At 37.0% G+C, this 144,179-nt stretch overlaps 6 protein-coding genes across 11 annotated transcripts; 4 read left to right on the top strand and 2 right to left on the bottom strand.

Moving 5' to 3' along the window:
• Window positions 1-4,073: 4,073 nt before the first annotated feature.
• On the top strand, window positions 4,074-6,160 carry LOC149947648 (metalloendopeptidase OMA1, mitochondrial-like). Of its 2 annotated transcripts, XM_090171512.1 has the most exons (8): window positions 4,074-4,596; window positions 4,665-4,893; window positions 4,962-5,135; window positions 5,213-5,320; window positions 5,380-5,508; window positions 5,566-5,640; window positions 5,703-5,840; window positions 5,911-6,160. In XM_090171512.1, the coding sequence occupies exons 1-8, from the start codon at window positions 4,136-4,138 to the stop codon at window positions 6,052-6,054; spliced, it is 1,458 nt and encodes a 485-aa protein (XP_090027638.1). In that variant the 5' UTR covers window positions 4,074-4,135; the 3' UTR covers window positions 6,055-6,160. The 2 variants fall into 2 exon arrangements, with proteins under 2 accessions (XP_090027638.1, XP_090027639.1); XM_090171513.1 differs by lacking the exon at window positions 4,074-4,596 and having other exon boundaries at window positions 4,665-4,835; window positions 4,945-5,135.
• Window positions 6,161-10,671: 4,511 nt separating this feature from the next.
• mmy (UDP-N-acetylglucosamine pyrophosphorylase mmy) lies at window positions 10,672-18,157 on the top strand. 3 transcript variants are annotated; one of them, XM_090173694.1, is made up of 11 exons: window positions 10,674-10,979; window positions 13,296-13,592; window positions 14,600-14,804; window positions 14,866-15,041; window positions 15,112-15,284; window positions 15,350-15,543; window positions 15,872-16,006; window positions 16,079-16,264; window positions 16,561-16,635; window positions 17,142-17,214; window positions 17,548-18,157. In XM_090173694.1, the coding sequence occupies exons 2-11, from the start codon at window positions 13,316-13,318 to the stop codon at window positions 17,626-17,628; spliced, it is 1,575 nt and encodes a 524-aa protein (XP_090029820.1). In that variant the 5' UTR covers window positions 10,674-10,979; window positions 13,296-13,315; the 3' UTR covers window positions 17,629-18,157. The 3 variants fall into 3 exon arrangements, with proteins under 3 accessions (XP_090029822.1, XP_090029820.1, XP_090029821.1); XM_090173695.1 differs by lacking the exon at window positions 10,674-10,979 and adding an exon at window positions 13,124-13,194; XM_090173696.1 differs by lacking the exon at window positions 16,561-16,635 and having other exon boundaries at window positions 10,672-10,979.
• Window positions 18,158-31,586: 13,429 nt separating this feature from the next.
• On the top strand, window positions 31,587-52,406 carry LOC149947646 (uncharacterized). Of its 3 annotated transcripts, XM_090173692.1 has the most exons (13): window positions 31,587-31,962; window positions 33,788-33,916; window positions 34,473-34,907; window positions 44,562-45,622; window positions 45,695-45,995; window positions 46,438-46,697; window positions 48,141-48,302; window positions 49,337-49,447; window positions 50,220-50,424; window positions 50,494-50,584; window positions 50,650-50,795; window positions 50,859-50,979; window positions 51,868-52,406. In XM_090173692.1, the coding sequence occupies exons 3-13, from the start codon at window positions 34,475-34,477 to the stop codon at window positions 51,875-51,877; spliced, it is 2,901 nt and encodes a 966-aa protein (XP_090029818.1). In that variant the 5' UTR covers window positions 31,587-31,962; window positions 33,788-33,916; window positions 34,473-34,474; the 3' UTR covers window positions 51,878-52,406. The 3 variants fall into 3 exon arrangements, with proteins under 3 accessions (XP_090029818.1, XP_090029819.1, XP_090029817.1); XM_090173693.1 differs by lacking the exon at window positions 33,788-33,916; XM_090173691.1 differs by lacking the exons at window positions 31,587-31,962; window positions 33,788-33,916 and adding an exon at window positions 34,011-34,292.
• Window positions 52,407-55,579: 3,173 nt separating this feature from the next.
• Window positions 55,580-58,957, bottom strand: LOC149947645 (L-gulonolactone oxidase-like). The gene is made up of 11 exons (XM_090171400.1): window positions 58,661-58,957; window positions 58,498-58,599; window positions 57,622-57,744; window positions 57,465-57,559; window positions 57,315-57,405; window positions 56,682-56,975; window positions 56,518-56,612; window positions 56,293-56,442; window positions 56,063-56,227; window positions 55,904-55,994; window positions 55,580-55,843 (listed from the first exon to the last, which is right to left on the bottom strand). The coding sequence occupies exons 1-11, from the start codon at window positions 58,670-58,672 to the stop codon at window positions 55,712-55,714; spliced, it is 1,350 nt and encodes a 449-aa protein (XP_090027526.1). The 5' UTR covers window positions 58,673-58,957; the 3' UTR covers window positions 55,580-55,711.
• A 4,937-nt stretch (window positions 58,958-63,894) lies between these two features.
• On the top strand, window positions 63,895-103,027 carry LOC149947644 (uncharacterized). Its single transcript, XM_090170924.1, has 11 exons — window positions 63,895-63,985; window positions 76,801-77,064; window positions 79,136-79,414; window positions 86,176-86,442; window positions 87,212-87,387; window positions 90,357-90,499; window positions 100,592-100,737; window positions 100,795-100,876; window positions 100,955-101,108; window positions 101,175-101,406; window positions 101,486-103,027. Exons 1-11 carry the CDS (start codon window positions 63,895-63,897, stop codon window positions 101,716-101,718), a joined length of 2,067 nt encoding a protein of 688 aa, XP_090027050.1. The 3' UTR covers window positions 101,719-103,027.
• Window positions 103,028-107,939: 4,912 nt separating this feature from the next.
• Window positions 107,940-112,318, bottom strand: LOC149947643 (uncharacterized). The gene is made up of 14 exons (XM_090170923.1): window positions 112,270-112,318; window positions 111,939-112,214; window positions 111,228-111,497; window positions 110,896-111,168; window positions 110,576-110,830; window positions 110,231-110,512; window positions 109,915-110,172; window positions 109,667-109,840; window positions 109,477-109,606; window positions 109,260-109,402; window positions 109,114-109,195; window positions 108,768-108,921; window positions 108,484-108,706; window positions 107,940-108,163 (listed from the first exon to the last, which is right to left on the bottom strand). Exons 1-14 carry the CDS (start codon window positions 112,316-112,318, stop codon window positions 107,940-107,942), a joined length of 2,793 nt encoding a protein of 930 aa, XP_090027049.1.
• Window positions 112,319-144,179: the final 31,861 nt, after the last annotated feature.

Genomic DNA, 144,179 nt, shown 5'->3' with positions numbered 1-144,179 from the left:
GTTAAGAGGGCATCGAGAGAACGACGATCAGCAAAATCGTGGAAATTTCATTGAAATCCTAGAATTGTTAAAGCGCATTTCACCTGACTTAAAGGAAAAAGTAGATAGCATGCCCAATGTAGCAAAATATACCCACGGATCAATACAAAACGAGCTTATTAACACTAGTGGTGCACTTGTTCAAAGAATGATTATTCAGGATATTAATGATTCGGGTGGTTTTTACGCAATAATTGCTGACGAAACTAGGGACAAAGGCGGTGTAGAACAACCAAGTGTTTGTGTTCGATTTACCACCACTAAGGGAGAGGTTCTTGAAAGGTTTTTGTCTTTTGTTGATTTACATAAATTTGACGCTGAATCTTTATCTTCCGCGATTATTAATATTCTTTTATCAAATGGGTTAAAAATATCAAACTGTGTAACGCAAACATATGACGGAGCGAGTGTAATGTGTGGAAGTAAGTCGGGAGTGAACATTAGGATTAAGGATGCTGTGGGTGGGATGTGTCCATATGTGCACTGTTACGCCCATCGCCTAAATTTAATTTTGGTGGATACCTGTAAGAATGTACCAATAATTCGTGAAACACTTGGTTTGTTACAGGCAATTTATACATTTCAAAGTAATTCGTCACTTCGAAGTGAGTATTTTCAAGAGGCCCAAAAAGAGCTTGAATACGATGTAATATTAAAATTACCCCAGAGTTGTGACACTAGATGGTCCAGTAAAAAAATGTATACATTTTTTAGAACTAGATATAATGCTGTAGTTTTAGCTTTAGAAAACTTAATTGAAAGTGGCAAATCTGAGGAAGCAGCCGAATGTAGAGGGTACCATTCCCAGCTTAAAAATTTCAGCATTTTATGACAAATGTGTTGTCTGAATATTTGCAAAATCCAAAAGTAGTTATAACTCAAGCCGTAGCAATTTGCGGTGCCACAATAAAAAAAGTTAGAAACAGACCGAAATTCTGAAAGATTCGATCAAATTTGGGATGTTGCGAAACAATTAGCTCTCTCAGTCTCAATTCCAGTACCAGAAAAGAATAGTTCCGTCAAAGTACCCATGAAAAGAAAAATTATTCAAAACAAAAAGTTAAAAGGTACCATAATAACGGGTACTATAGGAAGTCGGGAAACGGAGTTCAAAACTATTGGCGACCAACTTAAAGCAACTTATTTTGAAATTTTAGATAGATTCGTATTAGAAATGAAAAAAAAGATTGTTAGAAAATTGTTCTATTTATGAAGAACTTTGCGCATCAGACCCAAATTCGAGCGAGTTTTTGAACGTTGAAAAAATTACTGCGTTTTGTCAAAACTACAAAAGATTTAATTTTGAAATGGAGTCTCTGAAAAATCAGGTCAACGTTGCTAAAATATTATTTAGTACCAAAAGCGGTGAAAACATAAACACAGAAAGTTTGCAAACGCAGCTTGAAACCAATGAATATCTTAAACCTCAAAATTTGCAAAATGTTTCCGATTGCTATAAATATTTATTGACATACGAGCAGGCATTCCCAGATCTCGTAAAATATTTCCAAATTGTATTATGCATACCTGTTGCTAATACTATTTCAGAGCGTAGTTTTAGTACACTTAATAGACTCGAATCATTTTTAAGAACAACAATGTCTGAAAATCGATTAACAAATTTAGCCTTGCTCTCTATAAATAGAGATTTATGTAATAGGTTAAGAGACAATCCTTTGTTGGTTGTTGACGAGTTTAGTAAAAAAAAAGAGAAGAGTGCAATTTATACTTTGAGTTAAATTTTCAAATTTTTAAATATGTAGAAGCTATATAAGAGACATATTGGAGGGCAAGCCACAGCTGCCACCAAATTATAAGGGGTAACTAAAATGGTAAGGGCCACAAAATATTTAGCCCACCCGTGAAAAAACCTTAGCGCCGCTACTGTAACTGAAACTGCAGCAAAATATGATATTGCTCCCCAATTTCAAGTAAAACGGCAGTGAAAAGTTAAAAAACATTTTGACGAATTAGCTTCTGACCACCGATTCGTGGACTGTTCAACAATTATATGGAAATTCGGAGTTCTTGAATGTGACGTTACAGAAGTGTTTACTGCAATTTTATTATTTCACACAGTCACACTATACCTGTAACTTCTGCAACAGCTGAAAGATCTTTCAGCAAACGAAAAATAATTAAAAGTTTTTTGCGGAATAGTCTGGGACAAAATCGACTTTGCCATTTACCATTAATAGCAATCGAGAACAAGGCTGCATAAAAATTAAATTTGAACAAAGTTATTGATAATTTTTAAAACATTAAAGCGCGCAAAAGATTGTAAGTTTTCATTTAAAAAAATTTAAATAGAAAAATAAAAGATTTTTCATTACCTATTTTTTTTGGAAACATATTGGTTAGGGGGTCCATTGTTTTTTGCACCGGGGCCCCTTGCCCTTTAGCTACGCCACTGCTGAAAATGCGTTCGCAGCCCAGACAGACACGGTGTTTGTAAAACTCATCCAAGGATAGTCCCCTCGGAGAGGTAAAAATGGTAGTTTTAAAGACAAGGTGTAATTACTTGTTCTTCGACGTCTTCTGTCGTCCTTTCACTATTACTTGCTGCAGGGCCGCCTTATCCATAAGGCAGACTAGGCAAAGTGCCTAGGGCCTACGATTCCATATAATAGGGCCTACAAGTCGGTAAATGAGAGATTTTTGCCCAAGGGCTACGGAAAGGTTAAAACGGCCCTTACTTGCTGGTTGAATATGACCACCCTCTCGTAAACATCTATCGAAGGCTTCGAACGTGCGTCTATCTGGTAATCGTCTATCGGGGAATTGCCCCTGGTATAACCGCCTCGCTTCTAATCATTGCCATGGGCCCGTCCGAACATCAAATGCATGTCCGCATACTCAGAGTTAGTGAGATTCGCCATAGTTGATATCATTTTGACGCAAAGTAATGGTTTTTCGATGAAGCATGTTATTTCATACTCGAAAATCAACCTTTCAGTTTGTGAAAGTTCAAAGTCTAAAGAATGACCGGCGTTTCGAAAATGTCCCCTTGGTATTTTTTCGAATTAGGGTAGCCAAGGATCCTATATGTTAGAAGGATATGCGGCGAGGGGCGAAAAATGGCAGCGCCGTCGGTGGGTCATGCGCGATAGAGAATCCGTTTTTAGATTCCGTCAAGGACAAAACATGGAGGAAGCACCGGCAAAATTTGTCCTTGAGGGAATAGAAACAAGACGTCCCACGTTTAGAGGTTCTCTTAATATCGACGGCGCTGCCGGCGTTTTGAAAACACGGGCTGGCCGGAGGGCTACCTATCCTTCTAACATATAGGATCCTTGGGGTAGCGAGGCGCGGGAGTTTTTCTCGTGAGTTTTCCCCTCGGTTTTCCCGCTTTAAGACACGCCCGTAACCCGTTTCTACCAGCTTCATCACGGCCGTAAAAATCTTCCTTAGACTAAAGATAATTTAAACTCGTACCCTAGATTCGAATACTGAGAACTTTCCCATTGACGGTTTTGTTACGAAGTGTTTACCCTTTTCCGGCACGTGACCTCAGAAAAATCGGGCTCCATCGGTTGCGGTAAGTCGCAAACCATGGAGCGAATTTCTTCTGAGTTCCGGCGGGAAGTGGGTAAACACTATCGGCAACGCGCGAGAGAGTGATTAAGAAACTAGGGTGCGAGTTTAAATTATCTTTGCTTAGACATTCCAAGTGTATACCTATATAGTTTCCTAATCGTACTCATTTATATGACGATTTTATGCCAAATTTTATTAAAAAAAGTTATAAAAATACTCAAAAACACTTTATTTTGTTGATAAAAAGTAGTGAATAGTAAAACTTTTAAAATGACGATCATTAATCTTTAGAAGCAAAAGTTACTCCTATTTCAAAGAAGAGTTTCCACCCGCTAGTTTGGATTATTTCTGTTCATCGCAAGTAGGTGGCGCGAGGCGTACTTTGATAAAGTTCCTTGATTTTAAAGCTTATGGAGAAAATCCGGTGACTTTCCGGTTTAAGGCTCTATATTATTCTCAACTCATGTTTGAAACCTTCTGCTTGTATTGATCTAGATTAAGGCTCAAAGGCTTAGTGTTTCTCATTTCCTTGAGAATCATTTTGTTACATATTAAAAATATGAATTTCACATACGTTATTCGATCACTATGTGGAGTTGAGTTTCCAAAATATTTCTGTTCATACGTTTCCAGGGGATTCGTTAACAACCAAAAAAATCACGTGAAAAAGCCCATAGTTATACTGTCAAATGCAAATTTAAGTTTAGCATGTTGCAAGCAAGGAAAAAAACCTCTAATGATACAAGGAGTTTTTTCAATAACCAGTAATACTAATATATGTAAAACCACTCGATGGTCCATCAGGTCAAGTACTTCAGTAGTCTATAGTGTTGGTTTCAAGCGACAATATCCTTTCCTTTACAATCATATGGAAAGTTTGTTATCAAATTCGAAATCAACAGGTTTTCCAAAAATTATTTCTGTCAACCTTTTTCATACAAGTCCAGTTAGAATGGTACCCCCACTAGTCTTCATGATAGCAAAAACAGCTGCTAAAATGCTTGCAATTTTAACAGGCAGGTAATATATTTATTCATTTATCATAATAATATTTGAAAATGAGATTTGTTTGCTTTTTAATTTAACAGGGGTTTTAGAAAATGGTGGACATCTCTTCCCACAAACAAAAAACTCTATTTCTTAGATGTTCTTCGAAGCCACAATGGGAAGGTTTTTGCTTTCATAGTCATTTCTACTTTCTTACTCTTGGCTTACTACGAAAGCCATGTTCAAGAAGCACCTTTCACTCATCGAAGGAGGTTCATTGCATTTACAAAATCTCAATTTCAAGAAATAGCAGATTTTGAATTTAAAATGGTCATAATAATTTAACAACTAGAGAATTACCAAGTCATATTAGTGTTTTAGGAACTTGTAATTTACAGCAGTGTGAACTGTATAAACACCAGTTTTTACCGGCAACCCATCCCCATTATGAAAGAGTATACAGAGTGACACAAAGACTTTTATCATCAGTGGCAGATTTAGAATTCATCAAAAACAAGACATTCTCCATCGCTGTTCTTAGAAATGATGAAGAAAATGCTTTTGTTTTGCCAGTAAGACAAAAGCTAATTATAATTCATATAATTAAAAACTGATAATGAATGAAAATATTTTACTATGAATATTTCAGCAAGGACAAATATTTGTTTTTGAAGGAATTTTAAAAGCGTGTAAGAATGATGATCAGTTGGCAGTTATAATGGCACATGAGATGGCACATTGTATTATGGGACATGCTGTAAATGAGAAAACTTTAAATATATTTTATACTTTTCTTATTCAGTCCTTGCTTTTCAGGCTGAAAACATCAGTTTTGCTCATTTGCTGGATTTTGCCGTAATTGCATTTTTGGCCGCAATTTGGGCTTTTTTACCATCAGATGGTTTAGCTATAGTAACTCAGTGGTTTTTTCATAAAGTGATTGATGTAAATAATCAAAAAATACGTTAGGAGAAACAGAAATGAAAGTTGACTTCTTTATAGATATGGTTACATCTTCCTTTTAGTCGAAAACTTGAAACTGAAGCTGATGAGGTTGGATTACAACTGGCAGCAAAAGTATGCGCGTATGCAATTGCCAATAGTAAAACAAATTCTAATGTTCTTAATATATATTCAAGGCTTGCTTTGATGTAAGGGAAAGCAGCGCATTTTGGGCACGAATGAGTATGCAAAATGATGGTGAAAACATTGAGTGGCTTTCAACTCACCCAAGTCACAGCAATCGCTCAAATCATTTAGATTCCTTAATGGAAGAAGTATGGATATAAAACATAAGATTGTAGTTACCAATTTAATAGCTCTAAACTTTTTTTAATTAATTATAAGGCTTTGCAAATAAGGAAACAATGTGATTGTTCAGATCTTCCAAGCATGGACCCACGGAAATTGCTAGAACTATTTGAGAGAAAAGAAATAGAATTGAAGAAAATACTCCCAGAAAGTAGATTTGTACAAGTAGTGCCTAAATAATGTGATATAGCCTATCCAATTTATAGAATGTTTTATAAATTATATAAAGTTTTACAAGTTAAAATTTTTTTAAATTAAATTGGTTAAATTGCATTAGCAATACATACTACAAATAATACTATTAGAGAATCATTCGATCACATTATATAGATATAAATAACCTGTGCATGCATCGCAGCCAGGTCGTTTGAAAAATCATGGGGAAAATCCAAAAGCCTGTCCCCTTCCATGTATTTTGTTTACCATTTGTAGCTGCTGGCAGGAAATGCAGCGTCGGCCCGCTGGTGGTGAAAAGGGGTAGTAGGAAAACACCAAAGACTATATATAGGCTTCCCTACATAGACTGACTCGAATTGCATACCATAGCAGACGCTGGTCAAAATTTCCCCCATGGTTCAGCAGGCTACTAGTGGCGCCTCTAACTGCTGGTCTCCCGTGTTTCGAAAGCGAAGCGTATATATAGTCTTTGGAAAACACTACACTGATAAACTTATACAAGCGTTATACCATATGTACATCTTTTCTCATAAGTATGCCTCTGTATAACATTTCCATCGAAAATATAGACCCATGATGAAAGTTGAGGGGCCAAAAATTTACATTTTTACCTGGCATCTTAGCATTTGGACGGAACATCCGTTTCCTTACTTCCGCCTGTATATTTCAAGGGCGGTCACGTGGTTCAAAACGTCACAAACAGGATGTTCCGTCCAGAGGTCTCACTTAAAGGGCAACGGAAGCTCTGTGGCAAAAAGAAAAAAAAAAGCACCGTGCTTTTTAACCCCCACCACCCCCACTAGGTACTAGCGAGATCACGCAGAGTTTACCGTCAATTTCGCACTTTGCATATATAGTCACACAAATGCCAGCTCACTTGCGTTGCCCTTTAAGCCTCGTCTGCGGCCCCTCTTCTGTTATGGGTCTATTCAACGTAGCCCTCATTGCAATAGACTCTATTGCAATGAGGGCTACGTTCAGTAGCTTGCAACAAATTAAACGTTGCAGTATTTCAGAACCGGTTTTCTACTATACGCTTTTTTCCATTTCCGGTGTGACGTAGCGTTGCTGAACCGTTGCTGAAACATTTGAACCTGCTCTTCCAGCCGGTTTCTTCGTTGTTAAACTGAATCGTGACGTCACAGCACGCGGGAAGGCTAGCTGCGGACGACACAACAGACGATATTTTATAAAAATTACAACAATCGTAAAAAAGCGTTCAACAGGGCTGCGTTCAACAACCATCAACGGAGAAAAACCGTTGAGTTATCGTTGAGTTCTTTTAATCAACGCTACGTCACTAAAATCTAAAGTTGTTGTACGATTTATATAGTTCGCTGACTTAACGAACAAAATATCGTCTGCTACCCCTCCTTTAACTTTGTCGAATGACGTCACGACACCGATGAGCAACGGAAAAACCATCTCGCCCAGCCGATGTTTCCGCTGAGTCTCCTGGCGTATTCCATTGGGACCGCTTTTCGAGTGCTCTGGATTATACTACTCGAGCTCCGATGTGACAAAACTCCTCGCCAGAGCAGCTCTCAATGAAATACGAATTTTTAAGAGAGTGACGTATCGTCTGCTATTTTCCGAGAGTCAAGCTTAAGTGTATGAAGTTCGTATTCCATTGGTGATCCGAGCGCTCGGAAAAAATCGCTCGGTCTTGAAAGATCGAGCGATTTTTTCCGATCTGCGAGCGAGTGGCGTTGCCAATGGAGGACGTAACTCGGCCTCCGAGCTGCTCGATTTTTCCCAATGGAAAACGAAAATAAATCCCGAGCACTCGTCGAGCGCTCCGAGCATCCCAATGGAATACGCTATAAGATGATCAACGTGACGTCAAAACCGGAAGTTAAAAAACCCGTTCAACAAAAAACCGCTGACCGTTGAGCTCAGCGCTGAGCTATTTTAGAGTTGTTGAACGCAGCCCAGGCCAGGATAAAAAGAGTCAACGGAATCAACGCAAACGTAAAACGGTATAAGACCGCTAAGCTTCACTGAACGTAGCCGAGACCTTGTTTAACACGGAACATACAATAAGGGGACCCAAAGATGCTAAAATTCTTATAATCCTTGTGCTATTGAAAAGATTACCATGACAACGAAATCACGTGATCTCAAAGCACGAGGTAAGGAATTCTTCACTAACTTCCGTTTCCCATTACTAAAGCTGATGACGCGTTTTTCGTCACGTAGCTGGAAGTGACGTAATTTTACGTCATCCTGTGAACAAGGGGTACGTTCAGTAGCAGTCAACAAAAAAAACCGATGGATTTATATTATCCAGCGATGAGCTTTTTCGTCATAATGACGTCGTAAGTTGCTGAACGCTTTTATTCAGTCATCGGTGTTTTTAAAATGGCGTAGCTTTTATAGTAGTTTTACGTCAGTAATGACGTCAGTCATCGGAAAAACCGACTCTTCCAGCCGATGACTTCGGTGAGTAACCGATGACTATCGTGACGTCAAAACCGGAAACGCGAAAAAGCGTACAGTAGGAAACCGATGTCAGCGATTACTTGGCAGGTATTGAGGGTGCCGCCATGTGTTGGTTAGAGAATTACCTCGTGGACCGTAAGCAAAGGGTTGTCCTGCAAGGTCAGGCTTCAGCTTGGGAGTACTGTGAACCAGGGGGTCCCTCAAGGGTCGGTCTTGGGTCCCCTGCTCTTTAACATTTGAATTAATTCCCTGCCTACTGTTGTGTGTGTGTTGCCTTGGTTTTTCTATTCGCTGATGACACAAAACTGTCTCACAAAGTTAAACTACACTCCGACAATTTGGCACTCCAGGCTGACCTCGACGCGGTAGTTACCTGGGCTAAATCTCATGGCTTGTCATTCAACACAGCGAAGTGTTCGGTGCTACATCTCGGTCGTAAAAACCCAAACTATGTTTACACTATCATGGGCTCCGCTATTTCATCGACTCTTTCAGAACGTGACCTCGGTATCACTTTGGATCCCAGTCTTAAATTTTCGACTCATACCCACAAAATTACTAAGCGCATATGCTCCATTGTTGGTCTTATTCGCCGCAACTTAAATTTTCGATCTCCACCCTTTATTAAACAATTATATAACTCCCTGGCTTTACCACTTATAGATTATTGTTCCCCGATTTGGACTCCACACCTAGTTACTGATCTCTCTTCTTTGCAGAAAGCTCAAAATAAATTCTCAAAGTTAGTCACTTGTTTGGAAAAAAACCCTGCCCCTTCCAGGTTGAAAACGCTAGGGTTTCAACCCATCTCCACTAGGCACAAATTCAATAATTTGTGCCTACTCCATAAGTTTTTCTATAACGGTCTCGATCTACATTTCTCCGACTTTTTCACCCTCAATTCTAAATCCACTACTCGAGGTCATACCCTAAAGCTGTCCAAACCTAGGGCCAATGTAACAACCCGGCAAAACCATTTTTCCCACAGCGTCATTAATGACTGGAATCATGGACTGTATTATAATTACCTGATTATCTCTTTTATAACCATACAAATACCTGAAATTAGGTATCACTACACTTCTTTCGCGAAGAACATTATAATTACTTCAAAATATTAAGTACGATAACAAATGGAGGTTTTCAAATCCATCATTTTATAAGCCTTTTTTGCTCGGGAAGATCGCCTATTTGTTACCATGACGACGCATTATTTTCGCGTAAAACCTCGATCCAATTAAAGGGAATATAACCCCAGGTATTTGGTGTGGAACACCAACGTTTGCAGCTCTTGCCTTTGGCTTTAGAAATGTGTGGCGCCACTGTACGGGAAATTTGAAAAATTTAAGGGGGTCTTCCATAAAGGTTGCTTTGCAGGTTATATTCCCTTTAATTTAAATCAAAAGCTTGTTTTCCACTAGCGCGCGTAATAATGTTATTTTCTTTACGCGCGTAAAAACGTTTGAACGTTTCTCAGCTTTGAAACGTTCAAACGTTTTTACGCGCGTAAAGAAAATAACATTATGACGCGCGCTAGTGGAAAACACACTTGACGTGGTTAAGCCCCGCCTTTTTCTCGACGGGCTTTGTTATCACCGTCCCAATGGAACCTTAGACATTCCAAGTGTATACGTCTATAGTTTCCTGTTAATAGCGATTAGGAACTATAATGATATTTATTTATCACAAACCAAAGAGCTTTGATATTTATCACATTTCTTAATGTTAGAGAAAACACGTGTTAACCATATTTACACCTGATGTAAACATAATAATAATAATCAGCTAGGCTAATACCCAAGGCACCACCTTAGGCCTAAGTCATCATGCGACTTTTGAAGCCCTTAATTCAGGTGGCCGGCGAATTAGGAAAGTTTTTTGAACAAAAGTTTGTTTTAGACTTGCGTCACTTCTTAATGTAAGGATTCTTGGTTAATGCCAAAGACTATATAAAGCTTCACTAGTCTTTGGTTAATGCGTTCATGGGTGGAATATAAAAAAGTTTTTTATTACTCCGCAGAGTGGTAATTTTTTCGTGGTGCGGCTAAAAATAAGGTTTTTAATGTCTTCACGTCGTTGGCTTTATCCCGCGCGTTTGTGATAATAGCGGCTGACTTTTTCAAGAAACAGGTGCAAAGTCTGCCATCTATGGGAATAATACCAAAAAAACTGGAGCAAACAAATGGCTGATTGTAACAGCGGGAGGTGTTCACGTACGGAAATAGAGAAACTGTCAACGTTTTGGTTTTTTTCCGTAAGCGGACACGTTGAAAGACCAAATATTTTCCTAAAGTTCTTTCGCTCGCTTTGGAAATATAGCAATGGTCATCGGCCACCAGTTTTGTATACGTTTCTAAAACATTCCTAAGGCGTAATAAGACTTGGTAAAGGAGGGCAATGTCCAGTTAAAAATAATCTGGGAGAACCACTTTTTTGATCACCGAGCTATAGGAACCGAGCCACTTCTCAATCATTACTAGCTTATGGTAAGACTGCTCCTTTAATATTATATTATTTAAATTTAAAATATGTTTTGTCGTTTGGAAATTTGAAAAAACCAGGTAAACTTATTGTTATCGTAAATTTTACTATTTATGATATATTATAGATATGGTTACCAGCCATACGCTTGTAAATTTATAACATAACTTAAATACTTCAGACGGCACTGTATGTTTATCAATGATGGTATAATTGTTATGTATGTATATGTATTCTTGGATAGTACAGATAAATTATATTAACCTTTTTTTCCTGGGGCTTATGAGAGCAAAATAAAGGGAGTACAAACAAGTCTATATATTGCATTTATTGAATTTGAGGTACATGTAGCTAAAATATTTTATTTTGATATTTTGACTTGAGAATACAACCACTGTAGTAAAGATTTTAACAGCTCCAAAGCCAGCTTTTTAGTAAAGGGGTATACGTTTTTAAATATTAGAATGTCTTACCAAAAATGTCAGTTTAAAAGCATATCCTTTTTACTGTAACAAGTTGAATGGCTATACTTAAAGGTAAACATTATCTTTATGAAGTCCCTAAGATCAATGCCAAAAATGGTCTAAAATACCATAAACACAATCTTAATTATGTGTAGTATTGGCTATAACCTTAATTCCCTAATGCTTTGATGGGTAACAAGGTCTATTTTTACACAAACTCTCAATGTTTTGCACATCCAATGAAATACCATAAACACAACCATAATTATCTGTAGTTGTGTTTGAAGCTTTCTCTTTGGCTAAGAACTCTCTCCTTGTGTAGTATTTGTTATAACCTTAATTCCCTAAGGCTTTAATGGGTAACAACGTCCATTTTTACACCAACTCTCAATGTTTTCAACATCAAATGATAGAGGACGTAGTAAATTCCTAAGTTAGATAAATAATGAAAATTTCAACCTAATTTACAGGGGGCGAACTAAAACGGATGATAGGATAAATTTTAGGGGCATTTATAACAAGTCAATGACAATATTTAACTGCTTTTACGTAAAAAAGCTGTTAATGCTATTTAGTAAAATCAGACTTAAATGAACCGAAGTTATCGAAATAGCGTTCAGAATTTGAGGGAGTTTTCCTTATGAAAATGATGAGAAAATTGACTCAAATTTAAGCTAATTTCCATCCCCGTCTTGTGATGTAATGAATTGCACTTGGGAATTGTGGGTATAGCTATTTCTATGTAAAAAAAAGGGTTTCATAAGAACAAAAGGTTTTTTTTTTCGGCCTAGGAGGGCGCAAAATTTCAAATTAGAGGTCAAAATGTAACTTCATAAGGAAAACTCCTCTGACATGGAGATTATAGCTGTCTGATAACTTTGGTTCATTTACTTTTGGTAAAATACTATGACCATTGATTTTTAAAACAAAAACATTAGCTTACTAAAATTTAATTTTTAACATTAGACCCATTTCTAATAATTTAGTACCAACAAATTAAGCAATTTTTTAAAATATTCAGTTAAGAATATTTTCACCATTATTGCAGAAACTTTGTTATATATATCTCTCCATGAAGCGGGCTCACTAAAACTAGGCAACTAGCTCCCTACTACGGCTCTAAAACAAGAATTTTTGAAGAAAGTTACTCTTGAGGAGTAGCCTCAATTAATCTTAAAAGAAATTGATCCACTTTTACCGGCTGAACAGGTTTTCTCGTGCAAACTGTTTAAAATGGTGAAAAATATTTCTTTTAACTTGTTTCTTGCTCTCAAAATTGGGTCACGGCATACATAAGATTCCTTTCCAATTTTTAAAATCCAACTAGTCTGTCATTAGACACGTGGCTCTTTTACCACAATTTCTCCTAAGTTAAGGCAAGCATTTAGAGGCTTTTCGGTTCTTTCTGCCTCCGGATCATTTCATGTTGGCCAAACTAATTAAATTGTAAAAGTAAGTTTTTTATTGTCAATGAGACAAGGGGGTGGACTGTTGAACTTCATAAAGCATAGTTTTATTTGACTGCTCTACCTTGGAATTTTTCCTTAATTTATACCATGACATTTAACGCTTAATAACTTTGTTGATAACCATATCTAGATAAAGTTTCACTAAACATAGATACTACTCAGGGTTAGACACCGGAGATAATACAGAACGTCACTTCAAAAAATCTTTCATTCTAGTCTGCAACATTGATGGTGTATAGTTCTGTTAGAAAATTTTGTAAAAAGTTATTTCCGTGTAAATTTACTAGGTAATTTAGCAAAGCTAGGAAAAATATTAAATGTTTTAGCAAATTTAAAATAATACTATCGCTCTAGCTACATAGATATATATAAAACTATTTTATTTCAGATTTACTCTTTTTATTAAGCATGGATGTGGAAAGTCTGAAATCTAACCTTGCTCAATATGGCCAAGAACATTTGCTTCAATTTTGGCCTCAGTTAACCAATGACCAACAGGTTCAGTTGTATAATGAAATCAAAAGTATTGATGTGGCCAAAGTTACTAAGATATTCAAGCAGTGCATTGACCAATCAAACGTATCTGATGAAAAGATTGATAACCTTTTGCAACCTATTCCACCAGAGTTACACGGTAGTGTATCTAGAACAAGTCCTAATGAGCTTCAAGCTTATAGAGAACTTGGTGAGTATGTTTCAAAGTTTCTCATCAGAATTTGAAAGTTGTTAAAACATAGACGAATTCATGCTTAAAACTAATTTGACAGGGATAAGCTTCACTCTTACACTCCATGGTCCTTTAATGTGAATTTTATGGACTCTGAACTAGTAAAATTTCTTTCTGACTTTAAATTTTATAGTAATATTTTAATTTTAATTGTCATCTTTGATAAAACAACTGCCATATTTTACTTTAAAAAAAATAAAATTCATTTGAAAACTGGTTTGACATTGTTCTGCACCCTGGTCTAGATAAATATATGTAAAAAATCTTTAATAGCAGAATTTTTCTAATAAGCAGTTAGTAGTGATATTGTATTGTTATTGTTTTTATAGTATTTTCTGTTAATGTCACGTGTTGCACTTTTCTGCATAATGTGTCAACTTTTACTGGGAGATAATGATAAAAATATTAGATTCTTATAGGTGTTTCAAGTGTTTTGATAACATTCATGGTCAATTGCTTAAGTTATTTTAACATATCAATCTTTCTAAAAGGAAGATTGTTAAAAATTTAACTTTCATTAATAATAGATGTACACAGATTTGATTAAAAGGGAAGTTACATAATGGAAAAATGTCTTAGAAAAGCCATAATGGATAAAAAAAACTTAATAATTTCCTTATTAAACCTACAGTTTTTATTTTTTAATACACAGAAAATAAATGTAATCATACCCATAAATTCCTTATCAATGAAATTGTAAATCTAAAAATCCTAAACAGTCTTTCAATATGATTATCGATAAAAAAACTAAAAATATCTAAGGTGTGTCACACTAAAGGAATATTTAAACTTGAATTTTTAAACCACTTATGCAGTTATCTGTTAGTCTACAGAAAATCAAGGCTAATAACTTTTTTGGACAACTCCCAAGATAAAATTAATCGGTAGCATTTTTCATGAAGGCTAACAGGTTTTTTTTTTCTTAATTTTACATGAAAAAAAGAATTTAAATATATTCCTTATAGGTTTAAAGGAAATTTCCAATGGCCATGTAGCAGCCTTACTGTTAGCTGGTGGGCAGGGCACAAGGTTAGGGGTTACCCACCCCAAAGGCATGTACGATGTCAATCTACCGTCTCACAAAACACTTTATCAAATTCAATGTGAACGGCTACAAAGGCTGGAACAATTGGCTTACGAATACAATGGCAAAAGAGGAACTATACCATGGTAAGTACGCTTATGGTTTGATGATCAAATTGTCTTAAAAAAATAATGGTTTTATTTTCAGGTACATAATGACCAGTGAACAAACCATGGAGCCAACTATAGAATTTTTTGAAAAGCACGACTATTTTGGAATGAATGGAAAGAACTTGGTTGTCTTCGAACAAAGCATGATGCCTTGTTTTGCATTCAACGGAAAAATTATTTTGGAAACTTCCCATAAAATTGCCAAAGCTCCAGGTAAATCATTATTAAAAAAATGGGATTTGAGTTGCATTATATTGCTCAGTATTATAATAATATATTTCAGACGGTAATGGAGGTTTATATGGTGTATTGGAGCGTAAAGGAATTTTGGCTGATATGGAAAAAAGGGGTGTCAAATATGTCCATGTCTACTGTGTAGATAATATTTTGGTTAAGATGGCTGACCCAGTATTTATTGGTTACTGTCTCACTAAGAAGGCAATATGCGCTGCTAAGGTGATTGTTATACGCAAAAACTTATGTTCAGTTATTTAATAAATAGCTTTTGCATATCTTATCAGGTAGTTGAAAAAGCATTCCCAACAGAAGCAGTTGGAGTAGTGTGTAAGGTCAAAGGCAAATACCAAGTAGTTGAGTACAGTGAAATTTCATTGAACACTGCGCAGAAACGTAACACAGATGGACGCTTGACATTTAATGCTGGCAATATTTGTAATCATTTCTTCTCATTGGACTTCCTAAGAAATGTTGTTGAGTAAGTTGCTTTGGTATTTACATAGAAAATCCTTAAAATTACTTATCTGTTAAATAATCCTTTATGAGAGGTTCTTCATGTTATATCTTATCTTCTACTGTCATTTTACTATCACATATCACATTGAAATTATAGGGAAATTCTAAGTTCGATTGCAGGATTATTTTTATCTTCCTGGAGACCGAAACATGGTTTTTCCATTTCACCATACTTCAATTATTCAACTATATCCTTCATTTCCATTATCTTTTAGCACGTTTTATATATAAATATAGTGGCTTAACTCATTGTAAATTGGCACAAATTTCCACTTTGGTTTATCTTGAAGGAACAAAGAACTTAAACACCATATTGCCAAGAAGAAGATCCCTTACATCAATGAAGAAGGAAAGCAAGTAAAACCGGAAAAACCTAATGGAATAAAACTGGAAAAATTTGTTTTTGATGTCTTTGAATTTACCCAGTCAGTATAATTATTACACACGCCCTCTCCAGTACCGTTACAGTGTTATATATCTACCGGTTCCTCTTTTAGAAATTTTGCCGTTTGGGAAGTTTTGAGAGAAGACGAATTTTCTCCTCTAAAGAATGCTGATGGAGCTGAAAAGGATACTCCCACCACCGCTCGTCATTCTTTGTACAATCTCCATCAACGTTATGTACTTCAAGCTGGTGGAAAGTTTGTAGATGAAGATGGTAGTCCAATTCCTTTAATTCCAAGGTATCATCCAAATTTGCTATTTACTTAACAGTACTTGAAGAACTGGCGTATTTGAGAAATTTAGCACAATACTATTCCTTTATCGGTCGCTTCGCATTAGCATTAATGCTAATGAAATTTATAGCTTCAGTACTTGGCAGAGTCCTTCATTGATGCACCAATTTAAGTTTTTATTTCCACTTTTTTTGCTGTAATTTACTAAGCATGGTTTTGCTTCATTGTATTTACTAAAGTTGTAGATTTTTAAGTTGCACACTTTCATGATTTGCATTTATATTATTTTTGTGGGTTTTCAGTCCAGTTAAAGTGCAGAATGGCTACCATGATAGCACAGCTAAAACCAATGGGCATGCAATTGAAAACAGTGATAGGTATTGTTCATTCAGAAATCCCTTAGTATTCAATAACTCTATTTTGCATTCTTGGTCATTAAAATTAAAAGTCCTGCTTTTCCTAACAGTTTCTTTGAACTAATATTATTTTATGTGCAATTATCTTAACAGTGGTGGTGGCAGCTTTAGTATCTATGTTTTGATATGTTTAACCAGATAATAGTTGGTGTATGAGATACACAAGCCAATTCAGTCTGTATAATGGGTGAAATTATCCCATGGTACTTTATCCCTTCTTCTTTTTAAACGCTCCAAATGTCAACTTGCACCAATTTTTACAGTGAGGTAGTGGCTTTTGTATTTCAAATTATCTGAAGTGTTATCAAGATTGGTGGTGGATTTTCTATTCCGTAGAGATTTTGTCAGTTATTAAGATTGGTGGTGGTTTTTAATATTCGTATTTATAATCTATGGTGATGGTCAATACATGAAATTTTTCAATATTTTTCTAATCATTATTTTGAATATTATATTACATCCAACAGTCAAAAGTCATATTTGAAGTATGAATATCCTGTCATTTGTGAAATTTCCCCACTTATTTCATATGAAGGCGAAGTAAGTATAATTTTTTTTTGTATAAAATTAATAACTATTAATCCCTGCGTGGCCCCAAAGCAGTATATTTAGTGGTGTAGCCAGGGATATGGTTTCAGCGTCAAATTGGGTGTTCTTTGACTGCTAAATTTTCACCACCTTCTCAACCTCTAACACTTTACATAATCTGTCCTACCCTCTACATGAAATACTGGCTATGGTATTGGTTTAAAAATATTTAATTATTCCAATGAATTGTGTCCTAGTAATTCATAAAGAAAATTAGCTGTTACATTTTTAGTTGTATACCAAAACAAACTCAACTGGCATTAAATAACTTACGTTTAATATTAGGGACTCGAAGATTTCGTTGCTGGCAAAAAATTTGTTCCTCCACTTGTATTGCCAGAAGTTCCTGAAAAAAATGGATGTTAAAACTGGCAAACAAAAGATGACTGCATACTTTCACAACAGCACAGTTACATTAAGAGCAGTGACTTAAAAACTAAGAACTTGAGTACTGACTGCCTTAAGTTTCAATTGTACAAAGAATCACCACAAAACTTCACATCCAATTTTTAACTACTTGTAAATTAATATTCCTTTCTTTTTAATACTATCATGTTATTCTGGTATTAGATATAATTTATACAATTTTTTTTAACTATTTGATAAATAATCAAAATTTAAAATGGTTTATAAACTTGATTAAATTAACTATATTATAAGTACCTTTAAATGTGATAACAGTTTTTATCAGAAAATAGTTTCGATTTGTTGTAGTGATTTGAAATGTAGTGAGCTTGGTTTTTTTTTGGGGGGGGGGGGTTTGAGTGGGTTTATTTTAATGTTTTTCCCTTCCTGTACACATTGTAAACTATTTTTGTAAGTTTTATTAAAAGGGTTAAAATACCCATTTGAGAAATTTTGGAGGAAGTGAAATTAAAGTTATATTAAATAAAAACATTTGATTTTTCTACACAACCACCCAAGGAAAACTCATCTAGCCTTTAGGTGTGCTATGTCAGTATTTGGATACATATTTCATTGGTCACTATCTCCAGAGTTGTTACTGCAGTCTCCAGGGCTAGTGTTGGTCCCACTGGCTGTGCAATCGTAATGGTCCCATTTCCCATTAATGCCAAATTTTTCCTCTTTTTCTCCTGTACACGACCTGGAAAAGTCAGGGAATTTTAAAATAATTCCACATGGTCAGGGAATTTTAAAATGGTCCAAAAAAATAAAGGAATTTTAAAATTACCCCAAAAAAATCTGGCAAATAAATTTTTGAAAGTTGTATTAAAAAATATATCAAGATTTTAGCTCAAAACATTAATTTATTCTACCAAAATAGTCAGGGAAATTTGGCAATTTGGTCAGGAAATGTCAGGGAATTTAATTCCGGAAAGTTTGTACAAACCCTGGTTGGGGCACTTAAAGGGGCTCCAAAGTTCGGTGGCAAAATGTGTGTAAAGTCAGTAAAGTGCGAAATTTACTGTTGACCCTCCCCGCCTCTGCCAAGGCCGAGTGAGGGGCGGGGGGAATGAAAAGCATGCTCAATTTTCTTTTTTTTGCCACCGAACTTTGGAGCCCCTTTAATTTTATTAAAAATTACAGTTTGTCAAGTCTTCTATTAATTCTAGAGAAAAATAAACAAAATTACATTGCCTTGTTTACATGCATCCCTTGTCAGATTTTTAAGGCAACAATGATTTAGGAGGATAATTTATGCTAAATGTTCTTGGAGAATTTACAGGGGCTCCAAAGTTCGGTGGCAAAAAAAAAAGAAAATTGAGCATGCTTTCTAGCTTTACATTCCCCCATGGACTAATTAGTCCATGATTCCCCCAACCCCTCACTCGGCCTTGGCAGAGGCGGGCAGAGTCAGCCATAAATTTCGGACTTTACTGACTTTACACACATTTTGCCACCGAACTTTGGAGCCCCTTTAATCACTGAACAAAAGCAGTTATTTTAAAGTAGTTTTTTTATTATCACAGTGCTGTAACTTATTTCTGAAAAATATTTATTGCAGTAAAAAGATTTAATCAATAATTTGAATACTTTAATATACGACGGTCAAAACCATAGAAATCTCATAGGTAACTAGAATGCTGCCGTGTAACTGGCAAATGGGCCAAACGCCGTGGCAGACGATAGCCAGATCTCAGCCAATCAGAGCTCAAAGAGTGGTTCTGCCAAGAATTTAATGTCACCAGAGAGAATGACGTCACCTATCTCCCGCTATAGTAGCGGAACACCATGATGAAAACCTTTCAAATTGGAACCATTTCTCTAAATCCATTGGCTATCGAGATAAACTTTGATTGACCTTGAACCATGAGTAAAAGGTCATCCGAGTTAGCAAATTCTAAAGACACCATGCCAGATGAATATGTCTAGCAAATTTTGATACTCCAGCATGAGTATTGTTCGAGTTATTAGCCCTTCAACCTGGTCTCTGGTACATCATTTTCATCACGACCTTCATGTTTTTGTCTATTCTTACGACTTGTTATTGGTCAAATAAGGAAAGATCAAAGTTATTTACACCTAAAATGTGAAGGGGAACACTTTTCTAATTGAAATCAACTTTGTATCTATAATGGTTCTGGAGATACATTTTAAATGACCTTGACGACATGGTTCACGGTCATGGAAATTTCCGTTGTCAAGTGACACACTGCACGTTTTATTTGTCCTGAACGTTTGAAATTGGCCTTGTATCGTTTTTTAATTAACACCCTGTATAGGTTTGTGGATGATTGAAAATTACAATCCTAAATAACGTCTTTGCATAGAAAAGACAGTTTTAAAGGGCAACGCAAGTAAGCTGGAATTTGTGTGACTATGTATGCAAAGTGTGAAATTTACGGTAAGCTCTGCGTGATCTCGCTAGTACCGAGGGGGCAAGGAGGATAGGAAGGGAGGCGAAGGAGCATCCTTGTTACCTTGTAAGAAGCTTAGCGCGCGCTCGGCGGGAAAATTTCGGAAAAATGGCGGCAACACGTAGCGTAGCGGCCGCAATCTTGCCGCCATTTTTCCGAGTTTGATTTGGGGTGCTACGTGTAAAGCGCCACTTAAGTTAGGTGGCGCTTTAGGCTAGGCGCCCACTGGCTCTCCGTTTCGTATACGTCCTGCCTTCCACAAGGCATTGTCTCCGTTACGAAGCAAAGGCTTGTGAAAGGTAGGACGGAGACGTTACGAAGAGCAGTGAGCGTCTGGCCTAACACGTAATACCTAACGCTTAAGAATATTTATCTGGTTTGAAATCAGACGCAAAAACTTTAGCGGTTAATATGAAAATCAGGTAGTACGTTTATGTAAGCTAACATGTTTTATAATTAAATACCAAAGTTTTTGTAAAGTTTTTAATTTAAAAAGAAGTAGTAAAAGGGTTTTCTACTGAAAATCTATTTTTATTTGGTAAAAATTGTTAAAATTTGTGCTTTTACGCCAGTGGCGTAGCTTGGGAGGGGCAAAGGGGGCCATGGTCCCGGATGGCTTAGATGTAGAGGGCGGCCAGCGGCCTGGAAAATTGAAACGAACGCGGCCGTCCGAGATCGTGCATCGGAAAAGTGATAAAAAATTATTGAAGGTCTACAATGTGCACGTTGAGATAAACAAATCTGGGTATCTTGGCAATCGAACAAGAAGTACAAATTAATATTGACCATTGCATTAAAGAGGTCGCGTTGAACGACTTGAATCCTTTTGAAATCAACAGAGCAACAGAGTATCACAGAATTTTCACCGATTTTTTTGTTCAGTTGCGAAAATAGGGGGGTATCAAATTTAGGGTTTGCCCCAGGTGGAAGAAATACACGCTACGCCACTGTTTTACGCATTTCAACAAGTAAAACAATACCGGAAAATTTTTCATTCCATAGGTAGGATTAAATTATAATATTATTTAGATTAATATTCATTCTTATTTAAAATCGGCAAAATAATTTTTCTGATTTAATGAAAAGGAATTACATAAACTTGAAAGTTAAATAGAAAAAAACTGTGATGCTAATTTCTTACCTTTAAATTTTGACCAAGGATTATTTCGTGTAGGTTTAATTTTGTTATTATAATATAATATTATATATATATATATATATATATATATATATATAATATAACACGGCCAACTTTGATCTCGCGCGAAATCGAAGTTGGCCGTGCCCATACTAAGCAAAACACATCAATAGTTGATTCTATAAAATGTCTTTACGCTTGCCCAACTTGTTGAAATGTTGCCCTGGAATAGTTCAGCCAATGCCTAAGAATGAGTTCATAAGCTCTTTAGTGGGAGAGAAAACGGATCCACAGCTGAAGCGGGGAGGCAACATTTCAACAAGATGGCCAAGGTTATTTTATAAAAAGAACTATTATTAGAAATATTTTAATTTCACGATAAATAGAGAATGGCTATTTCGTCAAGTTTACGATTGAAAATAGTACCGCTAGCCCAAGGAACTAGTTTTATATTCAATTAAAACCGTGTTTTTGAGTAGTTAGCCTAACTGACGCGCGAAGTCGCTAGGGTCTTGATGAGCGACTTTCTTAGAAAATAGCAAAATTCAAATGTAACGGGCTAAAGTATCGTTTTATTCCGCGAGCTAATATTTCAGCGCGAGTACGTTTTTTAAATGCGCGAGCGCTGCTCTCAACTTTAACAGTAAAATGTGTTTAAATGGGAACGGCCAAGTTTTCCAAATATCGCCTTATTTGCATATCAAAAGATCAACAAGACGTTCAATATACTTACACGTATCTTATTTTGTCTTGAAAAAATTATTTTTAGCCTAAAAAGTTGAAATGCAAAATAACACCAAGTATTTGGGTTTGAATTTTCGCCACCATCTTAAGGTGTATCGCCAACGCCAGCAGCACCTTTAATAGTGAGCGATTTGCGAACTATCCTAACTTAAAATCGCGCAATTTAGGCTTAGGTCTCGTATAACTGGAACGCGCCGCGCGTGAAAAACAAGTTTTTTGCGTCTACAGCAGCGCGCGCTTTTATGTTGTTATTCTGTCTCACCGATTTCTCACCAGGTGTCGCAGCGGACGCGCGCTTTTCAATTTCTAGAAATTTCTTTATTTTATTAAAAATTAACCACTTAATATTTTTTATGCGGTTTTCGCTATAAATTTTAGTTTAAAACGGGCTATAGGGCTATCTAACTGGTTAAAGCTTGACCGTTCCCCTTTAACTAAATCTTGGGAAATTGAAATAAAAATATTTTTCTAACAACACCAGCAAGAGACGTGTTTCAGAGCCATCTCTTATTTTTTCCCAGAAACACATAACCACTTACTTTCGCCTTTTAAGCAAAATGCTCTAGAACACGCCAATGAAAAGTTTGAATTTTGAGTGTTTCGGGAAGCGTAATGTACGCTTGAGTACGCTACCTGAAATTCAACCCCGATTTTTTCAAGCGATTCTATTTAGATATTATTATAAATTTAAAAAAAAAATTGCTAAACCAGGGTACTTGATGCGGAAAAAACGAATTTGAACAATACTTAATCGCGCCATTTTTTTGCCGTGCTGATTAGTTAAAGGGCCACACCGGTGTTTGAAAAATTCGGCCCGAGTTTAGCACGTGGTAGCATATACAACCAATCCTATTCTGGAAACTAGCACGTGAAACAGGTTAAATTCAAACGCCGGTGTGGCCCTTTAAACGAAAACTCCTCTAATTTGAAAGGGAATATAACCTGTAACATGTTCCTTACGGAAGACATCAGCAATTTTAGGGATTACCTGAGCAACAAACTACTAAGCAGAGCCGTAAATGTCTAAAGTCATAAAGAAGGCCGTGGTTAACATTGGAACTATATTGGAACCCTTTGGGTCAGTGGCGTAACTATAGGGCGGCAGAGCTGGCAAAATGCCACGGGCCCCCGACCCGAGAGGGCCCCGGCCCAAGCGGCTGCGAGTTCAGAAATAGCCTAACTTTTTTAACAAAATATTGTACCTGTGACGATTTTTACTGGGAGGGCCCCATCCAAAGAATTTGCCACGGGCCTCAGATGGTATAGTTACGCCACTGCTTTGGGTGGCAACAGAAATGCAAGGGATTATATTTTGTTTAAAGAAGCTTTAAACTTCGTATACTTCAGCTACTGAGGACAAGCTATAGTAGATTATCTTTTTTTTGTTGGCAGAATTACACCGATGGTAATAAATACCAGTATAAACGTGTTTTGATCTAAAATTTCAAAATAAGTACCATCAGAAGTTTATATGAAACCCATTCGGGGGAAGTATTCCACTTCGGATTATTCATGATAGATTGTTCCGCCGCACTTTACAGGTTCTACTTAAACGTGGCGAAATACCAACACGTCCTACTCGTGGATGGTGATAATCCTACACAAGACTCGTGTTCGCCGCCCGTCGTCTGCTGTCGTCATACGTAAAGATCTTTTAAATAACGCGTCTCGGCTGTGATGACGTTTAACATTGCCGATACAATTATGAAAGGTACACCTTTTAATAAGATAAAAAAAATGGTCAATAGTGTTCGAGCGATTGATGCGCGTAACTTGGTTTAAAATAAGCTATAGTGTCCCAACCCTATCCCCTTGTATCCCCCCGTTGGCGTGGCCGTAACACATATCTCGCACCTAATTAATTAAATGGACGAGCGGACTGTATTGTCCCACCCGTTACAATGGCTCATGACGAGCACAAAAAAAATAAGCTATAGTTCCCGTTGACGCTAATGTAAAATGTAGCGATGATTTAAAGTAAATTAACAAACTGTTTTTAGAAAAATATTTTATTAACATTTTTCCATAAAAAAAGCTTATAAGATATATTTTATCGTTTTATTTTCGAAATTGACCGATTTCAAAATTACGTTTTTGCGCGTGACAGTACCTTTACATTGTCAGGTACAGAAGGCTTATTTAACTGCTTTAATCATAGACTAAGGAAGGTCTATCCTTTTATACCCTAACATGGCGGGGTATTTTCACGCGTATGCCTAGATCATTATAGACAAAAACATGCGTATTACTTAGGACCCAAATTACATAACTTTCTTGACCAAAATGTAAAAATAATTAGCAACTTTAAAATACATAAATCCAAAATAGTCATGTGGCTGTTAGAAATTGGTTATACTCGATTAAAAAACTTTCTATCAAATTAAAAAAAAAAATTCGCGAAACTCCTAAATTACTAACTCTAATGGAGCCCTCTACTTGATGTAATTAATTGATTTTGATGTTTGTAAACTAACTCGGATTATTGTATATAAGAACGTCCCTGCCACGCACGAGCGTTATGCTCATGTGGCAAAGGGACGATGTATTATTTTTGTACGCTACAATGTAAAACTACAATTCGCATCAATAAATTATTATTATTATTATTATTATTATTATTATAAAAATAAAAGATTCTCCAGGACAGCAATCCCGTGCCTTACCCCGTACTAATATTGTCGTCTCCTGAATGTAATCTAGGAGCAACAAACACAAGGAGAAAGCAGCTAGCCTTTAAACACGCCAACGAAGGGTTGTGTACGAATTTCATTGGACGAGCGTCACGAGCCTTTACGCTGAACGTTTTACGGGCGGGGGGGGGGGGGGGAGACAATTCCCGAATTTTCCCCTTCCGACGGCAGCAGGTGCTAAAGCGTCTAGCCAATGAAAAACGTACACAAGAAAATCCACGACTTTTGACGGGTTGCGTTCTCCTTGTGTGGGGTGTTGTGTTTGTTGCTCCTAGATGTAACCCTCCACTTGGGGTGGGGAAGGGGATGAACCGGAATTGGGTACAATATCCGGCTGGTTTTTCCGGTAGGTATTCGTCGGTTTCAAAATTATCTAAAAAGTCTGTGACGTAAGTTGTACCCAAAGTGACGTAATTCTACGCTTCAACTATTTTTTCGAAAGGTGGAGCTAGTAGTTGAGGGTTACGTTGAGAAGACGCGTTTTGAAAAGGATAGCTGTCCGGGAGAATCTTTTAATCGTCTATGCCTGGATCAAGGACCAAGAATCTTATCTAACGGGACTCACTGTTTAGGCTTTAAAAAGCACGCGTTAATACTGGGAATAGGAAAATCAATAAATACAATTTATAGGAATTCTACAAAGAATCATAAGTAATGAAAGAATGGACAAGGTAAATAATTCAATATTAAGTAAATGAACACTTAATTAAAAGGCCTCGGTGTATATGGCAATTAAAAATGAAAAAAGACTACTTTAATTACACAGTAAAATGTTTAATAGAACAAGTTGGCAAGCCAAAATATACCTCTCCTCGGAAGAAATGTCCCTAGTGGTATTAATTTCTCGAGATAACCCTTAAAGATATATCTCCGCAATTTAGAGTTATTTGTTAAAAATGTTTTCCCAGTTCTATCTAAAATTTAATTATAATTAGAATAATTGAGACGAAATGACCAATTTTAATTTATTCAGAATATCATAAGTTAAGTAGTTACAACAGCGAGTTAGACGTACTATAACAATGCACAATTGAATTAAACCCTTTTTACAGTACAAGTTTATCAGTTGAATATAATACGAAGCAAATTTTAATGAAAGAAATATCTACAGAGGGTATTATAACGACCGTTCGCTTTTTGGTTTATAATTTTAACGGAATCGGGCCGATTTTAATTAAACGACAGGTTATCGAAATTTTGTTAAAAGAATATTCCCTAAGGCCGCGCGATAAATTTACGAGAATAATTTCCCGTCGCCGTTATATCGCAAATTTATTTGATTCGGGATTGCCAGAACTGTAATGTTGTGGGCGAGTGATTAGAAATAAAATGGCAACCAGAATTATGCAAAATTATAAATGTTTATTTTTATTCAGAACAGTCTATGGAACGTTCTAGATTTAACTTTCATCAATAACCCAACAATATATATCCCTTCTACGTAATTGTACAGAACTGGTACTCAAGTGTCTAAGACTAGATTTGTCTTAGTTCATCGTGATTGAAAAATAAACCAAAACACACTTACACAAATATCATAAATTTTACTGAGTAATTTTAACTAAATTCAAACTACCTTACTATAAACTCTTGTCTTAATTAACAGCTGAGAGCTGTTCGCTACTAATATCTTCCAATCTACTTAATTAGCCTCACAGGTTGAATTGATAATTTCAAGGGTATAATTAGGTTATTCCAACTAAAAAAAACAATCAATTTTATCTTACAGCTGACTTGAGTTAGTTCACAATTACTTTAACACTTTCAGTCTTAAACAAGCACTGTTCATACACTTAAGTCCATTCGCTCACGTTCCAAACGCGAAACACAATTTAACTCTTTTCTTGACCGAAGACCGAAGACCGAAGATACTAATTAAAACCGCAAAGTTACCTCATAACTTTTGACCGACACCAGGACCCCGTCCTGTAGTAGTTCGTCTGACCGCCAAGAACTAAGAAAGACTAATCTTCCATATTGACGGCAACGGCTTTATATACGTTTATTTGATGTTTTTTAGTCCCGTCAAGATTTAACTAAAGTTCGAAAAATTGAAGATATTATATTTTTTACCCGGTTTGATTGATAGTTCTCCACACGGTGGCGCTATATTATTACTTTTATATAGTTTCCGCGGGAGTTTTGAATAATTATCCTTTTTCTAAGCGTTATTAAAAGGTAAAAAACCCGCCTTATCATAATGGTTTCTTTACTTTTTATATTCCTAAAGGAAGTCAATGGCTCGACGGTAAACTATCTGCATTGTAACGATGCGACCCGAGTTCAATTCCTGAACACGATCAAATAAAGTAAAATACTCAGATATTTAATTAAATATAATATTAATATAATTTATAAATATAATATTAATATAATTTATAAATATTATATTAATATAATTTATAAATATTTAATTAAATATAAGACTAATATAATTTATTAATATTTAATTAAATATAAGATTAATATAATTTATAAATATTTCATTAAATATAAGATTAATATAATTTATAAATATTTCATTAAATATAAGATTAATATAATTTATAAATATTTAAAATGATGTAGAATAAATTATAGTACCTAACGTTATAACTTTGTAAATGACATTTGCCAAAGCTGTTTTTTAGAAAAACACCGTAACTTAACAAGCGTTGGTGGCTGAGGGGTTAGAGTAAATCTCTTGCACAAGGCAGACCCGGGTTCGATTCCCGGCCGGCGCTAATAAATCGCAAATTGATACTAAGACGAATACCGTGTACAATTGGTGGAAACCCTGCCATTGGACGTTGAGAGGTAGCATTACACTCAGCACTCTGTCCGTCCCAAAGTCATTAAGAAGAAGTTGGAGAGAAAACGCCCGTACAGACTCAACATCCTCAACCATCATAACACAGACACACCACAATCTCTACACCCACAACCGACATAACACGAACTCAACATACACAACAAACTCAACACTCACAACCGTCATAACACGAACTCAACATTCACAACCTACGCATAAACATTACAAAAACGTAATACACCAAACCGTCACGACGGTGAGCGAAAAAACACCACCAAACCGCAAATGAATCCGTTAACGCTCACCGTCACTCGGTGGTTTTGCCAACCCTTCGAGAAACTGCCTAAGCAATGATTAACCTCTGTACGGAAAATGCGAACGCGTTCGCAGGGCAGACAGACACGGTGATTGTATAACCCCTCCTAGGGGACTTTGCCCCCTCGGAGAGGTAAAAATTAAAAATAAACATTTTATAGTCGCTACAGAGAACGACGACTACAGAGGCATCATCAGGTCTGATTTTACAATTTGCAACAAGTTCAAAAATTAACCCAGCTAATCACATGTCAAGCGCGCGTCACACCGCGATACCAAAGTTCAGCTAGGAAGCAGCTGTTACCCGAGCTATTGTCTCGATTGAGACAAAAATTTTCATTTTGTTTTTTAACAATTTCGAGTTATTCAATAATATTAAGTTTAAATTCGTTATCTAAAAAAGGCAGGTGTTTAGGCTTGTTAAATAGGATTACATGTTTCGGATTATAAACTATGTGTGCCGCCAGGGCAGTGTCACAAGTTTTTCCATTTTTGATATCGGTTCTATGCTCATTAAATCTGTTATAAAAATTACGTTTACATTGTCTTTTGTAACTTTTACCACAAGAGCACATGAGTTCATAAACACCAAATTTATCTAACAACGGGGTTTTATCTTTAAGGGAGTTTAAACAATTCGAAATTTTATTAGTAGATTTAAATACCGGTTTTATATTATTGTTGATATATGCACGATGCTATAGCAAATTGATATTAAGATGTATACCGTGAACATTTGGTGGGATCCCGGCCATTTAGATGCTTAGACGTTTACCGTAACCCTGAGCGCTCAGTCCGTCCCAAAAGTTGGGGAGAAGAAACCCCGTGCATACAAAATACAAGCAAACACCCACACAAGTTTCAACACAGGCACACCGTACACATAATCATCACAAAAACACGAATTTGAATACAGGCGTTTTACTAAAAATAAACCCTCTTCCAAAATTCAAGAAAATGCGAACACGGTTTTTACACTTCACCCGATACTGCGAAGGTGTTTCCGTAGACAGACAGACACACACACACACAGAGACACGGTGATTGTAAAACCTCTACTAGGGAACATAAGTTCCTCGGTGAGGTAAAAAGAGTTTAGATAATAGGAGGTGTTAATTGTTATCAGAATTTCGTAATTTTTATCCAATGAGAAAGCGATATAAAGGATGACTGCAGAATCTCGCCATGTTGTAATAGACATAATAACGTGTATAAAAGGACCAAAGTGTTTACTAGTGGTCCAGATTCGGAGCGAGTACAGGAATGCTTTTAATTTTAATTATCTATGGAGAAATAACAGTAGAATGACCTTTTTGGTCCTGTTTGGACGCTTTTCTATCTGATTTTGGACACTATAAGCAGAAATAATTCTCCGGGTTGGATAGTAACTAAGCATACTTTTGAAATTAATTAATTCAACGTTTTCGTAAAACGAAAAAGTTTTAAGAAATAAACGCCATTTATATAGAAAATCTGAAATTTGATCCATTACGTTCTTCGGTTTTAATGAAAAGTACTATGGAAATGTACTAAACTTGAATTTGAATACAATGATTCAGGCAACATCAAGTTATTTATTAATTGCCATGATATATTTGTCTTCAGTAAGTACCATTTATAAAACCTGCCAACAACGTAACGGGATTCTTAGCTGGGTGAATAATTGGTATTTTAGGTTTGAAAGCCATGGTTCATTTCTCAAAAAGAAGTGAGAGGATTAGGTAGTGATTTAAAATTTAAGAAATGAGAACCATTTTGATGTATAATTATATTAAAATTTAATTATTTAATTTACAAATGGGAAGTGATGAAATCGGTAAAGCTAACTCTAGAATACTTTACATTTTATTTGCGGTCCCACAAATCGATTTTAAACCGTCTATGTCGCTGTATGTACCGCAATGTAGGTTATAAAAAGATTATTGTTATTATCATCTTATCAACCTTTTCCGGTCTTTTTATACACTTTATGATGTCAATCACGCCAATGTGAAATACGTCATTCATAATTTCTCATTGGATATAAATGACCTATGATTGTTTCCTCATTGGGTAAAAATGACGATATTCCGGTTACAGCATCATTTAAAATACGACGAAATACGCATTTTGTAAATTGATCCCTTGTTCTAGGGATAAAATTGGTTTTCATTTCTTCAAGAACTGAAGCACTGAACAGTATTTCGCTATAAACAGCTCATCCGCTCGTGGCAGCCATACTTCTATAATCTATATAACCATTTTCTGATATTTTGCTCCAATTCTGTTCCGTAGAAAGTGGATTTTTCGGAATTTTGATCCGAATCCGTCCCGTAGTTCAACGATATTTTACTGTGATTCCGTTCCGTTACGACGTTTTTTTTTTTAGAATTTTGTTCCGATTCCGTTACATTTCGCCAATTTCTTCTTTCATATACAATACCGTCTACACGGCACCCTATGGGCGACCTGAGATCTACACTTATATGGCATCTTAGGATAGGCATATGCTCATAAGCAGGGCCGTCGAGACTGAGCCCGGGCCCCGGTAAAATATGAATTTCTGGCCCCAAGAAAGTCGTTAATACTTTTTCGGAGAGAAACCCGGGATAAGTAAATCTAATATCTTGTTTATTCAATCCTGAGCCCCTGGACTGCACGGACTCCGGTAATTTGTACCGGCTTCCCCGCTACAAATGTCGGGCCTGCTCATAAGTATGCCTCTGTATAACATCTCCATAGAAACAAGGGTCCTGTTTAAAAAATAACAAGTGGATCATAAAGTACCCATTACCACTGCTGGTAGCTTTCCAGTGTATGTTTTGGGTGCAACATTGTTCAGGGCCGTGCAGAGAGGAGCACGAGGGGGAAAGTTCCCGGGGCGCGGCGGAAAAGGTCCCAAGAGCGTTATTTTTAGGGGCCGGTACGATACCAGCAACTCCCATCTTAGAACTTTCATTTAGAAGGCCCACGACGACATAATTTGAACCGGGGCCCGAAATGTCTCTGCACTATCCTGTTAATATTTTTAGGAATAAGTAATATAAAAGTATACAAGGTATATTTTAAAATTTTTATATGGATATGTTATACAGAGGCCTACATATGAGTGATTATTTTAGGGCTAGTGCTGCAGGTCACCCTCTAAAACTGCGACAAAATCCGCTATACGTAGCCTTCACACTTAATTTAAATTTTAGTAAAAAGTGTCGCCAGCTATTGGCCGAGTTTCAATTAAACATAAGAAAACCGTCTGTTCAATCAAAATACTTTCTGTACAATCTCTGTAAACTTTAGCTAGAAACGTAGAAATCAAAATTTTCCCCAAATTTAGTTTAAAAAAAATATTGCACTATTTTATGCACCCACGAAACTTTAGCTGCAGTCTCGCGTAGTGACTGGCTTTCATGAAAACAAATATGTTTAAGTTAGTAGCGTAGCCAGGGTTTAGGTTTATTGGGGGGTACACAATTGAAAAAAAAAACTGAAGACCAAAACAGTTGTAAATACAACTGTACAATTCGAGGGGCCCTGTGCCCCCCCCCCCCTGGCTACGCTCTCACGATTCTGATTTCTACCTATGATTCTATTTGGCAATTACAACGAACAGAATGATATGTCAGCCAAACCATTATAGAGTAACTGTTTTCTAATCACTTTCTAGGAGGAACAATTCCATGTAGATGAATATTACACTTGAAGATAAGAACGCGCGAGCTATAACTAAATACAACGTAAGCTCTCGGCGAATCAACATTTTCCGCCGTATCAATTGTTGAGCGTTGTTTTGGTTCTCAAGATGTCGCGTATTAGCTGCCTTTGTTCGTTCTTCGCCAGCAATATACGTGAAAATGTATTTTCTCTCATCCAGCCAGGTTTATTTTAAATCTCGAGTGCCGCGACCTGTTCTCCTTCGTCGCTAAAAACAGTGTCGCCTCGGTTCGAGCGGATCCGTTTCTCGCGCCATGGAAAAGAGCCGCTCGAACCTTGTCATCGTTCGAAAGGCTTAAAAAGCCTCCTGGCGAGAGAATGGGGAGGAACGAAACAATGAGCTCGAAGATGGATATCGACTTGACGCGATTTGCGAATGGGAATCCGTGTCCGACAACTTTGTTTGCCGTTCTTCGATATGACGAGGGGATCCCCCTTTGGCCCGTAACCCCTGCTGCATTGCCGTTTACACGACGCTATAGGTGTAGAGCCGACTCTTAGCCATACTCAAAGGTAAGCCAAGAAATGTTCGCGACGTTCCTTTCTAATTCTAGTGTAGCCAAACTTTCTTCGAAGTAAAAGAGTCTGCTGGCTCGTAACCACGAAGTTTGTTCGCTTCAGAGATTCGTTTTTGAGTGAACGTCTCTCCACGTTCTTATCGCCGTTTATCGATACGATTAATACAGCTTCGAGCTCGATTGATTCTCCGTTGGTCCCTTATTTAACCGTATACGCGTACCTCAACGACGTAATCAGCTGATTAACGATTCCTTGTCTTTTTGTTTTACATTCTATTTAGCGGAATGCCTTTCAATTTCTCCTACCCCTTGTTTTAATTTGAGCAATTTTCAACCACAATGAACGCATTTTAATTAAATGGTTTTGGTATTTGATAAGTTTCGAATATCATTTATATTATGTACATTTTTACTCTAACTCGAAACTTTTTTAACTTTTTTTTATTTTGAAGACATTTAAGGTAAACAGTTTTTAGAAAGGGTATCGTTAAAACCACAATTAGTTTAGCATTTGTCAACTGTATACCATTTATGGTAATCAAAGGATGGAAACCATTAGCTTACGTTTCCTTCGTCTTCACCGTTGACTCAACATTTCCTCCGCGGGACACGACACTACGTATGCTCTATATGTATCGCTATCTAACGTCAGCGTGACGCAAATTGGACCAAGTCCCACTAAATGAGAGGCTTCAACATTGTACTCCTGTCAATTCTTTCGACAGGCAGCCCAACTCAGCCTGTTTTACCTACTGTTTCCAATGCTATTTTGGAACTTTCAAAATCTCCTACAACTTTCGGTTTCGTAGGAGTATTTTACTTACGTTAGTTGGTTAGAGAGAGGGTACAAAAATTCCTAACCACTTTAATACGTCATGTAAATTTTGGAATACAAAAAAGCGATGAGCTTCTGTGGTAACTTTAAAAAGTTAGTATTATTTCAACGAGTGAATTGATAGTAAAGAATTTAGTAATCATTTACGTCATAAGTTTATAATTATATTCCATAAGTGTGCCAGTTAGTCGAAATAAGTACTAATAGCTACGTAAATTGAGGCATGCACCCATAAAGATAAGTGCCTCTAGCAGAAAAAATACTCAAAAACAAATAATCAGACGCCCGTCCTACGCCTCGGCACGGCTCTATGCGCGTGCTCGCTATGACACCGAGGCAAAGACTTAGTCCACCAAAAATGCGTGTTCATTCTAGAAAATAGCTCTTAGTAAACATTTAACACACGGAAGATAGGGAACTGAACATTTATGTGAAATTTGCTACCTTTGCGACAATAAATGATTTTGATGTGGCGTTTTCAACTGCAGTAAACCATATTACTTGGAGCTAAAGATCACACTGATGGTTTAATTTTTTACGCTCTCGAATCACATTTGGCGTTCCATGTCTAATGGACATTACATTAACGAGATCAATCTGAGAGCGACCCGGGTAAAAGGAAAATGCCATTACACACGAATAATAATAGAAAGCAAATGCTTTAGCGTTGATCGCTCGAGGATGAGATGTTAGGAATGTCAACTTTTTGGCAAGCAATGCAAAATTAAAATGGTATAGTTGACTACAAAAAAAAACTCCTCCCTTAGTAAACAAATTTCCAAGAAGAATGTTCAGAAATGGAGTTATAATATTAGAAACGTTAAGAACATCGGTATGTTCATCCCCGAATCCTATCAGATTCCCGGATTGATATTCGCCCGTTCTCGGTAAGAGGGGTAAGGCTGCTTCCGCCGCTCCGTGGCGAAGCTGATCCGTACCTACGGCTCTAACAACCATCTTTCTCCTCTGTTTTCTGGCGAACTAGATCATTTTGGAGGTTTGCACAACGTAACCGAAAAGCTCGCTTATCTTCGCTTTTACTGACGAGTGAACGCCCTTGGCCCGTAGCATTTTTTCCCTCAACCGGAAGTTCTATTGGGATTCTTCCAACTCCGTAAGCCTTTCCTTCGTATTCCGCAGAATCCGAAAAACAGTGGTTGTTTGGAATGCTTAGTTTACTGCACGTTTCATTTCGAGAATCCTGCAGTGGTGGAAGTGTTCTAATCGACGGTGGTTCCTGCAGATATTATTCTCACTTCGCGCTGTTCGGTCCTCAAAATTTATTCGGTTTAAGGTTAAGGACGAAGAGTCGCGAAGTTAAGATTTTTGGATTGTAGTTTTAGCACTGTCCAGTGCAGAATCCGCGAATGTTAACAGTTGCTGTTTGTAAATTAGTTAGAATTTAAGTTAAGTGTCAACAATGTGGAATAATTTGCCCGAGTTTGTGGACGAACAATATCGTAAACATTTCTGCTGGAAAAGTAACTTAAGTAATAATTTTATCATTTTCAGTGATTGCATTTTTGTAATAATCTAGCTCTTTTTTCTTATTTAACTTTTAGTGGAATGCTTAAAAATCCGCGAACAGCTAGTTTTTGTGGAATTAACTTTGAACATTTTGAATGTAACCTCGGACACTCTTATTGACTGCAATATTGTTTTATTTTTAGTGATGGCTCGTCACTCTTACGGCCTAGACCATTCGGATCCACCTAGTGGAGCTAGCGTGGACAGCAATGACTCCGGCGTGGTGTGTGATATTCCCGGAAGCGCGCCATCGTCCAACGTGAACTCGTTCGAGGAGCCGCTCAAAGAAACTCGAGATGTGTATAGTTCTTCGGTTTACCAGGACCCCTCTGCAACTGACAAGAAAGCCTACGCTTCTTCGAACTGTGATATTAGTGGACTTTTCAGTCAACCTACCGCGCGGTTGAACACCGTTAACGCAAACTGTCCTCTTCAAAGTGGCAAATCTCTTCCGGGTAATACCAATATTAATGCCCCGGTTAGAAGAACAGCCATACCTCCAGGTTGGAGCTGTGGCGTTTATGGAAGTGGCTATGAAAACCTTGTGGTTGGACATTTTATGCCTCCAGCTAGACCTGGTAAGTTTCACTTTCTTTAATAATGAGTTAATTCTCGCAAAAACTATGATTGTTTCGGGCATTATGGGACATACGCATTTGAAAGAAGTTAAGCAAACTCTACGCGTGTATAACGATATTTTATCGAAGAGGGTAATACAAAAATCCATATAATAGCCAAATGATCAATTTAATTTTTTTGCATAAAGTTTAATAATACTTGCCGTTACGTAAAATCAGTAAACCCGATATAGTGTTTACTTTGCGCGTTCCACGTCACCTCCTCCGCGAATTTTTGAACTCTTTCCCAAGCCATACTTACTCGAAAGTTTTAGGATATATCTATTTACGCTCCAATTCGTGGAAATTTTTGGTTAGGAAAATATTATGACTCCATAAGAATTTTGTAATATCATTATGTAAAAACATTTTTATCCCAAACCACCACCGTAAGAAAAATTGCGGGTATTTTTTGCTCGGTTTTCAAGGTCTCAAACGTTGGAGCGGTAGTTATAAAGTGGGACTATTTTTAAATCTCCGCAAGATTTATCTCTTTAGGTAGAAACTATTCGCCTGCCCCGGTGCAATTTTGAGCCAATTTCAATCGTTACGTATCATGAAAAGTTCATTGAATAAGTTGGTAGTTAATAATAATGTTTTAATTCAGGATAAAAAAGCTGTACACTTATTGGGCCCTGATACGCGATACAAAAGATACTATAACGCTCGAAACAAAAGAAACTATTTACATTAATATTAATTGATACAATGATAGTGCCCGAAAAACGAAAATAAAAAAACAGAATTTCGCAAAAAAAAGATACATATGAAGCGACAGTAATAAAATTTAAAAAAAAAGGCTAATTGTAAGTATAATGCTGAAATGAACAACAGTTCAGCCCCAGTTTTTATATGTATCTAATCGACACTTGAATGCCGATGCGGAGGATTTGGTCTTAACGGCAGCCGCGAGATCATTCCAAATTTAACAACCCGCACTGAGAGAAAAATATGGCGTAGAAATTACATGGAACTCCTGGACGCACAGTAGCCAGGAATGTTCTGTATTTTTTACAGAAAGTTTCGTAAATATCTTTTACTTGAGATTCCTGTAATTTATACAAATAGCTCATAGTAAAATTTTCCACCAGAATCATTGTAATGTATACAACTGAGCTAATAATTAAAATTTCTAACAAGCATGTAAATTTTACGGAATTTACATTTAAAAACTGCCTGAATATAGCCAGGAAATATTATATATTTGATTTGTTCTTACTACCCTTTTTAAAAATAAGTTTATGTACACTAAACACTTCCGTTATTAATTTTTAACCAATAAGGTACTTTAATTGTAAAAATTATTCAACAAATTGGTAAATATTATACCAATAAGCTCCAGCAGAACTAGAGTTCAAAGCAAGAGAGATAAACACGTGCACAACATATTAATGCAACTCATCGGCTCGGAATCCAGACGCGTATTAAACTTATTTCAAACCACAAACACTAACGCGATGAATTTGCATTTAAATGTATAAACATTAATTTGTTTTCATTTGATGGGTAATTAAAAATAAGACTCCATTAATGCTTTTACGAGTTGTCACTAAAATCTTTTCTTCATATTAGTTGATTTACAACAAATAATGCATTTTTATGGATTATTACTGTTTGGTAGCAATTCAACTTCGAGCACAATAACTACAGGAACTACCTGTATTTTAAATACCTTAAAACTTGTTAATTTTGTTACTGTAAATACATAGTAATATGTATTGAACAAATATGTACATATATAACATTTCTACCATAGAAACTACATGGCTTTCCTTTATTACAAATATCTGAAACAAACCTCTAATTTTTACTATAAACAAATAGTAATATGTACTGAAAATGTATGTATATATTACAATTCAACGATAAATACTACATGAAGCCCCTGTATTTTAAATACTTAAAACATCCTGTAATTTATACTGTAAAACAAATTGTAATATATACTGAAAATGACAATTCAACGATAAATACTACATGAAGCCCCTGTATTTTAAATACCTAAAAAGATCCTGTAATTTACACTGTAAATATTTCTTGAATATAGTAATTTCAACAGTACAGTACTGTATTAAAAAAGATACAGAACGGGTGCCGTAAAATATTTCTGTAAATTCTACAGTTTTTTCTCTCAGTGCGTTGAGTGAAGAAAACCCGCCTAGCGACCCCGTTGCACCACTTTTTACGGATTGTGGGAGCCTTTCGGCCCTCCCACTTGATGTCGAAGAAGTCAACTGCAGTAACATCATACAGGCCATAAATGATTTTGAAGGTGTCAACTAAGTCAGCGCGAAGACGTCTGTCCTTAAAGGACAGAAGACCCAACCTTTTTAACCTTTCATCATACGGTAAGGTTCTGAACCCTGAAACTAGCTTCGTGGCCTTTCTTTGCACCCTTTCCAGCTTCTCAATGTCTTTGACCAGGTGGGGGACCAAATGCTGGAACAGTAGTCTAAGTGAGGGCGAATGTAGACACTGTACAGGATTTTGAAAGATTTGACACTAAAATGAGAGAATGATCTCCGCAGCATATACAAAGCCCTTGTACCGCGCGCGGAAGCGGCTTTGCTATGGGTATCCCCGAACATATGGCCGGAAAGCATGACCCCAAGGTCCCAAACCACAGCATGCGCCTCTATCGCTTTACCCCCCAAACTGTACTGATAGCGAGGGTTATTAGCCCCGCAATGGAGAACAACTGATTTAGTAGTGTTGAAGCTCATACCGTTCGAGGAGAGCCAATGGGCCAAAGCATCAATGTCCCGTTGGAGTAATAGCGAATCAGTCGGTGAAACTATTTTATGACCAATCTTATTGTCATCGGCAAACAATTTGAGAAAAGACTCCTTGATTACCAGAAGAAGGTCATTAATAAATATAACAAAAAGAGTTGGGCCTAACACAGATCCCTGAGGCACCCCACTGGTCACCTCACACCATTCCGAACAGACCCCACGCAGGACCACTCGCTGTGTTTGACCACTCAAAATATCCGCGATCCAATTGACAATCAAAGGTGGAACCCCTAAATACTCAAGTTTCCGAATAAGCAGCGAATGCGGGACCGTATCGAAAGCCTTGCGTAGGTCTAAATAGACCAAGTCAACGGAATGCCCCAAATATAGGCACGTAGTGACTTCCTCAAGGGTTGAGAGGAAGTTGTGTAGCCATGGGATGGATTCTTTGATTAAATATATTTGGAATCTGAATTTTTAATTTTACAGATAAATATTTAAGTGTCTATCTAGACCGTGGTTATACGTAGTAATGTTCAGCTTCAATGACTAAATGAGCATGGCCTCACTGTGTTAAATCTAATAAATATTTCCGAAACTTTATCTGTTGGTTTAGCCAGCAACGTCCACAGCCTTTGCTTCGGCACGATTGTTCTCAATGTGCAAAAGTAAGGTCATCGAGCCATGTACTCCACTCTACCAATTCGAAGTTTTCATTTATTTTAGTTTTTAGCATGAATTTACAAGACAAACTAAATTAAAGGGGAATGGTCAAGCTTTAACCAGTTAGATAGCCCTATAGCCCATTAAAAACTAAAATTTATGGTGAAAACCGCATCAAAAAATATTGAGTGGTTAGTTTTTAATAAAATAGAGACATTTCGGGAAATGTTTTTGACCTCTCCATTTAAAAAAGCATCGGCGAAATTTGAAATTGATTGATCTGCTGCAGTTTAAAGTTTCTTCTAGAAACATGAAATTTCAACAGTGGTGTGCTGTTCCCTCCAAAATTTAGTTAATAAGTAGTTTTGGCCCGTAAAGCGTTAGTACGATTTAAATAAAAAGCATAGGTGCGTTACCGGAAAATGGGTGCCAATGTTCTGATTTTTTGAATTTCGGTGACATTTCTGGGTTTTGAGAAATTTTATTACAGAATTGCTTTTAGCTAAGGCCCCTTACGAAAAATAGATACACATATATAAATGAATATAGAATTGGCCTAATCCTTTAAATTGATTTTTATGATATTCTAAAAGATATTTTCTATAGCCTCTACAGATAAAACCGAAAATACCTTTGAATCTCAAATAGTTGGATATCTCAAACATTATTGTTCACCCAAAAATATGTCACCTACCCGATAAACCTAGTTTTAGCTCTGGTCGTGTATTGGACCCCTAACCGCGTACTAACTTTTGCTGTTCTCACTGCTTAAATTTCAATCCAAAGCAACGAGTTGGACAAATCTTGTGGTGCAGTCTGAACTTTACTTTTTCCAATAAGATATTTTACCATATTTAACCTCTTTTAATTAATACCGCAAACCCTTGGCGACTATAAATGATCTGGATAAAAATTATACGCTCTAAACAGAGACTAATAGAAACAGAAAAGAATCGGATTTATGTCACTGATTCGCTAAAAAGCGCAATCTTTCTTCCTAAATAAAAAGGTGACGATATTTTTACAACCCCGATGTCGAAAAAAATTACGCGCAGCTGCTAGAAGTAATAAAGTTTAGAGGAGTAGCAACAAAAAAAAATTAAGTATATATACATATTTTTTTTTTAAACCGTGGCCGGTTAAGTGAGAAATGATAAAAGAGAAAGAATGCCTTTAATATATAGATGCTCGTCAGAGATGAGTTTCAGCGTGCCCATCATCCCCCTCTCGTATTTTTCCGTCACGTGTGGGTCAACCTTTTGGGGTGAACGTCACACGCGCTTCACGAAGGATGATCTCCCGGTAAGTTTAAACGTTAAAAAACCGCGTGTCATTTTATATCAGCCACGTTACACTCTCTATCTCCGTCGCTAGCTCTTCGGCATTTTTTTGCTCACATTTTCAGGGGACGCGAGCTCGGTGGACCTCCTCAACGAATGAGGAGTGCGACGCGCACACGCTGTAACACCGAATCGTAACACCAGGGTTCACTGACTCATTCCGTGTTGCCACGACAATTATTATTTCAATTTAAATAAGTTTCATATCGCAAAATTTGCTTTAAATCAATTACCGATCCATAATACTGTGGTGACTCGTTGCGTGTTTACCTTTTAAAGCGCACTATCATTCGAGGTAAATTATAAAATATAATTTATTTATATGTTGGATTATAATGATATTTAATTAAAAGTCAATTGATTTTTGGGTATAGTGGGTAACGTAAAAATTTATTATACGCCCTTGGAAAAACGAAATGTTTAGAGAAACACACGATAAAGAGGAAGGTCTGTTCGTGGCTGATGCAGGTACACGAATTTAACGAGTCTTTTCCTTTGGACTACGCTCAAGTTAACGCGTTAAGCAGCGCATTGACATACAGTTGGTATTCAAACATCATAAATGAGATTTTACTTTCAGTAGAAAAGTAGAGAGAGAGAGAGAGAGACCTTCCGCGTGACCAAATCAAGGATCCTATATGTTAGAAGGATAGGTAGCCCTCCGGCCAGCCCGTGTTTTCAAAACGCCGGCAGCGCCGTCGATATTAAGAGAGCCTCTAACGTTGGGACGTCTTGTTTATATTCCCTCAAGGACAAATTTTGGTGGTGCTTCCTCCATGTTTGGTCCTTGACGGAATCTAAACACGGATTCTCTATCGCGCATGACCCACCGACGGCGCTGTTATTTTTCGTACCTCGCCTCATATCCTTCTAACATATAGGATCCTTGACCAAATGAGCCTTCCTTAAAGATAATATAACCTCTAACGCGTTCTATGGCCAGTTTTTTTCCTAACTACCAAATCCGCAATCCACCTATGCTAGTGTAAAGGGTGAACCGGGGTGAACTTTCGAATGCAATTTAAATCCGAAGCGCACGGTGTCCGTATTTGCGTGTTTACGGCCAATTTCAATTGTTACAATGTTCTCGCTTATATTTTTCCATTGCGCGAATAAATATGGAGAAATGTATACGCGCGCGTGGTCGCCTATCTTCGCGATCTAGTCTGTCCCCTCATTCGACGATCTAAAATTAGCTATCTCGATCTGATTACAATGCGCACGTGTTCGTATTCGTAAAATATGAAGTGAGCGTCGTCGAGCCCTCAGCCGAGCCCCTCCACAACGACGCGAATAAACAAAACTCGACGCTCGTCACCCGCGCGGCCCAACTAGCCTCGTGGCTTTCGGGCCTCCCCCGCGGAGATTGAGAGACTACGGAGTATCAGTGACCGGAAGCCGCTGCAATATTCGGTTGGACTGTGTCGTGCATGCGCCGCAGCCATGAGCGACCTCCCGCGTTTGTAAGACAAGATATCGTTTCACTTCCGAACAATAAAAACAAAGATTTACGAACGACTTCCCCGACATCACTCGCTGATTTTTATTCGTGGTTCGTTCCTGGGCTCTTCATATTTTTATATACGTTAATTCGCAAATGGCCGTATCGCATTCGAGGAAGTTATTCAGACGCGAGTCAAGATACCTTAACAGCCGTTAGGTCATAAATGGGTTTTTATATGTATATGTATATGTATATGATATCTATTTAGATGTATATGTATATAAATGCGTGCTTTAACGTGTTTAAAAGGCGTCTATAACATAACCGGATTATCAGTTAGGGCTCTATGGGTACGCGGCTCTGAGATAAATTAACTGATGAAATAGTTATAGGACCAATACTTTTTTAAACGGGGATGTACGTCACACTCCATAGTGTTATATTTGAAAGATTTGAACTAACTGGTATCGCTACCTGTAAGAACGTTGCAAATATGTACAAAACTAGTGTTCGAAAGGACGAGTAGCCTAGTAGGTGATAAGGACAGTCTCTAAACATAACAATTCAGATATAATTTGAATTATTGAAGAACACAGGTATTATTCATCAGTATTGAACTCAGTTGTTATCTTTTTTGGGTAGAAGGGCCTTAGCCCAAGAAAACCAACGCCTCACTTACACAAGGACGTCATTTGAGAGGGGCATTATAACCCTCCCCCTGGATTTTTATGAGCGAAAAAAGTTCATAAATAGATAGAAAAAAACATTTTCTCAAGATATAATATCTTGGGAAAATGTTTTGTTCTGTCTATTATCCTGAATTTTGCAATCACTATTTAGATTTAAACTCCAAAAAATATTAAATTTAACGCTTTTTTCCCAGATCCCCGGACATTCAAGCTCTGCCCCTTCCTGAAAAATCTTGAAATGACGTCCCTGCACTTACAGACAGGATTTTTACACGGATAATATCTGGGCAAAATCTGGTGCTAGCAAAATCTGAACACTCTCGTGAACTATCGTAATATTTGGTCGTATGTATATAACTCCCTCGGCTGCACCCACCGCAATTTTCTCCACCAAAACCGCGCGACCATGTGTCGTAGGCGCGTCAAAATCGTAAACTCTCAATCTAGGGTGATTCTCCCACGGTCAGGCTAAATGATCTTTCACACTAAAGACTAATAAAGGGCAGGAAACCGCAGTGTCTTTTCAAAATACGCATCGCGAAAAATCAAATTCTAAAGGGCTTCTGCTCTAGTGGATGGATTGGCCCTGTAAAAACAAACCGAAGAAGATATTAAGCTAGTCTAGGCCCAGTAGGACCTTCCGAAATTCATTCAAGTTCTCGAGTTTCAGACATGAGTCAGATCTCGGATTACTGACGGGCCTAAAGCCCTCAGTTTGTTTTTTTCCCTTCTTCTGTCTTCGTATTTAATTCTCGAAGATTGTAGGCCATGCTATAAAGGCAACTCAGCAACGTGTCTAATTTGCGAGCGAGAAGGCCGAGAAGAAATAAGAACGTTTTTTTCTGAAAGAGATATCGGTTTACGTTGATGAACGGGAGATTTCATATTGTGTGTTATATTATATTTAGTATGCAAATGTTGATGCTTCAAGTACCCTATCTGGCGTTTTCATCTGATATTGGCTAAATCGTTAAATGTGGCGTACACCTCGGGCCAATGATCCCCCATTTCAAGGTCTCGCATTCGCGTACCAGAGACACTATATATATCAAAGCAAATTAAACTGAATAATGTATTTACTTTCGAGATAAAATTTACTTTGCATGAAGTTACGAAAAAAGGGAGGAAATAAACGTAGCATTTAAGATGTTCTTCCAAGCGGTCATATGCCTTTTTTTACTTTTCTGTCAATATTTTTCCATACATATATAAAATCTACGATAAAGAGAATCTGCGGATTTTAGATTTTTACTAAAATTTTGTACGGTATTCTGACAAGTGTTCGTTGGTAGTTCATAGACAGTTTTTTTCATTACAGACCATTTTGTCCACTTGAATCTCAGTAAATTTCAAACGCCAAGATAATATTTTTTGATAGAAGCTTTTTTAAGGACATTTAATATCATATTCGATGATATCTTTCTTTAAGCTAAACTTTGAATATTTTCCAAATTAATATTTTCGCCGCAGTCTGTGGCAACCACCGCTCGCTTTTAATCGGTGAGTCACCCCGATGACCTTACCCAGAACCAAAGACAGCGGAATGCAAGCGCTCCGAACCACTCCTCAGATCTCGCGTTTTTTAGGACATTTTAGGTCACCCCACATACCACCCAAGCGTCTCAACTGCACCACGACGCGGGGTGACACTTAAAACACTTGACGAGTGAGTCTAGACCTCCTCCTGTTGCTTCTGCCCTTGACGCTTTTCAAGCAGCTGCCTCGTTTACTGATTAAAAAATGACACCGACGAAATAAGCTCAAATGGGATAATATCACGCTGCTATTTTTACGTTGTCCTAAAATATTTCATTTTAAGTGCCCCTTCCTAGATTTCCACGAAGTACTAACTCTCTGAACTGAAATCGATTAAAATTTTAATTTTTCGGGTTATTGGTTGTAGTGCGAGTTCTACAAAGCTCAGACGTTTACATAGGGATTCTTTATTTCTAGATATATTTTGATAAGTATGTCATATTTTTGTCAGTTAGTCGAAATAATTATTGATGGGTACGTAGAATTTACCAAAAAATGCCAAAACTTAAAAACAAAATATCACGCGCTGATCCTACAACTCGGTACGGTTTCCATCACGCGCTCACTTTGTCGACGAGGCAATGAGTGCGTATTAGACTTAGTTACTTAGTACGAAGTCCACCAAAAATATGTGGTCATTCTCGAAATGGTCAATACGCGGAAGATAGGGAACTAACACACTTACGTGAAATATAATTATAGACGAATGATATCGTTATATGATTGTTTTCCTTCTTATATTATTATATTACCTTTGAAAGATTGCTTTTACAAATTTCCAGTAAACTCTTACTACGCTGACATATACACATATATATATATACATAAGTGTTGCCACCAATGGTAGACCCGTTGCTAGAGACGCTCTGGGCTTCTGTTTGATTTAATTGGACGAGGTTTGGCGCCTCATCGCGAGCTTGGCGTCAGGGAAAGGGAGGAGCTATTCATTGCTTTTCCCGGGCAGATTTCATTCAGCTTTTCGCTTACTTGAATGAAAGGGGGCACACCAGCCCCCCTTTCCTCATCTATTCTACGCGATCATTTTTTTAATACAAAGGGGTGAAGCGAAACAATCTTAAGAGTGATATAAAGAAATGTTCCTTACGGATCTACTTCATAACCCGATTTTGGCAAACTAGTAGCAACAACGTAGGTTGAGTTGTAGGCCAAGCTGCGGAGAATTTATTTTGGGAAATTATATTTCGCAGGTTCCTCTAGTAGCTACGGCTCTCAGCAGCACCAGCAGCCAAGCTGCAAAGCAGCTACCATTGGCGTCCAAAACATGCTGTTAGATTACCTTTCCTCTCCCGGTTCGAGTAACTTGACGAGTGACCTGTCCAGCCCGTCATACGCCGACCAAAGTCCATGTTCCGTAGAATTTGCCCAGTCTTCTCAACCGAGTCGCGATCAGACCACAGACAATTGTCTTTCATTGGACAATTATCACAGACCAAGTCAAGTCGCGTTTGACCCTTTGATTTTGGAGAACGTTTTGTCTCCTATGAACGAAAGCTGCGCCCAAGAAGACATATTCGAGTCTCTAATCCCGGCCGATCTGTACAACTCCGTTTCCGAAATACTGAACTCGGAAGACTTGAGCGAAGCCCTCTCGCCGAGTCAGCCGCTGGAAAGCGAAGAATTAATTAGCGTCGATAAAATCAAAGAAGAACGGCCGTCTTCCAGTAGCTGGAACCGGTACGCCATATTGCCGCCAGTTTTGTCAGCTCCCGCCCCTACTCCGGTCGAATTCAATCAGCAGTGTGATAGTTCGGACGTCAATATGGCACCCAGTGCAATGTCTGCCCAGAGCGCGCCCTTGACTGCTCTACCCGTGTTTTCAGCGGCCTTCGCGGAATCCGTGTGTTCTTCGAGCTTCGCCAGCCCTCGTCAGTCGACCAGGTCTTCGTACTCCGGTAGAGGGTCGAGAAATAAGAGGGCATTGTCTAACTCTCCTCTTTCCGCGGATGGAATTGATATAAACAGTTTAATTAGAATGTCCCCAACGTCATTGTTGCCCATGTCTTGCTCGGGATCCTTGACCAGTATATCGCCCGGCTGTTACGGACATTTATCGGCGCGTAACAGCAGTAGCAGTCCGTCCAACTCGTCTTTACATCGACTCAGCGTTTCAACCAACGGCGGAGCGTCGATCGTCAATGGTCGAGAGCCGAGCAACAAAGAAGATTTTATTGACCTGGACAGTAACCTAGCTCTGTACCAGGCTATGCAAAATATGGAGTCGTCGATAGCAATGCAAGATATTTTACAGGTAAATATCTTAGGTCGTTAGTAATTTCGCTCTTTTCGCTTTCGCTAAGAGTACGTTTTCCAACCTTTTAAGGTTTCCCAAAATCAGGCTGTTCTTCACCGAAACAGTATGTTACAGTTCGAAAAAGACCTTATGGCCAGATTGTCCGAGCCATCCGTGGAACCGAACACCGGTTCCGAGCCACCGATGACCACGGCTGCTCTTCCAACTCCAACGGCGCTGGCGTCGTTGCGTCCGGCATGCATTCCTTCACTGAATCGGCCACCACCTTCTTACGGTCAACACATGGCTAGAAAACATTTTCTAATGCAGAAGAAAAGTTCCTCGGACAGTAGTCAACCTTCCAATTACTCTAGTTTCGATAGTTCTGAAGGTAAGCCTGTTTTCATAGATGTGTACGAGCGGTTGGACACTTCCAACAATCCCGTAAATATTTTCGAAGCAATGCCAAATCCACGATTTTCCTCCTAATGACTTTATATCAAGAATTAATTCAGATACTTAAGAATACGGGACTCCATAGGTTCTAAAACCCCACCATCGCATACTTTCTAGCGAAAGTTCGTCCGCTTTCGAATTTTCGTGGCACTCTTTCTAAAAGCAGAAAAACTTACGCTACGAAGTACGTGATGGTGATACCAGAGGCTAAGAACGCACCATGTTCTTAGATACTTGTATGCATTTTTATTTTAAATCGAATTCTTTAAGAGAAAAACATCCAGAGTGTCCGACCCCTAGTATTTTTTGAATTGAAATTGGTATATTGTTGGGGCAGGCGCTATATTTGGGCGTTCTCTTTATTTGTCGCTAATTAGGGGATCGTCCGGGAGAATTTAACGACGACTTATCGACAGTGCGTCAATACATATGTTGGTGGATCGACTGCGGCCACACATTTCCCGACCAGGAAGAGCTAGTGCGACATTTGGAAAAGACACACGTCGACCAACGCAAGGGAGACGAGTACACTTGTTTCTGGCAGGGTTGTCAAAGACGACTCAGACCGTTTAACGCCCGCTACAAACTACTCATTCACATGAGAGTGCACTCAGGAGAAAAGCCTAACAAATGTTCCGTAAGTTATCCAATTTATTTTATGTATTATTCAATGGCTTCCCCGCGTATCTCACAATATTACTAAAAATGCTGGTTTAAGTAGTATTTTTCATTAGCTTGTGTCACTTTCAATTTTGAGTGGGTGGATTGAGACTGTCACCCTTCTGTCTACCGCCGCTTTGCCTTCTAAATTTCAAGTTTTATCTAAATATCACAGCCAAAACCCGTATAAACGCGTCTCTTAAAAGCGTATCCTTGTATGTTACATTTTTTTTATCAAATTATAGGCCTAAATTTCGGCAGCTGCTTCTGCACGGTCCACCACGCAAAGATAGACTTGCAGAAAAAGCCTAAGTATCGGGTAACGGCACTTTTTTAAGACAACCAATTTCGTAGAGTCGTCGCTAGAATATCTCCATAAACAAGTGTCTCTCGCTCCGCCGTTTACGAGTCCGCGTCGGAAAGCGAATATATAAAAAAAAGAAATCATAGATGTTACGAAGAGATTTTGCGACAGACAAACTTCATACCAAAGAAAAATCTTAAACAATCTTAAAGCGTGGTGAAAAAGTCGAATTACCATTGCTTACGGTCATCTTTCTGTATTAAACGTTAGTATTTAGACTTTAGACTTGTAAGTTAATATTCGAGGGTTAATTTAATACACCAAGCTCAACTACTACGTGCCTTTTGTTCTTAGATATGTCTCGAAGATTATCCAAAAAGAATGTTTAAACGTTTCAATCGATATATCTTTTCTTTTGGGGGACTAGTGGAACTATACTATTCGGTATATAAGTGACATAGCTTACTTGGAATCATTCTAAGCTACTAGAGTTTGACAAGAAAGAGCGCACTCTCGCTTTTTTTTTTTGAGTGGAGGGTCTAGTTGAAGCATTTCTTAATGCCTCCTTAATGGTAAATTCTTCGCAATCTTCATCGGGACCGTTGAGCGAGGCGGTTCAGCTTTCGGCGTTGGTTAGATTTCCCCCAGTCGACAGTTGGTAGTAGCGGTTCTTAGTACGTCAAAGCGCCCGTAATTCAGAAGCCCGCTGACATTGGTAAGAGGAGACGAAGATGTCACGTAGAAAAACGACTGGTGTCGGGGTCATTGCCGTCGTGCCATCGCTAAGTATTTTTCAAAGTCATCGACCGTCGTTGGCGTATAAAGACGCTACATCGGGGTAGCCACGAAATGGGTGCCCCAGAATCGAGACGCGAAACTTTATTAATGGGCCTCCAAAGGGAAAGGGTCGGGGGTTATTAGTTGAGGGTCGAAAGAGGAGAAACTCAAACCACTAAAAATTTGGAACATTGCGTTGAAGTAATTAAAAGATAACGTGTTGGAATTTGCAACTACCAAGCACCCTCTTCACCCTTACCGAAACTCCGCGAACTACGCAACCAGTAGCGTATAAGTTATATAGGTCTATCTATATGTAGGAATGTTTTTCCCCCACAGTTTGAAGGCTGTTTCAAGGCGTTTTCCAGACTGGAGAATCTCAAAATTCACCTGAGGTCACACACTGGGGAACGACCTTACGCTTGTCAGTACCCTTCTTGCACCAAAGCTTTCAGTAATTCTTCGGACAGGGCCAAACATCAGAGAACTCATCAAGACACGGTAATAAACCGTTTTGGTTCCTGTCAAAAAACAATTTTGAGAATTTTCCCATTACTAATTAATCGTACCTTGTGACACTTTTAATTTAATTTAAAGGGGAAGTATAGTTTAAGGTTCGTTACGTCTAGGGGTTTATTCATTTAGAGAAAAGGGTCAACATTAAAAGTAAAATAATGAAAACCGGGTTTGGATTCTGGTTCCCAAGATATTTATTAATAAATCAAGTTAAAGATTAAAACGATATATATTCACAAAAACATAAAGGCTCTGGCTCTGGTCTCCCATAAAATATATTGATTGTTAATTTTCTCTTACGAATCAGGCGAACTGGGTAATGGCGTCGTCTTTTGTAGTCGGTATTCCAACGCGGACTTGAACATCTCCCACGAGGTTATTGGTCAGCTTTACCACAACGTCCCGCGACTTTAAGCCCGGTGGCGTATATAACGAGAACATCGGAGTCCGCGAAAAAGCATTTTGCGTATAGTTTACTGCTCGAGAGACTGCTCACTTCTGACCACGTTTTCACTCACTGGTCACTTTCAAAACGGAACCTTCAACCCTCTACGGGGTCGAGTCAATTAAGATAAGAGTTCTTCCTATTGAGAGGTTCGCACAGGTGTTGTTATTGGTGGGGAAACCAGAGCGGGTAAAAACCCAGAGCTACATCTTAATCTCTTTGTGTAGTGGGAAGACCAGAGCTTATGGAAAAATTCTTTTGAAGGGGAAAGTTTGTGAAATACAAAATATAGTAACTGCATATTTTCGTATTATGTTTGATAATGTTATAACCTATTGTTTAATAAATTTCATTATTTATTAACGGACAAATACATACAAATTGTCAGTTTAATCTTGGCAAACACGCGTAGCGCCCATTTTGAATTAGTTTCCAATTCTTCTTAAAAAGCTCCACAAAAAGCTAATTTAAATCGCGCCGCCTCATTTAAGAACTTTTACAAGAAGAAAAAAGGCCGTTTCTTTTTTGTTCTTAGTATACTTTTCTGACGTTTTTTATTTGGTTGGAATTTCAGAAGCCATACGCTTGCCAAATACCAGGTTGTACGAAGCGATATACGGATCCGAGCTCACTGCGAAAGCACGTCAAAAATCACACGACCAAAACGGACCAAGCTAAGAAGAAGGTACGTTTCTCGTTCGTTTTCTGCTTAATTTGCCGCTGTAGAGAGAGAGTTGGTGCTGGGACTCGTTTGGTAGTAGGCCAATACACAACGTTGAACGTTATGCTTTTCTTCGCAATCTATCGAAAGAGTTGTGTAGTCCCGCGTGCGGGAACCGTTGCCAAAGTAAATGAAAAGGACTAACGTCGATACGCGTTTTGCGCGATGAAGCTGCTGACGTCATACCGCGATCCCTTCTCGAGACAAGGACTGTTATTGTCTTGTCAATGATGAACCATCAAATAAAGGCTTTCTGCCAGTCGTGTTTGTAAGCGCCCAACTAAAACTACTTAAACGTCAGTGTCAGTTGCATAGATTGCGCTTATCTGCACTTAAAAAAAAACTTTTAATTGCCAGAAAAACATGCTATTTACTATTATAGTCTATTAGTTGAATTTATAAAAAAAATTTGGTCTTGACCAACTTATTAAAATGTTGCTCTTACGTCACAAGACACGCGCTAGAAAAACCTTTATTCCTCGCGACCGCGATTGTAGACTTGTAAAAGTAAGAGACTGTGACGTAAGAGCCACATTGAAACAAGAAGGTCACGTTACTTATAACAAGAACTATTCCATTAGTACTCGCCAAAAATTTTTTAATATTAAAGGATTTCTAAAAGCAACTTTCTGTATATTAATAAAAGAAGGTGAAACAGCATTTTTAATGAAATTATATTAAATTATTTTGTTAGAGTTATTTATATGCGTAACAAAATTATAATTTTTATTTGCAGCTTCGTGGTGATTTGAATGATCCAGTGGACCCAGATCAGTTAAGCCAATGTTTGACTATCCAAGCGATACGACCCAACCATCCGATGTTACAAGACGGAGAAGAGTGCTACAGTGCCAACGAGTTCGTAACGCACGACAGTGGCTTGGGAATATCGCCTTCTCACAATTCTCAACCCACATTAATCAACCTTAATTTATATCCAAGTTCGTATAATATCTGTAGAAAGGTTAATTGTTTTAAAAATTAAATATTGATGACAATGTATATTTTAGATGGTATGGTGTTTTCCGGTAATATGTCTAGACACGCGTCTCCCGCTAGTCATCACAATAGTCCTCAAACCCTAGCCGACATTGCCGAGAGGTAGGTGTTTATCAATATTAAATAACCTTATGAATTCCATGTCATTGAGGTTATCGCCGTTTCAGTAATGAATCCGAGGATACCTTAGCGTCTTTGCTTCGAGACACGAATTACCAGAAACTAACTCTCCCACCCATTCAATCAAGTCGATTGAGTAGCCCGTTGGCAAAAACCGCGGACAACCGTTCCGCGTCATCCAGATCTAACAGCGGTAAGCTTGGAATACGTCTCTTTAGCTATATTAGTGTCCCTAATAATCGTACTGTCTTCGCAGGTCAGCTACCGCCTCTCAATAGAAACGCTTCGCCCGGCAATACTCTCACCTTCCCGACTTTCCAGGATTCTTTTTCGAACAAGTACGGAATAATCATGGAAGATTATGCCGGCTCTGGAGGGTAAGAATTCCCTTTTTATGGCTACTATTGGCTGACCAATTACAGTTAATGACACCGTGACCATGGGTCCCATTTGTTAAGTAGGGATTGCGAGACAAGGCGGGTTACTGAGTCATCTAAAAAATCGATTTGGCATAACTACAAGAGTTAACAGACACACAATCTAAACCAGAAGATATCTTATTTTCTCCGAGTTACTAAAATTATACCACAAATTGGGAAGAATGTTTGAGGTTTCAACTTGGGGGCATTGGTTAGCTTCAACGTGGGGGAGCGACGGGCTTCGTTTTGCCTGGTAAAGAATGAATAAAGAGCTAAACACGTGGATTTTAAATCTCTCGTTTCTCGCTGGAGGTCCTCGAAGAACCCCCGAAGGGGAGGGAGAACCTGCTGGGCTATTTATAGGGTCCTACTCTCATTCATGAGATAAAGAGTTGCTTAATTGAGGTAGTGCTTTCTCACAATACACAGTGTTTATCGAGACAGATGGAAAGCCTGATACGAAATACTAACCTTTACTACTAAACTCATAATTACTATTGACGGGGAGCTCACTTTGTTACAGGGTGTCCTAATAATTACGATTAAAAATTAAATCATGATTTAATCATTTTTAATCTTTGTACAGCCAAAGCTACAGATTTAATTTTAATCTAATCTAATCATGATTTAATCATACGAGGGTATCCTAATAATCATTGGAGTGACCTGCCCATCGGGAGGGACCAATTTTAAACGTTTTTGGATCTTTAGTATATAGGGGCTTTGATTGAAGGGTTTACTCTTAATATTCGATATAAGATCGCGCGCCCTTGTAACACAATATCTAAAATAATGATAATTTGAAAAATTAGTCATAAATCTTTCGGTTTATTTATTTTCTTGCAGAATATCTTAATACGTTCTCAATGACCTCAAGGCTATGAAATAAGAGATGGGTCGACTTTTCGATTTTCGTGACTTTTCGACGAGCTCTGTTCGGAGGCGGTATTCAACTACTTGGCATTCGAACGACTGCCGTCCAAGCTCGGGTGGCTACTGATACTCACGCGACCGTGTGTTCGTCGTAGATTAATCCCCGAATCGTATATTCAAGTCGAAAGGAATTACGTAGTTAAATATTTAGACAATGCGTACGAATATCTTCAAACATTATGGCGTACAACGCGAATCCTGCACGGATTAAAAATATCTTTCATGTATAAATGACTCGATGGTGTAAGAATATAAATAGTTCATTGATATTGTATTACGGGCGAGTAGAAAGCCGATGTTACTTAATTATTCAACACGTAAGTGTACATGTAGCTTGTATAATTAGCGAACACAACCTGTTAATAATGTCATATTTATTCTCCTCATATTAACCCCTTTAATATTCGACTCGTGCATATTTGCACTAAAATCCAAGGGTATATTTGTTCATTTGCCTGCTTTGAGTGATATTTGAATTAAATCATTATTTTGAGTCTGATTTTTAGTGCAATTATGTTTCTACTTTTGTGTCCCTAAAGAAACTGTTGGAAAAAAAGGCTGTTGTGATTTTCTAACTTGTTTTTATGAAATATTTCTATTGAGGGTAAACGTAAAGGGAGTATAAAACTAAATCGAAGAACGTCTGCTAAAATAATTAACGTAACTAGCGTCAAATAATCCTAGCTCTTGTTAAATTTGGTGGGAGAAATGGATATTCGTCGAGGTACCATATGCGCGTTCATACTCCCTTTAATCCGCTAAACACATTTCATTAAAATATTTTTGGGGAAAGTCGGGAAGGTGCATGTAAGGGGAGTATAAAGTGTTTTTAAATTAGTTGTAATAACTGTGGGGGGGGGGGGGGGGCAGAAAATTCATTTCAACTCCTCATTTCTGTCCGGCATACCACGGAAAGCGTTTGTGGTTTTTTGCAGAATCCACTACGCTAGAAGTAACGGCCGCTATAGGAATAAAGTTTCCCACAGTCTAAACGTCCATTCAGCATCGAACGTCTAACTGTATACTTCCATTAAAAAAGGTATTTAACTACTCAATGTAGACAAAATCTGTCTTTCCTTAGAAGTGGAGGATACATTAAAAGATACTACTTTCAACCCTTCCGTAACAAATTGGGTTAGGCGTCCTTCCTCTGTCGCGAATAGCCCATTAATAACCGGTTTCTCTTGAACTGGCGTCGCTACTATTGTCCGATAGAAGGCGTCGATGTTTTCATCGAAACGATTCATTCAATTTTCAAGGCAGTAGCGTAAAAATAGAAAGACACAAGAGCGAAATGTTCGGTATTCCTTGCATCCGTAAACACATTTTCCGAGATCTGAAAATAGGATTTTGGCACTTCTCCTCGATTGCTTGGAACGATAACTAGAACTAGGCGTTTCTTGGAAAGAGTTATAACATCTTTAAAATATGCCCTCAACATCATCCACCGAATATTATTCAAATGTTTCGTAATCCGTGATTCTACACTGATGTAATGGCGCTGGCCACCACAAATTGGGACCTGGACTCTGGAGGTGTTTCACACATCTCGTAATTTCAATTATATTTTGAAGTACGTTATTTTAGAGGCCGTTTACATAGTGGTTCAGTTTACTCTAGCTGTCTCTTCACTGGAAGTTGACTGATTGCGTAACTCGTATGTCACGCAACCAGCCAACCTTCAGTGAAGACACAGAGAAAACCGAACAGATACGTAGAGCGCCTTTAAACTCAATGAAAAATGCAAAATGTGTGTGATATATTTGTAATTGGATCGTATGAGTTTTCTGTAACCTTTACTGTCTGTCGCCGTTTAATCAAGGAAAGTTAAAGATGGAGGATTCAATTTAGTAGCGCTGGCAATGTCTCTAAAGATAGCGTTACTTAGCTTTTAGCTCATTGAAGAATGACATTTGGTGGGTACTTCAATTATACGCTCTCTACCATATAAAATTTATTAGGTTTGAAGACCTTATTAAAGGGCGACACCGGCAATGGGTATTGGAATAGCAGGTTCAGCACCAAAGAGCCTAGCCTCCACACCCTCTTTGGCCCTTTCATTAACATGATGCCCCCTATGACCAGGTACCCAATACAGTTGAACCCTATTATGGGTGCCCAGTACTGAAAAGAGCGTTACTATATCTTCGTAAAAGAACAGGCCTTTGTTACTATGCATTTCGCATTAGAATTTCCAATCAACCTTTCGGACGCTTCGATCTTCTTTTTGGATATGACAGTTTCAGTGAAGGAGGACAATATTTCTACAATAAATTATCGAAAACCTACAGATAGCCACTTTTACCTACTTCCGAAATCAAGCCACTCTAAACGTCGTATTTGCTCATCAGACGAAGATTTCAGGGTTAACGCTATGGAAATGCGCGAAAATCTCCAACTAAGAGGCTATTCGGATACTCAGCGTTGGATCTTGTTAGCTAGTTCACAAGAGCCCAAGCGCTATTTATCAGTGGCGTACCGATGAAATATGGTTCTAAATTTTCAAAATGGGGCCCCCCTATATCCAAAAATAAATCATAAATGGCCTTGATATTTTAAAGATAGGAGTGTTTAGGCATCCCCCTACATGAAAGACAGCTTGGCACCCGGTTCAAAATGTACCCCTGAACCCGGGTCCGTATGCCTCTGCTAGTTATCTAAAAACCCTTCTGTGGTTCTAACTTTTGAAAGGTTAAAATATTATCAGTAGCAACTGGAAGCTATTGCAACTGGACCCAGAGACAAGAGACATATTAACTGACCGCAAGGTTTTGCTACCGTCGGGACCAGAATCTTAGATCTGTGTTGGTGATGTTTGTTCCGCAGCTCACACTGGCACCACTCAGTGGCGTAGCTAGGGGGGTGGCCCACAACGGGTGCCACCAGATTGGGGGTGACACCCGACCGTGAAAAAAGTAACAACTTACACAAACTAGAGAAATTCGAAAAACCTTTTTTACACGTTTTGACTAATAAGTAGCACACCATGATATCCACACCGGGTTCCACCCATGCTCGCTGCGCACCGTTTGCGGAATAGTCTACATTGGAGAAACAAGCCGTCGCTTAGATGACCGTTTTCGTGATATACGGAGCGACTGCGACAAGAATCACGTTACTCGCCATTTCAACAATGTTCACATTATCAAAGTTATCAAAATCTGAGTCCTTAAATCACTCCATGGAGATCGTCCTCATAGAGTCACGGAAGAAAATAGAATAATTTTTAATTTCGGGACTGAACACCCTTTTTGAATGAACGAAAAACTTCTGTTTTGCTATTACGTAATAGTTTTTTAATTTTTGTGAATATTTAATTTGTTTAGGCAACGTTTGATTCTGTACCCTTGTCCTTTTTAGCGCTTTCTTTGTTTATTATTCCCCTTTTGGCCATTTATTTTGTGTTTTAATGCCTTGTTCCTTTTAGCTCGAGTTAAAAACTTTTTAAATTCTTCAATTTATTAGTATAATTTTTGTAACCACCTCGAATGCATATTTACAGTAGTACTGAGTTTTGTCTTATTAAAATTAAGGGTCCTATTTCCTTTGGTTTACTTTATTCATAATTCAATGACCGTTAGTGGCTTCTCGTTAAAATTACTCGCCTAAAATTGGAATGTCATGTACTTTTGATATCACAATTACGAGAGATCATATAAAAAGTATATTTATTTTTCAACATATTTATTGGAAGAACGTTACGCTAAACCATAGACCTGATCCGTGGCTAACCCTAGCATTGATCGTATTGTTCAAACTAGGAAGACAAAATTCGTTCTATGTACGAATTCACAAACATATTCGTTGGGTCCATTTTCTCCCTTATTGCGCACCATTTAGTCCATTGCGGGTAAATCTTGACTAAGTCGCTCCCTCGTAAATTGTGAGCCTGAAACCAAAAGGATTGTTAATTCAAAGGCCTATCTTCGCGTAGATAAAGGCGGGTTACTTTAGCCCAATGTGGTCTCCCGTCGGCTTTCATCATTATGTCTTCGTATCCCGACCAGTACTTTTCGTAAGCGACTGGGAAATTATACGGTCTACGAATACCCCACGTCAGTAGCGGAATAACTATTAAAAACCTATAGCCTAATTTAATTTTATATACCTGTACATGACGATATTGATGAAGCAAGTGTCCCTGCCGCTACAAGGACTAATATAAAAATCGTCCGCTTTCACGAAACGAACTTCAACGGCGATGTGCGCGTAGACATCGGGGTTTGATTCCAACCATTCCTTTAATGACACGAGAACAGTGGCCGTTCTAGACCTGCGGATTTCGGGCAAATGCTATCGATAACGACGCGAAAACTTTATAAAACAAGGTTAAATTACCTATCGATCGCCCATTCGGTGACGTACTGCTTAAACCTACATTCCATACTCATTACGTTCGCACTTTCGCCGACGAACTGCTTCGCTTTTGAGTAGAGCAGTCTGTACGTAACTCGGTTGACGATAGGCGTGAATCCGGGAATCATGGTACTAAGTTCGGGTTAACGTGACTTTATAGGAACCGATTAATGAAATATATATATTTGTACTGAGATTTCAATTTACCCCAGCCAATACGCAAATTCGAGAGAATAATAACCGATGACGTAATTCCAGAACCAATTGGAACACTTTTCAAACCTGGAATATTTCGTCACGGGCTATAAGAGAATATCGAAAATGTAATCGAGTTAGAGAGTGAACGGTGGAACGCAGTTGATTGAGCTTACCAAAGGCGTTCTCTTTTGGTGAATCACGACTACTTTCTCCGTGTGAGGATACCAATGGAAGTGGAAATGCTCGGACGATTGCGAGTGCACGTCCAAATTCTCGAGGACGTCTCTCAGTTCGGCGGGGTAGTCGTTTCTAAGCAGATTGTATTTTGGTTCACACTGATAAGTGAGGCTGATTACGATACCGACGGCCCCCAAACCGCTAATAACCGACAGAAACAGTTCTTCGTTTTCTGTTCGGGAGCAAGTCAAAACTGCACCACTCGCCGTCATCACTTCCATTTCCAAAACCTTCAAAATCGCGGTGTAAACATTAGATTTCTGGAACGGTTCGACGCTATATACTATATAACCTGGATATATTAACTCGCTTCGGTAAAGGATGTACCTCAACTGGTAGATTTCTACACCGAGCTCGCGTTGGTTATTTGTTCCATGCCCATGGTAACGTTAGATCTAAAGGAAGTCTATCTCAAGCGATATTACTATTCGTAACCGTAACGATGGTTTTGTTGGGTCTCGAAAATGACCTATGGTTAGGTGGAGTGGATAATAAAATCAAACAGTTTTTTTAGCGTTGAGGTATACGCCTTAGCGAAGTTTTTCAACTAATCTACTTGTCATATTTACAAAAGTGCCCATGTGTCCAAAATTGGCGCCGCTGCCGTGGGTACAAGTCGAAACGGCTCCGGCCAACGTTATTTCGGATACGGAACCTAAACTTTATGAACGCGATATTACATAAAACGAAATTGAAACTTTTAAATTCCTTGGACGTACATGGTCAAGTTGAGATTGTATTCGGGCAGTTTTTCGTTCAACGCGCTCACTTTTACGCCGCCTCCAACTTTGGCGGAGCAGTTCATACTATCCGCCTAACAAAGAATTTACCATTAATTCCTCGCACATTTTATAAAAATAAAAGGGTAATTCTCACTTCAATTTGATCAAAATGTTGTAAACTAATTAGATAATCACTGCAACACGCGATATCGGATGGAGAATGTCCACATCCCACAATGCGAACCTTCTTCCGATCATTTTTAGCAAATGCTAGAATCTGTTTTAAGAACATTATAAATCAGACAAAAACTATAAAAATAATAATTAGCCGTGAAAAACGATTTAAATTCGCAGAAGCATTTATTACGGATATTTACGACGCGACGTGTAAAAAAGAAATTTATAAAAGGTTTTTTAATTAATGATGTTGTGAATTTAAACCATTTTTTACGTATCGTTAATTCAGTCATAAAAATATTTTCTTTTTAGGTAATATCAGACGCTAACACATGTGGCAAACCATCAACTTTTGTTGAAAGTACAAATAATTTAAGGCATAAAATTTGACTAAGAAATCTACTTAAGTTAACATCACACTAATTGTATCAATGCACGTTTCGCGAAAAGGTAGGAGTTAAATTCAGGGTCTAGGTGTCAAAGAGCCACAAATAAGTATCAAAAAGTCTTTTTTATTTAAAGGAGTTTTATGCTTTGAAGCAGATATAGTAAATAGCTGCACTATCTCTGCTTTGAAGTGTCCTTAATAAAGGTATTCACATAATTATCAAATCCGACTCACGAGCCGTCTTGTTAAAAAAAAAAGCTTGCTCCATGTCGCATAACGACCCAGCGCGAAATTTAAACAGTTGCTACAAATTGTTCCTATACAGTTCATATCATATTATCATTGTTATCTATGATCTATGGCCTAACATTCGTTGGCTTCCTATAGCGACGCGTTACTCGGGAAGTGGGTTTGGTATATCAACCAAGAAGTTACAATTCAATAGATTGGAAAAGTAGCTCTTACCTGTCTCAGTTCATTAACTGTTTTCGGTGCAAAATAAAGCTCCGGCGAGCAAGTGAAAGTTTTGGCCCAATTATGAAATATAACACCCTGTATACCTAGTCCCTAAAGTTAAAAAAATATATTTTTTTAAATAATTTTTAATTATACAGAAAAGCAAACTTACCATTAAACTCATCTTTTGGAAAATTATGGTAGTTAAAATTATTTACACAAAAACCCAGTATACCGAAAATTTATCTTTACATAAACGAAATGTACCGTTACATAACAGAATATGGGTCTCCTATGGCCACCCGAAAATTAACATACGATTAAAACAGCCAGAAGTATAATAGTATACACCAGCGAAGTTGAGGTCAAGTGTGCTTTAAAATGACGACATACTACTACACAATCTCTCTTTCGTAGTTAACTGAGGTTATTCATTAGGCGAAACGACCTTACTCGCCGATGAGGACTATCTTATAATCTACACTGGCTAAAGGTCAAACCCGTGACGAATCAATAACTATAGATGAGGAAAGTGCCATCTTTCGGTATATTTTTACAAAAGGCACGTATATAATCTAGATGGCGATAGTGGCTCAAGGGATCCACGAATTCGGCTTCTGCTTGCGAAGTTGTTAAATAAACAAGATGGTTAATACCACTTTACACAAATGAAAGCCTTATGGATTTTATTTGTGGAGGGGGTGGTTTTCTTGGCATTGAACTAGTGTTTATGCCATCCAGATCAAATTAAAAAAAAATTAACTTTTTCCACGCGTTTTGAGTTATAAAATGACAATTGTTTTTACTCAAAATTAAGAAAATTAAAAAATTATGTTTTGAAAAAAATATTTTTCGTATAAAAATAAATTGCTGGAAGATTTTGGTGAAAAAAGATTTTGTCGGAGACCCCGAACCCCTATTCCCATAATCCTCGGTGCTAGTTGAAATCGCACTTATTAAGTGATTTAACTACTTAATTTTGCCCATAGGTGTTCTCACCCTACATTGGCCATAAATGTAGACTACTGTAAATTTCGATCATAGCAGCCGCATTTAACAATTACACCACTGCCATCTCCGTTGCTGAACTACAAACAATTTATTGGTCCGACGTCGAAAACCAATACTAAGCAGATTAACAAAAAAGAAGACATATTGTAGATTTGATCTATTCTATTATCAGTTTCAACAGGTCAAATTATCAAAAAATGCCCAATAAACTTGTCTTCCAATCCACATAATTCGAATTCTTCCTGACAAAATAAACTGGTTTTTGCCATATGAAATCTTTCCAAATAAAAAATTAATTGCCAATTCGAGCTGGAAATAAAATAATAATAAATATAAGGAGGGCGTATCGCCTTCTAATGGTCCAATTATTTTTAAGATGATGATACGACATTGTAATTACTATTACAGAAGGAAAATATTGTTTAAAATATTTAGTAGATATTCCTTAGTCAATTTAATTTTAATGATTTAGCAGAAGTATTTACAAAGTATTCTTGTACGAATTAAAGGTAGCCATTTTGTTGGTAATCTTATCAAAGCGACAAAACGTACGAAAACTAGATTTATGCTATAATTTTTTTAAATTAATATCGTTGCCCTAAACAAAACCAGGTAAGATTTTAAACCCGGGTTATTTAAATAAAATACGAAATGACGAAAAGAAGTTTGGCAAAGTTTATCATGATCCCTTTTCGGTATCAAATAAAATTACAATTTTCGGTCTCCCTTTCAAATGGAGCTGCTCGAACAATTTTTTAAAAGGCAGCAGTGGCGGACTGGCCATAGTCTTAGTCGATAGCTACGCCGCAAAATTTTCGTTTTGAAAACGAAAACATTTGAGAGAGTTGGCCGTTTTCGGTCTATCGAAATCTGGCAGCCTTGCCTGCCTTCCGGCCTGTATCTCCATACCGAAAATGGCCGACGATTACGCCACTGAAAATATTTTACTAAACTGATCGGCGGCGTTTTTGAATTATCGACTAAGACTATAGACTGAACCTGCCCGATGGCAAGTGGGCCCCCTTAAACAGGATAGCGTTATAGTTGTTAAGGCCTGGGCCCTTTGTCTTCTGGCAACCAATAATATTAGACCCAGTCCGCCACTGTAAGGCAGTTAACCATTTTTAACGTGAAAAAATTTATAATTTAAGAATAATTAAAATCCGCAAACAGACGATTGAAACTGTTGATTACTAAGAAATCTACACGAGCAAAATGGCGGCATTGTACGGTTCATTCTTGTTGAAATTACATATTTATTATATCTATACTTGGAACTGCGTCATTGATGACGTAGGGATGCAAACTAAGTATATGATGCAATAATTGTTTTTCTAGCGAAACGCATTTAGAAAAATTATCGGGAAGCTGCGAAGGTACGTGTTACTAGATAATAACGTTGGCGGTCAATGGCGGATTAATACAAGCCGCCAATTTTGAGTCAAGATATGGTTTATAATTGAATTGAATGATTAAATCTAGAGGTCGGACATTTGCCTCTTTTGTACCGGATTTTGAATTTTTTTAAAATTGACGATTTTTTTATTGTGGATTTGTCATACAAAGTCTAAAGGAGCGAATTTCTGGGTTTTAGGATTTGTTGATTTTATTTCCAAATTGTGTATTATTTTGGTATTATTAGAAGTGTACAATATAACTGTTTTGAGAGAAGTATTAATCTCCCTATAGGCTTCGAGCGTAGACATTATAGCGCCATCTGCCTTAATATCAGTCAACTAACTATGTAAAGACGACTTTTCAATTTCTATGATTTTCGGTCGAAACTTTCAGCTGTTGCGCAGAGATAATTTTGAACGAGCAGACAGCTTTCATTTATTCAATTTAAAACTCGGCGGCCATACTTATGACAAATCTTTAAACATTTAAGTATACTTATGACTAATCTTTAAACATTTAAGCATACTTATGACAATCTTTAAACATTTAAGCATACTTATGACAAATCTTTAAACATTTAAGCATACTTATGATAAATCTTTAAACATTTAAGCATACTTATGACAAATCTTTAAACATTTAAGCATACTTATGACAAATCTTTAAACATTTAAGCATACGCATGACAAATCTTTAAACATTTAAGCATACTTATGACAAATCTTTAAACATTTAAGCATACTTATGACAAATCTTTAAACATTTAAGCATACTTATGACAAATCTTTAAACATTTAAGCATACTTATGACAAATCTTTAAACATTTAAGCATACTCATGACAAATCTTTAAACATTTAAGCATACTCATGACAAATCTTTAAACATTTAAGCATACTTATGACAAATCTTTAAACATTTAAGCATATAGTGCTAATGTTATTTCGTAGTTTCCAGCTGTTTTTTAATACACGTTTGGGAAGAAAAAATACGGGATTTAACCAAATGTCCGACCCCTCGGATTACGTAATCGATTACAGATCTAGCACTACCACAGCGTTTAAGTGGTTAGCCCTTCGGGTAAATATCTCTAATCGACGTATTGTTTACATTTTACGCCTTTAAGCATACTTTTCTGATAAGAGACTTCTGGTATTACCCATTATAAATTTATTATACATGAAGTGAATCCTCAAATCGATGTTCCAGAGGCTATTTGGAGATTGCTACAAAGTACAAACATCGCGTCGTGTCGAAGATCAAGACACAAAATGACTTTTTGACCTTCGCAAGAATGGGCCCCAGGGGATAACAGTATGGGGTTCAAACTTTGATCTCTTCGCAGTTCCCCTCCGGCTTGATTTTGGCGAAGGTGGGGGATTGGGTATCGGGGCGGCTTTCGCCTGACCCTGAAGCGAGGCAGCCCGGTGCCGTTGACGAGGTGTTCGAGAATCCACTCGCACGAAAGTGGCGGGTGGGAGCAATTCTCGAAGCCCACAGCGGCGCGGAGGGGGGCGAAATGCCATTGACCTCGTCCCGAAGCTAGAAAGAGAAACCAACCGGTTCAATGGGAGGAAATCTACCCTCGATAGAGGATTTACAACTACTTCGTTGCCTGTCCACTTCAAGATAAATACCCCGTATTTATCTTTCGAAACATTGCGAAATTTGTTACATTTGTGAAGTGTTTTTTCGAATATCCTGTTGAACACAATCAATTCAAGTTTAAGTAAATTACACACGCGTATGTTCCGCATTAAGTACACTTGAATTGAGAGAGATATATATGTAAATACATACATTTTAAATATTATATTATATTATATTATATTATATTATATTATATTATATTATATTATATTATATTATATTATATTATATTATAGTACAATATAATTATATTGTATACTTTTTCGCGTATTTTATCATATTGTATACAAACAGAGACAACGGTTTGTAGAATTCATTTCCAATTTTCAACAGGTTTGTTTTAGCAACCAAATATAATTTCACGATTTCTAGCTGTATAGAAAACTTGTAATTAATTGAATGGGGTCTTTGTCGTGACGACCCTTTCTGGTAACGAGTGTTGTCGAGTACCGCTATTTACATTAAGGAAATGTGCCGAGAGTAAATTAATATCCCACTTATTGTATTTAAATTTCTATAGCTAACATTAAACAATAATCTCGCGAATCACTATTACCGCGCGAACTTTAAACCTGACCTTCAAAAGACCGGAAGGTCGAGAGTAATCGGTTGGGAAAACATTCCCTTCGTGTTTAAGATCTATTATAAGTATATTTTAAATATCGCGAATGCATTTCCGAACGGGAAGTCATTGGTCAAGATAAAGAGTGTCGAACGTTGTTTAATCAATTGGCGCATTGGTCCCGTTAGTTTAGGGATGTTAAAGGGGCTCGTTTCGAGGGCTACGGTGGTGTAAATCAGCCGTTGAGCGTTTCGCTGGCTGACTTAGGAGTCTTTCCGTTTTCCGGTCTACGTATTTTTTCTCCATTTGATTTTTTTCGCTTCAAACTAGTTATATATTTTTTCAGCCACGCAGTGGTGCTCGGGAGAGATGGTGGGTAGGCAACGAGGGAAGAAGAAGAGCCAAGTTCAGGGTTAGGATGTTCGCCGGCATCTCTCGCTAGTTGTGGTTCCGCTCTAAACGCTGGCACACCTGTTTGATCTCCTGGTGTAGCTACCCCTTTTTTGCCCCTCACGCGCAGGTGGATCGATGCTGCTCGAACGTTTTCTGCTTTGGCCAAATGGATAGATTCGGAGATAACTCGTGACACCGCGAATCGAACCCCTTACCATTTAAGTAGTTCTTTTTAAATATTATTAGTAACACGCCTCATCCGCCACCGAGTGCGCGTCTAGTATAGTAACGCGTGGCCGAAGAATCACAGATTGACAACTCGAGACTGATGCGTGGTCCTTGGATTACCTTGTTCTAGTAGATTGTGCTTGAGAAGTGACACCGTGACCGGATATGGCCGCTAATTCGAACTCTTTAAAGGCGGACAGAATTCTCCGGATTCTGTCGGTCTTCATCTTCGTCATCCACTCTGTCAATAGCGAAGGTAATTAAAAGATCTTTCTTTCCTATTGGTTCTATTGACTACTGGTAAACCTCACTCTAGCGAGCTCAAAATTTCCTTAATTGTATTTTTGAATCCAAAAACTGAATCAGAGTATATTTTGTTTGATATAATTGGCTGTCTTTTCAATCGAAATTACTTTGACTTGGTTTTGAATAATAGCGAAAGTAAATGAACTGAAGTTATCAGACTGCCCGTGTTGGAGGCGTTTTCCTTATGAAGTTAAAGGGGCTCCAAAGTTCGGTGGCGAAATGTGTGTAAAGTCAGTAAAGTGCGAAATTTACGGTTGACTCTGCCCGCCTCTGCCAAGGCCGAGTGAGGGGTTGGGGGCGAAGGAAAAGCATGTCCAATTTTCTTTTTTTTTTGCCACCGAACTTTGGAGCCCTTTTAAATTTTGACCTCGAATTGGAAATTTTGGTCGCTCCTAAGCCAAAAAAATTTTGTTTTCATGAAACCATTTTTTTATACATAGAAATAGCTTTACCCACAATTCCCAATTGCAATTTATAGCGTCAAAAGACCGGTTGGAAATTAGCGGAAAATAACAAAAAAAGCGCGCGCTCAAATACTTTAACCTATTGAAACATCAGGCTCGAAATGTTACTGAGTTTTCTAAAAACCCTAAAATTAATTACTATACACCTGTAATATTGCCAGGCTATTTTATTTGGGTGGTGGAAAAATAAACAGTGAAAAACCGTATACTTTAATTGAATCCCTCGGTGTGTCGAACTGACCGGACAAACAATTCATAACTATTTCAGCGTCGTTATGTTGGGAAAACATAATTGCGACATTATTTAAGGTGCGCAACTTTATTTTAAAAATGCACGCGCGTAGTCATAACGATGCCTCTCGATCTCAATTTGGAATGCAATATTTATCGCGACCACCAATTTTTAGCCACCTCCTTTCTCTCACGCAAAAACCTTTACTCGAATAAGTAATTGGAGAATACTCGTCGATTACCGAGGACCAAGAAATTGCATATTCGGGTAAACGATTACTCGAATAAGCTGCTCTCTAAACTCGTCGAGTATTGGTTTTTTCTTTTATCGTTGCTTCAAAGTTCAAAGTTTTCCCTTAATCAAGTACTCGATTTCTTTCTTTCTTTTTTTGCTAGGCTAATACCCAAGGCACCACCTTATAGGTCCAAGTCATCTAGCGACTTATAATGCCTTTAAACAGGTGGCCGGGTTACAATGCGTAGGAGGGTGGTGGCAAGCCCTTTATGCCACGCGAGCCAACAGCTCCCTACACTAACTCGAGTTCAATATTACTCGACTCGAATATTCGATGAAAAGAAATTGATACTCGATAACCGACTCGGTTGCCTAAATCCACTAATCGCACAGTCCTGAAAAATATTCGGCGTAAGTAACGCTGATTTCCCTGTTGTATTCCAGTTCATATATTCTATCCGAAGTTAACATTAAATCTCTCGAGGAAAGTATCTGCATCGCTCTCATTGATTCTTCGGGCAAATTACATAATTTGATGGTGTCTAAAACTATTAAATATTGAAAAGACGGCTTATTGATAAGTAAACATCACTACGCAGTCAGCCTCGGACTGCCTTCTTTGGGGACCCTCGGCTAGAGAGTGTAGAGGGTTAATTTTTGAAGAGTGTTAATTATAAGCAATTTGGGGCCCCATTGAGCCAGGCCCGGCTATGGGGAGCCGCCGGGAGATGCTCAGCACCCCCAAATGAATACTTGAGCATCCCCAACTCGATCGGCCCAACACAAAAAATATAACATCGGTTACCTGTATTTTTAATAAAATATTCATAATTGAAAAAATAACAAAATAAAGCCAATTTCGGTATATTTACTAATTTCAGGAGTGGGAGTTCAAAATTACGATTTTTAGTATCAAGGCATTGGCGCCCCCCCCCCCCCCCCCAAATGGGAGTACCGGAGTTTTGGAGGCTGGTTAGGGGCCTGCCTTGAGCCGGCGGCCCTCGGCGACCTGGCCAGTCCGGGCCTGTACGCAGTCTTGCATCTTTAGGTAGTTTGTTAATATGTAAATTTCCCCGCAGAGTAATTATTACATTTCATGTTGTCAGGCGTTGTGATACACGCGTCATATATTTAGCAGGGATTCGGCGTATGCATCCGCGATTTGGTAGAAAATTTTGCTTTCATTGAAAAGAGTGCCTGGAGCCTGCGAAGGCGCGTGTTTAATTTTCACGGATACTTCTTTTGTAAGATGCCACGAAATTTATTGCTCAATATATAGAAAATTGACGACCTGGTGGAACTGTTATACAATTGATTTAATCATATGGCGTTATTCTAACAGTCACTTTCGACGTTTGAAGTGGTGGCGACGACGGCGGGGCGATTTCACAAATAGTAAGCAGCTCCTCTATTTCGAACGTCGGAGTAGGATAAAAGTTAAAGCGTAACACGACGCGGGAAAATAAATCTGAGCGGAATTAAAGATGATCTAGTATTTCCCCACAAATACTTTTATTCTCGTGATTTTAGAGCGAGATAAGCTTTGCGCCTCCGTAAACTGTGCCGCTTCGTAAAAATATGCCCGTATACACGGAAAACTATTGTGATTGTTAGGGGCAGATAAGAACAACGAGCTTTGCTAAATAAAGAAAAACCTAATCATTTCGTTTATTTTACGTTACTCGTTTGCTGTACTAGAAATCACCATTACCTGGTATGTTTTATACGATTGTTTTTGGATATTTTCGCTTAATTTCGTTAAATTTTTATCGGAATATTTGGTATAAATTAAGCACATTTCATTTTTAAAACAATACGTCACTTTAACGTTTATTGTTTTATCGATTTTCCTAACTTGATGGAAATTTAATGGTAACTTATATTTTATATATATATTGGAAATTCATCAGTACATCCATTTTCATATAATTATATATTATATAAATTTCATTATAAAATTAAATTTTACAACCATTACCAATAACGAAATATCAGAATATGTTTATGAACAAATTAGATTCAATTTTATTAGTATGGACAAATTAATTAGATTTTATTTTATGAGTATGGACCAATTAATTAGATTATATTTATGAGTACGGACAAATTAATTAAATTAAATTTTATGAGTATGGACAAATTAATTAGATTTAATTTTATGAGTATGGACAAATTAATTAGATTACATTTTATGAGTATGGACAAATTAATTAGATTTAATTTTATGAGTATGGACAAATTAATTAGATTTAATTTTATGAGTATGGACAAATTAATTAGATTTAATTTTATGAGTATGGACAAATTAATTAGATTACATTGTATGAATATAGACAAATTAATTAGATTACATTTTATGAGTATGGACAAATTAATTAGATTACATTTTATGAGTATGGACAAATTAATTAGATTACATTTTATGAGTATGGACAAATGAATTAGATTACATTTTATGAGTATGGACAAATTAATTAGATTACATTTTATTAGTATGGACAAATTAATTAGATTACATTTTATTAGTATGGACAAATTAATTAGATTAAATTTTATGAGTATAATCAAATTAAATAGATTACATTTTATGAGTAGGGACAAATTAATTAGATTAAATTTTATGAGTATGGACAAATTAATTAGATTAAATTGTATGAGTATGGACAAATTAATTAGATTACATTTATGAGTACGGACAAATTAATTAAATTACATTTTATGAGTATGGACAAATTAATTAAATTACATTTTATGAGTATGGACAAATTAATTAGATTAAATTTTATGAGTATGGACAAATTAATTAGATTAAATTTTAGGAGTATGGACAAATTAATTAGATTAAATTTTAGGAGTATGGACAAATTAATTAGATTAAATTTTATGAGTATGGACAAATGAATTAGATTAAATTTTATTAGTATGGACAAATTAATTAGATTAAATTTTATGAGTATGGACAAATTAATTAGATTACATTTTATGAGTATGGACAAATTAATTAGATTTAATTTTATGAGTATGGACAAATTAATTAGATTTAATTTTATGAGTATGGACAAATTAATTAGATTTAATTTTATGAGTATGGACAAATTAATTAGATTACATTGTATGAATATAGACAAATTAATTAGATTACATTTTATGAGTATGGACAAATTAATTAGATTACATTTTATGAGTATGGACAAATTAATTAGATTACATTTTATGAGTATGGACAAATGAATTAGATTAAATTTTATTAGTATGGACAAATTAATTAGATTAAATTTTATTAGTATGGACAAATTAATTAGATTACATTTTATTAGTATGGACAAATTAATTAGATTAAATTTTATGAGTATAAACAAATTAAATAGATTACATTTTATGAGTAGGGACAAATTAATTAGATTAAATTTTATGAGTATGGACAAATTAATTAGATTAAATTGTATGAGTATGGACAAATTAATTAGATTACATTTATGAGTACGGACAAATTAATTAAATTACATTTTATGAGTATGGACAAATTAATTAAATTACATTTTATGAGTATGGACAAATTAATTAGATTAAATTTTATGAGTATGGACAAATTAATTAGATTAAATTTTAGGAGTATGGACAAATTAATTAGATTAAATTTTAGGAGTATGGACAAATTAATTAGATTAAATTTTATGAGTATGGACAAATTAATTAGATTAAATTTTATGAGTATGGACAAATTAATTAGATTAAATTTTAGGAGTATGGACAAATTAATTAGATTAAATTTTATGAGTATAAACAAATTAAATAGATTACATTTTATGAGTATGGACAAATTAATTAGATTAAATTTTATGAGTATAAACAAATTAAATAGATTACATTTTATGAGTATGGACAAATTAATTAGATTAAATTTAATGAGTATGGACAAATTAATAAAGTGGCAAACGTAATTAAATAAGACAATTAATGTAGTTTTAATCTCATCACGTTCGACACGCTACTTATATAGGCAGGAAATGATCGATTCATTATTTTGAATAAACGCGGAAGGTTATAATCGGCAAATTTCCGATATCGGGAAAAGCGAATGTCGGTGATCGTCCGCGACCCTTGGCCCGAATTCGTCTGCTCTGGAACCACGCCGCCGGAAGAGAAGGGGAAACGGTGAGACCACATTTCCAATTTAATTACTCGTATCAATATCGTAAGCGTCTCATTGGCGTACGCGATCACCCGAAAATGATTAGACCAACGCGAACGTAAAACCGGCGACTTTCTGTTTGAAAAAAATTTCCGGCTCCTTGAAATAATATCTGGATATATACGCGAATGGCGAACGGGTATATTTATTTTCCTCAAATTGTAAGTTGGTTGGCGGACGAACTCGAAATGAACCGTGAAAGCGGCCCTAATAAATGCTCCTTCCTTCGGAGTTGACGTTTCCAATCGAGAAGAGCGAAACTTCGGAAGACGAACGCGTCTGTAATTTCCAATCGAGAAGAAAACCTCGCCCCTCGAGTTTGAATGCTTGTCAAAATAAAATAAAAACCCCTTCTTTAAAAGATAAGTCGTTTTACACCGGCGAGTTTAGGACGGGAGTGTCTTTAAAACATTCGTTTTATTTTACTTCTTTTTTCTATACCGGTGCAAAGTCAATTCTTCGCGAAGATATTTGGCGAGCGAATTCCCCCCCGGGCCATTACGCGTACCCTTTCTCGGAATACTAAAAATAACAGTGGAAAGGGGATAGTTAGCCGTACCCCGCATTAGTGCCAAAAAATAAACGGGCGAATGTAATTTTGATAATACACTGTAAGTTTTGGATATTAGGTTGTCACTATTCTTATATCGTAACAGCCCGAACGTGATGGCTTTACTTATGAAAAGGTTTAAACGCGGCTTAGGTATCGCCAAATGTAATTGTCCGTCGCTGTAGACGTACGTGCCACCGCCTCACTTCGACTCGGAGATCGAAAATTAAATGGGGCTTAAGTTAGGATCATATAAATTTCATTTAAACTTTTGCGATTTCTTTGCGAACAGCGCTTTATTACCCACTCTGCTTTTTCCAATCATTGTTTTCTTGGTTTGAGTAATTACGATTTTTTAAGTATCAGTGAAGCATCTGGACTTGTTTTGAACAGTAATTACGGTGGCTTGTACATCACGATTTCTATTTATCCGCATTTAAAAAAATAGAAAATTAAGCAGAACGCGTTTCCTCCGGGCTCTGGCGTTCTTAAACAATAATATCTTTACCGAACTGTTTGTCTGTTGTTTTTTTTTTTACTTTTAAAATTTTGTTTCATATTGTTTGAGTGTATAACGTTGAAATTAGTTTTAAATTTACGTAAATACACAGATTTTACTTAGAGGCCTACTGAATCATTTGAAAATTTCCACCCGAAAGTACATCGTGATTGCGTATCTAACCAATCATATTTTGGAATTTTTCCAGCGCTATTTACGGTGACTAGCGCGGGAAACTGCTGAAATTCAAATGATTATTTGACCCTATAAAACCAATTCACATTTTTCAATTAAAGGCCAAAGTCATCTTGATCAGTGGGAACGCTGCTCAGTTATAAATACTTGTCTGTGCCACGCATAAAGGTTTAACTATCCTACCTTTTATGTTGTAAGGTAAATGAAACCCGTCTGTTCAATATGATTGCACCTTTGTTTATAGGCCTACACTTTTATACGAAAAACAAATAATAAATATTAAGCAAGTCAGCGATACACATTTTTCACAGAGCTAACGCCGTTGTAAGCGAAATTTTAAATAGCCGACGTTTAACCAGATACCTAATTCCACAGTCTGATTTGTAGAATTATTAGGTTGTCTAAAAACCGTGATTTATTTTTCTTTTTCGCGTTTCTCATGCCGAATGTTTTTCTGAGTTTATAATTTTTACCAAAAACATTGCTAAAGTAGTATCTAGTTTAACTAAAAGCAACCTTTAATGGCTTAACTATTTCTTTCCATGTAAACCTTTTTTGAATTGGTCCACTATGTTAACCGCTTTCATACCGAAATGTATTTCTTCAAACAAATATAATTCGATTTCCTTCCAGTTGACTAATTGAACTTTTCATGTAAATTTCCCACCGTTTATTATCCATTAAAAGTGTGTTTTTGCGAATGGGGCAATGTCCCTAGCCTTTTTTGGCGTAGTTATTTTGTCCCGAACCGAAGCCTGGTTTCCGGTTATAGGTGACGCGGTAAAGAGGAAAAAAGAGGCGCGTTATTTCACGGTGGGATACAAGAGCGTACCCTTGTTTATTTAGAAACGTGAAATTCTTAGCCATGTCACGAAGCGTGTTTGCCAAAGTAGGAAGGTAACCCTGAAACCCGCAAACACGATGAATACCGACCGAGCGAACATCATTGGGCCAGAGATACGTAATACGTGACCTTTAGAGAATTTTTCTTCGTGGCAGCCAAAGGGTAGAAGTCGAGACTCGCTGAAAATTCGTGGTCAAAAGTCGTGAAAGTATAAGAAATACTGCCACTTTACGCCGAGTATCACTTGAGAGCGTTCGCCGAGTCAGAATACTGTTAAAATACGAATTGAAAAATCTCGAGTGATACGAGACCACTTAAAAAGTAGTTTAATTTACCCTCAGTCAACACGCGAAATCCGGGGGACGTAAATGAGAAATACTTTCTACTTTCGAACATATAGCCCCGTGAGCGTGAAAATGGCGATTTTTGGACTGAATGAGACACGAATGTCGTTACGGCCTTTTTTTTTCGTGTTAGTGAACCGTGAAAATGGACCGTCAAAGGGTCAGTGGGAGGATCAAGTGCCCATTTTACTCTCCACCACTTTTTTACTTCAATATTTATTTTCATAATGATTTCCCCCGTGAAACCGGCAGTTCCTGGTCCAATTGATGCTCTGGCGCGTCCCGAATGTGGATGCCAAAATAAAAAGTGTTAGGAAACGAGCTATATATATATATATATATATATATATATATATATATATATATATATATATATATATATATATATATATATATATATATATTGTTAGCGAATATGCGCGGACGAACTAACAAGCTGGAAAATAAGTACTCTTTGGTATCCGTCCCTCCTCGTTAGGATGGGTTCGTTTCGCGGACGTGATTAGGGACCAGTGCCTTATAATACGCGACTAACAATCTTCCGTCGTTTAAAGCGACATTACGCACGCGGACGATGCCTCGTTAGACTGACGAATATTTTAATACATTGGCCACAAATTATACGTCGTTGATAGAGACGTAAATCGTTATCGCTAAAGACCTTCAATGTTTCGAATTAGAATTATTATATAACGTAATGAGTTTCATCAAAGATTAAAGGGAATTCATGAATTTAATGGTTTTATTCTTTTGGTTTGTCAAAAACGTATTTGGGTTAACCGAGAATACGAAGCGACCAGCGGCGGCGATCGCCCAAAATTCCTGTGGGGGCCTGGCCCATTATTTTTTATAAAAAATTCACCTGCTTAAAATTTAAGCAAGAAAATGTGGTAATGAGACAAAATTCCCCTAAAAAATCCCCCTGGACAAACAATCTCCCCCGCTATCGGACAAAATCCCCCCGCTGTCGGCCAAAATCCCCCCGCTATCGGCCAAAATCCCCCCCGCTGTCGGATAAAATGCCCCCGCTATCAGACAAAATACCCCCGCTATCGGCCAAAATCCCCCCGCTATCAGACAAAATCCCCCCGCTGTCGGCCAAAATCCCCCCGCTATCGGACAAAATCCCCCCGCTATCGGCCAAAATCCCCCCGCTATCGGCCAAAATCCCCCCGCTATCGGACAAAATCCCCCCGCTGTCGGACAAAATGCCCCCGCTATCAGACAAAATCCCCCCGCTGTCGGACAAAATGCCCCCGCTATCAGACAAAATCCCCCCGCTGTCGGACAAAATCCCCCCGCTGTCGGACAAAATGCCCCCGCTATCAGACAAAATCCCCCCGCTATCGGCCAAAATCCCCCGCTATCAGACAAAATCCCCCCACTATCGGCCAAAATCCCCCCGCTATCGGCCAAAATCCCCCCGCTATCGGCCAAAATCCCCCCGCTATCAGACAAAATCCCCCCGCTATCAGACAAAATCCCCCCGCTGTCGGTTGGGTAAGGTTAGGTTAGGTTAGGTTAGGTTAGCTTAGGTTAGGTTAGGTTAGGTTAGGTTACGTCGGTTTTGAAATGTCGCTTAATCGATAATTTTTATACATCGTACTGAAAAATCGGGGGGATTTTGTCCAAGAGCGAGGGGATTTTGTCTGACAGCTGGGGGATTTTGACGGGGGATTTTGTCCGGGGGGACTCTGTTCCATAATCAGAAAATGTACAGCTCTAAATCTCTATTACTATATAATGTGCTTTCTAATATCTCCTCCGCCAATGAATATATTTTGAACAAAATTTAAAAAAAATATCTGTGTAAAAGGCTAGATCATTCGCCTTTTTTGGCCACATACATTAGGAAGGTAGTTTAGGCTATCTAGCGTAACAATCAATTTTATGCTTTTTTATCTTAATGTTACTTGCATCTTCAATATTAAAATAACTTCTGTAAAAAGACTGAATTCGGACTAAAATGAAGGCAGTGTGGTTAGAAATTTTTACATGATTGTTAACTATCTTCAATTTTGTTTCTGTTGGGGTTCTGTCCCGCGTGTTTTTCCCTGTGGGAACTCGAACCCCAGAAGCCCCCACGGAATCGCCGCCTCTGGAAGCCATAGTTTCTGTTTTCATGGTTCCCGGGATATATCCTCCGTCTACAACCAGTAGCGTAGCCAGGATTTTGTTTCGGGGGGGGGGGGGGGGGCACGCCATTAAAAAAAAAGTAAAAAAATAAAAATATTTGTACGTACGACCATACGTTTCGGGGGGGGCATGTGCCCCCTGTGCCCCCCTGGATACGCCACTGTCTACAACGTAAAGAGAACCCGCAGCTTCCACTCTTACTAAGAGAAAGGGAGAAAGATTACGCGTGGAAAAGCGGAGGGGCGTGGTTTTTCTTCCGGGAATCACGAGGCGAACAGGGTCGCTGTCCACATAATCTCTGACAACTTGACTACATTCCTGGTTTCATCTGTGATTAAGGAAATTTATAAATTTAATAGTTTTCATTCGTTAAGGTACCTCGAAATTGGTGTCTTCTTAAAGTCATCTCTAATTTTGTGGTTGAAATGATGAATTCTAAGGTTTTCGTATAATGAAGTGGTTTTTCCAAGTTTCTTCTTCAAATAACTTTCGAACTTGCTTGTCTTATAATTATACTAGACTTGAATACCTCTTTTCGAAGGTATCATTTGTATAAATAGGCGGAACAGGTTTTTAGGTGAGTCGAACAAATTACTTGAAAACAAAATGACAATTGTGTGAGTTTTATTTTTTTTCGGATTGCAAAGAGAAATTGCAATCTATCCCTCCCAAATGATGAAATATATTATACATATGTTAAGATATATAATTAGAGATCAAAGAACCGAACGTTTTGTCTCTTGAAAAAAAAACCCCAAGGTTGACGTGCGAGAGAGAGAGTAAAGGTATATCGTCTAAAGTGGATTTTTTTGGTGTCACCCACAGTTTATTCGTGGGTGGTGTGCCTTCGAAAAATCTTCTTAGAATCATTTGGGCGTTATGTATTTAGAAGGTCAAATCAAATTCACCGAAGCGTAAAACGTCCGCGAGAATACTTGCCGCGAGAATACTTGCCGCGAGATTTATTTTAAAAGCCAGGACTGTATATCTTAGCAACTGGACGCATCTTTGTGTACAGTATTTTTTTAAAAGTGGAAAGTTACGAGATTCAGTCAAATACACGCGAATACAAATACACTCCAGACCGCCGAGAATGTTTATTAATTGTCTGACATTTCGAACTCAAAGGAAACCGCTATTTGTACGGTGATGCTTTAAAATTCTTAAAAACGTAACCTCCGAACTTTGTTCTTCACGAATGAAGATTTGCGACTCCACTTTTCAGTCTGCTAAATAGTTTTCTCGCGTAAGCTGTTTGGAGAAATACAAACGTTAATATTGTTTGAAATAGGTGATTCCCACGGAGGGTGTCTGCTGCCGCTCACTTTTCGAAGTCACGATGTGGTTTACAATGTTGACGGTGAAATATGGAGGTTTTAAACACCAACAGAAATATGCCTCTATAGAAGTTCTTTGGACTAGAGTACTAGGTTTTCACCGAAATAGTTTGGTAACTGTGTAGGTTTGCGTCACCATCAGCACAGACTGTGGTCAACTTTTATCATTCAAAGTTAATATTTTAAATACATTTATATATTTGCGACATGCATTTCAACTTCGAAATCAACTAATTTGTAAAAATAGATTAATTTTAACCGCTCCCTTACGAAAAAAGTATTTAAAATTTGTTTCAAACAATATATCCAAAACTCTGCAGATCCAAATTCAGCTTTGATCAAGATTTAAATGCGAAAAGTTCAACTTTATTCCGATTCGACGAAAATTATTTGCTCCAAACAGAATTGTCTCGATTACAGCTGGATCTAAAAGCAAAAATAATATTTGAAACGATTTAATTTCAACAATAATTTAAAAGGGTGTATACCGATGACTTTTCTTTAGGGTGGCAAAAAGTCTCTAAGAAAATGTATAATGCATATTGGGCGAATGAACTTATCCTTTTTTTGTGACTATTTATTTGGATGAACATATCATCTCGCTCGGAGGCTGCAACCTTTCGACTAATCGTTTTCCATTTTAGTCGTCTAATCGTTTTCTCCTCTCTTCAAAAGTGAAACGTACGTATCCGTCCCAGCCCTTTATTAGAAAAGCGACTCTTATGGGAAAATAACGCGTCTACTTTTACTTTCGCCCGCCGCCATTGAAATTATAACGGTGAAGGCCGCCGATGTCGTAACGATGGTCGTCGCCCTCTTGTCCTTCGTCTTCCAGCAACCCGCGAAATCGAAACTGCCGCCTACGGCTATATCTCCTCCTTCCCTCCGATGAAGCAAAAATGCCAAATGTTTCAATCATCTTTTTTAACGCGTGGGTCTGCCATTTAAATTCACGAAAAGGGAGGAATGCCAATGAGTTTACGGAACTCTACCGCGAAATGACTCAACTGTACGTAAATTATGAATAGTCCCCTAAATATAAAACTATGGAAGGTTCTTTACTTAGTCACGAAGTCCGCGAGGAATCAAAGCGAAAACATGATTCCTAAACCACGCTCCAGTATGCAAATGCAAAGTTTCAATGAACACCTTTTCATTTCAAGAGAACCGAACCTTAACATCATCTAAATCAAAACCTAACCCAAACGTAAATTAATTTAAATTATCTTTATTTTAAGTAAGTTGTAGCAATTTTCACTTAGCATTGCAACGACAAATTGGGATATATCACAGAATTTCTTATTAATTTCGAAAACCTGAATGCAAAACTGTAGAAACGCTTTGCAGTTATTTACAACGCAATTTGGAAGATTGAAAATGAAATTTCTAATTTCTTAACTTTCTCAAATCCTATTTTTATATGCAAAATAATTTCATAACTATTAATTTTATTCGTTCTTATCCAATATTATCTAATCTAATTTGACTGCATTTAGAACATTTTCCTAGAAAAATTCCATAGGCTTCAACCGTTTTAACGAGAATAAATCATTTTGGTTGAAAATAACGATTGCGAAGATACATAACCATTTGAATAATTATATAATTAAAATTATTCGTATTACTGTTTGTTTAATATTATTTGGGATATAATTTTTTTAATTAATCTCAAATCCTAAAGACAAACTTTTAATTTGAGTAAATGAGTTTGGATTGATTTAGTTTTTAATATTTTCAGGTTGCGCCGGTGGATACATCACGTTCGAACTGGTGACCGGGTTCGTGTACACGGCACCCTCGGACACGATGCAACTTCTTCCGGGCACTCTTCAGCTGACCGAGTGTCTGTCGAGCTGTCGGAAGAACAGCTCTTGTCAATCGGTCAACTTCGAAACCGGACTTTGCGTCCTGTTTAGTTCCAGCGCCACCGAGAGGCCCGGAGCCCTCACGTCCTCGCAGTTTCCGGTCTTCACCATCTACGCGCAAAAATTATGTCTCCTAGGTAAATATTGTTAGCGGTACTTAATTACTTCAAAGGGGAGGACCCAACAGTAGGAAAAAAAAACGAATTACCCGAGTTATAATTATAGGATGTGATTTTTATGAAAGTTTGATCCCTTCGGCAAATTTGTTAATTGTTTCCATCATGAAGAATAAATATTATCTTTCAAGAAAAATATGAAATTGTTTTTCGATATTTTTGGGTTCGTTCAGAAATTGGATGTTAATTTCTTGGTATCCAAAGCAGTATTAATGTGACCTCCATTAAACAAATTATCTTAATTTTTATAAATATGAAAATAGTTTAATTCAAAAATTGTATCCAAAATTGAACAGATCAAAATTTGACTTTCATCGAAATTTACAATCCAAGAAGTCTTTATGTTTAATCCAATTACAATGTATGAAATTCAACTCTGTTTCAATTTGATCCAAATTATTTGATTCAAACAGAATTGGATGTGTCTTGATTAGAGATAGATCCAAATTTGCTCAATGGATCAAGTCATTTTTGTAAGAATCACTTCCCCGCGCTGTCATATCTTTTCTTTGAAACCCTCATCTTTAATTTCTACACAAAAAAAGTGCAGCTTAGGGTTAGCAATTCGCGAAATATGAATGAATCAGATAGTACGTGCAAGTTTAAGCCTTTTTTATTGAAATCGACGATATTTTAAGAAATGTAGTTGATTCATTATTGAAGAAAAGCTACTCCTCGTTGTTATAAATTGACGCCATATTAGATATTAAACTCACAATTGTCAGTCAATAAAACGTCCCAGCGGTAAAATTGATTTGATCGCTTTGTTTAGTATTCCCGGTTGAAAGTAAATATCAAACACAGGAACCTAGGTTAATTATAAGGTAGATTATTCTCTGAGTCGATGCCAAGTTTTTTAATTCAGTTTCAATGGTATACAATTATCTGTTGGAGAAAATAAATTCGTGGAATGAGTTTTATGAAAACTTGGAGTTGTGTATTTCGTGTAAAACAATACTTTGGGCATTTACGTTTAGATTGCGTGAGCAATGCCTTTTCAACATTTTTTCTGAAACTTGAGTCCGAGATAAGAAAGGAAAAGTTACATAGTTTTCGAAATAGGACCTCGTTATTACTTACAAAATCGTGCCATAAAAAGTATACGCGAAATTGTTCTCTCGACCATTGTGGAATTGAGCGGAAAGAGGCGCGTTTTCTCGAGCTGACTCGTATTCGCGAGTTGAAGGAACCTTCTGGTCGCCTAGTCTATTGTAATTACGGTTCAATGGATCAGTGCGAACTCGGCCTCCACCCAAAAAGCCGAAAAGTAAGCACCGAGAATCAAGCTTTTTCAAAGATCTGATGAAAAGAGGGAGAGCATATCGTGTCACTATGATGCAACGGCCGTGTTCCCCGGACCCACGCAGACATTTTAACGGCCACTTAACTATCAAAGAGATACTGGGCCGAAATTTGAAGGTCGCGACGCACCCGTCCTTAACCACCTCTGGTTTATAGCGTAACTAGCCGGAAAACATTGCTTAAGAAAGTTCATCTTATCCTCCTCCAAGGAACATGACGAGATTGTTTGCCGATATAACCGAGTAGCTGACAAAGCTTTCGATGTAACGCGTCAAGTTTGACTTTAGTGGAACAATTTACTACCATTTATGAATAACGGAAAAGAACGCGAATTTAGCAAAAATAATAATTTATTTTCAATCGACAATGTACAAATTAAAAGATCAAATTAAAACGTGATATTCAATTTTTTACTTAATAATAAATAATAATAATAATCAGCTAGGCTAATACCCAAGGCACCAACCAAGTCATCGAGTGACTTTTAAAGCCGTTATTTCAGGTGGACGGGTTGCAATGCGTAGGAGGGTGGTGGCAAGCCCTTCTTGCCACGCGAGCCAACGGCTCCCTACACTACCTATATTACCGTTAACCTCAACAAATTATTATGGAAGGGGAAACCGAAGCGACACACGTTTATTAATTGTATTGTACTGGCAATATTTAAAAGAAACTTTACCTCAAAACTAGTGGTTTTCTTTATTTAAAATTGATTTTTGTTTAATTTTAGGCGCTCAACGTTGCGATCGAGAATGGTTGTTCGAGAGAGTGGAGGGCTTTGAGTTGAGGGAGTTGTCCAGAAAGCATTTCGAGCAAGTTCCGTCTCGGGAGTCGTGCATGGAGAAATGCCTGTCCGAAAGAGAGTTCTTGTGCAGATCCGCCAAGTACGACCCAGTCACTAGTCAATGCGCCCTGAGCGACAGGGACCGGTATACGGCTGCCGGAAGTAGACATTTCGGGCCCTCTGACTCGACGTCGGTTCAGTATCTCGAGAGCAATTGCGTAGACGGTGAGTAATGTCGAAGTTTCTTATCGAAACAGTTCCCATCGCTCTTCCGCGGATCATTCGCCCCTCTGTTACAAATCAGCGGGTGATAACCTTTGACCTCACTCGAGGCTGCTTCTCGTTCATTACCATAAATCTTCTCTCGGGATACATCGTGCCCCCGAAGAAATGTTTCCGATCACTTTCACGCGCGGAATAAACGATAAATCCGTGTATATCTATCGGCGTTTATCGTCGATAAAACGAGACTCTCCCGCCGTTGATTGTTTCCTAATGCTCACGCTATCTCCCTAAAAGCGAGCGTAATGAAGACATTATACGCACGCCGCATCTATAAATCTTTCATTTCTCGACGCTTTTCAATTTTAAACACTTTTTTGAGAATTTATGTCCTAATTATTCGTAAATATATTTTAGAACAACATTCCCTTTATTGTTTTCGTACTTAGATCATTTGATTGCGTCGGTAGGCCTACACGTTAAAATTTCGTGTTAATTAGGCATAAGAGTTGTCGTAAAATTTTAATTAAAGCTAGAATTACACTTAAAACAGCGAAAGGTTTTTTGTATAAAATTAAGTTTTGATATAAATTTTCGAATATTGAAAACTGAATACGTCCGCAACTTTAAAATTCGTTGAACTCTTTTTAATTGATATGGGTGACCACATAAATTATCATGTTGAAAATTTAAAAATCTTTACTGATTACCATAATATTTACAATATTAGAGCCTTAAATTTCGAATACATAAATAAATATTTTATAAACATATTCGTATGGAAGAAACTTCCTTTCGAAAAGAAATAATTTTTATTTTTTTATGAAATAAAAACCTACGCAATTCGTTAGGTTCTTGACTCCTATGTAAATGTCCGTTTCATTATAGCGGTACATCATAATTAACTTTTTTAAATACACTTTCCAAATAATATCTTTCTCTTTTATAAATTTTAGAAGCCGACGGGCAATTTTATTTGCGTGGTTGTTAGAAAGTATTAAACTAAATACCGTTTTCCACGGCAGCCTACAGCGCGGTTTCGCCTTGGATTATAGCAAAACAGAGTAATTCGTTTAGTGATAATAAATATTATACAAGTGGAAGGACAAGTTTTGTTTGATGATCGAAATGAGAGTGTACGGGAGCTCGAAGAAGCAAATGGATTAATGAACTCGGATCCAGGCAGTCCCAAATCTGCTAAGGCGCGCTGATTTGCGGCGAAATGCCGCGGAAAAGGTAGTCCGTACCAACTCCTCTTGTCGCTGAGATATTAAGTGATAATGACCTGACTTTTAATTGGAAAACATTACCGTCGAGGCATATTTCGAGTAATTATTTTAATAAATCCCCGAAACACGATCTAGCTGTACCGAGGGCGAGGTGATGCTGAATTTTCAATTAACCGTAGGCATCAAATGTCAATATACCTTATACTTTCTTAGGATATATTTAAATTACTGTAAATTATATGCCCCGAAAACAAACGAAAGTGTTTTTTGTTAATGATTAATTTTTCAATTAAAATTTTTCCTTTCATGAACCCTTCAGAAGCGCGAACTAATTTCCATATTTTTGTCTCGATTTATTTTTAAATTTTAAATTAGTATTTAACGCTACTTTTAATTAATATCAATAAAGGTTTTAGTTATTTCGACGTTTGATCTCGATAATAGAAAATCTCAAACGAAATATTCTAAAGTGAGCGGAAACATTTCTCATAACGAGGTCTATGAACCTAATTTCGAAAAAGGATCTTAATAATTTAGACGTTCCCTCTTAGCTTTACTAGCTCGGGAAAGACGTTGGCGCACCTTAGACTTACAAGTTAGAACAAAAATGACCCTGTCTTCAACGATATGCCATTACGTTTGGGAAAAAAATGCATTTTTCAAAATCTTATTTCACAATAGATAATCAAAATAGAACTGATCTTGATCTTCTTATGAAATCTGCTTTCCCTATTAATAACGACACCCTATTCGCCCAAAACCAAAAAAACGACATTGATTATTCGTAACAAAGGAACATTTTTCAGATATTTCGCTCATTATCTCTTCGTGATTTCATTGACAGTCTACGCATCAAAGCGCGGATTTAAACACGTATTGAAGGAATCTAAAATGTGATTTCGAAGTTAACCAGTTTTTTAGAGACGGCGTAGAGCTCTCAAACCAGTTAATGTTTAGTTTTCTTTCCTTCACAATATGTCTCGAAAATACATTATTTATTCGATATAAAAGTTTATTTCGGTTGAGCGATCTAGCTTACGGGCTTGAACAAATAGGCGCGGAATTTCTGGTAAGGTTTTTAAAATTCAATACAACGAAATTCGCGGGAGAATCGTTTGAAAAGGCGAGATAAATATACGCTTTTCTTCCTACTTTTTTAATAGCAACCATTTAAGATAGGCTACTTTTCGCCAAGGCTTATCTGCAAGGCCATCGAAACTTATTTAAACGGAAATTCGGGTCGATAAAATCTCTGCCGAAAGTGCCGGATAGTTTATAGAGTACCGGTATCGGCCATTTAAATGCGCCAAATATTTTAATTAAAACCCTGAGGGCACCCGCTAGTCTGAGCTTAACGTTATCGCGTTGCGTGCTCAGAATTTTACGACGTAATCCGCGCGTCATATTTGAATAATAGTCAACCGATATTGAAGAAGATCCCCCTTTGACAGTGTCTGTTTCATATTAAAAAATTTCTAATTTATTGGTAAGATCAAAATTATTGGTAAGATCAAGAATGCATGAAGGTTAACACGGAATATTAAGTGGTGATTCCCCGAAGATCGCAGAGAGTGACTGCGATTGTAGCGGAATGTCTTTCCCTCTTACCGGCAGAAAAGGGGAAATTATTAAGCGAGAAAAGGCGGAAGGGCGTGGTTTTTCTTCCGGGGATCCCGAGACGAGTTCGGTGATGTCCGCGTATTCTTTGTTCACCCGAATAAATCCTTAGCAAGATAAAACCAAAGGGGAAAAATTCATTGAAAAAAGATTAGAAGGAGCCAGGATATTAAATTAGCAGGATGCAATAAATTTCTGTTCTTTGGTTGTTCCTGGAAAAACTTTATAGTCAAATTTTAAATGTCGCTACGCCACGCCGTAAAAATTAATTGCTAATATTAAAAAGTTTTTTAAGAGTTGTTTATTTTTACTCATTAATTTGAAATGACGCGTACATGGATGACCACCAACAACGCTCCATCGGTGGTTTCAGAGGCCCCTTTATTTTCTAATACTTAAAACAGATCTTTTAAGTTCTTTGTCTGATATATATCGAACCCAGTTTTTGTTTAGAATGCCGCGGGGTTCATTGGAGTGTTCCATCTTTGTACTTCGAATCGATACGCAAGATCGCGCGATTGGGGCAATCAGGGAATACGTTGGCGAACATTTTTAATGAATTTAGTCGTTATCGCTTGTCAAAGATGAATGAAGTCTTTCAATGCGGGATTCGGGAGATATTTCTTTACTTTACTAATATTCAAATCTGGTGAGAACAATGAAATAATCAACTCCAATTAATTCCATTGTAAGAAACATTTTATCTGATCGTCTTTGACATCGGCTGAAAGAGAGGAAATCTAGTTAGTTTCGCCCGTCAGTCGCGACATTTTCGAGTCGTCTTCTCAACGCTTCGTTAGCTGCCCTTCCACCTATTTCCTCCTTTCGCGGAAAATACCTTTTTGAGATGCCAGACAAAAGAATTTCACTATTCTATTATACTTATTCATTGTCTTAAGTCATACCAAGTTTTTTTTTTATCGCTGAACTCTTTTCTGCTGTTCGAATTTCTTGATTTTTTTAATTTTTGTTAACTTAAAGGAAAGTTACTATGCCAATTTAGATATAGCATACAATTATTAAGATTATTTTGTTATTTTAATTAAAAATTAAATACGAAGTGTAAATTATTCATTTAAATTTTATTTGAATTATTCAAATTTCAAATTGTTTACTTCAATTTATTTCAATGAGATTTTATATTGAATTGACAGAAAAATGTGTAAACATTTTTTGTTCATAACATAACTATGTCAATTTAAATATATCATTTAATTAAATAAGAATATTTTATTTATTTTTAGTGTAATTGTACAATGTGCAATTTTTCATCTCATTATATTTCATTGGGTTTTATGTCGAATGAACAGAAAAATTTGTGATCAGCGTGAATTATTCTTGGTGTTCCCTCCAACATTAGCATAGTTTTGGAAAATGGCGTATTACCTCGCATGCTGATGTATGCGAACAACTACGTTAGTATCGACCGATCGATCATCGAACTTTCTGGCCATGGAATCCGGGACTTATTGCTAAGAAGCGAGATCCGAAAGGAAAATATTTGAAACGCGTAAAATGCTCCCAGCCTTAATTCATCAAAGTCGCCTCGTTTGGTTGAGTCGGCAGATGTACACTATTAGGAATTAGGCACGCATTAAACATCCCGGTAACAACAAGATGGAAGAGACACAATATTTTTTGAATTCAAATTATCGGCCGCTTAATATTTCCAGTTAATCTCTTGCGTCTAGAATATTTTTAAAAACGTTTGCTATACCACGGCACTGATACTAATGCCGAATTTACCTATTAGCTGAGCGACCTGTGAATAATATTTATTATGTCCTAGCGGTCCATGGATCAAGAATCTAAGGGGACTCGCTGTTCCCGGTTATCCAACACGATAGGCGTGGCTTAAATCGAAAAGCTTACTGCTATACGTTACCCCCTTCAAGTCAAGAATTTGGTTCGAAGCAATAGGTGATCAGAATCCCGGTCGGGGACGGTTAATCATTATCCATGTTTAAATTGATTTTTTTCGGGAAAAAAATGTAAACAAAGAAATTTACCGGTTAATATTTCGGAAAATGATTAAAAAACATGTATTATTCGTAAAATTTGAGCTTTTTATCCCAAAAAGCGTCGTTTTTCCGATTAATTTTACAAATTTATCATAAAATTAATCGGATAATACAGAAATATAAATTACTTGATCAAAACGTTTTACGAATAATTTTGAGAGCTTTATCTATTGTATAAAAGTTAACCATCCCCGACCTCTAAGAATCCGACTGCAATGACGCAAAGTTTTTTGGAGAAGTGAGTACACATAAAAAAACAACGTTTAGAATCAAAAATTTTCCTAAATGCCAGCTAAGAGCAACAAACACAACACCCCACACAAGGAGAACGCAACCCGTCAAAAGTCGTGGATTTTCTATTTTTCTTGTGTACGTTTTTCATTGGCTAGAAGCTTTAGCGCCTGCTGCCGTCGGAAGGGAAAAATTCGGAAATTGTCTTCCCCCCCACCCGTAAAACGTTCAGCGTAAAGGCTCGTGACGCTCGTCCAATGAAATTCGTACACAACCCTTCGTTAGCGTGTTTAAAGGCTAGCTGCGTTCTCCTTGTGTTTGTTGCTCCTAGATGCCAGCTTGTAACGCATTTTTATGCACGTGTAAAATCTAAACGCGTTTAGCCACCAAGCATGTACACGGTTGTATATCGTGTAATTTCATAATTTCATGTTCATCTGTCTCTCTACTGTACACAAACCAGAGGACAAACTAGACTAGTTTATTCACAGTCCGCGTTTTATTTTAGAATTTAGTAAATTTGTAAATGATGGCGCCGTTGAATCGCTGTGCTGTCTCAGTCTGATATGATTGAGCAATGAACATAACTTGCTAAAGCCTTAGGTGAAACAAGCTACACGTTTTATTTCTAAACCCCTGGAGGCAGTTTCAAAGTTATCTTTGTAATTTCTAAACCCCTGTATTTGATAGTGTTTAACAGGCATTAATCTGGCGTTTATCTTAGGTGGTGTATAGTTATTACACGTGTTGTTAGCACCCGTGAAAGGTGCTTTTATGTTTAACAGCTATTTGTTTAAAATTTCAACTTTTTGCCGTATACAATTTAAACGTTAAATCTAAGTGTTTATTTTAAACCTGTTCATTTATTTGTTTGATGTTGAAAATCTAAACGTTGTTTTTTCTGTGACACCCTTAAAATCTTGATTAATTTGTAGCTCATAGGTCTTTCGATGGCTGCCCTATAAAATGGTTTTAAATTTTGCGAATCTGTATGTCGTATTTCGGTTACATAAGAATTGATTAATTCTTGAGCCGTAACTAACGCTAGATTTAGCCCCGAAGTAAATTGAATTAGATTGTAACCACCCGAAAATGTATCACAATCCCGATGTTTTTTCCGATGAAGAACTCGATGACTATATTCCCTGACTCCTAATTTACCGAGTATTAAAACGAGCCTCCGAAGGTCTAAATCCGGCACTGACTGACGCTATGAAACGTCAGAACGTGGGAGAAGTGGAATTGGGAGTCAGCTCTTCACGCACTATCAGACGATAACTTTCTAAGAAAAACCCAAATGAAAACTTGAAGGCAAGCCGGCTTTTGGTCAGTCGCGGGTTCTAATCCAGTTTTTATTTCGTGTAGTTGCAACAATCAAACAATTTCACTTGATAAATCGCCTTCCGACCTAGAGCCCCGCTGAAATTTTCAACTCGCCTATAAAAATGTGTACCGCAATTCGAAAATATAATTCAACGAGAAACGGCGGCTGATCCATTTTAGATTTTATCTCACGAATTCGTTATTGCGTTCGCAATTTTTAACGACGATTAATTTCTTTTTACAATTGTGTAATTTCTTTTTAAAAAAAGTCGTGAGTGACGTCAATTCGTAATTTTTTTTCTGATTGGCCGTCTTTCTTTTGTCTGTCGTTGTCAAAATGCAGAACCCGTTCGCCTGTGCGAGTTCAAGAAGGTGAGCGGCAAGATCTTGAAGACGGTGGACGCCGTCTTCCAGGACGTGACCTCGCTGGAAGAGTGTCGCCGAAAGTGCTTAACGGTCAAGTACCGCTGCCACTCATTCGACTTCAGCGACCCGGCCAACAGCGTGTGTCGTTTGAGTCACCACGCCTCGGCGTCGCTCACCCATATCGAAGATCCATATCTGGACATCGCGGGTGCCACCACGTACGAGCTGGCCTCTTGTTACAATGGTACGTGGAGACTTTCGTTTCACCCTTGATTTCTTTTCTTTCCTTTTCCGTCGGTCGTGGGCTGCTTTGAAGAATCGGCGGTGGGACGCGGAGGGGAATGGCCCAACACGCCTTCGTGGTTTCTCTGACTTTACTCTTCTCGCTATTTCGATTACCTTCCGTTCTTCTTCTTAGGTCCCCTATTTGGTTTCAACTATCCGGTCACGAATGCGCGAATAATTGCGAGATATCTCGAGAATCTTTTTAAAATTGTTGAGATTTTTAAAAATCAAATTATCTTATTAAATTGCAATTTGCGTGTAATATGTGGTGTGGGCCTAAAGATTTATAATAGTAGCGCAAAATTGGCGTATACGCCCAAACTTCAGTGGACCATTATAAAGTCAAATAAAATAACTCTTACGGAAATGCCTTGATCCAATCTCCAAATTTGTATCCAACTGAAATCAAGCCATCCAGTTTGAATCCTATTCGGTTTAGATTAAATCATTTTGATCAAATCTGAATCATATATTGTAATTTTCTCTAAAATTCAAATTTGGATCTGCCCTATTTTGGCTATAATTTAGGAATCAAATTTGATCCAGCATTTCCGAGAGGGAATATGGGTTAAAATGAAAAATTTAAACCCGCGATTACATAGCTCTAGCCTCTATTATACATTCACTGGGGCTTCACTCCTTTTTGGAAATGGTCCCTATTTGTTAAAACAAATCTATTCAAATTTCGAAATTTCTCTAAACTTTGTCGCCTAATTTTTGATTTTCAGTGACGATCCAGTGTCGAGCGCGCGAGATGATCGCCAACGTGAAAACGAGCAAAACCTTCAACGGGAAAGTGTACGCCAAGAGCAGGCCCAACTCTTGCGTCACCGACGTCGTTAACAGTCTCGAGTTTGAGATACGAATGGCGTACAACGACCTCAACTGCGATGTCAAACAGGAGGTGAGACATTTTTTTCCATCCACGGGGACCCTCTCGCTCCCCAGCCCTGGATCGACTATTCGTCTCTTTTTGGCGGCGTCGTTTTCTTTCCTGTTATTTATAATTTCTCAAGATATCCGAGACTGGCGCTATAAATTCCGGGCCTCGAATAATCCACGAACATAACAAAGCGTAATGAAACAGGTTCTCCCCAAAACGCCGATACAAACTTTCGCCCCTTCGGTCATATAGATTCGCTTTCAACCAAATTGACATCGTCTTCTTAACATTCATTCCGTCAGCGCCAAAAGGGCTCTTCCCGGCTATTTGCGCCCTTGATAAATTAACAACCGTACACGCGGGATATTATTGTTTACGATTTTCTAAAAAGTACGATAACCTTCCGATCCGAGTAGGATTTAGTTTCGCCGTGTTCTTAAAAGGAATCTGATTTTAACTTCGGGAATCATTATCCTACGGAACAAATAAACGAGCGTGCCTCCTAAAAAATACAAATTACTGCCTAGTTAATTTAACATTATCTTTGAGCGAGCGATGAATACGTAACTATTGTAATTAAGTAATTTCTTTGTCGTATTCGGGAATTGGCAAATGATGGATGGTGGCGTCCGGTAAACAAAAAGGTGGAGAGAAAGGATTGCAACGTCGAAGCTATTACGTCGGACTGATCATTCTTTTAAACCAACACGAAGGACCACCATTTTCAAAATGCCTTTAGTCAAATAAATGTAAATAGAAGGGTAATCCATCAACATCGATATTGAGTAACTAACCCGGCCGCATTCGTTGAAAATCATTTTTTAAACCAGTCGCGATTATATTTGTGATAGTTACGGTTCATTGTTCTAAACAAATTCGTATAAGGATCGCTGATATTGTTATTTCGCCTTAAATATCTATAGCGTAACGTAGAAACTATAATTAAATTTTATTTATTCAATCTTTTAGCGGCGCGTTTTTGTTGAATATCACGAGACGCGATTACAAACGTGATTATTCTGTTTCGGTGGTTCACGCACTCAGCCATGCGATTCCACGAAATTATTATCATTGATGTCAAGTTGAATTATGAGATTTCCGACCCGTCGAGTTTCCTTTGTGCCAGAAACTGAATCTTGTACGTACGGCATATCTTCTACGAAATTCAAGGTCTCGAATAATACTCGTATTTATCGGTTTGGCGTTTACTGTCGCGTCATTCAACCGATATTTTCGGTTAATCCAAAATTGTAAGCCTTTTATTTGCTTCACGAAATTGGCGTAATTCGAGGATTTCGTTACCATTCGTGCAAAGCGGACATTTGTGAACGTCGCATTCTCGGACAAATAATCCGCATTTGTTGAAAGGGTTAAAAGTAGACGATAACTGAGAATAATTATTGCTCTTGGGCATTTGCTATATTTAAACAGTTTGCCTTAAACTAGTTCCCGGTATTAATTTAAAAGATCCTATTTTAATGCAAATTATTTCAAAAACCCAAAGAAAATATCTAAATATATTAAACAAACAAAGTCTCCGTATGTAAAATATTTATTTTAACTAGTTTTCCCACATTCTTTACGAAATCTTAAGCTTCACGTTCATTTGAAACACTCTTTATTTTTAAAGAGTGAACCAAACCAGGCTTATGATGAACTTTAGACGTTACCGCGCACCTTATCGTAAATAGACACAAAAAAAATATGATACACGATGAAACAATACTCTTCCCCGTTGCTAGGTAACGTAGTAGTATATAATCTTTTTCCGCATTGTTAGTACCTTACCGTTAGTAATAATAGAAATAAATGAAAAAACAGTCACACTCGGTTACCTACAAATTCCTTTTCACGAGCTACCTTTAGGCTGGTTCAAGTGATCGTAAACTATAATCTTCCGTAAGTTAAAGTTGAAAATAATATCCAAGTTGGAGTCTAACAGAAAATGACCGCTGAGGCGTAAGCAAAAATATGTCTTAATGATTATTTTGACAGCTGAAAAAGGGGAAGTCGTTAGCCGAAGAATTTATAGAGTTTTTTTCCAACGCCCCCAACCACCTCAATCCGATAAGAAACGTCGCTGGTCCTTTTCGCCTAACCAAAATTAGAGTTGGAAGTGCCCAAATAATATTGAAAGTTAATTATGGATTTCGCGCAACGACCAATAAGTCCCGTTTTTACGATTAAGGCGGCCAAAAATCAAGGAAGCTCGAGAAACATTCAGTTTTTGTGGGGAAAAATGTATAAATATTTCATGGTTTCCTAAACACGAAGCGAAATGTTTGCCCAATAACGCCGCCAACACACTTAAAAATGAATCTATACACGGATTTTCCTACGCTCCGCGGGGTAATCGTCCCGTTTTGTAAATATTTTATCGCTATTTATATTGTATTGAGCGGAACTTATTTCAAGGGCTGGAACGAAAATTACTTTCCGGAGGCCATTCACATTTCGAGTTCCGAGTGTTAAAAATGGAAAAATTAACCAATTATAAATATGCAGATTTATGTAATATTTAATATTTTTTTTAAAATTTAAACGCTAGTATTGGAATATCGCTTCTTATTTCAAGTGGTATTTATTTTGGTAGGCGTATAAGAGTGATAACCTTTTCGGAATTTTTGTACTATTTGGACACATTTTTTGAAAATCATTTGGTTTTTTTTTAAATCTAAAATTACTTTTATTTTAAATAAACTCCTTTGATTAGAAAAGCATAATTTAAAGGATAAATTAATTAAAATTTGTTTTCGTTCTTCGTGATTTTTGGTTAAGGAAAAAATAATCATATGCTATATTTTTAATATAAAAATATATGGTTGTAAAACTTTATGTTATTCATAAAAATTATAAAACATTTTTTCTACACTCGGTAGCCTAACCGTCAATACATTTAATTCGTGATTAATGATTACTCTGGAGAAGGTTGATAAGCCTATTAAAAATATTATCTTACACGGAATTAAAAGAAAGTTTTTTCTTAACAGTCATTCGGTCAGTTTTCGAACGACATCGTCATTCAACATCACGACATGGTCGTCACCAATCAAGATCTGGGCCTCTCCGTGCATTGCCAGTATGATTTATCGAACAGAAGCGTGTCTAACGGCGTTCAGCTCGAAGTGAACGGGTAAGTCCAGTTCCCCCCCTCTCCCCATATCCCCCCCCCTTCGATGTATTATCTGGTAGAAGAACAACTTGATGAGCCGATTAACTGTAAGAGAGGAATTTGAGAAAGGTTCCCTGAACCGCGAGCGAGAGTTTCCAGGATGAAACTGTCAATTCGATGCGAGATGGAAATCACGCGACGGAAACTGCGCTCGCTGCTTGCGCGACCTTCCTTACCCCAAAGCGTCGACGTTACACTATAAATCGTTTAATAAACCCATTCCATATTTTGAATCGAAAAATATGCAAATTAATGAAAGAAAACGTCGCCTTGTGATTTGATTTTGGACCAAACTTTTTAATTTTTCTTCTTCGATGTTTAAGGAGGAAGACTACAGTGGTCATTGTATACTTTCACGCTATTTCAAGCTGAACTCTTTTAATTTTGTATTTTAACTTATAAAATTAATATTTATTTGTAGAACAGCCTCTTGTTTAGTGCTTAAAATAATTTTGACAATTTTAAATTTTAAAATAAATAAGTTATTACGTTTTAATTCGGACCCCCGGAGCTAAACAAGTTTGGCAAGCGCCCAAACTACCCTTTAGTTAGGACCTTATATCTCGTTAACTATTAATATTAGAATTATCAAAATTATTTTAAGCACTAGAGGAAGGTTCAGCCTATATATACAAATATAATTCAATTATGTAATTGTTGAAACAGAAACGTCCAGGTTGAACGAAAATGAGGCTTTTACTGTATTCTTCGCCCTTAAATAAATCTTTCGACATCGCGAAAATATTGAAAAATTTAAATTTCTAAATTTAAATTTTGGTGTGAATAAAAAATAGCTTTCCCTTTATAGTAAATAATTTATATTTTACTGAGCCAGGAACTTTATATTTGAATAATTAATTTATATATTTTTAAATTAAATAGACAGTATGAATTGATGGATCTAACGTAATCCACTAAATTGCTACGGCAAAATGGTATCTTAACAGGGCCGTTCAGAGTGGGCAAACTTCCCGGGGCCCGATACGATAGGGCCCATTGCCTTGCACGTCACCAGCAAGGAAATTTCAGTTAGAAGGGCCCACGATGACCTCGTCTGCCTCAAGCTCCGATCAATGAGGTAGAATAAATAGAGATCCAAACAAATCTGGGATTCGCGGGACACGTTTTATTTGAGTCGGAGAATTAGGCTTAAGTTTCAACTTTATCCAATCGTGTTGGCGCCATCTGTTTCTATAAGCAGACAATTTCGCAAAATATGTTAAGGTTTAGTTTTAAAATAACACGATTTGATTAAGTTAATTTCCTAGGCCTAACTCTCCAACTCAACAAATACTGTCCCGCGAAACGGTAGGTCCTGGAATGCGGATTTGTATCCAGTGGCGGTTCTAGGCAGGTGCAACCGGTGCAAATGCACAGGGCCTCGCGGCTCTATGGGTCTCGCTCATCTATCATTCTATGGACCTCTCGCTTCAAAGTTATATCGACCTTGTAAAAAAAGAAGTCTCCATTTCCAAGATTCAGTTCGCAAGAATGTGCAGAAACATTTATGTTATAGTTTAAAAAAGAATACCCTCGTCGTGTACTCTGCTTTATAATCAAACGAAATATAATCCATAAAATTCTGCAAATGCTTATTTACGCAACTAGTTTTTCTTGTCTGTCCGTCGCAGCAACTTAAATTGCTTGAATTTAAACAATTAAAAGGGGCCTCGCGCTTTCAATTTTGCACAGGGCCTCGAACACACTAAAACCGCTACTGTTTGTATCTCTATTTATTCTACCTCATTGGCTTCGATATGTCGTTACACGGCCTTATTTATTAAGTTTAAATTTTGAGTATCAAACGAATTGTTCTTTTTAGGCGTTCGTAATAATAAGCTAAACTTATCTTCCCCGTTGAAGTATCGTTATAATTACTAGACAACCGGATGTTTTTAAAAATTCCGACGAAACGAACCGAGAAAAGTGTCCTCCTACGACGCCTTATTATTACGAATGAGAAATATGAATGACGTGGCGGGTGCATCCTAGCGGTGTCAACAACTTCCGAATCTTACAAGCTTTATGTCATTCTGGACCAACCCAACCCCGGGGACAGAATGAAGTAAAGAAACAATAGAACCTCGAGCGCTTAACGGGGGCCGCGATGAACAACATTAGAACCCCTTTATCTCCAGCTAGTCAACGCACTCTTAATGAGTTGATTCGCATTCGCAGAAATTTGAATAAAAACTCTTTTATATTACTTCTATCAAATGACGAAGCGCTCTGAGCGTCAGACTTTCTCAAGGGCGACGCTACGCGTAGGTATATACCCAATTTCACCTTTCTTTTTTTTTGCTTCTTCGCTACGAGGGGAATTTCATTTTCTAAATTACTTTTGAGTGGTTTTTAAAATTCCTCAAACTACGCATTCGTCTCTTAAAGGGTTTCAAAAATACCTACGTAACGTTTTTTGAAAATGTCAGCGGTCGTTCGGGCTAAATTTTTTATTAGGCTAACACTGTCGAATTTATATTTTAAAAATAAACCGTTATGACTGAAATTTTTTGGTTTGTCTCAGACAGAAAACGTACGATTTATCTACGTAAATGTATCAGGTGATTTTTGCTCATTACGTTAAGTATTAAGTTGATAAACTTAATAAATAGAAAAACCACTATTGTACAATTAAATATTTATTTTATTTAATAAACAAAAATATAATTTATGTCATTTAATTTAAGTAATTTTTAGAATCGTAGTAGAAGTTTTTTTTTATCCCATGCATTTACAATAAGAGCGATTGGAAAGGTTTTTTTATACATACTGTTCCTACATGAAGGAATATTTAAACTCGACTTCGTCCTGTATAATTAACACCAAATACGGATTCGGAATTTAGCACGCCGGTAAACGTTTAAAGGGAAATTTCCCGCGGTTGACCGATTGTAAAATTACAGGCTACAGTCCATAAATAGCGCTTTTAATCTTTTCGGTGTGACAGAACTCGAGCGGCTGTTTTTTCCTCGTATAGCATCGTCTCCGCTGCTTCACTAATCGCGTTAATTGATTTTGAACATCTAAAAAACCCTTAGACGCGTAAACACTTTCCCTTTAATAATAGTTGTAATCGTTTTATAATGCTCTGAACCGTTCGGGAAGGTATTTCCCGATGTTCAAAGCCCTTGAAAACGTTTTAACGGTTTTCTTAAACTATCGTCTAATCAATTTCGTTTCCATACCACGAAAATTTGGCGCTTTTAACGATTTCAAAGATTTTACTTATTTTTTTTATGATAAAATTTAAGTTATTTTAAGCCCAGTAGAGTTTCAGAGGGCGGCTGTTTTAAAATTTGGATACCAGGGTACTGTGTAAAACGCTCTTCGTTATAGTTATAAAAAAAGCAATACACCATTCCATTGAAGTCCAGTAACTACATTTTTTCTCGTGTAGGGGAACCTCCGGGTTTAAAATTTTGATGGCCTTAACAAAAGATTCGAAACCGGTAACGAAAAAAAATGGGAATTTCTTTTGAAAGTACAAATTGAATTATTGGCTTTCTTTTCGAGAGAAATGTTGGAGGCGCCCCGTACAAGCACGCGAGAGTGCACCTAAATATAATAAATATACTAGTACTAAATTGGAAGTTCCAAGTTAAAAAAAACAGTAATAATTTCGAAACCAAACGAAAATTTTGGGAAGGCATCCATCCGGTTATTGACGCTGCTTTTTATCTCTCAATTCGAGCGAGGTTCGCACTATCGAAATAATACTCCTTCAGTTAAAGTCGTATCGAAACACTAGCTATTGGGAATAACCACACTGATTTACTTTGTTAGAGAGGTTAAGCAGAGTGTTCTAGAAGTTTGAACCTTTTACAACTTGAAGCCGACGCAATATTTCTGTCGAGCTGTCACTTGGACTCGCGACTTACCGTTTTGGATGACTACGTTTTGATAAAAATTTAAGACTTATATCGGAGAGCACGTTCTGGAGTCGCGAGGGGCTTTGGCTTTGTTTTGAAGCCCGCGTGCGAATCATGCGTGATAAAAAACATGAGCTCGTGGGGCCGAGAAAAACTTTTTTAATTTTTATAATTTTAGCCTAATATTGACGGCTTTTAAAATGCATTTTGCGCGTAAAGAAGGCTGTGTGCCCAAGACATGTACCTGTAGTGTCGCGCGCTAAAACGTCGTTTCAAAATCCGTCAATTCCGCCTATCTATCGGAAACCAGATATTTCGGCTTAGCGGAAGTCTCGCATATTTTAGACACTAGAGGGCTCTGTGCTGAGAAAACATCTTGATTACGCAATAATTATGAAAATCAGTTTGGTTGTAAATCTCGTTAATTGTCATACTTATTGTTATGTTGTTACTTATGATTAAACGCATATTTATTTTCGTCGTGTACCCGGCTTCTAAAATTCGGTAAAATTATATCGTAACTGCACGTGTTTTCTTTAGCAGTCAAAGTGAAAGCACGCTTAAAGGAAAAGTCCAGGTTCGGTAAAACTTGGGTCTATTTGAAAGATCATGTTTAAATATACTAAAAAATATCAGTCGCAAAATTGTATCTTTTTTTAATGACGAGAAATTAATTTTTAAACGAGCCAAATTTACCGCCAAGTGAGCTGCCATTTTCTTTCACCTTCCCTCCGCAGACTGCACGCGGAGCAAGCGCGCGCGGGGAGCGCGAACAGCGCGTGATTTAAGTCCTAAAACGTCACCCGAAACAAAAAATGGCAGATCGCTTGGCGGTAAATTTCGCTCGTTTAAAAATTAATTTCTCGTCATTAAAAAAAGATACAATTTTACGACTGATATTTTTGAGTTTATTTAAACATGATCTTCCAAATAGACCCAAGTTTTACCCAACCTGGACTTTTCCTTTAACTGATAAAAAAAATAATTTAATGAACGTCTAGATACTATCGACGTTGTCTAAAGCGTCGTGCTTAACTTCTCTAGTATAGAGAGATGAAATACGCGAAACAAAGTCTTAATATACGTTTTAAGCCACCCCTCTAATACGGGTAGGGAAAACTTGTAGAAGTGTAGACGTAGCTTAATTCTGTACAATATGCACCCATACAAGTTTCCCCGTTCATGTTTTAAAAGTTGCTTAACCTCTCTATTATCTCCAATATTAAACGCAATTTGCGCGTAGACGGCAGAAATAATTAAAAACGGATTGACACAAATTAAAAAACTATAGATACAGGTCTCCCTCCGAAATGAAGATAATAGAGCGTTCTATAAAATCGGCCCAAAACCGGCCAAACTTTTCATACAGACTATAGAGCTAGTTCAGCAGGACTAACTACATTTTTTATTCTTTGGCTTAAGAGAATTCGGCGTATGTCCTGTCTTTATATGAATATTTTAGAGACGTACCTTTTAGGAGTGGTAGGAGGGACACTAGGTGTTGAAGTATGTTTGGGGTTAAGAATATTTTCATGAACTAAGTCTCTTTTTAAACCCGTGGATTACTTTGGGACTAGTATTTTGCTTATTTGCCATCATACATTTATTACAAAACTCATTTAAAATAAGAAAAACGGCGCGGAAAGCCGGAAATTAGTGAAGCCTAAGCTAGCAACTACGCTACTCCTAACAATTAATCGACTGCTCTCTATTTCTTACGGGTTTGCCAGATAAATATTTTTCTCTCACACGAAAAACCGGCCAAACCTTCACCTCCTCCGAACTCAAAAGGGGGAAAGCACACCACACCGATTTTATAGAACGCTCTATTCTTAGGGCTAAACTAACCATGGTTAAGATGGGAAACAAATGTAGAAAATATTAAAAAAACCAAAAAAAAAACAAATTGACCCCAATTTAAAAACAATTCAACTAAATTATTCCAAAAACTTACTTATTTTTAAAAATCGGATTCCAAGAACTGACTGAGTTTTTAATCTGACTTATTTTCAATTATCGGATCCCGAATCCGACTTATTTTCAATTATCGGATCCCAAGACTGACTTAGTTTTTCATTATCGGGTTCAAAGAACTGACTTGGTTTTTAATTATCTAATTCCAAGAACTGACTTAGTTTTTAATTATCGGATCTCAAAACTGACTTGGTTATCATTATCGGATTCCAAGAAATGACTTTTTTTTAATTATCGGATCACAAAACTGACTTATTTTTAATTATCGGATCACAAAACTGATTTATGTTTAATAACGGGTCCCCAAACAGACTTATTTTTAATTATCGGATTCTAAGAACCGACTTAGTTTTTAATTATCGGATCGCAAAACTGACTTGGTTTTTATTATCGGATTCCAAGAACTGGCTTGGTTTTTAATTATCGGATACCCAAACAGACTTATTTTTAAATATCGGATCCGAAAACTGACTTATTTTTAAATATCGGATCCCAAAACTGACTTATTTTTAATTATAGGATCACAAAACTGACTTATTTTTAAATATCGGAAACCAAAACTGAGTTATTTTTAATTATCGGATCACAAAACAGACTTATGTTTAATAACCGGATCTCCAAACAGACTTATTTTTAATTATCGGATTCCAAGAACTGACTTAGTTTTTAATTTTCGGATCCCAAAAAATTATCTAAAAAATTTTACTGTTGCATCACTACGCCTCAACTTTGACCTTTTGGTTACTGTACCTTGAAGAGAAGTATAAACTTATTTTAAACCGACGGTACTTTTCCCGGGGATTAATGAGAATAGGGTGCTTTAGGATGGTTTGGAAAGCTTAATGAGGGACTTTTTCGGTATTCTACGGACGTGGTAGGGTCCCCGTAAATAGGAAACTCAAACTGTTGATTGAATCCGAGATGCATTATTGTGAATTGTATAGTGCGGATATATCTAGAAATATCCCGCTCCAAAATCAAAGGCGCTGCGGAAACTAGCACTCCCCAAAATTATATTCTTCCTATAATGAGGGTCTGCAAATACCGGCGCGCTCGTGGTTCATATAGAGGCCCTAATTCCGGAAAGGTGAACGAACCAAACACCGTTATTCGGGGAGATACATCCCGGCCTAATAAATTATGCCCAAAAAATCAACGTATAAACTTCAGCGAATATAACGAATATTTCCAAGGATAAATAAAGGGTTCGCCTTTTATTTTTGGCGGAATTATTGGCCATTTGTTCAAAAACAATCGTTGAACCCGTAAATTCAATAGGCGCTTAAATAAAACATCTTCCCAGAAATTGCCAAGAAGTAATATTTCCGACAGCCAGGACTCTTAAGTTACTATTTATATAGTGCTTGTTGAAATATTAGAAAGCTGGAAACTTTTCTCGAACGTAACATCGGTTTTTTGCTAAGCCTTAACATTCCAAAAAAAGTTACCTGGTTAAAAGGAAACACTTGTTGCATACCGTACTGCAAAAGTAATACGTTTAGTTCTAAAGGAATTAGTTTTCATCTTTTTCCGAAAGATAATTTTATACGAAATGAATTAATAATAATAATAATAATAAATATTAATTTTAATGAATTAACTCTGCCTCCATGAGAAGCCTTAAAATTGCCCGGTAATATAAAAATATTCCGTATTATTTTAAATATTTATACCATTGAGGATGATAATAATAATAATAATATCTTCATATACTTAGTTTTAGTAACATTATATATTTTACCTTAAAATATATTATCGAAAAATAACATTAGTATGTTCCTTATACACGTGAGCCGACGCGTTTCTTATCTGACGCAAAATTCTCATGAGGGCAAAACGCTTCTCCAATTGGCTTAAATGTGACTTTTTGGCTAGCCATTCTAACCGTTTAACCGACCGACCGGAAATAGTTCCTTCCCAGATGAATTTGGAGAGGGGAGTAAAAACCGAGTATCTTTTATTGAAGCGTCCATTGTCTACCCAATTGTTGGAAACGTTGGTCGAATTAGGGTTTCGCGCGCCATCTTCGTGACCAAAACAAAAGGATATTAGTCACGTTTCCTACTTGACCCTTGAACGCTGTTATTTTTCCTTAGCCGTTTCTTCCGGTAAAGAAAATGTTGGCCAGAAAACGAGTTCCATTTTTTTGTCCCCGCTCGAAGGATCGGCGCGAACCCATCGCATTTAAAATTTCTATCATTCCTGGTATTTTCCCCGATCAAGTTTAAATATGGCTTCCGTGTTTTTTTGCAATTTTTTTACGAGTCAGCTCGAAAACCAGTCGTCATCTTTATTATCGCGAGAGTGAGGTGTCGAAGGTTATTAAATACGAGGCTCAAGTTCGTTACGAGTTGAAAAATTTTCCCTACAAAATCCAGTTTCTCAGATCAAAAGCGGTAATTGATTTTCTTTCGAATCATTCTTCAATGCAGTGGGTTTCCAATATGTTTAATAACACGCGCGGTTACCCGTGTAATTGGCCTTTTCCGTAGCCCACACAAGAAGTCCGAGTTTGCCAGAGGTTTGGCCTTTTTTGGATATTTTTGTAATTAAGAAATGGTAGATTCCTCCGAGGGGTAAGACAGTCTGAGATAATCTGTACACCGAGTTCGTGCATTTAGCACTGTTAAAGGTACATATTTTCAAGAGTTCGCGAGTTCCATGTAGCACTGTCAAAGGTACGGCAGTGTACACTGAGTTCGTAGAGTGTCTTACCCCTCGGGTTCCTCAGGATTGAGAGTTGCCATAAAAAAATTAACGTTGAATATCGCGGTTTTAGACAATAAAATTACCGTCCATAAAGATTTTTGCGTAAAGTTAACATGATTTATATGAAATAGATGATGTTTTATGGGTATGAAAAATTAGCTTTCGCTTAAAAACAAATATTTTTCGATTGCTAATCTTGACAACAATTATTTATTCGATTGCTAATCTTGACAAAACATTTATTTATTCGATTGCTAATCTTGACAACAATTATTTATTCGATTGCTAATCTCGACAACAATTATTTATTCGATTGCTAACCTCGACAACATTTATTTATTCAATTGCTAATCTCGACAACAATTATTTATTCCTTTGGTAGTCTTGACGAAGCGTGTTTTAAAACGGAAAAACGAGTCGTCCGTTTAAAGACAAAGTTTAAATTAGAAGATATAATATATATTTTATCGTCTTACAAAACCATGCTCTGAAATGATATTTTATTGGCAATTAAACGCAGACTTGTAACCAGATGAACCCATACATAACTAGATTACAAAATTTTAATTTATTCTCGGAATTCGATGGGTGTAATTATCGAAAGTTACGGCGCGGCGCTAGTTTGGGCTTTGGAACTGCGCTTGAAACGAATGGTAGGAACAATGGTAAGATAGGAATTAACTAGAGAAAGCATTGAGTGACGCGCTAATCCTTCCGGACGTATACTAGATAACATTTCTTTTGTTAGCTCATCAGAGTCAGAGACCTTTAACCCTCTTAATGGAAGAGTGGGTAACAAACGACAGCAAAGTGGTAATTTAGGAATATTCTGGGCTTGCCATTGAACAAATGCGTTTCATTAAATGTTCGTGGGCTAGTGGAATTCAAAAATAACACACGCTGATCGCGGATGATAAAAATATCCGAAACAGGGACGTAATAACCGTAATTATAACTCGAAAATGGCGCTCCCTTCGCGATCCGTCCTATCGATTTAGCCAAGGTTCAAACAGCGAAATTGGATTTTGAAACACTTTTAAGCGTTCCCGCAGATCCTTGTCACGTTGTCAACTCGGGAAAACCTGTTGGCGACGTTGAAAAATGTTCCAGAGTAGTTCAGTGGCTTCTCGTTGGCGGGAATAGCAATTTTGATCAGTTAATTTGATAATCCGTTTAGCATCCGCTTTCCGGTTATTTAGAGAAAAATGTTTTCTCCAATATTACGATATAAACGCTGTTTTTCAGTCCTAGAATTAGTTTTTGCGTTCGTGATATCGTACCTGTTTTACGTAAAAAATTTCAACTAATAAATGATATCTTTAATGGGAAATAAAACTTAAAAACTGAGCAGTAAGTTATTTAAAGCAAAGATATCGCGAGTTGTATTTCTCTTAAAGCATAAGCGATTGTATATAATTTATAGAGTCTAGAGCAGTTTACATTGTAGTTCACATTACAATGAAAAAAAATATAGACAAAATCGTCGATTTTTAAATTTCAGGGAAGTGGACACCAGCGGCACTCAATCGGCTATAGTCAGTTCACCGAATGTAACGATGAGAATCGCAGATCGTGGAGGAGCAGACATTCAAGCAGCCCAAGTGGGAGATCCTCTAGCACTCAGATTCGAAATCATGGACGCTAACAGTGAGGGTAACAATAGAGATTTGGCATTACTAAATATTAACTGACTCATTGTTTAAGGTCCGTACGAAATATTTGTTCGAGAGCTCGTGGCGATGGACGGAATAGACAGCAGCGAAATTCTTTTAATCGACGAAATAGGGTAAGCACTCTCAGTTTAACATTTGTTCCCCTATTGAAAGTTTTTTTTTAAGTTGTATTTTATTTTAATAATTTAAAGTTGTCCTACGGATACGGCTATCATGGGGCCTCTGAGTAAAGTCAACGGCTCCGGAAGAGTCCTACACGCGCCTTTCGACGCTTTCAAATTCCCAACGTCGGAAATTGTACAATTCAAGGCTTTAGTTACGCCGTGTCTACCAAGCTGCGAACCGGTACACGAATATCTGTTCTAAAGAATACGCGATACATATTTATCCCTGTTTGTTTCGGAATTTCAGGCTCGATGCGCCATTCGTAGCTTCGATGGTAATCGGAGAGACCTTCCATCATTGGGTAGAAGAAGAAGAGGAGCCGCAACGATCGACCACAAGCAGAGACGAAGCTCCAGCGACCAAGAGGATTTGGTTGTCGTTCACTCCATACATATCTCCGACAAGTTCGGCTTCGGACGGAGCGAAAGGAAACTCTGGGGCGACGATGACTCCGACGTAACCATAACCAAGCCATCGAGTAATTAACGAATTTCTCAATATCATTTTCCAAGACTCTTTGAGTAAAATGACCTCGGTGCTATTTTCAGGCGTCCAAGACTTGATTGACGGAAGTGGTTGCGTGAACATCATTGGTCTCATCGTGGCGTGTACGCTGTTTCTAGCGGCTCAACTGGTCATTTTAATTACTTGGGCCTGTCTCTGGAGAAGGAGGCGACGAGGTAAACCAGAAACTCAGGAAGATTCTAGTCGAAGCAGCGTTGATATGCTCTACGCCACCATCAGTAAGCGACGCGGTTCTGTCCCACAAACCTCTAGTACTTACCAGTAGCACGAGCACCTCTTTTCTTCTCCCGTCACTGCTGTCGGTCCGTAGCGGTTTCACTATTTCGTTTTGCAAAACCATCGTATCTTTATCTTCCTCACTTTTTTCCTCACGATGCACGGAATCTTTGCACGTTGTTTCACGGAACGTTATTGCCCGCGTGACTCGAGGTATCGTCAAACCTCCGGAAAGCGAAACGCGGGGACTTGTTTGAAATGATAAAATAGCTCTCACTTCGAATGGTTGTCGGAGTTTTATTAAAGGAGCCATATTCTCAAAATGACGTGCCAACGTATTTATACCTCTTAAAACTGACGATTGGTAAAATGTATTTGTTTTTGAAACTTTCAGGAGAGATAGAATTGCGCGACCAGAACTACGGTCATCCCGAATCGAACAAACCTTTCGAGTACGCGCATTCCATCCCCAGAGGACGATTACACGACGAACTGTGTTTTTAAACGGTCCCGCCTAACCGGTCACTTCGTTTATATTACCATTTCAAACTACGTAATAATTTATTTGTCGCGGATGTGATCAAAAAGACTTGGAAATTACGAAACAGCTGCTCGCTGAACTGTCGACTGACAGTCATATCGAGTCCTTGTGGTAAATTAACGGCCCGTTATTAATTTCGTAAAATATTGCTAATGCTAATTGCGCGTATTCTTTGGTTTCATAATTGAATTAAGTCGTATGAATGTGTAATTGAGTTGAAAAACCCGCGAGAATGTTATCTCACCGACACTTGTGTTTTCGTAATTATGTAATTGAGCGAATGTATGAATTTATTTAATCGCGGTACTTGGACGATGGTCACGGAAACAAAGAGAAAAATGTTCAAAAGTGCCACACCGATGGATTTCGTTTTGATAATTTCGAGGTCATTGGTAGCCAGACCAAACCAAGCCTCGCCTAAAAACGGACGTCCTGATTAATGGACTAACGCAGCCGAACATTACGGACTGATAATTTTTAGAAGAAAAAGTTTCACGATTTTTCTGTCGCCTCGAGGCAGCTATTATCTAATGAGGCGCGTTTTTTTTTTATTTCAAAAATTTAATTAACTATTTCTAGGAGAACCATAGTCATGGACGGGGAAATCTCACCGTCTACATTCTCCGCGTGCGTGTGAACTAATGTAATTACCCATTCTTGTAACTTTTGTTATTCCTTATTTTTATTATTATGAACGGATGCTCCTCAACTCGAGATGGATACTGATTATAAATTTTGCAATCCCCCTTATTGTAGCTAGTTATAAATGTTTATTATTATCGGACTTAAAATTGTATTGAAATAATCGCGGTTACAACTTAACACGTATTTTACTTCTTACCAATAAAACGTATAAATTTAAAATTATAAAATTCGATTTCATTTTCTTATTCCCTTTTGAAAGTGAAAGATGTATCGTCTAATTAGAGAAATGAATCTGTTTTGTAAGCGAAGTCCATGGAAATAATGTAAAATTACAGTTTTAATAAGAATAAAATTGACCAGAAGATATTTATGGAAACAGATAACTCATTAATTTTTGTCTCTTGTACGAGGGTATGCAACTTTTGAAGGCCTACTCACACGAACCAACAGTTTCGAACAACTTTGATTACAAACACAATATAAAGGTTGTAAAAAACGTAGCATTTTTGTTCACGTGGATGATGTGGTTCATGAAACGTGTGTGGGATTTTTGCGCGTTAACTGTCGAAACAATTTCCTTGTAATTCATACAAAATACCAAAACTAGTTAACCATTTGTTGATAATCATTTATAAAAATGTGTTTTATTAATATTTAAATTTAGTTTGGTTCAATAAAAATTATTCAAATAAATATTTCGAGCAGAGTCTTAATCCTAAAATATGCTGTTTTTCAAAAAGGCACGACCCAACAAGTTCTTTAAATTTCATTATGTTACTCGTATTTCGCCAACCATGTTTGAAAGTGAGAATAGGCCTTAATTCTTTAAGAGGTTTTTTTTTCCCTAGGCACCGTCCACCTTAGTCGTTAGAAGTGAGATTTTTTCCAACCGATTCTAAGGTAACAGGTTGCGTTTTCTGGTCCAAGTTAATAATTAGGATAGATCATCAGATTATACGCATTTATGCTCAGATCAGTTGATATGAGTCAAAAGGTAAACCAGAAACTGGTCTGAATTAATCGTAAACCTACAGATAGGAGGTGTTTAGATTTCAGTTGCCTCACAGTTCTCGATTTTACGTATCCCTAGATTAATTTAATTAATTAATTTATTTGGACTTGTTTTCCATAAGTACATACATACTAAACGGGGAAGTCAGATAACCGTTCAGTTAACTGAATCTGATGATATTAAAGCAAACAGTAGCGGCTTTAGGGGTTGCGAGGCCCTGGGCAAATATGGAAAGTTCTAAAAATTGGAGGCCGTATTGTAACATTTTTAATTATTTTTTAACTACAATGACTGCATAAAATTTTGGACATAGGATTAATATTGGATCCAATCAAATCTGGAAATGATCAAACTTTGATTCAAAATAGTTTTAATCTAGAAATATTTAGCAAATTTGAAATCAAAATATTTTGATCCACTGCGATTTGTTAAAAATGTTTATCGAAAATATTGTAATCCAATAAGATTTGATGAAGTTTTATGCAAGATTTAATGCAATTTTTTGCAAGAATTTATTTAATTTGTATTTTATCCCCATTTCATGTGTTAAATCATATTGGAAACTAAGCCATCTATCAATGTTAATTTCAACTTGACATGTTGATCAGCCTCTATAAGCGCGAGACCCTAGGCATTGGCTGAAACTGCATATACATGAAAGCCACCACTGAAAGCAGATCAGATCAGATTGGTTACTTGCGATAAGGAATCCGTTTACAATTTGAAATGAGATTGCTGGGTGAGAGGAACGTAAGAGATCATCCTGATCTGACTAACTGATCTGATAATTACAACCTGAATAACCTGATCAGTTGGCCGCTATAAGCACTATTAAAAGTAATCTTTGAATTAAACTGAAATGAATTAAAGTAAATTTATGTAATTTAAAACGATAAAAATGTAAATGAATTTTATGAATACTGCATTTTGTGTTTCCCTTCAAATTCATATATAAAACGAGTAAAATGTGGGATAGGCTCTAATTGAATAGCAAATTTTAAATTTGATCAAGAAAGCGGAGAAATAAGCTTGCGAGGCCCCAAAAATGTAGTGGTATTGTTGTTCGCTATTAACAATTTCGAAAGATTTTCATTTCTTAAAGATTGTTACCAGTATCCATTAACGGAGCTAGACATTTTTTAAAGGTAGGTAATATTTATTTAAATAACCAATAGTTGAATAAAAATTGTAAAATGTTTAAATAATCGAAAGTGGATAAACCTATTATTTAAATAAAACAAACAATTATTTAAATAAATACCACTTTTATTCAAATAAATGCTTGGTTGCGTAAAAACATAATGAAATAAGTTAAAATGATATACTTTTTACCAACGTTTTTTTAAATAAATCGGAAAATTTGTGGATAGTGAATAAACAATTCCGAACACTTCGGTACTTTCATTGAATGTTTGATATTTTTTAAATTTGTTTTGTTGTACATAGGTAAATTTCAAGAAAATGTGTCCTCATTTCGTTAAGTCCGTGTCTCTTTTGGAAATTCCAAGTAAGCTATATCTACTGCAGGTACCCAAAAATAGACCAGTTTCTTTATGATCTCTTGTTTGGGAAAATCTACTTTTAAGTCACAGTGTTTGAAGGTCTATTAAAACTTAGGTTTTAGACGGATAACTAGATTTATTAGTTGAAACTTAACTTCGATATACAGGGTGTCCACTAAAAAAACGAAAAATGATAAATAACTGAAAAAGGTTTTTTTTTTAAATTTGAAATTTCTATGGAACATGCCTCGTGCATGGGGACATTTACTAGTGTAAAATTGAATGACCTTGAACCATGTCCTCAAGGTCATTCAAAAACTATCCCGAGAACCGTTGGGTTTACGGATTTGGTTTTAATTAGGAAGTTGTTTCTCGCCGTATTATTACTTCAAATAACTTTGATTTGACAAATCAGAAGCCGATAAATTGAAGGTTAATGAATTCAGTATTTGATAATAAAATAATCGGATTAGACTAAATCTAATAAATACTGAATAGTTTACAACGGTTCAATTATGCCCCCGTCGGCTACGATACATGCTTGAGCTCGTTTAATGACGGAGTTCAATTATTCTAAAAGTTGTTGTCATGGCATCCAATCTTACAGAAATCAGGTTCAATTCATTAACCTTCAATTTCTCGGATTCTGATTGGTCAAAAGAATGGCGAGCAACAACTTTCTAATTCGTAAACCTTTAAGACATAGTTCAAGGTCATTCAATTTTACACTAGTAAATGTCCCCATGCACGAGGCATGTTCCATAGAAATTTCAAATTTTATCAAAGTTAAGTTTCAACTAATAAATCTACAGTGTAACAAAAGTCTCAGATTGCGTTCGAGATCTGTATTAGTATCCACTCACCTATGTTTTCTTATTAGGTGTGTAAAAAGTTGAATATGACCTTGTCCTCCAAATTTATCCGTCTAAAACCTAAATTTTAATAGACCCTCAAACACTGTGACTTAAAAGTAGATTTTCCCAAACAAGAGATCATAAAGAAACTGGTTAAATTTTTGGGTACCTGCAGTAGATATAGCTTACTTGGAATTTCCAAAAGAGACACGGATTTAACGAAATGACGACACATTTTCTTGAAATTTACCTATGTACAACAAAACAAATTTAAAAAATATCAAACATTCAATGAAAGTACCGTAAGAAAATCAATATTTACGGTTACACAAGGAATATTCCATAGAAATTTGAAATTAAAAAAAAAACATTTCAGATATTTATCATTTTTCTTTTTTTAGTAGACAACCTGTATATATAGTATAATAGAAGGATTGGAGCGCGACAATAGGTTGATTCGTAAAGTTAGTAAGTGAAAATTCAAATCCCACCAACAAGGGAAGACTCATTCCCCCTACGTTCTTCGTCTATGATTATAACATCATCTCTTCAGTCGCCTTTTCAAAGCTTAAGGGGAGACAATGGAAGGGAAGTGAGTGTTCATAAGATAGGGAATTTTCACCCACGGTCTTTGGAAATTGACCTATTTATAACCCTCTAAGTTAAAAAACTATAGATTTTGTTATTTAAAGTTCAATAATAGATCATTCGATAAAACCGAGCGGATAAAACACTACTTACGTGGTTATTTACTTTTGTGTATAGAGAGGCAGAAGGTTTGGCCCGATTTTTCATGAAAAGGGTTTTTTCATGAAAAGTTTTATCTGGTAAACTTGCAACACTGGTTGGCGGAACGATATAAAATACAACTAAATAAATATAATATGTCTAGCCCGAATAAAGACGGAACATAAGACAAATTCTTAAAAACCAAAGAATAGTGAGTGTGGACAGTCCTACAGCAATAGCTTTGCGGTGGATTTGGCCAGTTTAGCTCAGATTTTATAGGATGGTCTATTATCAGTCATTCGCGGCAATTATAAATTAGGTATATAAATAAATATTAAAGATCTTTTAACCTTTTATATAAATCGTGAAATACAAAAACACTGAGTACAAAAACTGCAGTCAATTTGAGTTATTGTGCTATATAGGCGCTTTTGCCTGTTGACGTACAAACAATTACCACAAAATGCCAAAGAATGAAACGCGCACAAAAATCTCTCACATTTAAGAAATAGGAACTTAGGTATCTTTAAATTAACAAACAATCAAAATTAATGAATATAGAAAATGGCAGTGGTATACGGTCTGGTCGTTGCATCAATAATACCTTTAAATAATACTAAATAATTAAAAGTCCCTTTAATATAAAGATCAGCTGGGAAATTCAGTTGTAATTAACATTTCGTTATTCATTTCAGTTTCAGAATATAACTAAATTTTTATTATTCTCTTCCTCATTTTTTATTTTAGATTTGGAGATTTAATGAAATGTATCCTGAATTTTCCAGCACTTGGGAGATCAAATACTGGCTGTACGAAAACACCAAAAAATTTAATACAAAAAAATATATGTAAAAAGGGCTTAATCAAAAAATGAAGATAATACCTCGCGGAAAAGTAGCTGCCGTAGTTTATCACATTTTCTTTGAATATTTTACACGGGTCATATTGATAATCTGAAAAATTTTAACCAGTCCTTTAAATTGAAAATTAACCCGTTGTTAAATCCGAGCTATTTTCGTAATATATAGACAGTGGTTGTTTTTCAGATTTTCCCGGGTGACGCCATTTGTAAGAAATGATTAAGCAGGCGACGAAAACTATCACTTCGGCGAACAGAACCGATCCTCCGACGATGGCCGACATGACAGGCTCGAAACAGAAACTTCTTTCGTTCTCTTCGACACTTTTCATTATTTCTTCCACAAATTTATCTAAAAAACAAATATTTTTCTACTTTATACTTACTTATATAAAAAGTATTTAGCTTCCCAACTTATTTTTGATGTCGAAAATAGTGAAATATTGCGTTATTTTTATATTTAATTAATACGCAATTTTAAAGTTATTTTATTTTTAAATTTATTCTGAAATGTCCATATTTTCCTACCCGTTTCATATTTGACACTCTAAATGTCGTGACAAAACTATATTTTTCTATTTCTATCAAAAGAAATCGTGATTTATCGCACCTGATTCTTTCTGGGCATAGCTAAAAAGTGAAAAATTGTGCCTGATAAAGCGGGAAACGTACCTATAGGTGTACTAGGAGCTGTAACTGGGAAGGCGAAACTGTTTTCGTACGAAGGCATTCCTATTCCGAATTGAGAAGCTTGGACCGCGATGCTCTTGGTCAAAGTCTTCCTGGTCAGAACTTCGTAGCCATCGTCGTCCGCGTCTCTTCTCCTCCTCTTCCCGAAAGACGAGACCGTCTCCAGGTCATCTTCGCTTCGTCCTGTCGGAATCTGGCACAGGACCTGACGAAGGCGAAACTTATTATCTAGTCCCCAAACGTGTCTTAAAATTATTTATATTTACGGGTTTGCAACTTTCCCTGCAAGTTTCCACTTCCGCTTCTAGCTCCAGCAAGCTGCTTCCTGTGAAGGTGAATGCTTCTAAGTAGCTCTCCAAGGATTTGCTCCTGGGGTTTAGTGTGCGGATCTCGCGCATCATTTTAACCTCCACGGGGCACCTAGACGTTAATCAATTCAAACAAGTTGCTTTGGCCTTTTCGCCCTGACAATCTAAGCTAATGGCCTAATTTAGGGATATTATCAAAGATATCTTTTAAAGCCCTCTAACCCGTTAATCGGAGAACGATGTTATAGTCAACGCGAAAGGCCTACCTATCTCAAGGGTTTTCCCAGTTTATTCGAATACTTACCCAGTGTTGTCGATTAACGTTAAGTTGTTGGCACCGGTTCCGTCTTTGGCAACTAGATTTCTAATGAAAATTCCGTACGTGTCTGAAAAGTTCGAGTTATATTGAGTCCGTTGTTTCTCTAAAAGAGTTTAATCTCATTGTATTACCTTCATCGGACATTCGCACCTGTACCCTGAGCAACTCTCCCAGCGATACGCTATCTTTCTCTTTACCACGGACATCCAGTACGTGCATTGATACTTCGGGCATTGATGGTTTCGAACGAGATTGGTCGCTCGAGTCCATGGTTCTGCAAGAGCAACGTTTCAATATTTCTATGTCTTTTATTTGTTCGAATGAACTAAAACTGCGCGAATATCTCACGTTATATTGAGCGTAACCTCTTCAGTTTTATTTCCAATATCGTAGGAACAGTACACACCAACGGCTTTGTCGCTAGCAGTCACTACTTGGTCGTTGCTTTGTATAACTAGCACGTTGGAAAACTTTCCTTCTTCCTGCGAAGAACATTGCGAAATTAGAATCGGCTATTTACACCGTGTAAAAAAAGTACGTGCTTCTCGTTCAGTTCCACATCCGGTCAAAAGTATGCCGAGAGTAAAGTCCAATCTGTTACTGAGATCTAGAACGCAGTCGTTAGGCTTCGGCTTCGTGTACACTTTGCCATTGAAAAGCATGTTCGTCGAAACTTTGGCTCTCATTACGTCCTGACCACATTCAACAGTAACTACGACGGAATTATCTAATATTTCAGAAGCCTTCTCGATTTTAAGAAAATGAGAACCGCGGCAATACACTTACCGTCATAACAAGCCGCTACTTCTCTATATTCGCTGGTTTGAGATTTGGAAATTGAGCCACGACTCATTGTTTTGCGGTTATGATGACTGAGAGAACACACTCTCGTGGATGAATCGAAGCTGTACGACCGGCAGTTAAATCCCGGGGATTTGAAGCATTCTTCTTGACATTCGTCCATGGAATCAGATATGTGAATTTGATCCGCAACGGCCACCGACTGTTTCTTCGATATTCGGTGCGTGCAAAAGCTTCTGGGCTCTGTAACGAGATATTTCACTGTTATTACTAAAACTACGGCTATTTTACTCTAACGTACCTTTGAAGCAATTGTTTTCGAAATAATCTACGACAAGTCGGGAGTTTTCTAGAGAAATCTTTTTATCAAACGACGTGTAGCGGCTGTAAGGGCTCAATCTGCATTCGGTCAGTTGATAGTTGAAGTGAGCGGATCGACACTGAAAGGCTTGGTACTTGAGACACGCCGCCATACATTCTTCTTTGGTATTCGCCTCAGCCAACACTTTGTCGAATTCGTGTCCAATTAGTTCTTTCCCCCTGATCCGTTCGAAGGCCCAATCCCGTTTGCAAGTGGAACCCTCTGAAACGAATGCGGGGTAATGTTAAATGGCTGAACCCATTTGATGCGAACTAAGTAATTCACCTGGAAGACAGATTTTTTCAAAGTAATTGAAAGAGTCCATCTCCCGAAGGACGGCATCCGGTCCACTTTTCAAGTTGTCGGCGTTGAATTGGCAAGTACCCTTTTTGTAGTCGATATTGACGGATCTGCACATTGCTTCCGCACGACACATACTGAGGCACTGTTGCGGGGCCAAATTATTCGTGACTTTGTAGGGATTCACGTCCAGAACGCTGCCGGGTAACAGTTCGAACTGCACATCTTGCATGTCGCACGCTAAGATTTAACAGTGAATATTACATTTTATTTCAATAGCTTTCGGCTAAAGATGCCTGACTAACCATCTAAATTTCTGGCAATTTCGTAGTAATTTAAATTGCTGGATGGTCTAAAACTCCCCGGAGATTGAAAGAGACCAGCTCGATTTTGATGCGTCAAGCCGCAAAACGCTTCTCCTGACCTTCTTCCAAACAGAAAGGACCGACACGGAAAGAGGGAATTCCGAATGCACAGCTCTCCGCATTCTCCCACTGAAACCCCTTTATACTCCATCAAACTGTACGGGTGCTCCACGTTACCAAGCAGCACTATCTCGGCTGTGTTACTTTCTTCGGCTATCAAACAAAATGGTCAGATTATTTCTTATTTTCATTTCGCAAAGGGGAAAATATACCGGCTTTATAGGCGCAAATATTGTCGAAGTAGCTGACGCTGTCCGAACGTGCAGTTTGAAAATGAGTGTGCCGACTGAACCTGTCGTATCTACTCAATTTGCAGGTAGAATTGCTTTGATCATATTCGGCGGACCGACAGACGAAACCTCCCTCTGTGAGGCACATTTCCACGCATTCGAGTTGAGTTATGTTTTCCACAACTTTGTTGTCGTGACCTTCCAATTCAACCTTGGGCAGTTTTTCCATAACGAATAATTTATCACAAGCACCTATTTATTCGTTGGAGAGAAAAACGGTATCGTATTTTACGTCCGAGTAATTTTATTTGGTCGGGGATGGTGTAAAATTTCTTACAAATATAACAATAAGCCTAGCAACAAAGTTAAGAGCAAATTAGAGGAACTTTCTATATAGGAAAGTTAATGGTAGGACATCAATATTTCGTGTACGTAACACGAAACGAGTATCACGCGGAAGCACCTTCGCTCGAGTAACCGCGTACCTAACGATTATAATGATACGGTGTCACTAACTAGAAAACGTAACGAAATAATAGCCCTGAACTTCAAATAAAACCCAAAATAGAAAGTTAGCTGGCTGAAAGTTGATCTGGGCGGAGAGGAAATTAACAGGTTGGCTCGGTGGGGCAGACTGCGGCGCTCGGGGCGAATCGGCGGAAACCAGGAAACGGCGTCGAACCCAGAAATTACCTTCCAAACAGACTTTATCGAATCGGTAGACTCCGTTTTGTTTGCTGAAGACTCCGATGTCTTGCAGGATTCTGGGTTTGGCGTCTATCAGCTGACACAGTGTATCGGAATTGTTGTGATAGAAAGTGACCGATCTGCAGCGGTCATCGCGTCGGCATTTGTGAACGCACTCGGTCACGTTGCGCCCCGGGTAAGACTCGTAAGGAAGAGAATTTGTCTTGCCGCCTCCGCTAGATGTCAGCACGAACGATTCCTTTCCTCGAACGCATAAACCGGCTGCAATTGGATAATTAACGCAATTAGAAAGATACGATTTTAATTCAAAATTAACGACGGGATGGACTGACAGATTTATGGAGGGCCCCTAAGCGTCCAATCATTGTTTCTACGCAAAATTAAGGATAATATTTTAACAATTTTATGGTCAGATTATAACTGATTAAACTATAAGTAATTCCCAATGTTTATTTGATTAATGAGAGTATATTTCGACAAAGACAAAATAAAATAATAACTTAGCTGAGGACTAACAACTCTTCGCGATATATAACTTTTGATTAGACATAATTTAGAAACCCACCACTTCTACAGTTTAAAAAATTGCGTATGTGAATTGCATATTAATGGTTAATTAAATATATAATTATGTTTCATTTTTAGTTACTTAATTTACTAATTATATCAAAAAAAATAAAACAATGGTCACATTTTAATACACTCAGTCACATTGGGTAAAGAAGACACGAAATTCTATCAAGGAAACGTAGAATACGAATGACTGCGAATAACCTTTGACTTCGGCTTCCTGTTCGTAAGACCGGGGTTTTTTAGAAATTCATTTTCCATTCTATCCTCAATTATGGCCAACGAAAACTGGTCTGCGAGACGATTAATTTTGCTCAATCTTTGGTCATTTAGGCTTCGTGTACGCGATCACTTTTACGATAGTTAATCATTATGATAATAAGTTTGAGCCGCATTCCTCTAGGCTGAAGTTAGGAGACTCCAAAGCCCAATACGCTTTCCTTCTTATTAAAAATTAAGATAAACCTTAAAACTACGCGCTGTACTTGTTATTCACGATAAGCTCTTTTGACCCGACGCCAAACACAGATATTTATATACATAGAACAAAAACCTGTTACGAATGGAATGCTGATTGAAATCTCATCCATAGTTTAATTATTATAAATCTCTAATTCTCTATAAGGCATTGAAAAGTTTTTCAAGAAAAGTAATAATTTATATTTCTCAATGTTCTTGATACAGACATCATATTATTATTTATCATCATAAATTATAGCTAGTATTTTCAAAATACTGTTATCCAATGTTCGTGATTAATTTCCTGATCTGCAGTCCTCGAAATTATACTAAATTTGTTTTTGTAGTTTTATATATTTCATTAAATAAACAAATTAATAATAGCCATTTCGCATTCGCATTTCTTCATATTTTAATGTAACTTTGTAATTATTCTTAACTTTAAAAAATTAATTTAAACGAAAATAAACACTAACTTCCGTTCAGCTGGAGTATTATCTAGACTATAAATCAAACTCGAAATTAATTTCAAAACTACAAAGCGTTGCGCACTTGATAAATTCGAAATGGAAATCCTTAACCTTTAATTTTGTTTTTTACATTTTTACATTTATAAAATATATTAACCTGTTTCGGAACTCAGGCACGAGAGCAAAATCACAACGAAAACGATAACGAACATCTTTTACAGCTCTTGCTTCTATCTTCGCAATCTTAGAAGAATTCAACCCTGAAAAGTTACAAACACATTTTTTAAACAATTAATAAAGACTCAAAAGAAAACGAAAATTCTAATTACACAGTGAAAAGTTAGCCGCGTGATATTAACGATTAGTAGACCGGAGTAAATTGGTAAACACACGCGAAACGACTGAGACGTAACAGAACAGACAAGGCTGGCAAGTCGAAATATATTATTTTAAATCAAATTTACCTCGAGCGAATGAAGATCTTTACTCTAACCTCAACATTAGGGAGAGCGTTCCCTCTTCTATTTAATAACGGCACGCGGCGCACGCTCGGTGTCACGTGTTATTTGAAACGTGCCACAGAGCGTGCGTCGCGCGCCATTATTAAATAAAAGCGGGAGGTTCTCTAATGTTGTGTGGCGCCATCTTCAGTGTGGTCGGAATAAAAATCTACTTCGTTGTTTAACTTTATAACTTGTCGGAATAATTAAAATTGATTTAAAAAAAGGTTTCGAAAATAATATATACTTTTGTGTTAAGTATTAAGGACAATGTTTTTAATATTTGAGAACAAGAACTATAGAGTAATGGCACTGTGACGTCCTAGTACGTCACCCATGCTCTTTCCAATAGATAAAAAATTTCCGACCAAAATGGTGGCCATGGCCAAAGCTACGGAGTCCTACTACTCTATAGTGGACGCCACTGCTCTCGGTATCGCGACTATACAGAGTAAATTGTTGTTTTCATAAAATATTCCCTTACAGTCTAGCGTACTCGGTGAGCAACAACTTTGACAAAATAAATATAAACCGGTTGTATATCCAGTCGCAAACTCTAAATTTGACTTTAAGGAAACTACTATTCGAAGTGAAATGTTCGAGATGGAATTGGAGATCAACTAATTATTCGAGTATGCCTAGTGGCCTACCATGGCACTGGCGCCATCTACAGTGAGACCACAGTAATAATTCGCATTTAAGCGCGAATGAAGTGAAGGCGAAAAGCGAGAGCCAGCCAACCAGCCAGCCAGCCTCTCGATAAAATTAAAACTTGTAAAATCCTAGTTTGGATTTCGAAGTAAAAAAAACGACTTTTGAAAGATGGCTCTCAACCATTAGCCGTAAAATTCAAATCGCACGTTTCTTTCAAAAACCAACGTAGAAAAAGAAAAAGTGTTATGAAACGTGAGATGAAATTATTCCTTAAACGTTATCTGTTTTAAGCCATCTTAGCCGTAGAAAAATAGTCTTCTTTAATATATTTTTATATCATATACAACACTTTTTTGAATTATTATTTCTGTCTTATCCTGCGATCAGGAGATATCAACTCTACGAAAGTAAAATGAAATAATATAATAATGAAGAATGAAAAGAAACCTTACGCGGGGCCAATAGACTCATTTAAATAAAAGCCGCGAGTGTTCGGATTTTTACATATTTTTTTACTTGGAAACATTTAATGGAATAAATTATAGGAAAGCCTCGCGTGTTGATAAGCCAATTGAAGGGAAATTAAAAACTGTCGAGAGAAATTATACCGTAAATAAAATAACTTTATATATAATGTTAGGTTTGGGTTTTAAGCGGAATCTTTGATTCGAAACGAGTTTTTTTTGGGAAGAGAGTGTCCGTTAATTTTAGGCGAAAAGAGCGACTACTTCTAAGCGTGCTTATTAAAATTAGTGACAATTAAAAGAACGTTGAAACCACTCCACTATTATAATCACTCAGAGATATAAACAACGGTGTATCATCGGAGAAAAATCAGGAAATAAAAAATGCCTAACGGCTGATCGTGGACGTATATTAAAATGAGAAAACTCGCGAGCTTAAGGTTAAAGTACTGCCATTCCAGATCCATTCCCGAGATACAGTGCGCAAAGGGGTATTTTCATTAAAAACCACTAATTTAATAGGAGAGGATCTGATACCTTACCCTCGGGGCCGAGAGAAGGGGCTACGCGCGTAATAAATGACCCATCCTTAAAGTATTGTACCGGGCGGCTCCGAACCGATATTACCATGAAATTCTCGTTTACTATTTAACAATGAATGATGCAATACGAACTCGTGAAGTATCCCGCGGCTGATTTTCGTGATCACGGTTTCTTGTTGGTTGCTTAGGGAGGGGATTCTTGTCTGGCGCGTTTCCTATCATATCACGGGAGTGTTTTCCCGCCTAGTTTTACACTAATAATTGTTTCAATGTCATTATCAAAATTAATATTGGAAGATTTATCGACCTTTTATTTTTCGCTTTCGTTTCAAAAATTGAAAAAGGAGTCGGAGATTCGAGCGTTCGATTGCGTGTGCTTCTGTAATTAATTAATCTTTTAGAGATTCCATTTTAATAGCCGAGATTATTGTTATTGGACTGGTCCAAGCCTTCGACTTTTAATTATTATCGTAGAACGGTTAATTGGAAAGCTATATAGAGTTGGCAAATAGTAAAAGTCCATTCCCCGTCCAGTGGTTCCAGATTCTAATTATCGATTTCGATCGTATTTGAAAAACCAATATCTTACAGGTAACAAGTGGTTGAGCCTCGAAGTGGTTTGTCGCTTTCAAAGCAACAACACGAACAGAGAGAAAGGAGAAAGGTCAACCGCAGCCACCGTAGAGCCGCGTTACTTCTAAACGTTTTCTTGTTACAGGTTAAGCCACCCTCTTATAAACGTGTACGGGAAACTTGTAGGATATTATATTGTACACAATAAAGCTACGTCTACCCTCTTCCAAGTTTATCGTACACGTTGTCCAAAGGTTTCTTAACCTCTCTATTACTTTGGATGTTTTTTGTGTGTTAAGATCACATTTTCCGTATCAGGGGTCTAATTATCGTACACATACGATACAAATCGTACATCTGGCAACCCGGAATTCCCCGGCAGCTCAGATAAAATTGGCGTTCCGCTGGAAGGAATCAAAGGAGCTTGGGCCTCTAGGCACTAAGAGTTGAGCAGCGCTCTCCCCCTTAAAACCACGGTTTCCGGAGGAAGATTTCTAACCAAAAAGCGTTGTAATCTGGTCAATTAAATGTTAACGTTTCCAAAAAAATTTATAATACTTAATGTTAGTAGTTGGAATAGTTTGGGTTAGGTTAGGTTAGGATAGGTTAGAAAATGTTAGGCTAGGATAGGTTAGATTAGGTTTTGAACTTCCTATACTCTTCCATTATTCGAGAAATATTAATTTGGTTTTACTATTTCTAATGATCATTTGCAAGATTAAATACACAGTTAAAATATTGGACTTACATAGAAAACTCTTTTTCGGACATTTAAAACCACTTTTGCGATTGATACTAGAACAAAAGCTACCAAATTTTGTTAAAAAGGAAGGTCCATCTTTTAAAATTATTCAGAAAATTAGTAAGTAAATTTATAACTTTGCAAATGAATTAATTATTAAAAAAAGTTGTATGAATTTATTATTGAAGGCATGTACCCCACATATTCTAATATTTTTTAACTGACTAGTGACTCTGTATAGCCCTTTAAATATTTCGTGAACAAATTTGAGAAAACAAATTCGGTAATAAATGAAAAAAGTGTCTATTAACCTGTTTACCTAAGAGGAAACTAAAGTAACTTTGGATATAAATATAATAAAAAGTATTTCTATGAAAGAATTTGAATGGTTATCATTAATAAACACACCTTTATGCGCTAAGAATTAAAATAACTCGTAACGTTATTAAACACTCAGTTCTAAGTGAAGAATAATTTCTCGAAAAATAATTTATTTTGGCATATTTGAGGTTGATTTATTTTATAGTTAATAAGGCATTAAAAGTCGCTAGATGACTTGGGCCTACTGCTCGGCATTCGATTAATTTTTATCCATGAATAAAATAAGCTCGGCGATATTTAAATAATATTTATTTAAATAACCAATAGTTGAATAAAATTTGTAAAATGTTCAAAAAATCGAAAGTGAATAAGCCTATTATTTAAATAAAACTAACAATTATTTAAATAAATACCACTTTTATTCAAATAAATGATTGGTTGCGTAAAAAACATAATCAAATAAGTTAAAATGATATTCTTTTTACCAACGTTTTTTAAATAAATCGGAAACTTTGTGGATAATTAATAAACAATTCCGAGCACTACTTGGGTGGTGCCTTGGGAATTAGCTTAGCTAATGATTATTATTATTATTATTATTATTATTATTATTATTATTAAATGTAAAATTTTGTTTAAGATATTAAATAACAGGGCCTCTTCTCAAATCTAAAATTTTTTATAGGAAAAATGGAATATATTTATAAAAATATAGGTATTTTTTCAGAATTATAGGATTTTATAGGACTATATATGCTATTTCATTTACTAGCTTTAAGCATTTAAAAACCAAATCTATATTCAGTGAAATAAATCTTTGATTTTCACTTAAAATATAAAAACCATTTAATTATTTTATCACAAAAATATACTAGAAATTAACCATGTTAACAATAACAAAAGTTTAGGAATTTATCCTATAGCTAAATCTAGCAATTTAACTGACAATAAGACGACCCGAGGTGATAATCACCGATTTTTTTCAAACTCGGGTATAATGTACACCTCTATGTAACTTGAAAAACCTGCAAGGGAAAAGTTGCGACGGGCTTTCGTTTTGCCATGGCAACCGAAAACGTTTTTGACAACATGATTTGGAATTATTTCCATTGAAAATAACATGGGAATCTGAAGGATTTTAAGGGTCCCCCAATTGACCAAATGGCATTTAAACTTGATTAAATTTAATTTTTAAAATCAATTTAAATGTATTTTTAACGTTTTTGAAATTTTCAAAATTTTTCATTTTTTAAAAGGTTTAGATTCCCATGTTATTTTCAATGGAAATAATTCCAAATCATGTTGTCAAAAACGTTTTCGGTTGCCATGGCAAAACGAAAGCCCGTCGCAACTTTTCCCTTGTAGGTTTTTCAAGTTACATAGAGGTGTACATTATACCCGAGTTTGAACAAAATCGGTGATTATCACCTCGGATCGTCTCCTTGTGAGTGGCGGAATTTGAAATGTGCAAAATATCAAAATTAGAGGATTTTATAGGATATTTTGGGGATTTTGCTAAAAATATAGGTTGTTATAGGACATTTTTGAAAATATAGGATTTTATAGGACCTCTGTGGGCCCTGAAATAACTAACGATTTAAAAACTTTAAAATCATAATATGACATAGTCCGATTAAGTAAATGTTTTCCGAAGAGATGAAGAATTCGTTTTATTTTGGCAATAAAATAGCAATGGGTTTATTAAATATTTCATATTGACTAAAGTCTTATAGATATTAAAAATCATTACATGGCATACATCGATGATATATATAAAATATTGTAAAAATAATACCGCTATAATAATAATAATGGACTTATTAATCAATTATTTTATAGACCATAAATAATTAACTATCTAAGATATTTAAACTCATTATATGGCATACTCCGATTATGTAAAGTTTATACGAAGGGGGATACGCTTTCACCCACCAGAATTACCCCCCCCCCCTCCCGTCCCCTGGAAATATTACTAGCCTTCATTCGAATTTATTCGCAAGCACGCCACTGTGCGCGATCATTTGGGAAAGTCGTATTTTTATTGTTGCGGACTCTAGCCGTGGCTATAAAGCGCGTTGCTGCTATTAAATTTGCCAGGGTTATCGCACTTTGATAGCGCTTCGGGCTTCTATTTCCATCCAACCGGTGACGATGCGCGCACGCCGCTCGGCGGCGGAAACACGAACTTTACAACCAATAGGAATACCCCTTTGCTAGAAAATACTTTCAATTTGGTAATTTCAAAATTATCTTCTCAATTTCTTGTAATATAAATTATTTTTTAAAGTACCCGAACTACTAAATTATTTGGTATTTAAAAAATATACATTTGTTTGAACCTCTTTAAATTTATTTAAAAATATACTTAAAATTAGAATATGACAGTCACGAAACAATGACATTCTAGTTAATTTTCGATGAATTAGTTAATAATAATTATACATCACGTTTATTATTTTAACGTAGATTTATTTAATTATGAAATTTAATACGTAAAAAATCAATATCCCTACCTTAGAATTTAACGTGATGGTCTTGATATTTCGTTCTTCTGTCTATTCGATAACGTATTTGGTTTTCACCGCATTTCTGTTTTCTTAAAAAAGTCAAATTTACTGGTGGCAAATTTAAGGATTTATAACCGCGATAATACAACGGAGTTCGACACTGGGGACAATTACCGGATTCGGAAAGATATTTCTATAAACTTACGAAGTTAGGCCTAACGGAGGAAGTTTTTTTGGTCGAAAGCGTTCGGAGCAGATCCACGTCTCCCCTGACAACCGGCTGCCGAGTCCTCCGACGAACTTTCTACGCGTTCGTGAGTTCAGATTTTCCCGCAGAAACTTCCCCCTTTTCCCCCTCGGACGAGTTTCCTCTTCTGCCCCCAAGAAGCTCATTTCGGTTTCGTTCCCCCGAAAGCCCTCGTGGAAAGGTTTGCCGAAGAAGATGGTCCGCTCGAAGACCAGACTCTCTCCAATTTCCGAAAAAAATAAAATTGCCTCCATTGTATTCCCCAAATAAAGTTGTTTTTCGACGATAGGCTTACGCGAGCTTCAAATAAACTGTTTATTATATTATGTAGACGTCTAGCGCGTGTTTTACGTTACAAATCACCTACAAAGATACGCAACATCGAAAATACGAAGCTGTTCTTAAATTTAAATATGAAAATTTTCACCAACCTCTTCTTCATTGTCGAAATGAATTGCTTAATTCTTTCCTACTAAAATTGGAAAATATTTTACATTCTAAATTTCTTGATTGAAATTAGCAAAACACGTATTTACAACATAATACTTACAAGAAAATAAAACGATAAACAAATAAATACATTGAGAAATAGAATCAAAATTATTTTTTAAATAACGAAAAATATTTAAAGCGTTGTTTATCTCTACCTGAATAAATAACGTTACCTGATACCACAAGCTTAAAATATTTTTGTTTACTGTTTTTCAAATTATGCTCACTGCTGATATATATCTAATAAGAAAGCAAATTTTGCAAACCTGAAATTTTCAAGAACTTGTAAGCGCTTAAAGGCCGACTACATAGTTGTTCGTTTTAATCTGTCTTTTCACTGGAAGTTGGCTGGCTGCGTGGCACATGAGCTATGCGGGTAGAAAACTTCCAATGAAAAGACAGAGTAAACCGAACAACTATGCAGTCGACCTTTAAGACTGTTAAGATTGTTGCAAAATATTTCTATAAAATAATGGTAGGAAGACGGTTTTTTATTTACAAAAATCTTTTAAAGATTATCTAAAATATTTTTTAGGATATTTAAAATCGTAAAATAGAAAATCAAAATTGATTCATTTGAAACACGACACATAACGATCCGATACAATTACAATCTTCGGATCCACGTAGATTTCAGAATACCCGGGCAACTGCGAGCACGTGTGGCCGCTATCACGTTTTTCGCTAATGAACCGATCAAATCTTGAATAGGTGTTACCTAAGATTGGTAAACGAGACGGTCATCGCGCGTGTTTTACAACAAATGCGGGTTGCGCTCGTGCGCTGGTTCCGTTTGCGCCGCTCTCGATCGTGACGATTATGTCTGCCCAGTGAGCAAAGGGTTCTTTCTTGATCGCGATCACGCCGTTTCTTCCCAACTCACGCTGCTTCAGACAGTGATGATTGCGGAAAATATGCCTTCATTGACTTTCTCGAAATATTCGTTTCTTCGTCGCGTGATTGCCCGTATTTATAGGAGATACGTATTAGAATCACTATAAATTACGCAATAGAGCGTTCTATAAAATCGGTCCAAAACCGGCCAAACTTTTCATACAGACTATAGAGCTAGTTCAGCGGGATAAACAATTTTTGTTATTCTTTGGTTTAAGAGAATTCGGCTTATGTCCTGTCTTTATATGAATATTTTAGAGCCGTACCTTTTAAGAGTTGGAGGGACCCTAGGTTTTTAAGTATGTTTGAGGTTAAGAATATTTTCATGATCTAAGTTTCTTTTTAAACCCGTGGATTCAGGAGTAGTATTTTGCTTATTTGCCATCATACATTTATTACAAAAATCATTTAAAATAAGAAAAACGGCGCGGAAAGCCGGAAATTAGTTAAGCCTAGGCTAGCAACTACGCTACTCCTAACAATTAATCGACTGCTCTCAATTTCTTAAGGGTTGGCCAGATTAATATTTTTCTCTCATACGAAAAACCGGCCAAACCTTCACCTTCTCGGAACTCAAAAGGGGGAAAGCACACCACACCGATTTTATAGAACGCTCTATTCAAATAATCTCGTTAAAAAAAATTTCTGATACCGAAAGTTTTCAAAAATTAGAAGAAAAATTTAAGGCTACGAACACACACTTTGTTTTGGTACTTTTCCAATTTACTTGTGTCTAAACGTTTCAGAAAGGCTTTTCATTGTATTTTAACAATGTTCACCATTCACGGGAATATTTGAAAGAAAAAAATAATATCGTAACGAATAAAAATCAAAGCTATAATTGCCTCTAGTACTAAATGCACTTTCAAAATCTGTTCTTAAAATATTTCCGTATCGTTGATTTAATTAAATGATTATTAGATTGATTGAAATTATCGTTGAAGTAGGAAGATCTTCGCTTTAGCCAAGTTTGGAGCAACCCGACTTGTGAGAATATTTCAGGCAGGAACTAGTGGGCGTATCTTAGGGTTAAAAAAACCGTACACTTATAAACTTACCTACCGGTACTTGATAAAAATTCTTATCTTCCCGAAAAAGAGGTGTGTAGCGCGAAAGTTGGCCTCGGGGAATGTTTTCAATCGTGAGTCTCCTTTTTAAAGTGTATCTCAAACGCTCGGAAAAGACCAGTTCCATCTCATTTCCGACAAAGCAGCTCCCAGCTCTTCAATGATTACGATAATGTTTTAGATGGCCGTTCGGGTTGTGAAGAGTTTGTCTATTAAATTCTAAAGGTTTTTAAAGAAAGCTAGCGTTCGATATCGCCCGATAAGCTTAATAAGTGGCTTTCCGCTTCCACGGGAAATACATTTGAAAAAGAAGGTGAACACCCCACCAAAGTTGCTAAATGTCAATTACTAATTCGTCATTTCTGGAAAACTGATTTTGTATATTTTATATGTAAGATATAAAGAAATGAATAAAACGAAGTAATTCGTCCGGTATAACACCTAATATTTCTCTCTGCGGCATTACTTTCCGAGGTATTATTGTCCGCGGCTTTACAGTCAGTTAACTTGACTCCATACCAACTCGGGGACGGTTAATCATTATCCATGATTAAATTGATTTTTTCGAGAAAAAATGTAAACAAAGAAATTTACCGGTTAATATTTCGGAAAATGATTAAAAAACATGTATTATTCGTAAAATTTGAGCTTTTTATCGAAAAAAACGTCGTTTTTCCGATTAATTTTACAAATTTATCAAAAAAATGAATCGGATAATACAGAAATATAAATTACTTGATCAAAACGTTTTACGAATAATTTTGAGAATAAAAGTTAACAATCCCCGACCTCTATCCATGCCTCAGTGACCGATGATGTCACTTTGAACTTCACCTTTCTGTTAGAAATGAAATATCAAATGTAATAGAAAAATAATTCATTTGTGTCTAAGAAAATCAGATTTATTTCATAGAAGTGAAGAGAAACACATTGTAAAAAAAATTAATTAAAAGAGACTTAAAACGGTTTTAAAATTCACAATATAAATTAAAACCATTTTAAGTCACTTTTAATTTAGATTTATTTCAATTTTTCTCTTCTTTTAAAAACTAGTCGTTTATAAAACGTAGGGTTAAATTTTATCTCTAACTCTCTCAATCTCACCTTCACCACTTTTAGCAATTAAAAGGACTTCGGAGTATGAAGTACACCTAATACTTATTTCCATAAAAACTGAGCGATCGTCTTGCCCCCTGCCGAACATTGTTGCCAGAACTTTGAAAACAGCTTTGGCAGTATAGGAAAACCAGTTGTAAATCCAGTTGCGGTAGCACAAACTCTATATTTGACTTTGATGTTGATTTTAATAATAATAATAATTAGCTAAGCTAATACCCAAGGAACCACTGTCGGTGACCGGACTAAATTGCGTAGGAAGGTGGTTGCAAGCCCCTCAAGCCACGCGAGCCAACAGCTCCCTGCACTTATGGAAACATCTATTTGAAATTTCTGCGGATAATTTTTCGATTTATAACATTCTTCCTTTTAAATAATATATTGGCTGTAAATTGAAGATAAATTTGGATGTACGCCTCTTCGAATGTAACAATTGAAAGATTATTTTACAGTGATCGACAAAGCTATTGTAAAATAGGATCCGAGTAATGAATGTTATTAGCGTCACTTTCGTGTAAGAAGCTCGCAATTTATTAAGTTAAAACGATTCCGAACAGCCACAGACAAAGCCGGTTTTTGGCTCGCTTCTATAGTTCAGAAAATTCGAAATGGGGTGTTCTAATCCTAATATAAATTCCTAAAAATGGGCCTCTTTAGAATAATAGACACCTGATTTGTTTCGTACAAAAAGAAGTTCTACTACGGTCGGTCGACTTGAAGTGTTAAACGGATTTTTTCGGGGTTTTGTTTTCCTTGATCTAAACAATTTAAAAATATTGTCGGTTACGGGACGGTTATAAAACAATACGATGGCATATTTTACTCATTGCTGTATACCAAGGGCGTAGGAACGTTCTAGAAGTTGGAGGGGGCAAAGAGAAACGAAAATTGGTCTGGAGAATGGTTTGGAATTTTTAATGGAGTGCAGCTTCTTCGAATGCATGTGTACTTTTTACTACTGTGTAAATTGACGGGAAAAGAAGGAAATTTAAACACAGTTGAGGTTCTATACGATTTATATGCTTTTAAAATGAGAATTTGAGCCTTTTGAAGATTTCAACTGACCAAAAGGTTGGAGGGGGCAATAACATTAGTTGCCCCTCCCAGAAAAATTCTAGAGAGGGGCATTGCCCCCTGCCCCCCCTAGTTCCTACGCCCCTGCTGTATACAAAGTTATTCCATGACTGTTGGAATCATGAAAACAAGCCGAATGCATACTTGGATTTGACTATCCGGGTTTATATTTATTTTTTAATCAAAATGAACAAATTTAACATTTTCAAAATAATTCAAACTAATTAGAGATAGTTCAACTTTTATTGTTCTCAGTTCGTGCATGCTTAAGCGAACGAAGCAGTCTATTATTTACCCGATTATTATTTCTTTTGATTAATTTCACATTTAAAAAAAATTGATTTAATAAAAAGAAAATCAAAAAGGATTGTTTTTTTTTGAAGGTATATAAATCAGAGTTTCCCAAATCTTGAATCAGGTCTATTTATAAGTAGGACGATTTACGTTTTCGGCAAAATCGTATAAAGTCTATTTTCGGGTTTTTTTTTCGTTTGATAAGTAAGAGTATTCGAGCAAAGAATGAATTCCTTTGAAAATCTCTGAAAGAGCTCCGCATCGTATTAGGAGAGATATGAAAATTCGTGACGATGTACCCCGACAGAGAGGCACCTTTATGTCCGAAAATGGCAGCAAAGTACTTAGCTCAGTTCCACTGACTTCGAAATAGAAGAATCGCTATAAAAGAGAACGTCTAATGACCCAATATTGCTTTTATCTCGTTGTGGAATTGGGGATAATAAAAATCGGGATGGCGATGGCCCCTTGGAAAGAGCACTGCCATTTTTCATACGTAGCGTCATTTGGAAATATAGTTGAACTTGGAATGAACGATACAGTGGCGCCGCTAAGATTTATTCCCACCTAGGCTTGGAAATTGGAGTTAAATGGAACCACCTATGGACTGCATTGTAAAGAATGATAAAATTGGTATATACTAATCTCCACCACTCTCCCCCTATTCGGTTTTCCGTTGATACGCAACTCGTTTTGAAATTTTTAATATTTAGACTTAGTTTCTCTATTCGGTGTTATAGTCGCGAGCCAGATTTCCCGCACGGTACTGACGAGTCCCAAATAGGAATTTCTGGCTATTATATTTAATTTAATTTTTCACTCGAAGATCTATTTGGTCCGAATTTCGCGTTTTTTGTTTGCTCGAAGACCTATCGGTACGAGCTATTAGTAAGTTTTTAAATTTCTTCAAATTTGTTTAGGGTTTAGCTTTATTATCCCTTTTCATATTGGACTTATCTACTTTTTCGCCAATTTTATCATCCTTTGGAAATTGGAGGCCCCCCTACCTGTAGCGGCGCCACTGGAACCAAAGCCTGTTTCGCGAAACCTATAGAGTTACCTCTGATTTTCAATCTATACAATTCTATAAAAATGACGTTTGGCCCTATACATACCCTTTTTGACATTTTTTATAAAGTATTCAAGATGTTGCAAATTTCGAAACAACTCAAACCATTTGAGCAAATAACGCGGGAATGATAAAATCGCGAAGCATTCGAACGTCTTTTTTATAACACTCGTCTGCCCTTGAGGACGGCCTTGATCTTCATAAATAATGCATGCAGCCTTAGTTACAATCGCATTTACATTCGCGGGGGGGAAAATACGCTTCGTAGTTCGGGAACGCTCATTTTACATAAATAATTACAAGACGAAAAAAGGTTTTGACGGAAAGTTCGTCTCAATAATATTCGTACAGAATTTTGAACGCGTTCAAGGCGCGGGTAATTTAGTGCGGATCTTCGACGGGCCACTGATTGGTGTTCCGAGTCACGATCGTCGATAACGCGCGTAATGCCCGCGATGCATTCCGCGTGAAAAACTATTAAAAAATCATTAGCTTCTAACGTAATAGGCCTCCGGGAGACGCTCTTATTTGCGGCGAAAGAAAGGAGTTATTAAGACTTACTGTCATTGAATTATATATTATCGAGAAATGATGGCCGGGCGCCATCTTCCAAAGATAAATCCCTTTTTCAAAATGAGAGATACGACCCCCTTCGACGAACAATATTTTTCGGTTCAAAAGAAGAAAAAGTGGTCGGCTCCCGCTTGGCTCGAGTTAAGGTCGTTCGTTCGCGTATTTTGTCTGAAAATGTCCCTTTCGACGTGGCTAAAGGGGATGTTAATAAAGATTTAATTCGTAATTAGCCTTTCATTGCCCGGAAGCGGTACAACACTGAACTGTAGTCGACTAATTAGCGAGCGATTAAAATAACTACGATATTCTCTTTTTTTTCAAGCGAGACAATAAATTTACTTCTTATTAATTTGGAATAGAAGAGACAGTCTCGCGGGTTTCTTCAAAATTGTGGTTTTTTTTAGTTCTTAGGATAATTAAAATGTACCCCGGAGCAAAAGCGCCCGGAGATACTGCTCCACGATTGGGCTTACTTGTTTTTCTTTCGCGATAATTCGATAACTCGAAATTAACTTTGAAAGTAATACGTATAGCGAATGTGAGAAAACAGAAATTGCCTTCCAATTCCATAAACTTCACGACAAAATGTATGATGATAACGCTCGAATTACGTTTGCAAATCTGATGAATACGAATATCATATTAAGGGGTTTTCCCAGGGCTCTTCGGTTTCCCTTTCCAAAAAAACTTGTTGAGATTACCGGCTCGCGTGGAATGAAGGACTTGTCACCACCCTCGTACGCATTGTAACCCGGCGACCTGCATTAACGGCTTTAAAAGTCGCTTGATGACTTAGGCATATATGGTGGTTCATTGAGTATTCGCATAAATGCTTATTACGCTTATTTTAGCTTGCCCGTAGTTATACTTCCTTTTCTCAAATTACTTAACAATATATGCAAGATTAAAATCACGCGTGACGTTATTCGCCGGCTCAACAAGACGTAGCAATTACACCGTCTTCAGTGTGAAGGGCTTTTAGACAATCAAACTGCTATTATAATGAGAATATATAGAAACCTTCTATCAATAAGGCCTCCAGCCTATACCGCTATTAATTACTCGTGATTTTTTTCGCCTGGGCAAGATTATCGATAAACTTTGTTAGTGAATATAATAAAGAGCCTCGGGGCTTGACCGCTGGAAACGAGTTTAAATCGCGCTAAAGGCGCACCTTGGTCAAAATGTTATTAGGCTATAATGAAGATATAGAATAGAAAGGCCTTGCACGTTGACAGTAGCTTGTTTTAGCAAACTATTCACCCCGGAAAACGGAGATGAGAAGCGGTGATTGCGGGATTAAATATTCGATGGCTATCGGAAACGGCCGAAGTGGTCGATCGAAATCCAGTTATCCCGTTCTTTCTTTTATTTTTCATTTTCGGACATTAACGAATGGCTGAATCGCGTGTAAGAAATATCAGCTCGCTCGTTTCTCCTTCCGATTATAACCGGGAGCGGATATTTTACCTTTATTATATAGTATCACTCGAGCCAACGTGCAAACCGGAATGATAAATATATAAAAGAAGATCCGACGTCGGAGATATTATTAAATGGAAATTTCCAATTGTTTCGAGCAACACGAAGCCTTATTTCTGTTTCACGATTTTGCGCCGGCCTCTGACGCTTCGGAAACCCGACAGAAGCCAGACGACCTTCTAATGAGATATAATTGGATACGCTACTCTCATGTTGCGGGGATTATCGCGCTAAGTCAAAACGACTTTAATTACGATAATCTTCTTGATAAATCGATCGATAAGTCATGATCGTCTAAACTTCTCAAATTTTAGCCTTTCAAAAATTGAATGACACCATTATAATGATAACTCTTTATCATTCCAAATTATTTTTAACTCGTGACTTCATACGCGAGGGTCCGATTCAAAAATAAAGACGCTTCATTCGGCGCGCGTCGTATTTTTCTCGGTATGAAAGTAATTAACCGCCGCAAACGACTTCCGAAGAATGGAAAATAAACGTAATGTACGTTTCTAGGTTTTCGCCCGTTTTTACGGCAAATATTATAACAAACGTGTTATTATCTCGGGTAGCTTCCTCGGAGACTCGCGTTAAAGGGCTTGATTAACCGAGGTCTTCGTACCATAATGATAATTTAGTACGTAAGACGTTTCGTAATTGAGCATTGTTTCATTTCTAATTATAAATGGGCCTCACAATACGTTTTCAAAAGTTATAAATTTCCTAAACCAATATTTAGTTAAACGCGGTGTCATCCGCAGTCCCTCTAAAGGCTCGTTCGTAGTCAATGCCTTTTGAACTCTTACGAGCTAACGTAACCTTCAAATATCGAACACGCGTGCGGTATGTAAACGAATAAGCCTAAAATCTTTAGCTCGTTATCTTACGTTTTTACGCGTGTGCTTTGTGGGTGGAATGGTTTCGCGATTCTCTCGGTAGGAGCGCTGGTTTGCGATGCAATTCGAAGAATGGGGTTACGATTCGGATCCAATATAGTTTATTCATCTATAATGTAATTCTCGCGGTTATAGCTATTATAGCTCTGGAATATTAATCTGAAATCGTTTGATTTTATTATTTCTTAAGGCGCGTAATAAAATTAATCATTTCGTTTGATCGTCGCTTCAATTTCTCATTGAAAATGATGTGTGGGTGAATGTACCCAAGTTGTCAAACCAGAAGTGACCTTTTCCAAGAGAGAGAGAGAAGAAGAACTTGAAGTGTTCAGGTGGATATTATTTTTCTTTCAACAAAGTGTTTCATATGGCATTCATCCCCGGGAACGTATAAGAGATACATAAGTATAGGTGTTAAAACGTAAAACTAAGTTTCCAAAAATGTTTTTATATGTAAAACCGAAACACCTCGAGGATGTATAGCGCGAAAAAACTGGCATTTCGTGGCTTCGCAGAAAGCGATTTCTAGCTACATGACTGGTATTAAAATCCGTCCAACTTGTTCGCGGGTTTTCCGCCATTTTTAACTCGAACATGATACTTTCTTAAAAAACGCGCCTTTTAAATGGATATTAAATTTGATTTCATATCGAACGGTTTTTCATCACGTAACTCATTCAAGTTTTTTTTTAAATGCTCAATGTATTCTTTAGACCTCGATATTTGAATCGTGCGACTACGTAGAATTAAAGCAACGCACGATTTCTGCAAACGTTTTACAGTAATCATATTTCGGAATACAAATTTCTATTTTTACAACCATACGTAACGTAATTACTCATAAGTATGCCTCTTTATAACATTTCTATAGAAACAATTTCAATTAGACCTATTTTCACATGGAACGTACAATAAGTGAACCCAAAAATGGTAAAATCTACTTGTGCTATTGAAAAGGTTACCATGGAAACTAAATCACGTGATGGCGAGACACGAGCTAAGCTCCATATTGTCAAAGTCAGAACGCGCGAGGAATTCACTAACTTCCGTTTCCCATCAGTAAAGTTGATGACGCGGATTTCGTCACGCAGTTGGAAGATGACGTAATTTACGTTATATTACGTGAACAAGATTTCCGAAAATGCTTTTGTGGCATATACTTAGTTAGTGATTATGTTACACATGATAGAACTAATACCGTTCAACTCCGTTCAAGAAATAGTTGAGATTCACTGACGTCGCTAAGGGAATAAATTATTTTGCAGGATCAAAAGACGGTTTCGAAAAAGCATATGTAATACCATAAGTCTATAATATTGTTCCAAAAGTTTGTCACTTTAGTGAATATTTTACTGAGAGCTAGTAACAGAGTGACGTCATCACAAGAATAAAATCTCCCCCTAGCGAGGCGCTGTCAAAGGCTACGCGTGACGCGTTAGCAAGCGGACGCAAAACGGCGACGAAGCCCGTAATACAGTGTGTTTTGTGATTAGCTCTCAATAAAACATTTGCACGTGAAGAATAGGAAATGTCACACTTATATAAGATTATTATCCACTTATGGTAATACGTAATTAGGGTGCATATTTGATAATGTATAATGATTTATTTTTCATTTTATGAAGATTCGGAAAATTAAGTGTCTATCTATTATGTTTGTCACTAGATAATTACTCAACCTCACCGAGAGCTTCAAGATGCTCTGACAGAAATTCTAAGTTAGCTTGATGTGATATCTGTAAAGTATAGGAAGCGACAAATACTCTATCAGTTTCAGTACTTCTTCCAAAGATCAGAATGTTAAAACGATCTCACTACATAATTGCGAGCATTTTAAGGTCAGTAATGGTCGATTCAAACTTTTCAGATTAGAAATTCATAAAGCGTTTTCCGTCTTCGGCTCGAATTTCTTGATAGGATCCTTACGCGATTGAGAAAGATAGTCTTCTTCCCTCAACGTCAATGGTGCCAACGGTAGTTCAAGATTCAACCTTTAACGTGTATAAGCGCGAGCGTGGGTGAGTTACTGCCAGTTAAAATATTCCGCCGTGTAACGAAATTACACGATTGGACGTTATTTGAAATAAATTACATAAATCTATCTACATTTAGGAGTGAATTTGACAGTCAGGTTTGGGAAACATCTTTGGCACACCTTAACATATAGGTATACGAGAGTTTAGTGGAACGCGAGTTGGCATTTTCCTTATAAGTATCGCGGTAAATCTTCGAGTTGTAAGTTATTTTTACTTACGTGTTAAGTAAAATATGTTCTTTGGATTGGATTATTATTGGGGGATAGTGGGCTCATCCACGTCGAAAAGCGAAGAATTTATATCCGCTATGAGCACCGTCTCGGCCGTTGTCCATGAGGATTTATGGATACGTTCATTGCCTATCACAGCACGATTTGTTTGAAATTATCAGATTTAACTTTAATTAAAATAAAATCCCAAATGCTTACTTCCCAAACGTTCGGACGTCCAGGAATTTGAAGGTTTCTCATAAATTTTAAAAATATTATTAATTTATACACGACTTTCGAAACTTCAACTCGTAACCGGCTAGAGAATTTTCTAAATTTTGCTATGCCAATCCCGTAGCGCTGCTCTAATTATAGGTAAATAGATCACGATAGTAATTTTTGAAGATAGTTTTAAATGCGAAAAGGAACGCGATTACCGTATACGTGTCCGGGATAAATGATTCCCTGCGAGCTTGGAAAGGGCCATTTGTCTCAATCAAGCCAATCTCACGTCTTTTTAGATTAATGTTGGAATCGTGAAACAATACCGATTCGTTGATTTTTCACATGGCTTACATGGCTTCGTATACTGCTATAAAAAAGATACGTTTATGGACTTATCGCGTGATTGAAACAGTGGGTTGCTTTTTAACGATGTTTACTCTTCCGGTGATGTACCCTTCATAGCCACGAGATGAAATTGTTCAGTGAATCTGAAACACTACGTTCCATTTGTACTTTGATCTTGCTCGAGACATTTTATTGACGTTCTCTCTGAATTCTCAACTCTCGCATGTTCACTCGGCGATGTCATTTAAAACGGAGAAACAAATAAAGAGGTTAAGAACGTTAAATACGTCTAGGAACGTATCAGGCTTATATCAAGCCATTACTTAAGCCTAAAACCTTCTATACAGGACGTATTAAGGTGTATGCCCTAGAACTTCGACATTTTCTGAGAACCGCGTTGTACATACTGAATAGTTACTTTTTCTGACGAAAATATTCCGTAAAGTATTTTAACATGAAATTGTTTTTAAGTGTTCAATGACTCTGAGGTTTCTTCATTTTTGGGAATGTACGGTAGTAGGAATTCGTGATTGGTATCAACTCGTGCCGGGTCTGGAGGTCCCTCAAATGTTATTGCAATAAGTGACGTGATTTTCAGTTGCTTTCTTCCTCTCGATACGCGCGTATACGCCGTTCGTGTACGGCGGTAATGCACCGCGCACGACTGCCTTTATGAAAGCCGTGAATGATATATAGTGTCTTTGAATGGGAGAAAAATGGAAAAGTAGCATCCGGCCAGTATGTCCAATATCCGCGTTAAGAGTTGGATTATAATTTATCGTTATTTCTACGAAATCGTCCAAATATTTAATTTATTTTAAGATTTTGAATATAAACCATACATTTTGAAAAGCTACTTTTTTACTAAGCTCTAATCTTTCTAACCTTAATCCATTCTCCTAATTATCACCTTTATGTAAATTTATGTAAATACTCGTAAAAATTTCAGAACAAATTTTCTAACTATATTGTTTAAACGGTTATGACGCCATTTTGTGACAATGGCGACGTTTTCTTCGTAAAAAGTGCGTAACAACAAATTTCTACATTAGCGTTCTTCTAAGTGGTTAGTTACGTATGTGTTTACAGAATAGAATTTAAAAAGACGGTTATAAATTTTTCGTATTTTCAACAAGGATTTAAAAGTGATTTACGAAATATCTCCTCTTTAAAGATCACCGGCATTTCACTTTACCGGGAACTGGAAAAGGTTTGTTTTTTTTTAATTAAATTTGAAAACACGGATTAAATTTCAAAGAAATTTAAAATATTTATTGATGGACATTGGAAGAGCTAACTTCGAAGATAAATTTCGAGTGCTAGCTAAAACACCGTTATCGTGAGCTTCTATCGAATTGGTATTTCGTACAACCTTTCTTACAGAAACGTACATCATAGATTATCAGTAAGGTTGAAATAAGGAAGGTAGCTTTATCGTGAATGTAATATACGCGAGATACGGTGAAAGTAACATCGAAACGTAAAGAAAAGCGAGCTTTGTTATTTCGATTATCATCAAATCGGGACTTTTTGTAATTGTCGTAAATTAAGGATAATGACTTTATATCCATATGGAAACTAGCTCGTATATTGAGGGAAAATATTTACATCGTGTATAGTATTCTCATTTCTACACGAAAAATAAATGGCAAGAGAGATTCCTGGCTCGTTCTCATTCAAATCCAATTATATTTTCAAACCTTTCACGGTTTCTTAATATTTCGCGTTGCTTAATAATGACGGATGAGAAATTAAAGAGTTTGGTTGGCGTTGGAAGGCGTATGGCCCTCTGATTGCCGAATGGAAAGATCGAGCGCCAATTCGTTCTCGCTTCAAATTCAACGAGAACTCAATCAGCGGAGCCGGCCTGAGAAACACAGAAGGTATAACAAAGGGCAGGTGGAGAATGCCCGAAAAGACAATGACCCGACACAATCCTTCATCGTGACGCGCATCACGCCCTCGTGCTTCGTGAAGCCGTTGCTATAATAGAAGGGTTCGCCCTTTTGGCCTTTCGCCAAGTTCTCGAGAAAGTGGCCAGTCACCCACATTGGTCAAGTCTCCCGCGTCTCTCGCCGAGGAAAAGTCTTTGACTCGAACTTTCTGCGATACTTTTAGAGATACGCTTTCAAAAGTTCCCGGAGAATTACGCTTCTCATAATGACGGTAATTGCACGCAATTCTCCCAAATTTATTGAGCTTTGACGATTATTAAACGCTATTAATGATCGTGAAAGTGATCTCCCAGTGTTAAATATTCTTTGCGATTTGTATTAAAACTCAATTAAAGTTAAAACATTGAAATAAAACTCAATTCAACTTAAAACGTTGAAATAAAACTCAATTAAACTTAAAACCTTGAAATAAAACTCAATTCAACTTAAAACATTGAAATAAAACTCAATTCAACTAAACACATTGAAATAAACTCAATTCAACTTAAAACATTGAAATAAAACTCAATTCAACTTAAAACATTGAAATAAAACTCAATTCAACTTAAAACATTGAAATAAAACTCAATTCAACTTAAAACATTGAAATAAAACTCAATTGAACTTAAAACATTGAAATAAAACTCAATTGAACTTAAAACATTGAAATAAAACTCAATTAAACTTAAAACATTGAAATAAAACTCAATTGAACTTAAAACATTGAAATAAAACTCAATTAAACTTAAAACATTGAAATAAAACTCAATTGAACTTAACACATTGAAATAAAACTCAATTAAACTTAAAACATTGAAATAAAACTCAATTAAACTTAAAACATTGAAATAAAACTCAATTAAACTTAAAACATTGAAATAAAACTCAATTGAACTTAAAACATTGAAATAAAACTCAATTAAACTTAAAACATTGAAATAAAACTCAATTGAAATAAAACTCAATTCAACTTAAAACATTGAAATAAAACTCAATTAAACTTAAAACATTGAAATAAAACTCAATTGAACTTAAAACATTGAAATAAATCTCGTATAAACTTAATCATAAGTTGTAAAAGGGAATATGAAATCAATTTTAAAAATCAATCAGTTTTATTAGGTGAAAACCAGACGGATTTTTTGCAGGTGGGCATAAGTTATAAAGGCCTCGACATACAGTGTTGCCAGATAAAAGATAATTATCGTACAAGTTTTTATGGAAGGGGAAACCGAAGATCTCGGGGGAAAACCCCTTAAACCAATGGGGAGAGAACTTGCAAACTCAACGCAGAAGGAGTTGTTCCGAGTTTTCACCCAGTGCCACAAGTTGGAATCGAACCCGGCTCCTCTTGCTGCGAGGCGAAAGTGCTAACCACTCCGCCACCCCACCAACTACATTATATAAAGATTTCGAAGATATTTTTAATATAGGGGGTAATATCAAATTATATTTGACTATAGATCATCAATAGTATACTGGGCGCTTCGTGATTTCCAAAAGAATAGAAATTTCAGTTATTTAACGAACGAGTTTTTTCTCTTTTAGAACTTTTTTAGGTGGCCTAGGTCGTTCTTAACAAATTCATGAAGTTAAAGAAAAACCATTAATATTGAAAAGCTAGAAAGTAAATTACGGAAATGTATTTGAAGACCCGGATAATTGAAAACGTATCCCGTTTCTCTTATTATTAGTGGGAAACTAATTACTCCGCGTAAATGAGAAAATGCAATAACCCTTTCGTAAATGAGAAACGGACTTTCCCGGGGCGCCGTTACTTTATCCGTTACGAAGAGAGCGTCACCGTCTACGCGGAAAAGGAGTCAATGACTCTCGCGAAACGTCGAAATTAATTCTTTCGGCCAATCAATGCGCTAAAAGCGAAAGAAAGAGTCGAAAAAATTCTTTAAAATACGCGTAATGTATCCCCGATTCTCCTTTACAGAAATTCGTCACGACTCTCAGCGACCAAGTGATAAATAGTTATTTTACCTCTTTCGCCGAAACTCCAGAGCTAATTCCAGACGTCGATACGTGGGTAACGATCGCGAAGACCCCAAAGCTTTAAGTTGGCACGATGCTGTTCATTATTACCGGAAAGGGAGAGGTTAGAGTGGGCGGCCAACCCTGCGGTCAAAATAACTTCTCTATCAGTGCGGCAAACTTGCAAATTTAAATGTTGTCACGTAATCCGTCTCATTGGTTTTACCATAAGTCTATAATATTGTTCCATAGGTTTGTCACTTTGAGGAATATTTTACTGAGAGCTAGTAACGGAGTGACGTCATCACAAGAAGAAAATCTACCCCTAGCGAGGCGCTGTCAAAGGCTACGCGTGACGCGTTAACTAGCAAGCGGACGGAAAACGGCGACGAATCCCGTAATGCAGTCTGTTTTGTGAATAGCTCTCAGTAAAACTTTTGCACGTGAAGAATAGGACGTGTCACACTTATGTAACAATATTATACACTTATGGTTTTACTGATTCGTCTGAGATTTGAAATCAAGTAGAATTTGAAGGTATTTCCAAATATTTCTTAAATGAATCTAAGGTCAAGTTAGGTTGAATATACAGATTGAGAGCGCGCAAAAAATAAAAGTTTTCGACCAAATTGAATCTAGATTTATCTCTTGGCCAAGATTTAAACCTCGGAAATAGCTTTTAGAACTCGGGTAATTCAGCGGGCATTACGCGTCTTTGATATTTAACTTTTCTATAACTTTGTCTATAGGTAATCGGTCATACCGAACGCGTAATTAGGAAACCTCGTAAATCTTCTCTCCAGGAAATCTCACGTTCCTATGACGTAACTTTTTTTAAGAGGAAAAACATCTCTAACGAATTAGCCGAAACTATCACCATCCTTCGTAAAGTTTTACGAGATGTGTAAGACCTGTATTATGGTCGGCTCTCTCTCTTTCGCAGTCGTGCGTTCCGTCTATTGAAAATACACTTGTTCCGATAAAATCAGGTTCCTTCCTCTTTGTTCAATCCGCCGCCGCCACAGCCGCGGATGACCACCGAAAAAAACACGAGACTCCGAAGCCCTTTCGCCGTATTCACTTCCGAGCGAAACCACGCGGGGGCTTTCGCGCGCCACCAGAAAACATTATCCCGGCAATTTACGAATCGAGAGACTGTTATTTTTAGCGGGGGTTCCTTTTCGGAAAAAACACCGCTCGAGAACGAGCATTTAACGCGCCATTATTTAGCACTCCCACTCCTTGATTAATGTTTGTTAGCCTTCGCCTGATCGGATTAAGATTAGCGCGAACGCGAACCCTGACGTAGAGGCAAAACCCGCTCCATCGCTAAGAAATTGCCACAACCTTCTTCTTGACCTTTCATTTAAGATCTACACGGGAAACTAGCTCCGTGAATCGCGAATTATTTATTAACGCCGAGGTAATTGCATCGCGATTCTAAGGGCGCCTCGTAATAAGCTTATAGTTCCGCGTATTTTTCCTCTTTTTTCGACTAAATATTTCACACGATTTCTTCTCCGCGGTATCGATGTAATAAAGTATATTGGATTATTGAGCCATTTACCTCGTGCTAAATTTCCGCGTTGTTATATACTTACACATTTTCAACTTTTCTTTTTAAAACGAAATTTAACAATTGGTTATTAAAATCGACATTATGTTTAAATTTCGAAATAAATAATTTTTCATTTTTTATTTGCCGTTATTAGGTTGGTTTTTTTTCGCCTGTCCCAGGACAAAAAGTGTAAACTTTTTACCCTAAAACGTTTTATTCGTCTGTTCTCGGGGTAAGATTTACCCTGTCCCGAATTTTGTTCGCTTGTTCCAGAGCTCTAAGGTTGCACTTTTTTACTCCTCCTCGAAAGGAGGTGTAGATGGAGTAATCTAGCTTATATAGAAAATTCGTCTGCTTAAATTTCGTTTCACGAAAACATGACGGGTTTTGAACATCTTCACATGTGGCAAGCTTTTAATAACGAAAATCTAATTGTTAAATGCTATTTAATGACTTTAAAAGTCGCTTGGGTATTAGCTTAGCTGATTATTAATAATAATTATTATTATTAAATAAATAAGAAAAATGAGTCATATATTGATAACCTCACCACCGGTCGCCATCTTAAAAACTAAACAAATAAATAACCTTTAACCCTTAATTACTCCCTTCTTACTCCAACTCGTTTTTTTCGTCAAGATAGAACTGGAGTAAAATGACCTCATAGGGCTACACTTTTTAACCTGCTCAAAAAAACACAGAACAGGTGAAAAAAACCACCTATTATTAGATTACAAAACAAAAATAGATGAAATTTAATTATTTTAAATTTCAATCCTAACCTAACAGTTTTTTATGGTTATTTCAATGGTTTATTTACAAATATATTCAGGCGCGATAATATTTGGAATAAAATTTATTTTCGGTTAAATAAATATAAAAGAATATATTAAAATACAGTTCTAAACCGTGAAAAATATAAAAATTAAGACGTAAAAAAAGATTTTCAAGCTATCAAAATTCTAGGAATGTAGTAATGTTTTCGGCCGATTATAGGGAGAGAGTTGGGTGAGTTGTACCTACAAATTTTTATTTTTATTCACGCGAAGAATGCTCGTATTATGGTAATCGATTCTCGAAAGCAGCCGAGGGCGATTCGTTTTGCTTGAATATCATTCCCGTATTGAACTCGCCGAACGGCAACAAAAACTCCGAGGGGGGCCTGCCTGGGTCGATCACCTAATTTTCGAACCTTCACACCGACCACTAAACTTCATTATTTCGGGGAAGGTGCTTTCAACCGTATTTTAAAGTTAAATCTATTCTAATTCCGAGTTAAATCGCGAAACAATAACGATACTTACAATAACGTACTTATCCAACTTATAAAAGCATTTTTATTTACAACTTTTGAAAATGACCAGTACGTTTAAAGAACTTTACACTTATCACATAAATAAAGTAAAATTACAACTAAGTCTCCTTCATAAAATTTTAAATGCAAATTTAAATTCCCCGACTTTTTAGACTTTTTAAAATCTTTTAGGCCAATTTTTTAATTTTCTGACTTTTTCACCATTTTCTTGTTCCGTAGCAGACCTGATGAGATTACCGACTGTTTCGAACAAATAATTCCTATTGTTTTTCTGGGTTTCAAAGCCATAGATCAGTTTTTGAGCACCGTCCTAAAAATAAAAAAATTAGTTCAAAGATATCCTTCATACTGAAGAAAAATTACAGAAATAATATAAAATTTCGAATTTTCGTGAAAACCAGGTCTTTTAGCTTAATAAACATTTTTCCCATGATTATTGCAGTTCATTTAAATATGTGGAAAAAAATCGTCATGGCTCGAGACTTCCTGTCTGGCGCATATTCAAGTTTCGGGCTGAGAATTTTCCGATCGAGATTCGGGAAAGCGCTGATCTAGTTCCACTCTCAGGCAAGGATGCATGCAGACCACGAGGGAACATAGATAAATATAAAGGTGTTTTCGTTACTTTTGACCCGTATTTTATGGACGAAAAAAGAAACGGAATTGTCAGAATGTCTTCCCAAATTTAACCGTCTAGGAATGGCTTTTGGGGATGCAAAAAACGGCGCGCAACACCGTGACATTTGGTTCGAATCAACCGCGCTAAAGGGTCACCAATTGCTTATCAACTTGGGAAATTCTCTGCCCGTAATATTTATTAAAAGAAATCCAACCAACAGAGTTTTTTCAAGTGAAACTAAAATGCCTCTCATTGAACGCGAAATATCACGGCTATAATAATAATAATAATAATTCGCCTAAGCTGGCCTTTAATTTCGATAACTTTGATGTCCACGTTCTCATAAAGGCCGAATTATTCCCACGCGCACTTTATTATCAAATTTAACGTATATTTCCGGGATCCATTTTGTGGTCACATTTAACGCTATTATCCGTATATTTCCGGGATATATTTTGTGATTTTTGTCTTCATATATACTGACGTTACTATTCCTAGTTATATCGAAATCTCATTTCTATCGCCAGATTTATCAGAAGCTAAAGTAAAATGCACGAGTTAAAACTAGAGGTCGGCGGAACAAATAAATTAACCGCAAAAATTTCAATTAATCATTAAAATTAGTATTATTTGTTTTATACGAATAAACAACGATTTAACATGCAAAATTAATAATTTTTTTCGAATATTTTTGAATAATTCTCGGTCATGGATAAATATAAACAATCGTATAATTTCTTATTCGCCAACCTCTAGTTAAAACTAGTTGAAGCGCGTGTGAGCAGTCGATTTTATAGTTAGAATATGCCCCGCGTACGCGAGTTCGAATGGGCACTGTGCCCAGGGCCTACGAAGGTTCGAATGGGTACTGTGCTCAAGGCCTACGAAGGTTTGAATGGGTACTGTGCTCAGGGCCTACGAAGGTTTGAATGGGCACTGTGCCCAGGGCCTTAGAAAGTTTGAATGGGTACTGTGCTCAAGGCCTACGAAGGTTCGAATGGGTACTGTGCTCAAGGCCTACGAAGGTTTGAATGGGCACTGTACCCAGGGCCTTCGAAAGTTCGAATGGGCACTGTTCCCAGGGCCTACGAAGGTTCGAATGGGTACTGTGCTCAAGGCCTACGAAGGTTTGAAATCGCGTACGAAAGTTCGAATGGGCACTGTTCCCAAGGCCTACGAAGGTTTGAAGGGGCTTACGCAAGTTCGAATGGGCACTGTGCCCAGGGCCTACGAAGGTTCGAATGGGTACTGTGCTCAAGGCCTACGAAGGTTTGAATGGGTACTGTGCTCAGGGCCTACGAAGGTTTGAATGGGCACTGTTCCCAGGGCCTTCGAAGGTTTGAAGTGGCGTACAAAAGTTCGAATGGGTACTGTGCTCAAGGCCTACGAAGGGTTGAAGGGGCATACGAAAGTTCGAATGGGCACTGTGCCCAGGGCTTACGAAGGTTCGAATGGGTACTGTGCTCAGGGCCTACGAAGGTTTGAAGGGGCGTACGAAAGTTCGAATAGGCACTGTGCCCAGGGCCTATGAAGGTTGGAATGGGCCTACGAAATTCTTTGAGTATGAAAAAATTAAATTGAATAAATTTCTTCTTAGAAATAGGGCCTACAAAGGTCTTAGTGCCCAGGGCCTACGAACGTCTTAAAACGGCATCAACCCCGCAACGTTATCTCCTTTTTTTCTATACCACACGTATATTGAAGTCCTCCAAAATAATGTCTTGATAGTAAGTTGAAAATAAGCGTCAGAGACGCGGGTGTTTTTTTCCGTAGAAATAGGCGAAACTACGGGTACTTGGCGTATTATTTCCACGGCCGAATCTTTCATTCTCGCGGTACTTCGATAAATCACTGTCTAACATGGAGCTTAACGAGCGGCTCGTTAGGGTTGCAAATGGCAAAATAATAATTGTCTCGGGGCCTTCTGTGTATTTCTTATTTCGAAATGGGCGTAAAGGGTGTCATTATGAGAGGGGAGTTGTCGGCGTGGCAGCCCTTTCGTGCCATCGCAACCCCGTCGTCTTCCCAAAAACCTAAATAGCCATTCCGGATGTCCAAAACCCAAAACGGGGGGGTTAAAAACGAAACAAACGAAGAGACGCGAGAGCCGAGCTTTTCAGCGAAGCGCTTAACAATGGATGCGAGCCTGAAAAAGTGTTTGAGCGTTTCAATCGAGGCTCCTAAATCGGCGATTCTCAATCTTCTACTTTTTCTTTGTTCGCTCTTATTTTTTCTCGAAAGAAGTTGATCTTTCGCAGACCCGTTGTTGTAGAAATTGTTCGAGATTACCCGTTACGGAAATTTCTTTATCGCGTTTTAATAACCGTAAAAATCGTCCATTGAGGTATTCCGGGGGCCCCGCCAGCTACGGAAACTAGAAAGTACATTTACGTCGTTACGGGGAATCCGTTTGCTTGTAAAAATGTCTCGTGATTAGCTCGTGAACCGCGTGGGAAAAGCGTGTTAGTCGCACTCGAAGCGATTCGAATTCTCGAGCGACGCCATTTTTCCCCCGGAACTGTTCTTCGGTTGAATTGATCGTACAACCTCTCAGCGTACGTACTTAACGGATGCCCCGAAATCTCATCGCCAAATGGACCCCTACTCAAAGTGTCGTTAAGAAGGCCGTTTTTACTCTCCATTTCTCGAAATACATATTTTCTTTAAATTGTTTGTGAATGCGTTCGTGCATAACTAAACTACGCATCGCATGCGTCACTCGGGCTTTATTTTTCTAGTTCAAATTAACAGTTGCTAGAGAAAGAGAGTTTGCAGAAATATATCCCATTTTCGTTTCCGGCGTTATGCAGAAATAAAAAGTACTTTTTGATTGTTGAATAAATTACTCGTGCCTTGTTAGCTTTCTCTCCACAGACTCGTTTTTCATTCGGGGCAGAACATTGTTATTACTCGTTATTTATTCTTCGATTTTAAGTCGTGGGAAATCTGCATTTTTAAATTACGTTTTATATTCTACTTAAGCTTACTGTAGTAAATCATATTAACATAATACAACTGTTTACAATATTTTATTTATCCTGTAATCTTATTTGTTTTAACGTGATCAGTAATCGCGGGCGAAATAAACCAATTTATCTTATCAAAATAGATGATAAAAAACGTGTCAGCCTACTAAAAACGTAATCACGTTTAGTACACAGAAATATACTTATTACATTATTTTTATTTTTTTACCTAAAATATTTGATACTAGTAAAATACTCAATAACTTAATAATGATATAAGTTAAGTTCGATTTTATTATACTGCAAAGCATTTCTAAATACGTAAAAAGGTTAAATATACTTTGTAAATAATTACATGAATTTTAAATTTTGTGTAAATACAATACATTATGTGATAAATGTAATAAAAACGGATTAGTTTTAAATTGAACGGGCATCATTAAAGATTGACGTGTCATTTCTATGACACGAGTTTACTAAAAATCCCGCGGATCCCAAAATAAATCGAAAAACTCTCGAAAATCAGAATTTCTACTTTCGTAAATTTTAAGCGTCACTCTTCCATCATCGTTCGAGAAGAGCGTATTATGTATTCGCCAGTGAAGTTTCCGAAATATTGGTTCAACCTTTTTAACAAGAAGAAGCTCGATTGATAGCGTATGATCTCCACGATCCGCCAAGGGTGGCTGTTACGACGAGACGCTTCAGCGAAATCCTTTTCCCGGGCGCAGACGCCGGGTCAAAGCTGTCCATCAACGGGTGTTTTTCCGGCGAAGAATGCCATTGACCCGGACGACCCCGCAAATTTTAAAGGTGATAAAAATTCACCTCGAAGCCCCGTTTCGAGTGAAGGCCCTGGCGGTTGCTACGCGCGAATGTAATCGGATGGCGAATTTGGCTGGTGGCGCGAAAAAATAAAGAATCCTTTAATACAAAAGAAAAGCTGAAAGCGAATTTCATTCTTTCGAAGCGCTTATCCGTTGTTGAAAGTAGACCATGCGTTTGAACGGTGAGAAAACACGAGCAATCCATCACTCACGGAGAACGTCTGACATTCTCAGCAAGCAGCAGCACGCAGTCAGTGTATTACTCGGACCAATTCAAAGAAACAGAAAAAAACACCTCTAGAATTTAGATTTCGAGTCCGTGAAAATCGCGTTCCCTGGCTGCCGCTGTTTAGCGATTATAAGGGCGAGAAGCGCCCCGCCATAAGGTCAAGGCTAAGGGGTCACCGAAGTTGTTCCTATTTACGTCGTCCCTTTTTTTCAAGAGTTGTTCCTTATCGCCAGACAGTTTGCTTCGACTTAATTTCTGGTTTTTTGTTGTAATGGTTTTAAACGTCACTGATATACTCGAGAGTTATAGTCCGCGTTCGGATTTTTTAAACGGGACCGGCTTTCGCGCTTACACTTGAGCGGATACACTGAGAAATAAAACTCTTAATTACTAATGGCGGCGCGAGTGGAATTTTCGTTTCTAATCGGCAACACTTGTTTCTTAAAGAAGAGCACTAAGATAGGAGGTTAAGTTGAGTATTTATGTTATCTTTCGGTTTACGAATGTTAATTATGGTAGCTATAACTTTTAATGTACTCCAGCAACACATTTTTTCCGTACATTTTTGTTCAGAACGAGGGCTGTAGTTTATTTTTCCACACTTAAAAGCGATAATATATTCTTAAAAACTTGCGTAATTAAATGTAGCAAAAGTAATTGGTTTGACCAAGATTCAACAATACAGAGTTTAATCCTATAAATGTCGTGGATCCTAGGTCAAAATTCCGCAAGTGTTTAAGTAGATAACTTATTATGAACACACAGTACGCTTGAATTAGCAAGTCTGGTACAAGAATATGGTAGCACGGGCCCCTATTTTTGGCCAAGTGTAAAAAAGTGTTGAGCTTGAAAAATAAACTCAAAAAAGGTCAGGACATGTAGCATTAAGACCATACCTTGCTGTGAAAACCTACACGATGTGCGAGGATGTTTAACAAACACCAACACGAAGTGCGAGGATGTTTAAC

The sequence above is a fragment of the Leiobunum rupestre genome, chromosome 4 (assembly GCF_980474605.1).
Source record: "Leiobunum rupestre chromosome 4, qqLeiRupe1.1.hap1, whole genome shotgun sequence".
In the NCBI taxonomy this organism is placed as follows: Eukaryota; Metazoa; Arthropoda; class Arachnida; order Opiliones; family Sclerosomatidae; genus Leiobunum; species Leiobunum rupestre.
Note: the sequence above shows the minus strand (reverse complement) of the source record. Positions and strands in the feature narration are given on the sequence as shown.

Bases quoted from the DNA above. Each gene is read 5' to 3' on its own strand.
- mmy (XM_090173694.1), top strand. From the start codon at position 13,316: ATGGATGTGGAAAGTCTGAAATCTAACCTTGCTCAATATGGCCAAGAA. The intron at 15,042-15,111 runs GTAAATCATTAT...AATATATTTCAG, and splicing joins TAAAATTGCCAAAGCTCCAG to ACGGTAATGGAGGTTTATAT. The intron at 15,285-15,349 runs GTGATTGTTATA...ATATCTTATCAG, and splicing joins AGGCAATATGCGCTGCTAAG to GTAGTTGAAAAAGCATTCCC.
- LOC149947648 (XM_090171512.1), top strand. From the start codon at position 4,136: ATGAATTTCACATACGTTATTCGATCACTATGTGGAGTTGAGTTTCCA. The intron at 4,597-4,664 runs GTAATATATTTA...TTAATTTAACAG, and splicing joins CTTGCAATTTTAACAGGCAG to GGGTTTTAGAAAATGGTGGA. The intron at 5,136-5,212 runs GTAAGACAAAAG...TGAATATTTCAG, and splicing joins AAAATGCTTTTGTTTTGCCA to CAAGGACAAATATTTGTTTT.
- LOC149947644 (XM_090170924.1), top strand. From the start codon at position 63,895: ATGGCCGCTAATTCGAACTCTTTAAAGGCGGACAGAATTCTCCGGATT. The intron at 101,109-101,174 runs GTACACGAATAT...TCGGAATTTCAG, and splicing joins GTCTACCAAGCTGCGAACCG to GCTCGATGCGCCATTCGTAG. The intron at 101,407-101,485 runs GTAATTAACGAA...CAGGCGTCCAAG, and splicing joins AACCATAACCAAGCCATCGA to ACTTGATTGACGGAAGTGGT.
- LOC149947646 (XM_090173691.1), top strand. From the start codon at position 34,223: ATGTGGAATAATTTGCCCGAGTTTGTGGACGAACAATATCGTAAACAT. The intron at 34,908-44,561 runs GTAAGTTTCACT...TATATTTCGCAG, and splicing joins TATGCCTCCAGCTAGACCTG to GTTCCTCTAGTAGCTACGGC. The intron at 49,448-50,219 runs GTACGTTTCTCG...TTTTATTTGCAG, and splicing joins CGGACCAAGCTAAGAAGAAG to CTTCGTGGTGATTTGAATGA.
- LOC149947645 (XM_090171400.1), bottom strand. The intron at 57,406-57,464 runs GTACGTCCAAGG...GCGTTCATAAAG, and splicing joins TACAATCTCAACTTGACCAT to TTTAGGTTCCGTATCCGAAA. The intron at 55,995-56,062 runs GTATATAAAATT...GGGTATTCGTAG, and splicing joins ATCAATATCGTCATGTACAG to ACCGTATAATTTCCCAGTCG.
- LOC149947643 (XM_090170923.1), bottom strand. From the start codon at position 112,318: ATGATTGGACGCTTAGGGGCCCTCCATAAATCTGTCAGTCCATCCCGT. The intron at 111,169-111,227 runs GTATATTTTCCC...TTTGTTTGATAG, and splicing joins TATTTGCGCCTATAAAGCCG to CCGAAGAAAGTAACACAGCC. The intron at 108,707-108,767 runs GTAAATATAAAT...CGCCTTCGTCAG, and splicing joins GCAGGGAAAGTTGCAAACCC to GTCCTGTGCCAGATTCCGAC.